The following is a 118,882-nucleotide window of genomic DNA, read 5'->3' on the forward strand; positions in this document are numbered from 1 at the left end:
CATGAGTTGTCAGTCCGCCCCTGTCGATGACAATCCCGGGAGTAAGGACGATTCTAAGGAAATACTGAACCTAAAATCGAGACAACCTGGCCCCTCATTAGTGCCGTGTGGAAGCTGCAGGGCCCCCCGGAGGGGGTGACAACCACAAATCTGCCAGGAAACACCGGAGAGCCGCCATCGCATGAAGGGTGTCGCCTCTTCTTCTGACATCTCAGGAGATCTCTGGGCACAGCACACACCTCCTCCTTACAATGGCGACATTCTACCGACAATGCGGCCAACGGCCATTTCTGACAATGCGGCCAACGGCCATTTCTGACAATTCAGGCCGGCTTGGAAAATCTCCGCCCTTGTGCAGTTTGCCTTCCCGCCAGTAGGTGGCCTCACCCTATAACAGGAGCCAGTGCTGCCACAAGGTCACCTAGAGCCCAGGGAAAGGATGCCAACCCCCCCCCCCCCCCAAGATGTATGAGCATTATATGTCAGCAAAAATCCCCACTTCCCCCCCAAAAAAACAAACACTAATCTGCATGCTTACCCCCTAAGCATAAATCCCCCCTCCCAGCACAAATCTTTGCCCCCTCCAACCCTCAAATCTCTGCTCCCCCCAAAAAAAAACACCCCCTCCCAGTACACATTCTTCTCTCCCCCTACTGCAAATCCCCCCTCCAAGCACAAATCCTCTACCCCAAAATTTTTCCGCTCAATAGACATTCCCCCCCACTGCAAATCCCCCCTCCCAGCACAAATTCTGTATCCCAAATTCCCCCTCCCAGTACACATCTTCTCCACCCCCACTGCAATCCCCTCCCCCAGCACAAATCCTCTACCCAAAATCTCCCCTCCCAGTACACATCTTTTCCTTCCCACTGCAAATCCCCCCCCCCCTCACAGCACAAATCCTCTTACCCAAATTTTCCCTCCCAATAGACAATTATGTGTCAGCAACTCCCCCCCCCCCCAAGATGTATGAGCATTATGTGTCAGTAAACCCCCCACCCCCAAGATGTATGAGCATTATGTGTCAGTAAACCCCCCACCCCCAAGATGTATGAGCACTATGTGTCAGCAAAAATCCCCCCCCAATGTATGAGCATTATGTGTTAGCAACCCCCCCAAAAAAAGAAAGTTGAGCACTAATCTGCCTGCTTACCCCCTAAGCATGCTGGGAGGAGTCCCAGCACAAATCTTTGCCCCTCCAACCCTCAAATCTCCCCAGCTCAAATGCCCCCCCCCAAAAAAAAACTCCTCCCAGTACACATCTTCTCCCCCTATTGCAAATCCCCCCTCCCATCAAAAATCTTCTACCCCATATTTCTCCTCCCAGTACACATCTTTTCCCCCCCCATTGCATGTTCGCCCCTCCCAGCACAAATCCTCTACCCCAAAATGTCTCCTCCCAGTACACATCTTCCCCCACCACTGCAAACCCCCCCCCCCAGCACAAATCCTCTACCCCAAAATTTCCCCTCCCAATAGACATCTCATGCCCCACATTGCAAATCCACCCTCCCAGCACAAATCCTCTACCCCAAAATTTCCCCTCCCAGTACACATCTTGTCCCCGCCACTTCAATTCCCCCCCCTCCCAATACAAATCCTCTACCCAGAAATGATAAGCGTGGGACCAGGGACAGACGGGGTGTCTTGTAGCAGTGAGGGGGGTTGCTGTCGGTTCCCCTCCCCCCGAGCAGTCCACCTCCCATAACAACGGGTGCAGATCAGCACTGCAGAGGTCCTAGGCCTTGCCACTAGATACAGAAGAGGAGTCAACAAAGAGCGGGTATGAGGTCCATGCGAGGTGCGGGAACCCGTTCTGTTACAAGGAGTACCAAAGACACATTGGGCGGGGGGGGGGGCGGGCTCAGCATGCCCCTCCTAAATGGAGGTGTGCATTGACACAGGAAGACAGAGAGTCACCTTGAACCCGGTGTAATAGTTCAGTCTACACAGTCTCTAAGTCGGAGGTCCACCTTAACGTAGAGTTATCCCCAAAAGCGGCCTCCGCCTTGTCCCGGGACATTGATGAGCACGGCACAGTAAAGGTACCCCATGTGCAGGGCAAGTGACCCCGTCCAGGGTGCCCTAGCCCAGAAAAACCCACCCCGGGGGTAGGGCTCTTATGCGACCCACACTTGGCACCCATAGGGTAAGGGTACATGGAGGAAGGCCTACCTAGCTAACCCCGGCCAGCTACTGAAACGGATGTGCGGGAAGTGCAGGAAGTGCGGGATGTGCGGGAAGTGCAGGAAGTGTGGGATGTGCGGGATGTGCAGGAAGTGTGGGATGTGCGGGATGTGCAGGAAGTGTGGGATGTGCGGGAAGTGCGGGATGTGCGGGATGTGTGGGAATTGTGGGAAGTGCGGGATCTGCGGGAAGTTTGGGATGTGCGGGAAGTGAAGGATGTGCGGGAAGTGTGGGATATGTGGGAAGTTTAGCATGTGCGGGATGTGAAGGAAGTGCGGGATGTGCGGGAAGTGCGGGATGTGTGGGAAGTGCGGGATCTGCGGGAAGTTTGGAATGTGCAGGATGTGCGGGAAGTGCGGGATGTGAGGGAAGTGTGGGATGTGCGGGAAGTGCGGGAAGTGCGGGATGTGCGGGAAGTGCGGGATGTGTGGGAAGTGCGGGATCTGCGGGAAGTTTGGAATGTGCAGGATGTGCGGGAAGTGCGGGATGTGAGGGAAGTGTGGGATGTGCGGGAAGTGTAGGATGTGAGGGATGTGAGGGAAGTGTGGGATGTGGGGGAAGTGTGGGAAGTGTGGGATGTGCGGGAAGTGTGGGATGTGGGGGAAGTGTGGGAAGTGTGGGATGTGCGGGAAGTGTGGGATGTGCGGGAAGTGTGGGATGTGGGGGAAGTGTGGGAAGTGTGGGATGTGTGGGAAGTGTGGGATGTGGGGGAAGTGTGGGAAGTGTGGGATGTGCGGGAAGTGTGGGATGTGCGGGAAGTGGTTAAAGAAAGATTTCATTTGTTTTGTCAAAATGAACACTGAAAAAGCCGATGAACATTTCTCTATTTACTGAGAGCGATGACACCGAAGACACGGAGATGTTTCCATCTCACATAAATATCATTTAGAATCCGTATTTAGGGGGCGATGACATCTCTACTGACACCTTCCAGGGAGAACGCCTTCCATTACAGGTAGACAATCGATGATCCTCACACTGGCGGGGAGGGTTCCCAGAGCCTGCGGAGTCTTTCTCCTTCCCTGAAATACATACTGAAAGGAAGCGACGGGGGAGGTCAGGTGTGACAGGAGGCAGTAATTGTGTTAATGATAGTGCGGCTCTCTGTCGCTGTGTGATGAGACAACCTGAAACCAGCTGTTCCTGAATCTGGAGAGGAGAGAGGAGGACACATTTCTGCACGTTTAGCAAACAAATGTTTGTCATCTTTAGGCAGTGCAAGGCAAAGGTTACGAAAATGTGATCTTCTCATTCATCCACCCATCCATCCATCCACTCATCCAGCCATCCATTCATCCATCCATCCATCCACCCAACCATCTATCCTTCCATCCATCCATCCATCCATCTATCCATCCATCCATCCATCTATCCATCCCTCCACCAATCTACCCATCCATTCACCCACCCATCCATCTATCCTTCCGTCCATCCATCCATCCCTCCACCAATCTACTCATCCATCCATCTATCCATCCCTACACCAATCCACCCATTTATTTATCCATCCATCCATCCATCCATATATCAATCCATCTATCTATCCATCCATCCATGCATCCAACCTTTTTCTGTTTTTGCTTCTTTCCCTCCTTTTCTTCCCCGCCCTTTCCAATACTTTTCCCTTTTTCCACCTTTCCTCTTCTCTTCCTCCTCCTCTCCTCTCTTCTCCGCTTCTTCCTTCTCTTCTTCCCTCTCCTCTCCTCTGCTCTTTTTCACTCTCCTCTCCCTCTTCCCTCCTTTACTTTCCTCTACTTCTTCTTTCCCTTCTCTCCCCTCCCTTCTCCATTTCCTTTACTGTCTCTTCATTCCTTTCTTCTTCCTTTCCTCTCCAACTCCTCTGCTCTACTTTTCCCTCTCCTCAAGTGTCCCTTTTCCTCCTCTGCCATCCTTTTTCTCCTTTTCCCCTTTTCTGATACCTTCCCTACCCTGCCCTTTCCTCTTCCCTCCCTCCCATCCTCTCTCGCTTCCTTCCTTCCTTCCTTCCTTCCTCCCTCCCTCCTCTTCCTTCCTTCCTTCCTTCCTTCCTCCCTCCCTCCTCTTCCTTCCTTCCTTCCTCCCTCCCTCCTCTTCCTTCCTTCCTCCCTCCCTCCTCTTCCTTCCTTCCTCCCTCCCTCCTCTTCCTTCCTTACTTCCTCCCTCCCTCCTCTTCCTTCCTTCCTTCCCTCCTCCCTTCCTTCATCCCATAAAACCTTCCTTCCTTCCTTCCTTCCCTCCTCCCTTCCTTCATCCCATAAAACCTTCCTTCCTCCCTCCCTCCCTCCCTCCCTCCTCTTCCTTCCTTCCTTCCTTCCTTCCTTCCTTCCTTCCTTCCTTCCTTCCTTCCTTCCTTCCTTCCTTCCATCCTCCCTTCCTTTATCCCATAAAACCTTCCTTCCTTCCTTCCTCCCTCCCTCCCTCCCTCCTCTTCCTTCCTTCCTTCCTTCCTTCCTTCCTCCCATCAACCATTCCTTCCTTCCTTCCATCCTCCCTTCCTTCATCCCATAAAACCTTCCTTCCTTCCTCCCTCCCTCCTCTTCCTTCCTTCCTTCCTTCCTTCCTTCCTTCCTTCCTTCCTTCCTTCCTTCCTTCCTTCCTTCCTTCCTTCCTCCCTCCCTCCCTCCCTCCTCTTCCTCCCTTCCTTCCTTCCTTCCTTCCTTCCTTCCTTCCTTCCTCCCTCCCTCCTCTTCCTTCCTTCCTTCCTCCCTTCCTTCATCCCATAAAACCTTCCTTCCTTCCTTCCTTCCTCTCTCCCTCCCTCTCCTCTTCCTTCCTTCCTTCCTTCCTTCCTTCCTTCCTCTCTCCCTCCCTCTCCTCTTCCTTCCTTCCTTCCTTCCTTCCTTCCTTCCTTCCCTCCTCCCATCAACCCTTTTCCTTTCCCCTCTTCATATGTTAATCCTTCAATGCCTGGATGCCCAAATGTGCCATTGTCGGAATTTGTTATGGAAATGCTCATCTATGTACACCCGGGGCACTGACAGTCTCGTGTTGCAGTTTCCTCTTCTACATCCACTAGTACAAGCCATTTCTTGGTGCCATGTTGTGACTCATCTATGTACACCCGGGACACTGACAGTCTCGTGTTGCAGTTTCCTCTTCTGCATCCACTAGTACAAGCCATTTCTTGGTGCCATCTTGTGACTCATCTATGTACACCCGGGGCACTGACAGTCTCGTGTTGCAGTTTCCTCTTCTGCATCCACTAGTACAAGCCATTTCTTGGTGCCATGTTGTGACTCATCTATGTACACCCGGGGCACTGACAGTCTCGTGTTGCAGTTTCCTCTTCTGCATCCACTAGTACAAGCCATTTCTTGGTGCCATGTTATGACTCATCTATGTACACCCGGGGCACTGACAGTCTCGTGTTGCAGTTTCCTCTTCTGCATCCACTAGTACAAGCCATTTCTTGGTGCCATCTTGTGACTCATCTATGTACACCCGGGGCACTGACAGTCTCGTGTTGCAGTTTCCTCTTCTGCATCCACTAGTACAAGCCATTTCTTGGTGCCATCTTGTGACTCATCTATGTACACCCGGGGCACTGACAGTCTCGTGTTGCAGTTTCCTCTTCTGCATCCACTAGTACAAGCCATTTCTTGGTGCCATGTTGTGACTCATCTATGTACATCCGGGGCACTGACAGTCTCGTGTTGCAGTTTCCTCTTCTGCATCCACTAGTACAAGCCATTTCTTGGTGCCATCTTGTGACTCATCTATGTACACCCGGGGCACTGACAGTCTCGTGTTGCAGTTTCCTCTTCTGCATCCACTAGTACAAGCCATTTCTTGGTGCCATGTTGTGACTCATCTATGTACACCCGGGGCACTGACAGTCTCGTGTTGCAGTTTCCTCTTCTGCATCCACTAGTACAAGCCATTTCTTGGTGCCATGTTATGACTCGCCCTACTACAAATGTTCAGTAAAATCACTTTTTCTGTGTGGAAATAATTGAAAAAGATACTTGTTGACGCTTCCAGCTGATCTGATCTCCGCCGCTCCGGCAACAAATACATTTGTGAATCAATTAGACTCAGTTCATATGAGGGATAATGCTGAGCGCCTCGTTGTCCGCACACACGGGGCTCGTGCCGTTTTAATCGCTCTTGCAGCGCTGGGAGTCATTCCTCATTAAAAATTAGACAGCGAATACATGAAATCGGCTAAACACCCCTCCCCCGTAACGGCTGATCGACCTAATCGCATTTGTTTCTCTGCGTCTGCGAGGTCGGGAAGAGTTTAATTAGTAATCACATCATTCATTAATTAGTAAAAAGAAATACTGACGGGCCAAGCAACCAACGCCTAAAAGTAAGAGACATCCTTGGCTTGAACCTGAAGAAGAAAAACTTGATTGGAAGATGCTTTAAGTCTCCCTATCTTCGCCCCACCCTGGGGGGTCTTTCTGTAGGTTGGGGGGAGATTCTGCATTTTGGCAATGAGTTTTGCTAGATATGGAGACCGTTTTATCATACAAGATCAGCTCTTCTCTGTACCAAAACAATTTTTGACCCCAGGGAACCCCTGGAAGCTGCCCTGCTTCTCATCCTTGGGAGAGACCTTCAGTAAGTTGGGAGGATGTTCTAAAGTCCTGATGGACTTAGCAACCTCCATCAAAAGCCTAGAGGCTTCTTGGGGCTCGTCATTCCATGGCACCAATAAAAGGGAGTTCTTCTCCACTGACCTCCAATGTAAGCGGTCTCTTCTAAAAAGACCTCCAAAGTAAGAGGAGACGTCTCCACTGACCTCCAATGTAAGGGGTCTCTTCTACAAAGACCTCCATAGTAAGAGGAGACTTCTCCGCTGACCTCCAATGTAAGGGGTCTCTTCTACAAAGACCTCCATAGTAAGAGGAGACTTCTCCACTGGCTATCAATGTAAGGGGTCACTTCTACAAAGTCCTGCAAAGTAAGAGGAGACTTCACCACTGGCTATCAATGTAAGGGGTCACTTCTACAAAGACCTCCATAGTAAGAGGAGACTTCTCTGCAACCTCCAATGTAAGGGGTCACTTCTACAAAGACCTCCATAGTAAGAGGAGACTTCTCCACTGACCTCCAATGTAAGGGGTCGCTTCTACAAAGACCTCCATAGTAAGAGGAGACTTCTCCACTGACCTCCAATGTAAGGGGTCGCTTCTACAAAGACCTCCATAGTAAGAGGAGACTTCTCCACTGACCTCCAATGTAAGGGGTCGCTTCTACAAAGACCTCCATAGTAAGAGGAGACTTCTCCACTGACCTCCAATGTAAGGGGTCGCTTCTACAAAGACCTCCATAGTAAGAGGAAACTTCACCACTGGCTATCAATGTAAGGGGTCGCTTCTACAAAGACCTCCATAGTAAGAGGAGACTTCTCCACTGACCTCCAATGTAAGGGGTCGCTTCTACAAAGACCTCCATAGTAAGAGGAGACTTCTCCACTGACCTCCAATGTAAGGGGTCGCTTCTACAAAGACCTCCATAGTAAGAGGAGACTTCTCCACTGACCTCCAATGTAAGGGGTCGCTTCTACAAAGACCTCCATAGTAAGAGGAGACTTCTCCACTGGCTATCAATGTAAGGGGTCACTTCTACAAAGACCTCCAAAGTAAGAGGAGACTTCTCCACTGACCTCCAATGTAAGGGGTCGCTTCTACAAAGACCTCCATAGTAAGAGGAGACTTCTCCACTGACCTCCAATGTAAGGGGTCGCTTCTACAAAGACCTCCATAGTAAGAGGAGACTTCACCACTGGCTATCAATGTAAGCGGTCTCTTCTACAAAGACCTCCATAGTAAGAGGAGACTTCTCCACTGGCTATCAATGTAAGGGCTCACTTCTACAAAGACCTCCAAAGTAAGAGGAGACTTCTCCACTGACCTCCAATGTAAGGGGTCGCTTCTACAAAGAGCTCCAAAGATCTTCACTTCTCCGCAATAGCTGATCAGTCTCATGTTATTTATCATTGTACAGAAGGTCGAGGTGTTTTTAATTAGTAATTAGATATCTCATGAATTAGTGAAGTATTGATGGGCCAAGCAACCTCCATTGAAAGCCAACAGACCTCCTTGGCCTCAATCTGAGGCAACAAAACTTAGCTGGAAGCTGCCCTGCATCTCATCCTGGGGATAAGGTGAGACCTTCAGTAAGTTGGGAGGAGGTTCTGCATTACTTTTGCCCCACCATGAGGGGAGAGGATCCTTTAGTATGTTGGGGGAAGGGCTCTGCATTTTGGCAATGAGTTTTGCTAGATATGGAGGCTGTTTTATCTTTTAAGAACAGCTCTTCTCTATCCTAAAACAGTTTTTGACCCCAGGGAACTCCTGCTAAATACTGATTATAGCTACCGCTACCAGTACATGGAGCTACACCTCATTAAAATCAGATGGCCGGCAAAAGACACGGCTGGGAGCGGCGAATACATCAAAGCAGCTGAACGTTTCTCAGCCGCAATAGCTGATCAATCTACTCTTGTTTGTTTAGCAGAGTATACAAGGTCAGGTGAGATAATTAGTAAGTAGATAACTCGTTAATAACTAAAGTCCTGATGGACTTAGCAACCTCCATCAAAAGCCTAGAGGCTTCTTGGGGCTCGTCCTTCCATAACACCAATAAAAGGGAGTTCTACTCCACTGACCTCCAATGCAGAGGCAGACTGACAATTCATGGGGCCCCTGGACAATACAAAATCATGGGGCCTCTGTGTCCTTGCCCACACTAAAACAACACCCAAAAAAGCCTATGAAATGCACCAAGGGCATCTCATGGGGCCCCCTACTGACCCCAGACCCTCAGGCAGTGCCCAAGTGCCTGAATAGTCAGTCCGCCCCTGCTCCAATGTAAGGGGTCGCTTCTACAAAGACCTCCAAAGATCTTCACTTCTCCGTCTTTCCATAACACCAATAAACGGGAGTACATCTCCACTGACCTCTAATGTAAGGGGTCACTTCTACAAAGACCTCCAAAGTAAGAGGAGACTTCTCCACTGACCTCCAATGTAAGGGGTCGCTAATACCGGACACTTTCCCCCCCTTCCAGTCCGGACACTTTTACCCCCTTCCAGTCCGGACACTTTCCCCCCCCCCTTCCAGTCTGGACACTTTCCCCCCTTCCAGTCCGGACACTTCCCCCCTTTCAGTCTGGACACTTTCCCCCCTTCCAGTCCGGACACTTCCCCCCCTTCCAGTCCGGACACTTCCCCCCCTTCCAGTCTGGACACTTTCCCCCCCTTCCAGTCTGGACACTTTCCCCCCCTTCCAGTCTGGACACTTTCCCCCCCTTCCAGTCCGGACACTTCCCCCCCCCTTCCAGTCCGGACACTCCCCCCCCCCCTTCCAGTCCGGACACTTTCACCTCCCTTCCAGTCCGGACACTTTCCCCCCCTTCCAGTCCGGACACTTTCACCTCCCTTCCAGTCCGGACACTTTCACCCCCTTCCAGTCCGGACACTCCTCCCCCCTTCCAGTCCGGACACTCCTCCCCCCTTCCAGTCCGGACACTTTCACCATAGTGACACTGTACTACTTGTGGGGGGTGAGGAAAATTTTTTTTTTTTACAGTGATTGCTTTTACACCCATATAGGATGTAAAAGCAATCATTTCTCCTTCTCTCTGGCTGCATTCTTGCATCCATTGAGAACTACTGAGTGAGCTGTGATTGGTCACAACCAGGGGCGGACTGACAACTCATGGGGCCCCCGGGCAATAGGAGATCATGGGGCCCCTGTGTCCTTGCCCAAACTCAATAAAGCCTATGAAAAAGGTACCGGGGGCATCTCATGGGGCCCCCTACTAACCCCGGGCCCTCGGGCAGTGCCCGAGTTTCCAAATGGTCAGTCCGCCCCTGGTCACAACTTGTCACATGGTACAAGGCTGTTGTGAATGGCCCTGTACCATGTGACCTCTGTGATCATTCACAGATTTCAAACGTAGTAAGCAATGATGTCACTAGTGACATCTTGCTTTCTACTTTGCATGTGATCACTGATTGGCCAATCAGTGATCACATGATCGGGACCTCGTACAGAGGTCCCGTCCGACGATCGGTGTTTCACTGTTTCTGGAGGACATAGCAGGCACCGGATCGCGATGCTGCGCGCTCCCAGGGAGCGCACACAGCTAGAAATGGCTGGTGCCGTTTATGAACAGCATCCCGCCCCTGGAGTGCCACCGTCTGGCCGTTTATAAACGGCAGGCGGACAGCAAGTGGTTAAAATTACTCAGCCGGCAAAAGACGTGGCTGGGATCGGTGAATACAGGAAAGCAGCTAAACATCCCTCAACCACAATAGCTGATCGATCTGCAGTATCTCGTTTGTTTACCAATGTATACAAGGTCAGGTGAGTTTAATCAGTAATTAGATAATTTATTCATTAGTAAAGTCCTGATAGGCCAAGCAACCTCCATCGAAAGCCAGGAGACTTCCTTGGCCAGAACCTGAGGCAGCAAAACCTAGCTGGAAGCTGCTCTACATCTCATTGGCTTCATCCCATTCTGAGGGGAAGGTGAGGCCTTCAGTAAGCTGGGGGGAGGACTTGCTAGATATGCAGGGCCTGTTATCCTACAAGATCAGCTCTTCTCTACCTTTTTTGTTTACCCAGATGGAACTCCTGAAATATTTCTTGAACCCGCTAAAAATGAATATATCTACAGCTGCCGGCACAGGGAGCCACACCTCATTAAAGTTAAACAGCCGTCTGGGAACGGAGAAGGCAGGAAAGCAGCTAAACACCTCTCAGCCGTAATAGCTGATCAATCTGATCTCATTGGGTTGTTTGTGTTTATAAGGTCAGGGGAGTTTAATTGGTAATTAGAAAACTCATTCATTAGTAAAGTACCATTGGGCAAAACAACCTCCATGAAGAGCGAACATGTGGGAAGGCGCGGCGGGATGCGGCAGCAGTAAACAGTTGCAGGAAAAAGGACTTGTGTTAAAGTTCGCTGGTGGAGGAATGGATAGATGGATGGATGAGTGGATGGATGGATGGGTAGATAACTCCCTAATAACTAAAGTCCTGATGGACCAAGTAACCTCCATCAAAATCCTAGAGGCTTCTTGGAGCTCATCTTTCCATAGCACCAATAAAAGGGAATTCTACTCCACTGACTTCCAATGTAAGGGGTCGCTTCTACAAAGACCGCCAAAGTAAGAGGAGACTTCTCCACTGACCTCCAATGTAAGGGGCCGCTTCTACAAAGACCTCCATAGTAAGAGGAGACTTCTCCACTGACTTCCAATGTAAGGGGTCGCTTCTACAAAGACCGCCAAAGTAAGAGGAGACTTCTCCACTGACCTCCAATGTAAGGGGTCGCTTCTACAAAGACCTCCAAAGTAAGAGGAGACTTCTCCACTGATCTCCAATGTAAGGGGTCGCTTCTACAAAGACCTCCAAAGTAAGAGGAGACTTCTCCACTGATCTCCAATGTAAGGGGTCGCTTCTACAAAGACCTCCAAAGTAAGAGGAGACTTCTCCACTGACCTCCAATGTAAGGGGTCGCTTCTACAAAGACCGCCAAAGTAAGAGGAGACTTCTCCACTGACTTCCAATGTAAGGGGTCACTGCTACAAAGACCTCCAAAGTAAGAGGAGACTTCTCCACTGACCTCCAATGTAAGGGGTCGCTTCTACAAAGACCGCCAAAGTAAGAGGAGACTTCTCCACTGACCTCCAATGTAAGGGGTCGCTGCTACAAAGACCTCCAAAGTAAGAGGAGACTTCTCCACTGACCTCCAATGTAAGGGGCCGCTGCTACAAAGACCTCCAAAGTAAGAGGAGGCTTCTCCACTGACCTCCAATGTAAGGGGTCGCTGCTACAAAGACCTCCAAAGTAAGAGGAGACTTCTCCACTGACCTCCAATGTAAGGGGCCGCTGCTACAAAGACCTCCAAAGTAAGAGGAGACTTCTCCACTGACCTCCAATGTAAGGGGTCGCTTCTACAAAGACCTCCATACATCTTCACTTCTCCGCAATAGCTGATCAATCTCATGTTATTTATCATTGTACAGAAGGTCGAGGTGTTTTTAATTAGTAATTAGATATCTCATGAATTATTAAAGTATTGATGGGCCAAGCAACCTCCATTGAAAGCCAAGAGACCTCCTTGGCCTCAATCTGAGGCAACAAAACTTAGCTGGAAGCTGCCCTGCATCTCATCCTGGGGATAAGGTGAGACCTTCAGTAAGTTGGGAGGAGGTTCTGCATTACTTTAGCCCCACCATGAGGGGAGAGGATCCTTTAGTATGTTGGGGGAAGGGCTCTGCATTTTGGCAATGAGTTTTGCTAGATATGGAGGCTGTTTTATCTTTTAAGAACAGCTCGTCTCTATCCTAAAACAGTTTTTGACCTCAGGGAACTCCTGCTAAATACTGATTATAGCTACCGCTACCAGTACATGGAGCTACACCTCATTAAAATCAGACGGACGGCAAAAGACACGGCTGGGAGCGGCGAATACATCAAAGCAGCTGAACGTTTCTCAGCCGCAATAGCTGATCAATCTACTCTTGTTTGTTTAGCAGAGTATACAAGGTGGAGGAGAGATAATTAGTAAGTAGATAACTCGTTAGTAACTAAAGACCTGATGGACTTAGCAACCTCCATCAAAAGCCTAGAGGCTTCTTGGAGCTCGTCCTTCCATATCACCAATAAAAGGGAGTTCTTCTCCACTGACCTCCAATGCAGGGGCAGACTGACAATTCATGGGGCAACCAGGCAATAGAAAATCATGGGGACTCTGTGTCCTTGCCCACACTCAAACCACACCCAAAAAAAGCCTATGAAACGCACCAAGGGCATCTCATGGGGCCCCCTACTGACCCCAGACCCTCGGGCAGTGCCCGAGTGCCTGAATGGTCAGTCCACCACTGCTCCAATGTAAGGGGTCGCTGCTACAAAGACCTCCATAGTAAGAGGAGACTTCTCCACTGACCTACAATGTAAGGGATCGCTTCTACAAAGACCTCCAAAGTAAGAGAAGACTTCTCCACTGACCTCCAATGTAAGGGGTCGCTTCTACAAAGACCTCCAAAGTAAGAGGAGACTTCTCCACTGACCTCCAATATAAGGGGTCGCTTCTACAAAGACCTCCAAAGTAAGAGGAGACTTCTCCACTGACCTCCAATGTAAGGGGTCGCTTCTACAAAGACCTCCAAAGTAAGAAGAGACTTCTCCACTGACCTCCAATGTAAGGGGTCGCTTCTACAAAGACCTCCAAAGTAAGAGGAGACTTCTCCACTGACCTCCAATGTAAGGGGTCGCTTCTACAAAGACCTCCAAAGTAAGAGGAGACTTCTCCACTGACCTCCAATGTAAGGGGTCGCTTCTACAAAGACCTCCAAAGTAAGAGGAGACTTCTCCACTGACCTCCAATGTAAGGGGTCACTTCTACAAAAACCTCCAAAGTAAGAGGAGACTTCTCCACTGGCCTCCAATGTAAGGGGTCACTTCTACAAAGACCTCCAAAGTAAGAGGAGACTTCTCCACTGACCTCCAATGTAAGGGGTCGCTTCTACAAAGACCTCCAAAGTAAGCGGAGACTTCTCCACTGACCTCCAATGTAAGGGGTCGTTTCTACAAAGACCTCCAAAGTAAGAGGAGACTTCTCCACTGACCTCCAATGTAAGGGGTCGCTTCTACAAAGACCTCCAAAGTAAGAGGAGACTTCTCCACTGACCTCCAATGTAAGGGGTCACTTCTACAAAGACCTCCAAAGTAAGAGGAGACTTCTCCACTGACCTCCAATGTAAGGGGTCGCTTCTACAAAGACCTCCAAAGTAAGAGGAGACTTCTCCACTGACCTCCAATGTAAAGGGTGGCTTCTACAAAGACCCCCAAAGATCTTCACTTCTCCGCAATAGCTGATCAATCTCATGTTATTTATCATTGTACAGAAGGTCGAGGTGGGTTTAATTAGTAATTAGATATCTCATGAATTAGTAAAGTATTGATGGGCCAAGCAACCTCCACTGAAAGCCAAGAGACCTCCTTGGCCTCAATCTGATTCAACAAAACTTAGCTGGAAGCTGCCCTGCATCTCATCCTGGGGATAAGGTGAGACCTCCAGTAAGTAGGGAGGAGGTTCTGCATTACTTTTGCCCCACCATGAGGGGAGGGGGTCCTTTAGTATGTTGGGGGGAAGGGCTCTGCATTTTGGCAATGAGTTTTTCTAGATATGGAGGCCATTTTATTACAACATCAGCTCTTCTCTATCCTAAAACAATTTTTGACCCCAGGGAACTCCTGGTAAAAACTGATTATAGCTACCGCTACCAGGACATGGAGCCGCACCTCATTAAAATCAGACGTCTGGCAAAAGACACGGCTGGGAGCGGCGAATACGTCAAAGCAGCTGAACGTTTCTCAGCCGCAATAGCTGATGTGGGAAGGCGCGGCGGGGTGCGGCGGCAGTAATCAGTTGCAGGAAAAAGGACTTGTATTAAAGTTCGCAATTCACAAGTCCAGCGGGATGGGCGCCTGACCGGGAACACTCACAAGATCTAGCTCCCTTGTCTCCTCCTCCCATGCTCGTCTCCAGAGCCCCCCACCCCTCATCCTCTGGAACTCTCTACCCCGATCTATCCGACTATCGCCTACTCTGCCCATTGTTAGGTGATCTCTGAAAACCGATCTCTTCAGGGAAGCCTATCCTGCCCTCAGCTAATAATGGAATCTTCTACTCTTCCAACCAGCCCATCCCCCACAGTTACTACCTTTTGTACCACCCCTTAGATTGTAAGCTCCCAGGATCAGGGCCCTCCTATCCCTCTTGTATTGAGCTATATTGTTGCTGTATTGTCTCCCTTTATATTGTACAGCGCTGAGGACACTGTTGGCGCCATAAATCCTGTATAATAATAATAGCAGAGCAGGCCTCGGATGAGCCAATAGCATCTGTCTTGAGGAGTGGAATTCGGCTTGGCCGGTCCGTACCCATTTGGGACGATTCCAGGACCCACATGGAAGAAACATATTTTTAAAATATATTTTGTAAATATTCTTCCCAAATATAGTGCCATATATTTGAAATGCTAAAATTTTGGCCGTATTCAATATATTTCAAATTATATTTCAAGTGAGCAGCGCTATGATGGCCGCATCATAGAGCCGCATCGTAGGGCCGCCTGGCACATCAGCCAATTCACTAGCTCTCGAGGGGGGTCACCTACCTTCTCTCCAGCTTCTCCTGGTCCCCTGTCCCCCGCTGCCCCAATGGGCAAGAAGACTGGAGCCGCCCGCGCCTCCAGCACTCAGCGAGCTGCGCCGGAACTTGCGACATACCTACTGGAGGCCGCGTTTGAAGCCCTGGCCTCGAGTTCAGGTCACCCGCCTGAGGTCGCTTCTGAAGCTCCAGCCTCAATTTCGGGTCCCCTGCCGCCGCTACCCACGGATGGGCCAGATCCCAGTGATGTTGACATCCTGGCATCAGAGGCATCCCTGCTGTCACCCACTCCAGCTCTGAGGGATGCTGAGCTCCTGCGCCCCTTCAAGTCCATGCTGCAGTCGGAATTGTCCTCCACTACTTCCAAGATGGCGGACTGTCTTTCGCGAGAAATCCGGGAGTTGGGCAATCGGACGAACGATCTCGAAGATATATTGGACGCTGCAGCCACGGTCATTGAAAGTCACGAACAGGATCTGTGTGACCTCAAGAAAGAATTGGCGGACGCGCTGCTCCGGCATGAGGATTTTGAAAACAGTTGCGTTTAAGGGGCATCCCAGAAATTGTCACTGATCTCACTTGAACCGCTACTGCTCTGTTTCAGGAGCTGACGCCCACCATTCCCATTGACCGGCTCGAATTTAACCGCATACACCGTGCATTGGGCCCCAGACGACCAGATGGGCCCCCGAGAGACACCATCATCAAATTCACTTACTATCGCACTAAGGAAATTATACTCCTGGCGGCCAGAAACAACCCAGACCTCAGATTCCAGGGGCATCGTTACCAGCTTTTCGCGGACCTCTCCCAGACCACTCTTCCGAAGCGCTGCCAGTTGAAGCCCTTCACTTTGGTCCTGGTGAACCGCAGAATTAAATACTCCTGGGGCTCTCCATTCCTCCTCACCTTCAACTACCAGGGCCGCAGCCACTCTGTTGCCACACCGGAGGAGGCCCACTCTCTCCTGGAATCTATACACCTTCTTCCGCAGGGAGGCGCTACTCAGAGCCCAGCTTATTCATCCGGATCCCCAGTGAGGCCTCTGGGAGAGGTTGTCCAACAGAAAGAGGGCCCTCCCTCAGACCCCTCTATGATCAAGTCCATCCTGCTCTTCTCCGGGCTGAAGCTGTGTCTTGGACCTCCCACGTTGTGTTTCACCATTGGACTCTCCTGACGGGACCGTGAGTTTAGCCCTTAGGAAATTCTCAGTTTGTTAGTGTTCCAGGTTGGACCTGATCCGGCGTGTTCCCTTGAATTCCATCCTTGAGTGTGTGGGGGGGGGGGCTTCTTGACTTGAGGATTATGACTTTTTGCTGTTGCGGCCTACTAAGGGTCCAGGTGACATTGTTCGGGTTCACGTTAGTGGAATGGGCTGATAGTTCCCTCGGGCTCCGGGGTGGGAGGTTGGCCCGGGTGGGTCCTAGTTGGGTGATGGGATGTTGGTTCTACTGGGAGGTTGGTGGGGGACCACTTGGGCTGTGTTGTGGGGTTCCACAGCAGCCTGTAGCTGTCCTCCTGGAGGGGGTTGGCCCCCAAGTTTAGTTTGGTCTCCAATGGGGAGGTCCATTATGTTGTGTTTATTGCCTTTTTGCCCCCCGAGGGCTTATGTTTTTGATGTTTTCATTTGCAGCCATGTGTCCGGTGGTAGAGCCACCCCCAACTGGTATCCTTCAAGTGTAGGATGCACGTCACCATCGGCAGGATATGATTGTACTGTTGTACATACTCCTTGTGTTGTCTTCTTTCCTTTTCTTGTTTTCTTCTCTTCTCTGGTTTTTCTGTTTTTGTTTTATGCTGGGTCCAACCGCCATTGGGAGTGGAAATCATTGGCTGACTTATGCTTTTTCTGCTGAGCGTGCTGTGCTGATACCACCATGACCTCACCCTTTATGAAAGTACATGTTCAAGGCTTCAATTCGGCTCAGAAGCGGGCTGAAGTTTTTCATCGCCTCCAATCGCACCAAATTGACGTGGTACGTTTGCAGGAAACCAGGTTTTCTCAGTCCTCCGCTCCACGGTATCTTTCGCCCCATTATCCCACTTTTTTTACACGGCCTCGGCTCCTGAGAAACGCCGGGGTGTACTGATAGCTTTTACACACAATCTCCCCTTTGTGCTTGGAATACAGTGGACCCCACAGGAAGGTATTTGCTCCTGCAGGGCACCCTATGGGACCAGGAGGTTACTTTTGTCTCTTACTAAGCGCCCAATCGCTTTCAGCACAAATTCTTTTCTCATCTTTGCACCATCGTTTCCCAACACTCTAAGGGTCTTCTTCTTCTTTTTGGAGATTCAAATGTTACCTTGGATTCCGCTTTGGATAGGCGCTATGCCCGGGGGCCCGGCGGCCCCTTCTCATGACTTAGTGCTAGAGGAACGTATGCGCTCTCTCTTGCAGACGGTGGGCCTGGTGGACATCTGGAGGGAACTTCACCCAACTTTACATTCTATTCCAATCCTCATGAAAGTTTTTGTAGAATTGACCATATATTCATGCATGTCCAGCAGCTTCCTTTGGTTAGGCGGATGTCTATTCCCTCCTCACCCTGGTCGGACCAAGATCCCCTGGTACTCCTCCTTGCCCTCTCTGGGTCGGTACGGTGCCCCTTTCACAGGCGCATTAATGAATCTCTATTGACCACTCAGGTTACCTGCCAGCAAATAGAATCTTTCTTACGTACATACAGTACTTTATGGAAAACTCGGGATCTGTCACTTCAGCAGTGCCCCTGTAAGAGAATTCCCGCAAAGAGAATCGCAATCGGGAACGCGCATGCACGAAAGAGATCCCGCAGAAGAATTGCCGGTTGTGCGGAGCGCGCAGGAATGCACGCACATGTGCACACGCACGGCGAAGATTGGCGCCAGATGGGCTATTGAAGGTGCGCCTCTGCCCAGATTCAGTGCTGACTGGTCTTCAGCTCCCCCGTGTCCTGCTTCTTCCTGTGCGATTCCTTTGGTGCTGACCCAGCTTGTTCCTGACCCGACTCTGAGTACTCTCCTGCCCCCCGGTTCCTGACTTCAGCTCTGATCCTGACTTTGGCTTTTCCTCCTGATTCTGTACCGCGCTGCCCAATTGTTATAACCCTGGCTATCCTACGACTCCGCTCCAGTCCTGTGTCCTGGCTACAAACCTGGCTCTGCTGTGCATCTGGCAATCCGCGGTACCTGCCTGGTCTATTACTACAGTACCCAAATCAGAGGATATCCTGCCTACCAAGGTCATCATCTGCTAGAGCCGCAAGCAAACCTCTGGCGCTCTTGTCCCCCTGGTCCCTAGACTCCCTCTGTTCCAACTTCAGCGGGGTCAGGGCTAGTGACACAAGTGAGGCCGACCTCGTCAATTCAGTCTCCCATCAGGTACGTGACAGCCCCTGTGGGAAGCACATAAAGCCACGGTGCGGGGTCACATTATACAGCTGGCGGCGGCTCGGAAGTGGGAATGAGAGCGCCAACTTTTGGATCTTCATTCTCTACTGGCCTCTGCGGATTCTCATTGGAAGTCATTTCCATCCGCGGCCCATAAACGCACACAGGACGCTCTGGCTGCAGAGTTGGACCTACTTGCTTCTTCGGAGGCGGAATGGGCCCCGCGTTGGACCAAACATAAATTTTATTCCTGTGCTAATAAACCGGGTCCGATGCTGGCCAGGAAACTCAATTCTGTGGGGAAAACCCAAAAATCGATCCGATTGTGACTTCCCGTGGGTGGCTGTACTTCTAATCGCCAGCAGATTGTTTCCCGTTTCGTAGACTTCCTTTTGCGCCTTTATGCTAAACCAGATCCCTTCCCTGTGGCTCAGGTAGAAGCGTTCTTCCAAGATCTCCGGCTTCCGGCAGAGCAGATGGACCTCAACGCTGGTGTCACCGTATCGGAAGTTCTTCAAGCTATCAAATCTCTATGGTCCACCGTGGCTCCAGGTCCCGATGACTGCTCCGGTCTCTATTATAAGAAATTTGCAGCCCTGTTGGCACCCTTCTTGGCTGATTATTTCAATGAGTTACGACAACGCTCCTTGCCCTCTCCGGACACGCTTAGAGCTCATATCTCCATGATTCCTAAGACGATCGATGATGTGCAGGAACCGCAAGCCTTCCGGCCCATTTCTCTTCTTAATGAAGACCTGAAGATATTGGGCAAGATCCTTAGTCTTCGTATCAATAAATATTTGCGCAGTCTGGTCCACAGGGACCAAGTGGGTTTCGTCCCTGGAAGGCAGGTGGGTGATAACGTTCGTAACGTACCTGGTGATGGAGGCCAATGGAGAGAGGACTTCCCTTGCGGCTAAGTTCCAGACTCCCCTGAGAGTGGGACAGCGGGAGTCTGGCCCAAAGTTGCACAGGTCGCCTGTAGGAGTGCTGGTTGGTGGTCCACTCAGAAGCACAGCTGGTGCATGGGGATAGGTCTGCAGACAGGAGGCGCCTGTGCGTGGTATGCAAGCCCTTCTGGGATTTGGATGTTTACTGGATAGTCGGTTCAAGCCAAGGTCAGGTACCAGGTGGGAATCAGAGCAGATGTAGTCAAATGGGATAGCCGAGGTCATACACAGAGGAGCGAGAGAGAGAGTATCCGTTAGCCAAGCCGAGGTCAGATCAGGGGTAAAGCAGAGTAGACGGGTCCAGGAGCAAGCCGAGTCAGTAAAAGGAAATCATAGGTCAAAATCACAGGAAACAGGAACAGGGCACGGGGAGCTAGAGATCATCCAGCAACCAGAGGAAGTGATGAGCCTCCTTATAAAGGCCATCTGGCACCAAACTGAGGCTGATGTGTACTTCTGCGGCCATGCTGAGTACTGGCAGAAATGCCAGATCTTCCAGAACTTCTGCCGTGGACAGGACCCTGACAGTAAGGTGTTCCATCTTATACACTTTCCACAACAGCGGAAAATCCCGGGATTCTTACTGTCCTCAGACATATATAAAGCCTTTGATTCTCTATCCTGGGAATATCTGCGGTTTGGGCTTTCTCGTTGGGGTTTTGGGGGTTCTATTCTTTCTTGGATTCAAGCCTTGTATTCTTCCCATTCAGCTTCCGTTAAATATACTGGGAATTGCTCAGATCTCTTTCCTATTTGGCGAGGGATGAGACAGGGCTGCCCCCTCTTTGTCCTGGCGCTTGAGCCGCTGGCCAATAGTAATGTATCGGGGGGTTTCCATACGTGGGACAGGAGTTCAAGTTGAACCTTTTTGTGGACGATGCCCTCTTGACTCTCACTAATCCCCTGGCGATGCTTCCAAATTTGCAACCGGTTCTTGTTCGCGTCTTCTTGATTTCGGGTCTTCGTATTCATTTGGATAAGACTGTCGCTCTCAATATTACTTTGGCCTCAGATTTGGTTTTGCGCCTACAATCCACTTCCCTTACAAACGGGCTTCCTCTTCTCTTGAATACCTGGACCTTCGCTTGACCCCTACCCATAGCTCGTTGTTTGCTGCAAATTATTATCCATTGCTTCGCTCTCTGTCCTCTCCTGGCAATTTCCGCACCTGTCTTGGATAGGACGGGTTGAAAATGACCATCTTGCCGAAATTGTTATACTATTTTCTCACCCTCCCAGGGCGGGTTCCTCCCCATTTCCTTCGGTTGATTCAGGCGCAGATTATGCGTTTTATCTGGGCCGATAAGCGCCCCAGAGTCTCCAGAAATACGCTTTTTGTTCATAGACTCCGGTTTGGTCTCGGGGTGCCTAATGTAATTGCCCCTCTGTCTATGTTGCACTCTTCCTTAGACGTTCCTCTCTGGGTCCTGCTGGAACCAGGGGCGGACTGACCATTTGGAAACTCGGTTACTGCCCGAGGGCCCGGGGTCAGTAGGGGGCCCCATGAGATGCCCCTGGTACCTTTTTCAAAGGCTTTTTTGAGTTTGGGCAAGGACACAGGGGCCCCATGATCCCCTATTGCCCGGGGGCCCCATGAGTTGTCAGTCCGCCCCTGGCTGGAACTAATTGTGCCCCTATCGCGACATCGACGCTTCTATGGCTTCTGAGGCCCTATGGTATTGAGTCCAATTGTGCTCCATTGCTCACAAGTGCGGGCAGTGGGGTATTTAGGTTTCATGCTGCCCTAGGCAATGCAAAAAGTGGCTCCCCCCATGGAGAGACCATGACAGTGACCAACAACCCCCCCCGCCCCCATCTGAGAGAGCCTTGCACTACCACTGCCCCCCCCCATGCACTGGCGACCCCACCCCAGAGAGAGAGAAGACACCTTTGCAAGCTCTTGACATCCCCGGGAACAAGAGTCAGGCTCTCCATACATCAAGCTGCCCGCAGCCTCTCTCAGATCTCACCTGGTCCCCGTGCTGCGCGTGTCTCTTCTTCCATCCCTTGTTTAGGGGGGCAGCGCTGCCCCCCCCCCCGAAAAATGCTGCTGTCCCCCTGAAAGATGCTGCCCTAGGCAAATGCCTTGTTTGCCTTGTGGTAAATACGCCCCTGAATGTGGAACTCGGTATGTTACTCCAGTGGCCTGATGTCACCTTTCCTACCTTTGCTCCCAATTATTAACAACCCTCTCTTCCAGTGGTGTATTTAGGTTTCGTGCTGCCCTAGGCAACACAAAAATTACCCCTCCCCCACAGAGAGCGCCTGAAATTGACCAACAGCACCCCTGCCCCCCACCCAAGAGAGCCTTCCACTACCACTGCCCCCCATATGCCAGCCACCATTCCCCTTGGCGAGAGAGAGAAAGACACTCGCCTTCACAGCTCCCCAGGAATGAGAGTTGGGTTGTGCGTACAACGTCATGAAACCCGCAGCCTCTCTAGGAACCCACCAGGTCCCCATGCCGCGTGTGTCCTTTCTTCCGTCTCTTCTTCCTAGGGGCAGTGCTGTCCCCCCTGAAAAATGCCGCCCTAGGCAAATGCCTTGTTTGCCTTGTGGTAAATACACCCCTGCTCTCTTCCCACCGGGTTTAGATCAGCCAAGGGCGTTTTCTTGGTGGGTGGCCAATGGTTTCTTGCAGGTGCGACACTTTTTGACTTCTCAGTCCTTCCCCACTTGGAATTCTCTTTGGGAGTCACAGGATGTCCGGAATTTTCATTACCTTCCATTGCGGAATTGGCTGACCTCACTGTGGGGCACTTCTACTTTCCCATACCAGAAATCTGCCTTTGAACTGCTTTGCCAGCAGCGTCCGGGCCCACCGGGCATTATGTCCCTTCTTTATGCAGCTTTGAATAGACGCTCGACGCATACTTCTCTCTCATATGTCGCTCAGTGGGAGCGCGACCTGGGGGCAGTCGTGGATCTGGAGGACTGGAATAGGGAATGGTTGCTTATAGCTAAATGTTGCATGCTGGAGGCGGCATACAAGGTTTCGGCTCGTTTGGCCCAGGTGAACCCTACCTGCAGTGATCGATGCTTTCTGGGTTGTGGCCATGGTGGTGATGGATTGCATATCTGGTGGTCATGCCCGAGGCTGCTTCGTTTTTGGTCTCATGTGTTTGGCCTCCTTTTCACCTTGTTCCATCTCTCTATACGACGGATGCTTGGTATTGGGTTGCGGCCCGTTTGGCCCAGGTGAACCCTACCTGCAGTGATCGATGCTTTTGGGGTTGTGGGCATCGTGGAGATGTATTACATATCTGGTGGTCATGCCCGAGGCTGCTTCGTTTTTGGTCTCGTGTGTTTGGCCTTCTTTTCAACTTGTTCCATCTCTCTATACGACGGGATGCTTGGTATTGGGTTGCGGCCCATTTGGCCCAGGTGAACCCTACCTGCAGTGATTGATGCTTTCTGGGTTGTGGCCATGGTGGTGACGGATTACATATCTGGTGGTCATGCCCGAGGCTGCTTCGTTTTTGGTCTCGTGTGTTTGGCCTTCTTTTCACCTTGTTCCATCTCTCTATACGACGGGATGCTTGGTATTGGGTTGCGGCCCATTTGGCCCAGGTGAACCCTACCTGCAGTGATTGATGCTTTCTGGGTTGTGGCCATGGTGGTGATGGATTACATATCTGGTGGTCATGCCCGAGGCTGCTTCGTTTTTGGTCTCGTGTGTTTGGCCTCCTTCTCACCTCGTTCCATCTCTCCATACGCCGGGATGCTCGGTACACCTTGCTTCATTGTCCCATACCGGGCCTCTTGGCTCACCAGCAGAAGTTGGCTTCCTATTTGTTTTTGTCGGCGTCTAGAACAATTGCTGAGCCCTGGAAGAGCCCATTTGTCCCTCTATGGGACTGTATGACCACTATGATGCTCAATGAACAGATGTCGAGTATCTGTAACGACCTCCAATGGAAATTCTTGAAAATATGGGAGCCGTGGTTACAATATGCCTTTCCCACGCTCCGCCCGGCTAGTCTGGGGATGTGATGTTGCTCGGTATTGGCGTTCTCGGACCCCCGCTCCTGGTCTTGTCATTGTTTTCCTTTTGTACTCCTCCTTCCCCTTTTCTTTTTTTTGTTTGTTCTTGGCCTGGCGGTGGATGGCTGCCTTTGGTTTGAGTTACTGTCGGTGTTATACCAATGTTTTTGTCATTTATGTGCCACTGATAGCCCCTGCGTGGGCGCACCTTGTGCTCTGTTGGTGTTAGAGCACTGTTTTTTTTTTTTTTTTTTTTTTATGTGCAATTGATGGCCCCTGTGTGGGCAAGATTTGCTGCTCCTGTCTTCTGAAACTGTTTGTAAATTAATAAGAACATTGAAATACAAAAATATTCCCAAATATATTGACATATATTTGAAATACTACAATTTTGGACGCATTCAATATATTTAAAATAAATAAATAAATAAATATATATATATATATATATATATATATATGCATTTGTTATATATTACAAAATATCTGAAAAATATTTTGAAAAATACATTTTATATACACTGTATGTCTTTAAAAACACATTTTTGGAATGGCATTTACGAATATATGTAAAAATATATGTTAAAATGACTTTTTATATGTTAAAAAAAATCTGAAGAATATATGTTAAAAATATATATTTTTAAAAATATTTTTCATATATTTTGTAATATATAAAAACTCATTTCAACATGCAGTATATATATGTGTATATATATCTATGAATATATATATATATACTGTATGTTGAAATGCATGTTTTATATATTAGAGTATATGAAAAATGTTTTTAAAAATACATTTTAAATATACCGTATGTCTTTAAAAACACATTTTTGGAATGCATTTACGAATATATGTTAAAATTACTTTTTTATATGTTAAAAAAAATCCAAAGAATATATTTTAAAAATATTTTTCATATATTTTGTAATATATTAAAAACGCATTTTAACATTCAGTGTATATATGTGTGTATATATATCTATATATATAGATATATATATACTGTATGTTGAAATGCATTTGTTATATATTACAAAATATATGAAAAATGTTTTTTAAAATACATTTTAAACATACTGTATGTCTTTAAAAACACATTTTTGGAATGCATTTACTAATATATGTAAAAATATATGTTAAAATGACTTTTTTATCTGTTAAAAAAAAATCTGAAGAATATATTTAAAAAATATATATTTTTAAAAATATTTTTCATATATTTTGTAATATATAAAAAATGAATTTCAACATACAGTATGTGTATATATATATGTGTGTGTGTGTAGATATATATATATAAAAATAAATATACTTTGAAATATATTGAATACGGCCAAAATTGTAGTATTTCAAATATGTCATTATATTTGGGAAGAATAATTTTAAAATATATTTTTCTTCCATGCGGTAGAGCCTCCCCATGACGCCGCGATGCCTGAGCATTCATATATGAAATAATATTTTATAGACGACTAAATAAAAACCATTCTGTACATTCTTGGCGTATCTTGCAGCCATTGGGCGCGATCTGTATTCGGATTATGGATTTGTGGCGGTCTACGCCGCACAACGCTCCCCTAATCGTCGCAGATTCTTAATACCTGATATCGGAGCCAATTATTTTGCCCTTGCTGGGAAACTGAATTATTTTTCTGCAAATCCCTCCGCCGCTTAACGCAACAAAATCCGGTAAATCCGGCAGAATAAAACGCGCCGTGTTTCTATGATGTCAGATAAAATAGGCAAAATTGGATCACGTAAACGAACACTCCCGGCGAGCGAAGACACGCAAGACCCCCCCATACCTCGTGCACTGGGAATTTGTAAATATTAAAGCGCATCTAAACCTAAAAATAAAAATGTAACATATTGCAGCCTTCTGGTCTTTGGGGTCTCGGGGAACCCCGGCTAAAACTGACTGCATCTACAGCTCATGATACATTCATGTGATGGTCAGTGGGAAGAATGTTCATCACACTTGTGGTCATTGAGAGGAATTACCCCCTCCAAGACTCCTACGATGAAGGGACGGGAGGGATTAATATGATTGATCTTCTGATCAATAACTGTATCTATGAACATTTACACAACCCAAAGCATCTTCACAAAGGTTTTATCTCATTTCACAACCATCTGAGTCCTCCAAGACTCCTACGATGAAGGGACGGGAGGGAGGAATAGGTGAGGAGTTTTCTGACCTCCGATGGTCCAAAGCTTTGGACAGCACATTTCGAACTTCTCATTGTTCCCGTCATTGGGAACTTCTTGAAGGGTTTATACATCGATGGTAAATCCCACGGTATATACCAGCCTTTCTCAACCTTTTCAACACAGAGGAACCCTTGAAATGACTTTTAGGTCTCGGGGAACCACTGCTAAAAATGACTGTATCTACAGCTCATGATACATTTGTGTGACGGTCAGTGAGACGAATGCTCCTCACACTTGTGGTCATTGAGAGGAATTACCCCCTTATAGATAGCTAAAAATGTCAATGGTGTCAGCGGGAACCTATATGAGAGGAGGATTTTGGTTGTAACATTCACATACATCTACACAACCATCTGAGTCCTCCAAGACTCCTACGATGAAGGGACGGGAGGGAGGAATAGGTGAGGAGTTTTCTGACCTCCGATGGTCCAAAGCTTTGGACAGCACATTTCGAACTTCTCATTGTTCCCGTCATTGGGAACTTCTTGAAGGGTTTATACATCGATGGTAAATCCCACGGTATATACCAGCCTTTCTCAACCTTTTCAACAGAGAGGAACCCTTGAAATGACTTTTAGGTCTCGGGGAACCACTGCTAAAAATGACTGTATCTACAGCTCATGATACATTTGTGTGACGGTCAGTGAGACGAATGCTCCTCACACTTGTGGTCATTGAGAAGAATTACCCCCTTATAGATAGCTAAAAATGTCAATGGTGTCAGCGGGAACCTATATGAGAGGAGGATTTTGGTTGTTGCTCAAGGAACCCCTAGCAACCTCTGGAGGAACCCTGGTTGAGAAACCTTGGTATAGACTATTTAAGATCTCTTACCCGTGTGCTGGAGACCATGCAGATAGCACACCTCTAACATTCACATACATCTACACAACCATCTGAGTCCTCCAAGACTCCTACGATGAAGGGACAAGAGGGAGGAATAGGTGAGGTGTTTTCTGACCTCCGATGGTCCAAAGCTTTGGACAGCACATTTCGAACTTCTCATTGTTCCAGTCATTGGGAACTTCTTCAAAGATTTATACATCGATGGTAAATCCCACGGTATATACAAGCCTTTCTCAACCTTTTCAACACAGAAGAACCCTTGAAATGGCGTTTTGGTCTCGGGGGAATCCCTGCTAAAAATGACTGTATCTACAGCTCATGATACATTCGTGTGACGGTCGGTGAGAAGAATGTTCCTCACACTTGTGGTCATTGAGAAGAATTACCCCCTTATAGATAGCTAAGAATAGTCTGGCTGCATTCATTTTCTTTTTTAGGCTTTTTTTTTCCTTTTATTTTCTCCTGCTGATCCTGCCAGTCACAAACTTCCTACGTAAGTCACTCTTACCGTACTGTGTCTATGGAGGAGCAGCTTTATCATTCTAGGACAGTGCAGGCAGATGCAGGTTCCCCCCAACGTCCTATAGGTGGTGTAGCACTGTCAGGGAACAAGAAGATTGCTGCAGCACATGAATCTGCGCATGCGCAGGATCCCGACAAGGCATACAGGCACTAGGACCCAGGCGCGCCTGTAGGTGCCGGGCGGGCTATTTAAACGGGCCACTGCAGGATCCAAATTGCCGTATGGTCTTATTCCTCTGCCTGTGATTCCTGATCCAGAGTTGTTTCCTGTTGCCGAACCCAGCCTGCTCCTGACTATCGTGACCTTCTCCTGCCCTGACCCCTGGCTTGTCTCTGGATATTCTTCTGCCTGCTCCTGATCTTTTGACCTCCTGTTGCTGAACTTGGCCTGTGACCCGACTATCCTCTGCCTGCTGCTCTGAATCCGTTCTGCCTCTACAGTTACCGACCCGGCCTGTCTGACTCCGCTACTTGCTTCACGGTGTGTCCGCATCCATCCATCCTGCACGGATCTATCTGTTTACCGCTCAGGTCTTCTCTGCCTCTTCACATCAGGCTCTTACCAAGCTACGTTCCACTAGCGGTCCTCTCTACCATGGTTGGGTGTACTCGGGGGCCGCAACCTGGTCTCGGCCTGCTCCAAGTCCATCCCCACCATCAGGGGCTCTGGTGAACAAGCAGACTGGGGCTTAGACCCCGCGCCCTGGGGAATCCCAGACTGCAGACCCATAGAGATACCGTTAGAGAGTTTGTGGCAAGCTCTTTCGTCCAGTTAGGCTGTAGTCCAGCCTTTCTCAACCTTTTCAACACAGAGGAACCCTTGAAGTTACTTTTTGGTCTCTGAGAACCCTTGCTTAAAATGACTCTATCTACACAACCATCTGAGTCCTCCAAGACTCCTACGATGAAGGGACGGGAGGGAGGAATAGGTGAGGAGTTTTCTGACCACCAATGGCCCAAAGCTTTGGACAGCAGATTTTGAGCTTCTCATTGTTCCAGTCATTGGGAACTTCTTCAAAGATTTATACATCTATGGTATATCCCATGGTGTGGACCAGCCTTTCTCAACCATTTCAACACAGAGGAACCCTTGAAGTTACTTTTTGGTCTCTGAGAACCCTTGCTTAAAATGACTCTATCTACACAACCATCTGAGTCCTCCAAGACTCCTACGATGAAGGGACGGGAGGGAGGAATAGGTGAGGAGTTTTCTGACCACCAATGGCCCAAAGCTTTGGACAGCACATTTTGAGCTTCTCATTGTTCCCGTCATTGGGAAATTCTTCAAAGATTTATACATCGATGGCATATCCCACGGTATGGACCAGCCTTTCTCAACCTTTTCAACACAGAGTAACCCTTGAAGTAACTTTTTGGTCTCGGGGAGTCCCTGCTATCATACTAATATGATTGATCTTATGATCAGTAACTGTATATATAAACATCTACACAACCCAAAGCATCTTCACAAAGGTTTTATCTCATTTCACAACCATCAGAGTACTCCAAGACTCCTACAATTAAGGGACGAGAGGGAGGAATAGGTGAGGAGTTTTCTGACCTCCGATGGCTCAGAGCTTTGGACAGCACAATTCAAACTTCTCATTGTTCCAGTCATTGGGAACTTCTTCAAAGATTTATACATTGATGGTATATCCTTCAGTATGGACCAGCCTTTCTCAACCTTTTCAACACAGAGGAACCCTTGAAATGACTTTTAGGTCTCGGGGAACCACTGCTAAAAATGACTGTATCAACAGTTCATGTTACATTCGTGTGAAGGTCAGTGAGAAGAATGCTCCTCACACTTGTGGTCATTGAGAAGAATTACCCCCTTATAGATAGCTAAAAATGTCAATGGTGTCAGCGGGAACCTATATGACAGGAGGATTTTGGTCGTTGCTCAAGGAACCCCTAGCAACCTCTGGAGGAACCCTGGTTGAGAAACCTTGGTATAGACTATCTAAGATCTCTTACCCGTGTGCTGGAGACCATGCAGATAGCACACCTCTAACATTCACATACATCTACACAACCATCTGAGTCCTCCAAGACTCCTACGATGAAGGGACGGGAGGGAGGAATAGGTGAGGAGTTTTCTGACCTCCAATGGCCCAAAGCTTTGGACAGCCCATATCGAACTTCTCATTGTTCCAGTCATTGGGAACTTCTTCAAAGATTTATACATCGATGGTATATCCTTCGGTATATACCAGCCTTTCTCAACCTTTTCAACACAGAAGAACCCTTGAAATGACTTTTTGGTCACGGGGAACCATTGCTAAAAATGACTGTATCTACAGTTCATGATACATTCGTGTGACGGTCAGTGGGAAGAATGTTCCTTACACTTGTGGTCATTGAGCAGAATTACCCCATTATAGATAGCTAAAAATGTCAATGGTGTCAGCAGGAACCTATATGAGAGGAGGATTTTGGTCGTTGCTCAAGGAACCCCTAGCAACCTCTGGAGGAACCCTGGTTGAGAAACCCTGCCTAAGATTGTCTAAACCAGGGCTTCTCAACCAGGGTTTTATGGAACCCTGGGGTTCCTCCAGAGGTTGCTAGGGGTTCCTTGAGCAACGAGCAATATCTGCCTCTCAGCTAGCTAAAAATATCAATGGTGTCAGCGGGAACCTATCCGAGAGTCGGATTTTGGTTGTTGCTCAAGGAACCCCTAGCAACCTCTGGAGGAACCCTGGTTGAGAAACCTTGCCTAAGATTGTCTAAACCAGGGCTTCTCAACCAGGGTTTCATGGAACCCTGGGGTTCCTCTAGAGGTTGCTAGGGGTTCCTTGAGCAACGAGCAATATCTGCCTCTCAGATAGCTAAAAATATCAATGGTGTCAGCGGGAACCTATCTGAGAGACGGATTTTGGTTGTTGCTCAAGGACCCCCTAGCAACCTCTGGAGGAACCCTGGTTGAGAAACCCTGGTATAAACTATCTAAGATCTCTTACCCGTGTGCTGGAGGCCATGCGGATAGCACACCTCTAACATTCACATACTATGGTATTGCAAGTCGCTTAGATCCCATTGGAAGCCAATCTTTTCCGCCATTACAGAGATGACAGAGACTCTAACATACAATTGGATTGAAGTAGCGTTGTGCACATTAATATCGATGTATTCTATGGAGATCCTGAAACCATAGTTATTCGCTTGTTACTCACATCAAAACGTTTTTACTAACATGATTGATCTCGATCTTCTGATCAGTAACTGTATCTATGAACATTTACACAACCCGAAGCATCTTCACGAAGGTTTTATCTCATTTCACAACCATCGGAGTCCTCCAAGACTCCTACGATGAAGGGACGGGAGGGAGGAATAGGTGAGGAGTTTTTTTACCTCTGATGGCCCAAAGCTTTGGACAGCACATATCGAACTTCTCATTGTTCCAGTCATTGGGAACTCCTTCAAAGATTTATACATCGATGGTATATCCTTCACTATGGACCAGCCTTTCTCAACACAGAGGAACCCTTGAAGTGACTTTTTGGTCTTGAGGAACCCGTTAAAAATGACTGTATCTACAGCTCATAATACATTAGTGTGACGGTCAGTGAGAAGAATGTTCCTCACACTTGTGGTCATGGAGAATAATTACCCCCTTATAGATAGTTAAAAATATCAATGGTGTCAGCGGGAACCTATCTGAGAGGAGGATTTTGGTTTTTGCTCAAGGAACCCCTAGCAACCTCTGGAGGAACCCTGGTTGAGAAGGAACCCTTGAAGTGACTTTTTGGTCTCGGGGAACCCCTGCTTAAAATGACTGCATCTACAGCTCATAATACATTTGTGTGACGGTCAGTGAGAAGAATGTTTGAGCAATAGGAGAAGTAGCATTTGGGGGTGCGCTTTGAAAGGGGAACCCACAAAAAAAAAATCCCCCCTACCAAAGATCTGGTGCCCAATGCTAACAGGTACTGGGCTTGTTGACTCCGTGGGAAAATTTGTTTTCAAAAGCTCTTCATAGTGATCATAATGTGTTCATACACGATTTCAGCAATAGGATGGTTAACACTGGGGGTGTGCTTTGAGAAGGGAACCCCAAAAACAAGAGAGAAGAGTTCCCCCATAAAAACAGGTTCCCCTACCAAAGCACTGGTACCCAATGCCGACAAGCACTAGGCTTTCTGGTATTGCCGGCAAATCCAATGCCAGTAGCTCTCTGTGGTGCTGAAACGGTTTATACAAAGTTTAGGCCCCTCCCCCGAGTGTTCCGTAGGTCCGTTTGTCATCTGTCCGTTTACGGACGTAAAACGCACACCCGTATAAAAGGACCCTTAAGCAATAGGAGAAATAAAATGGGGGGGGGGGGTGCTTTGAAAGGGGAACCCACAAAAAAACACATTCTCCCCTACCAAAGCTCTGGTGCCCAATGCTGACAGGTGCTTTGAGGAGGGTCCCCCCCCAAAAAAAACAATGTCTCCTTACCAAAGCACTGGCACTGAATGCCATTGGGCATTGGGGTTTTTGCCACCCAGAAGGGGGTAAGTAGCAAGTGGGGGGCTCATGTACCACCTACTTGCCCCCCACTGAGAACAATGCCATGACATACACACGGATGTTAACGGATGCGGACATTATTGGATGTCAACAGATGATCATCCGTTTACATCCGCTGGTCCATAGAAATACACGGGAGGCGCCATTGTTCATCCGTGACCGGGGAGATGACAAACGGACCTACGGAACACCCGGGGGGGGGCCCCTAAACTTTTTATAAACAGTTTCAGCACCACGGAGAGCTACTGGCATCAGATTTCCCGGCAATACCGGAAAGTCTAGTGCTTGTCGTCATTGGGCTCCAGAGCATTGGTAGGGGAACCTGCTTTTGGGGGGGAAACCCTTTCCCTCTTGTTTTTGGGGGACCCTTCTCAGAGCACACCCCCATTATTAACCATCCTATTGCTGAAATCGTGTATAAACACATTTTTATCACTATGAAGAGCTATTGAAAACACATTTTCCCACAGTGCCTGTTAGCATTGGGCTCCAGAGCTTTGGTAGGGGGGATTTTTTTTTTGTGGGTTCCCCTTTCAAAGCGCACCCCCAAATGCTACTTCTATTGCTCATACTTTGTATGAACAGTTTCAGCACCACGGAGAGCTACTGGCATCAGATTTGCCGGCAATGCCTGGAAACTCTAGTGCTTGTCGGCATTGGGCTCCAGAGCTTTGGTAGGGGAACCTGTTTTTGGGGGGGAAACCCTTTCCCTCTTGTTTTTGGGGGACCCTTCTCAGAGCACACCCCCATTATTAACCATCCTATTGCTGAAATCGTGTATAAACACATTTTTATCACTATGAAGAGCTAATGAAAACACATTTTCCCACAGTGCCTGTTAGCATTGGGCTCCAGAGCTTTGGTAGGGGGGATTTTTTTTTTGTGGGTTCCCCTTTCAAAGCGCACCCCCAAATGCTACTTCTATTGCTCATACTTTGTATGAACAGTTTCAGCACCACGGAGAGCTACTGGCATCAGATTTGCCGGCAATGCCTGGAAACTCTAGTGCTTGTCGGCATTGGGCTCCAGAGCTTTGGTAGGGGAACCTGTTTTTGGGGGGGAAACCCTTTCCCTCTTGTTTTTGGGGGACCCTTCTCAGAGCACACCCCCATTATTAACCATCCTATTGCTGAAATCGTGTATAAACACATTTTTATCACTATGAAGAGCTAATGAAAACACATTTTCCCACAGTGCCTGTTAGCATTGGGCTCCAGAGCTTTGGTAGGGGGGATTTTTTTTTTGTGGGTTCCCCTTTCAAAGCGCACCCCCAAATGCTACTTCTATTGCTCATACTTTGTATGAACAGTTTCAGCACCACGGAGAGCTACTGGCATCAGATTTGCCGGCAATGCCTGGAAACTCTAGTGCTTGTCGGCATTGGGCTCCAGAGCTTTGGTAGGGGAACCTGTTTTTGGGGGGGAAACCCTTTCCCTCTTGTTTTTGGGGGACCCTTCTCAGAGCACACCCCCATTATTAACCATCCTATTGCTGAAATCGTGTATAAACACATTTTTATCACTATGAAGAGCTAATGAAAACACATTTTCCCACAGTGCCTGTTAGCATTGGGCTCCAGAGCTTTGGTAGGGGGGATTTTTTTTTTGTGGGTTCCCCTTTCAAAGCGCACCCCCAAATGCTACTTCTATTGCTCATACTTTGTATGAACAGTTTCAGCACCACGGAGAGCTACTGGCATCAGATTTGCCGGCAATACCGGAAGGGCTAGTGCTTGTTGGCATTGGGCTCCAGAGCTTTGGTAGGGGAACCTGTTTTTCGAGGGGAACCTTTTTCGAAGTGCACCCCCAATGTTAACAAACACAATAGAGAGCTATTGCCAACAGAATTGCCTGCAACACTGAAAATCCAGGCATTGGGCATTGGTGGTTTGGTTGGTGGCTTGTTTTTTGGGGAACCCTTCTCAAAGTGCACCCCCCGTGTTAACCATCCTATTGCTGAAATCATGTATAAACACATTTTTATCACTATGAAGAGCTATTGAAAACAAATTTGCCCACAGTGCCTGTTAGCATTGGGCTCCAGAGCTTTGGCATGGGGGGATGTTTTTTTGTGGGTTCCCCTTTCAAAGCGCACCCCCAAATGCTACTTCTATTGCTCATATTTTGTATGAACAGTTTCCGCACCACGGAGAGCTAATGGCATCAGATTTGCCGGCAATACCGGAAGGCCTAGTGCTTGTTGGCATTGGGCTCCAGAGCTTTGGTAGGGGAACCTGTTTTTCGAGGGGAACCTTTTTCGAAGTGCACCCCCAATGTTAACAAACACAATAGAGAGCTATTGCCAACAGAATTGCCTGCAACACTGAAAATCCAGGCATTGGGCATTGGTGGTTTGGTTGGTGGCTTGTTTTTTGGGGGACCCTTCTCAAAGTGCACCCCCCGTGTTAACCATCCTATTGCTGAAATCATGTATAAACACATTTTTATCACTATGAAGAGCTATTGAAAACAAATTTGCCCACAGTGCCTGTTAGCATTGGGCTCCAGAGCTTTGGCATGGGGGGATGTTTTTTTGTGGGTTCCCCTTTCAAAGCGCACCCCCAAATGCTACTTCTATTGCTCATATTTTGTATGAACAGTTTCCGCACCACGGAGAGCTAATGGCATCAGATTTGCCGGCAATACCGGAAGGCCTAGTGCTTGTTGGCATTGGGCTCCAGTGCTTTGGTAGGGGAACCTATTTTTTCGAGGGGAACCTTTTTCGAAGCGCACCCTCAATGTTAACCCCCCCTATATCTGAAACTTCGTATAAACACTTTGGAGAGCTACTGTCAACAGATTTGCCCACAAAACTTTGGTTTTGAAAAGTCAGGTGCCTGTCAGCATTGGGCACCAATACTTTGGGCGGGGGTGTTTTTTTTTTTTGGGGGGGGGGAACCCCTCTCGAAGCACTTTACCAATGTTAATTCTCCTATTGCTGAAACGTTGGGGTTGATGTACTAAAGGCATTTGGAATGTGTACTTTTTGCAAGTGCAGTTGCTCCAGAGCTTAGTAAATGAGGTAAGAACACCCAATCACAAGGATAGCTGGGAGGAGGTGCAGGCTGTGCTCTCCCCTCTCCAGCAGCTCCATCCACAGGAATGACTGTACAGATTAGCCTCCTATATCCTCTCTAGACGGCTCCTCCCCCGGCAGAAGAAAATGTGGGTAGGGAGCAGGTGATCATAGCCTGGACAATCGCCATCTGACAGTGCTCCTGCCTCAACTGCAGTACACCGACAGCACTGAGGAGCTGGAGAAGAGAGCACAGCCTGCACCTCCTCCCTGTTCTCTCTGCTGCTGTCATTACTTCTGTACATTTTAAGGAAGGGAGGGGGGAATTGTACTGGGGACACAATGGGAAATATTTGTGTTGGGGATGAGAGGATTTGTGTCTGGGGGGGATTTGGAGGGGGGACGGGGAACAGGATATGAGCTAGGAAGGGGGATTGAGGGTGCAGAGATTTTGCTGGGAGAGGGAATCTGAAGGGAGGAGGGGGAACAAGATTTGAGCTAGCAGGGGGGGATAGCGGGTGGGGGGTTGTGCTGGGACAGGGAATTTGGAGAGAGGAGGGGGAACAAGATTCGAGCTAGGAGGGGGGATTGTGCTGAGAAAGGTAATCTGAATGGAGGAGGGGGAACAAGATTTGAGCTAGCAGGGGGGATAGCGGGTGGGGGTTGTTGTGCTGGGAGAAGGAATTTGGAGAGAGGAGGGGGAACAAGATTTGAGATAGGAGGGGGGATTGGGGGGGGGGGGGGTTTGCTGAGAAAGGTAATCTGAATGAAGGAGGGGGTAACAAGATTTGAGCTAGGAGGGGGGAATTGGGGTTGGGGTTGAAGGGAGGAAGGGGAACAAGATTTCAGCTAGGAGGGGGGATTGGGGTTGGGGGGGGGGGTTGTGCTGGGAGAGGTAATCTGAAGAAAGGAGGGGGAACAAGATTTGAGCTAGCAGGGGGGATAGGGGGTGGGGGGGTTTGTACTGGGAGAGGAAATCTGAAGGGAGGAGGAGGAACAGGATTCGATCTAGCAGGGGGGAATCGGGGTTTTGGGGGGGGGGGGTTGTGCTGAGAAAGGTAATCTGAATGGAGGAGGGGGAACAAGATTTGAGCTAGGAGGGGGGGATTGGGGGTGGGAGATTTTTGCTGGGGGAGGGGATTTGAGGAGGGGAGATAATTTTTGTTTGGATGGGGGCGATTATGATGGGAGGGGAAATTGGGGGGGAGACAATTTGTGCTAGGAAAGGTAATTTGAGTGGGTGGGTGGGGGGGGGAGTTTTGTGCTAGATGGGTGATTGGGGGATGGAGGGGGGAGGGGGAGGGGTAAATTGAAGGAAGTTGAAGGCACACTTTTTTTTTAATTAATTTTTTTTAACCAAGATATCCAATAAGATTGTCCCAATTCTTGGCGCACAAAAGAAAGGAAAACGATTCTTAGAACACTAATGAAATAAATACATAAATTATTTAAAAAAACAAAAAACAAAAAACAAAAAAAAAACAAAAAAAATATTTTTTATTTGTCTTCCCAGCTTTTTTTTCAGCATAAAATTAATTTCGCCTTTAGAAAACATGTTTGATGCAGCATACAGGGAAACATATTTAAATCTGAATGCAACAATTCGATCGAGTCCATCCAATTATTATTATTTTTTTTTAAAGTCCTTTAAAGATAAATCACACAAATACATTTCTACACATAATATTTGATACGTGCATTTAAAGGGAAACTATATATATTTTTATATATATTTTTATATATATATATATATATATATATATATATTATAAATATATATATATTATAAATATATATATATTATAAATATATATATATATATATATATATATATATATATATATATATATATATATATATTATAAATATATATATTATAAATATATATATATATATTATAAATATATATATATATATTATAAATATATATATATATATATATACATTTTATATATATTATAAATATATATATATATATATATATATATATATATATATATATATATTATAAATATATATATTATAAATATATATATATATATTATAAATATATATATATATATTATAAATATATATATATATATATATACATTTTATATATATTATAAATATATATATATATAAAAATATATTTTATATATATATAAATATATATATATATATATAAATATAGATATATATAGATATATATATATAGATATATATATATATGTATATATATATATATAAATATATTTTATATATATATATATATATATATATATATATATATATATATATATATAAATTTATAAATATATTTTATATATATATATATATATATTTTTTTTTTTTTTTTTAATTTTTTGCATGTTTAACCATATATGCAAATAGGATCAGCTGAATAATAATGCAAATTTCTATATAAGTTATTTTTTTTTTTTAAATTGTACAATTTGTAAATATATACGTACCAATATATATATATATGGGGCAACCCAGACCTGAAGCAGAGATGCTAACTCACATTCACTGATATACAGATGACCTCTAGGTCATTCATTAAAATATGGAACAGCAAGAATATATTAACGTGACAGTCCAGTAAAAAATAAATTGTTACAATTTTAACACAAAATGTGTCTATAATGGAAATAAAACAATAGAATAGTTTAATTAAATAAAATAGTTTCCCTTTAAATTAGACATGTGTTGATTGTTTCGATTTTTATCCTTTGTAATATAAAAAAACATCTAGATAAATTGTACACCTAAATATAAAAAAGAAAAAAAAAAAAAAAAACCTATTTTACTTCCACTTTGCTTCCCACTTAAATATATTTCCCCTCAAGTGCCCGAATGGATTTTGACCATTTTAAAATGATCAAATTATAGAGACTTCTTCTATTTTTTTTTTTTTAATTTTTAGAAGAAATATATAGTGTCAAACAAAATTATATGTTTTATAAAAAAAAAAAAAACAAAATTAAAAAATTCCACAAATAAAAAAAGAGAAAAAATGTAAAATTCCACAAATAAAAAAAGATTTTTTTTGAATTCCACAAATAAAAAAAGAAAAAAAAATGTAAAATTTCGCAAATAAAAAAAGATTTTTTTTTAAATTCCACAAATAAAAAAAGAAAAAAAAATGTAAAATTCCACAAATAAAAAAAGATTTTTTTTGAAATTCCACAAATAAAAAAAGAAAAAAAAATCCACTTGGTCCATAGTGTTACTCGTTTTATGATTCACGACAAATTTGATGTGTACAATATACTTTCTCTACATAGGCATATTTACTTGTTTAAATATATTATATAATTTTTTTTTTTTATAATTTCAATTATTTATATATTAGTGAAAATATATCAGCAGTTTTACTGCCTATTTATGGTACAGTTTCGTTTTTTCTAGCGATCTTCAACATTTCCTGAGGCTGAAATCTGTCTTTCATTACTGCTTATTCTACCCCATAGAATCAGGGATTTTATCATCTACAACTGGATATTGTTTTTTTGGTTTTTTTTTTTTTTTTCTATTTGCAATAACATTTTCAGCTCTTTTTTTTTGGCTAATTGCATAGATGAGATGAATTTATTTTTGTCTGTCCCTGAAAAAAAAAATTAAGAAGTGGAAATTTTTTATTTTTATGTTCAGCTAATGTATTTTTTTTTTTGGATCTTTTAAAGCTTTTTTTTTTTTTTTTACCCCTAGCCTATTCATTTTTTTGGCAATTTTCCACTCCTATTAACTGAGGTGACATATCTCGACACAAAAAACAATTACGTCAAATACTCGTCGGTAATAATAAACCCGGTAAATTTATCGCAGATGCGTATTATGTTGAATTAATTCTCTGAGTAAAACATAAAGTCAGATCCGGACTTCTGTAATTGGCTGAATAATTATCTCTTTCACATGCATAATTATCATTCACGTTTTGTGTCTCCTAGAAAATGTAATTACAATATTTTAAAATCCACATCTCTAACATAGAGGATTGATAAATAAGTGTCTTGCAAAAAAAAAAAAAAATATTTATAACAATAAAAAAAATAAAAAAATAATATATATATATAAATTCATATATATATATATATATATATATATATATATATATATATATATTTTTTTTTTTTTTATATAAATTCATATATATATATACGAATATATATATACATATATAAATACATATATATATATATATATATGAATGAATTTATATATATATATTCATATAAATATACATATATATATATATATATATATTTATATGTATATATATATGTATATATATATATATATGTATATGTATATATATATATGTATATATATATATATATATATATATATATATATATGTATATATATATATATATATATATATATATATATATATATATATATATATATATTTATATGAATATGAATTTATACAAAGCATCCAAAAAAATTACCAAAGTGATACAATGTAAAAAAAAAAAAATTTTTAACAATAAAAAAAAAAAAAAAATAATATATATACAGTTGCAAGAAAAAGTATGTGAACCCCTTGGGATTACGTGGAGTTTTGCATGAATTGGGCATAAAATGTGCTCTGATCGTCATCTAAGTCACAACAATAGAAGAACACAGTCTGCTGAACATAATACTACACAAACATTAGATGTTGCCCTGGTTTAATTGCACATAACATGTAAACATTCACAGCGCAGGGAGGAAAAAGTATGTGAACCTTTGGACTTAATAACTGGTTGACCCTCCTTTGGCAGCAATAACCTCAACCAAACGTTTCCTGTAGTTGCAGATCAGACCTGCACAACGATCTGGAGTCATTTTGGACCACTCCTCTTCACAAAACTGTTTCAGTGTAGCAATATTCTTGGGATGTCTGGTGTGAATCGCTCTCTTAAGGTCATGCCACAGCATTTCAATGGGGTTGAGGTCAGGACTCTGACTGGGCCACTCCAGAAGGCGTATTCTGTGCTGTTGCAGCCATTGTTTTGTTGAATGACTTGTATGCTTTGGGTCATCATTGTCCTGTTGCATCACCCATCCTCTGCGGAGCTTCAGTTGGCGGACAGATGGTCGTACGTTTTCCTGCAAAATGTCTTGATAAACTCTGGAATTTATTTTCCCATCAATGACAACAATCCGTCCAGCCCTGAGGCAGCAAAGCAGCCCAAACCATGATGCTCCCTCCGCCATGTTTCACAGTGGGGATGAGGTTTTGATGTTGGGGTGTTGGGCCTTTTTTTCTCCACACATAGTGTTGTGTGTTCTTCCCAAACAACTCAATCTTGGTTTCATCTGTCCACAGTATATTCTGCCAGTAGTGCTGTGGAACATCCAGGGGCTCTTTTGCAAACTTCAAACGTGCTGCAATCTTCTTTTTGGCCAGCAATGGCTTCCTCCGTGGTGTCCTCCCATGTACTCCATTCTTGTTCAATGTTTTCCTTATTGTAGATGTGTCAACAAAAATGTTAGCGTGTGCCAGAGATTTCTGTAGGTCTTTAGCTGACACTCTGGGATTCTTCTTTACCTCATGCAGCATTCTGCGCTGGGCTCTTGCAGTCATTTTTACAGGACGACCACGCCTAGGGAGAGTAGCAACAGTGCTAAACTTTCTCCATTTGTAGACAGTCTGTCTTACCGTGGACACAGGAACATCAAGGCTCAAGGAGATACTTTTTGTAACCCTTTCCAGCTTCATGCAAGTCAACAATTCTTGATGGTAGGTCTTCTGAGAGCTCTTTTCTGCGAGGCATGGTTCACATCAGACAGTGCTTCTTGAAACCAGTAAACCCAAAACAGGTGTCAGCAACACATCCAATATCATCACACTGATTGGAGTCAAGGTTGGCTCACTCCTGGCTCCAGTTAGCTCTGGGAGAAGTCATTAAGCTAGGGCCTCACATACTTTTTCCTCCCTGCACTGTGAATGTTTACATGTTATGTGCAATTAAACCATGGCAACATCTAATGTTTGTGTAGTATTATGTTCAGCAGACTGTGTTCTTCTATTGTTGTGGCTTAGATGACGTTCAGAGCACATTTTATGCCCAATTCATGCAAAACTCCACGTAATCCCAAGGGGTTCACATACTTTTTCTTGCAACTGTATATATATATATATATATATATATATATATATATATAAAAATATATATAAAAGAAATTATACAAAGCATAAAAAAATTAACAAATTGATACATTGTAAAAAAAAAAAATGGTTGAAATGCACAAAATGAGTCGGTAATTGAGTTTTGCGCCCCGGTGATTTGGAGGAATCGGTTGGGATGGACAAAGTATTTATTGAATTAAATGGGACGTATTCTTGAGCCGGAGATAGGAGGCGCATCGTGATCCCCTCTAACCTCACGTTCAGATCTGGAGCTTTCCTCAACAAAGTCTTTGCCTCCAAATAAAACGTTCGATCTCCCTCCTCCGAAGGTGTGAAAACTTTGGACGTTCATGAAAAAAAAAAACAAACTAGAAATATAAAATTTACATAACGGTCTCTCTCTCTTCTTCTTCGACGACTTCGGCGGCGGGCCTTTCGGCGTCGTAGACTCCGGAGCCGTTGAGGTAATCCTCGTCTTTGTTGTACGGCTCGGGTCCCGAGGACGGTATGGAGTTTTCGGAGATCGAGCCGTTTTTGACGTAGCCCGGTAAGTTCCTGTGGCCGTTCAGGGCGGCCGACACGAATCTGGTGTTGAGGTGCAAGGCCAAGGGGCCCCTTGTGGTGACGTTGGTGACGCTCGTGTGGGACACCATGGGTCCGTAGGAGTAGGTCGTGCTGCCACTTCTGGCTTTCCTCTTAAAATCGAGTGCCAGGGTCCACCGGCTCCAAGACTTCTTGATTTCTGCTTGAACCTGGAAAAGAAACAAACATGGCCGGTTGAGGAGGAAACCCGGGATGAAGGACCTAAGTCGCATAATCATTTTCCAAAAATGAGATGTGAGGTGCTGGACCCGGATCTCCCACCATCAATGGAATGGCCTTGGAAGCTCCAGTGGGAGGTCCACCAAGAGGTGGGGGCCACCGATAAGCCAAAGAGCAGAGCGCCAAACGTTCACCTTAAGCAGAGGTCTCCAGACTTTCCAGGGCCAGTTTACTGTCATTCAGACTTTAGAAGGGGTCGGACTGTGGCCAGTGGAAGGAAAAAAATGACATAATGCTTGTAGTCAGTAGGATGAGGACTAGCGCCCCATCATTGGTGTCAGTGGGAGGAATAGCGCCTCATCATTGGTGTCAGTGGGAGGAATAGTGTCCCATCATTGGTGTCAGTGGGAGGAATAGTGCCCCATCATTGGTGTCAGTGGGAGGAATAGTGCCCCATCATTGGTGTCAGTGGGAGGAATAGTGCCCCATCATTGGTGTCAGTGGGAGGAATAGTGCCCCATCATTGGTGTCAGTGGGAGGAATAGTGCCCCATCATTGGTATCAGTGGGAGGAATAGTGCCCCATCATTGGTATCAGTGGGAGGAATAGTGCCCCATCATTGGTGTCAGTGGGAGGAATAGTGCCCCATCATTGGTGTCAGTGGGAGGAATAGTGCCCCATCATTGGTATCAGTGGGAGGACTAGCGCCCCATCATTGGTGTCAGTGGGAGGAATAGTGCCCCATCATTGGTGTCAGTGGGAGGAATAGTGCCCCATCATTGGTATCAGCGGGATGAATAGTGCCCCATCATTGGTATCAGTGGGAGGAATAGTGCCCCATCATTGGTGTCAGTGGGAGGAATAGTGCCCCATCATTGGTGTCAGTGGGAGGAATAGTGCCCCATCATTGGTGTCAGTGGGAGGAATAGTGCCCCATCATTGGTGTCAGTGGGAGGAATAGTGCCCCATCATTGGTGTCAGTGGGAGGAATAGTGCCCCATCATTGGTGTCAGTGGGAGGAATAGTGCCCCATCATTGGTGTCAGAGGGAGGACTAGTGCCCCATCATTGGTGTCAGTGGGAGGAATAGTGCCCCATCATTGGTGTCAGTGGGAGGAATAGTGCACCATTATTGGTGTCAGTGGGAGGAATAGTGCCCCATCATTGGTGTCAGTAAGAGGAATAGTGCCCCATTATTGGTGTCAGTAAGAGGAATAGTGCCCCATCATTGGTGTCAGTAAGAGGAATAGTGCCCCATCATTGGTGTCAGTAAGAGGAATAGTGCCCCATCGTTGGTGTCAGTGGGAGGAATAGTGCCCCATCATTGGTGTCAGTGGGAGGAATAGTGCCCCATCATTGGTGTCAGTGGGAGGAATAGTGCCCCATCATTGGTGTCAGTGGGAGGAACAGTGCCCCATCATTGGTTTCAGTAAGAGGAATAGTGCCCCATCATTGGTGTCAGTGGGAGGAATAGTGCCCCATCATTGGTGTCAGTGGGAGGAATAGTGTCCCATCATTGGTTTCAGTAAGAGGAATAGTGCCTCATCATTGGTGTCAGTGGGAGGAATAGTGCCCCATCATTGGTGTCAGTGGGAGGAATAGTGCCCCATCATTGGTGTCAGTGGGAGGAACAGTGCCCCATCATTGGTTTCAGTAAGAGGAATAGTGCTCCATCATTGGTGTCAGTGGGAGGAATAGTGCCCCATCATTGGTGTCAGCGGAAGGAATAGTGCCCCATCATTGGTGTCAGCGGAAGGAATAGTGCCCCATCATTGGTGTCAGTGGGAGGAATAGTGCCCCATCGTTGGTGTCAGTGGGAGGAATAGTGCCCCATCATTGGTGTCAGTGGGAGGAATAGTGCCCCATCATTGGTGTCAGTAAGAGGAATAGTGCCCCATCATTGGTGTCAGTGGGAGGAATAGTGCCCCATCGTTGGTGTCAGTAGGAGGAATAGTACCCCATCATTGGTGTCAGTGGGAGGAATAGTGCTCCATCATTGGTGTCAGTGGGAGGAATAGTGCTCCATCATTGGTGTCAGTAAGAGGAATAGTGCCCCATCATTGGTGTCAGTGGGAGGAATAGTGCCCCATCATTGGTGTCAGTGGGAGGAATAGTGCTCCATCATTGGTGTCAGTGGGAGGAATAGTGCCCCATCATTGGTGTCAGTAAGAGGAATAGTGTCCCATCATTGGTGTCAGTGGGAGGAATAGTGCCCCATCATTGGTGTCAGTGGGAGGAATAGTGCCCCATCATTGGTGTCAGTAAGAGGAATAGTGCCCCATCATTGGTGTCAGTGGGAGGAATAGTGCCCGATCATTGGTGTCAGTGGGGGGAATAGTGCCCCATCATTGGTGTCAGTGGGAGGAATAGTGCCCCATCATTGGTGTCAGTGGGAGAAACAGTGCCCCATCATTGGTGTCAGTAAGAGGAATAGTGCCCCATCATTGGTATCAGTGGGAGAAACAGTGCCCCATCATTGGTGTCAGTAAGAGGAATAGTGCCCCATCATTGGTGTCAGTGGGAGGAATAGTGCCCCATCATTGGTGTCAGTGGGAGGAATAGTGCCCCATCATTGGTGTCAGTGGGAGGAATAGTGCCCCATCATTGGGGTCAGTGGGAGGAATAGTGCTCCATCATTGGTGTCAGTGGGAGGACTAGTGCCCCATCATTGGTGTCAGTGGGAGGAATAGTGCCCCATCATTGGTATCAGTGGGAGGAATAGTGCCCCATCATTGGTGTAAGTGGGAGGAATAGTGCCCCATCATTGGTGTCAGTGGGAGGAATAGTGCCCCATCATTGGTGTCAGTAAGAGGAATAGTGCCCCATTATTGGTGTCAGTGGGAGGAATAGTGCCCCATCATTGGTGTCAGTAAGAGGAATAGTGCCCCATTATTGGTGTCAGTGGGAGGAATAGTGCCCCATCATTGGTGTCAGTGGGAGGAATAGTGCTCCATCATTGGTGTCAGTGGGAGGAATAGTGTCCCATCGTTGGTGTCAGTGGGAGGAATAGTGTCCCATCATTGGTGTCAGTGGGAGGAATAGTGTCCCATCATTGGTTTCAGTAAGAGGAATAGTGCCCCATCATTGGTGTCAGTGGGAGGAATAGTGCCCCATCGTTGGTGTCAGTGGGAGGAATAGTGCCCCATCATTGGTGTCAGTGGGAGGAATAGTGCCCCATCATTGGTGTCAGTGGGAGGAATAGTGCCCCATCATTGGTTTCAGTAAGAGGAATAGTGCCCCATCATTGGTGTCAGTGGGAGGAATAGTGCCCCATCATTGGTGTCAGTGGGAGGAATAGTGCCCCATCATTGGTTTCAGTAAGAGGAATAGTGCTCCATCATTGGTGTCAGTGGGAGGAATAGTGCTCCATCATTGGTGTCAGTGGGAGGAATAGTGCCCCATCGTTGGTGTCAGTGGGAGGAATAGTGCCCCATCATTGGTGTCAGTGGGAGGAACAGTGCCCCATCATTGGTTTGAGTAAGAGGAATAGTGCCCCATCATTGGTGTCAGTGGGAGGAATAGTGCCCCATCATTGGTGTCAGTAGGAGGAATAGTACCCCATCATTGGTGTCAGTGGGAGGAATAGCGCCCCATCATTGGTGTCAGTGGGAGGAATAGTGCCCCATCATTGGTGTCAGTGGGAGGAATAGTGCCCCATCATTGGTGTCAGTGGGAGGAATAGTGCCCCATCATTGGTATCAGTGGGAGGAATAGTGCCCCATCATTGGTGTCAGTAAGAGGAATAGTGCCCCATCATTGGTGTCAGTGGGAGGAATAGTGCCCCATCATTGGTATCAGTGGGAGGAATAGTGCCCCATCATTGGTGTCAGTGGGAGGAATAGTGCCCCATCATTGGTGTCAGTGGGAGGAATAGTGCCCCATCATTGGTGTCAGTGGGAGGAATAGTGCCCTGTCATTGGTGTCAGTGGGAGGAATAGTGCCCCATCATTGGTATCAGTGGGAGGAAAAGTGCCCCATCATTGGTGTCAGTAAGAGGAATAGTGCCCCATCGTTGGTGTCAGTGGGAGGAATAGTGCCCCATCATTGGTGTCAGTAAGAGGAATAGTGCCCCATCATTGGTGTCAGTGGGGGGAATAGTGCCCCATCATTGGTGTCAGTGGGAGGAATAGTGCCCCATCATTGGTGTCAGTGGGAGGAATAGTGCCCCATCATTGGTGTCAGTGGGAGGAATAGTGCCCCATCATTGGTGTCAGTGGAAGGAATAGTGTCCCATCATTGGTGTCAGTGGGAGGAATAGTGTCCCATCATTGGTGTCAGTGGGAGGAATAGTGTCCCATCATTGGTGTCAGTGGGAGGAATAGTGTCCCATCATTGGTGTCAGTGGGAGGAATAGTCCTCTGTCATTGGTGTCAGTGGGAGGAATAGTCCTCTGTCATTGGTGTCAGTGGGAGGAATAGTGCCCCATCATTGGTGTCAGTAAGAGGAATAGTGCCCCATCATTGGTGTCAGTGGGAGGAATAGTGCCCCATCATTGGTATCAGTGGGAGGAATGGTGCCCCATCATTGGTGTCAGTGGGAGGAATAGTGCCCCATCATTGGTGTCAGTGGGAGGAATAGTGCCCCATCATTGGTATCAGTGGGAGGAAAAGTGCCCCATCATTGGTGTCAGTAAGAGGAATAGTACCCCATCGTTGGTGTCAGTGGGAGGAATAGTGCCCCATCATTGGTGTCAGTAAGAGGAATAGTGCCCCATCATTGGTGTCAGTGGGGGGAATAGTGCCCCATCATTGGTGTCAGTGGGAGGAATAGTGCCCCATCATTGGTGTCAGTGGGAGGAATAGTGCCCCATTATTGGTGTCAGTGGGAGGAATAGTGCCCCATCATTGGTGTCAGTGGAAGGAATAGTGTCCCATCATTGGTGTCAGTGGGAGGAATAGTGCCCCATCATTGGTGTCAGTGGGGGGAATAGTGTCCCATCATTGGTGTCAGTGGGAGGAATAGTGTCCCATCATTGGTGTCAGTGGGAGGAATAGTCCTCTGTCATTGGTGTCAGTGGGAGGAATAGTGTCCCATCATTGGTGTCAGTGGGAGGAATAGTGCCCCATCATTGGTGTCAGTGGCAGGATTAGTGCCCCATCATTGGTGTCAGTGGGAGGAATAGTGCCCCATCATTGGTGTCAGTGGGAGGAATAGTGCCCCATCATTGGTGTCAGTGGGAGGAATAGTGCCCCATCATTGGTGTCAGTGGGAGGAATTGTGTCCCTTCATTGGTGTTGCTGGTGTGTGTGGGGGGGGATTTATGCCCATTGTTGGTATCAGTAGATGACAAAGTGCTAGAAGGGCCGGATAAAAGCAAATTGCTGCATCCAGTCCCTGGACCGCAGTGTGGAGACCACTGATTTCAGGCAACGTGGTCCTTTCCACATGGTCTTTTAAAGACACGCCCCCTCGCATCGATCCCCCTTCCTGTCCTGGCCACATCTGATCCCCCCTGTGTGCCCGGGCCCCCCTCTCGCAGCACTGCCGGCTTCCCTCTCCCACTGGTTTCCCTCTTCCGCCAGATTCCATCTCCCGCCAGATTCCATCTCCCACCAGATTCCATCTCCCACCAGATTCCCCCTCCCGCCGGATTCCATCTCCCGCCGGATTCCATCTCCCACCAGATTCCATCTCCCACCAGATTCCATCTCCCACCAGATTCCATCTCCCACCAGATTCCATCTCCCACCAGATTCCCCCTCCCACCAGATTCCATCTCCCACCAGATTCCATCTCCCACCAGATTCCATCTCCCACCAGATTCCCCCTCCCGCCGGATTCCATCTCCCACCAGATTCCATCTCCCACCAGATTCCATCTCCCACCAGATTCCATCTCCCACCAGATTCCATCTCCCACCAGATTCCATCTCCCACCAGATTCCCCCTCCCGCCGGATTCCATCTCCCACCAGATTCCATCTCCCACCAGATTCCATCTCCCACCAGATTCCCCCTCCCACCAGATTCCATCTCCCGCCAGATTCCATCTCCCACCAGATTCCATCTCCCACCAGATTCCATCTCCCACCAGATTCCCCCTCCCGCCGGATTCCATCTCCCACCAGATTCCATCTCCCACCAGATTCCCTCTCCCGCCAGATTCCATCTCCCGCCAGATTCCCTCTCCCGCCAGATTCCCTCTCCCGCTGGCTGCTGCCGGTACGAAGGGGGATATGTCAGGATGGAGAGCGGAGGAAAGGGGCCAGGAAATGAATCATCTACCGGACCTTCCATTTCTGAATGGACAGAGTGAGCGATCGGCACCAATTACTTCTGTGTCCATTCATAACGGAAGCATAGTAATCTGTGTTCACCACGCTTCAATGTATGAATGAACAGAGTGAGCGATCGGCACCAATTACTTCTATGTCCATTCATAGCGGAAGCATAGTAATCTGTGTTCACCACGCTTCAATGTATGAATGAACAGAGTGAGCGAACGGCACCAATTACTTCTGTGTCCATTCATAGTGGAAGCATAGTAATCTGTGGTCACCACGCTTCAATGTATGAATGAACAGAGTGAGTGATCAGCACCAATTACTTCTGTGTCCATTCATAACGGAAGCATAGTAATCTGTGGTCACCACGCTTCAATGTATGAACGAACAGAGTCAGTGATCGGCACCAATCTTCTCTGTGTCCATTCATAACGGAAGCATAGTAATCTGTGGTCACCACGCTTCAATGTATGAATGAACAGAGTGAGTGATCGGCACCAATTACTTCTGTGTCCATTCATAACGGAAGCATAGTAATCTGTGTTCACCACGCTTCAATCTATGAACGAACAGAGTCAGTGATCGGCACCAATCTTCTCTGTGTCCATTCATAACGGAAGCATAGTAATCTGTGTTCACCACGCTTCAATGTATGAACGAACAGAGTCAGTGATCGGCACTCCCCCCCCATCCCCCATATACAGGAGGGTGAGGGGGGTCCTGCGTGGATTACGTGCCAATATCCCCTCCCCTCCCCCAGCACTCCTCAGAAATACAAGGACGACTTACCTCCCCGTTGCAGAAGCAGTATATAATAGCAACAAAAAATCCCTGCAAGGGAAAAAAAACAAGAAATTATTCAGAGATCGATCGAGATGAACGAAGGTTTCCACACAGCAGGAGCACAAAACACGAGACATGGAGGCTGATTGGATGAAGGAGGATTGTCACATGTATTCCGCATAGATTGATATATTGAACTGTGCAGGATTGGGGGTCCGATGTGAACTGGGCTTTGCTCCTCACACAGTGGTGTCACCAGGATTGGTTGGTGTCACCCGTTCCCAGGGCCGGATCTAGACTGTGTATTGTTGCAGTGCAGTACAAAATGTCAGAGGGGCAGAGAATGCAAGGTCAGCAGTTCAGTGTATGAGAGATGGTAGGGCAGTGTGCAGGGGTCAGCAGGGCAAAGGACAGGGGTCATCAGGGCAAAGGACAGGGGTCAGCAGGGCAAAGGACAGGGGTCAGCAGGGCAAAGGACAGGGGTCATCAGGGCAAAGGACAGGGGTCATTAGGGCAAAGGACAGGGGTCAGCAGGGCAAAGGACAGGGGTCATCAGGGCAAAGGACAGGGGTCATCAGGGCAAAGGACAGGGGTCATCATGGCAAAGGACAGGGGTCAGCAGGGCAGAGGACAGGGGTCAGCAGGGCAGCGGACAGGGGTCAGCAGGGCAAAGGACAGGGGTCATCAGGGCAAAGGACAGGGGTCAGCAGGGCAAAGGACAGGGGTCAGCAGGGCAGAGGACAGGGGTCAGCAGGGCAAAGGACAGGGGTCAGCAGGGCAGAGGACAGGGGTCAGCACTGCAAAGGACAGGGGTCATCAGTGCAAAGGACAGGCGTCATCATGGCAAAGGACAGGGCTCAGCAGAGCAGCAGACAGGGGTCAGCAGGGTAGAGGACAGGGGTCGGCAGGGTAGAGGACAGGGGTCAGCAGGGTAGAGGACAGGGGTCAGCAGGGCAAAGGAGAGGGTCGGCAGTTTTGTAGGGCAGTGTACAGGAGCTAATAGTTTGTAGGGCAGTGTACAGGGGCTAATAGTTTGTAGGGCAGTGTACCGTGGGTTATCAGGTCAGTGGAGAGGTGTCAGCAGGGCAGCGGACAGGGGTCAGGAGGGCAATGGACAGGGAATCAACAGGGCAGCAGACAAAGGTCAGCATGACAGTGTACAGGGGGTCAGCAGGGCAGCAGAGGTCAGTAGGGCAGTGTACAGGGGGTCAGCAGGGCAGCAGAGGTCAGTAGGGCAGTGTACAGGGGGTCAGCAGGGCAGCAGAGGTCAGTAGGGCAGTGTACAGGGGGTCAACAGGGCCACAGACAGAGGTCAGCAGGGCAGTGTACAGGGGGAAATTCGACCGACTTTTCTTCCGAAAATCGGACCCAAGAATAATCTGTCAATTTTCGCTGTTAGTGGGGTCAATGGCACTGGACAATTTTCGTGGTTCCGCCCCTTTTTTCGGTGATCGGACATGTTGGAAAATTTGTGAAAAACAACCGATTTTCAACTCAACGACGGTCAAATCGTACGATCATTTTTCCGAAAAGAATCTGCGCCATGAGCCGTGACCCCAGAAGGAGAAGTTTCGCCTGTTATATGGGAGGAACTTTATGACTCGGTCGGCCAATTTTCGAAATCAATGATGGCGCCATCGGATTACCGAGCGAACGAAGTTTTCGCTTTTCGGACGAAAAATCTTTCGGAATTCGGTCCATGTATGGCCGGCATTAGTCTGCGCAAGTACAATACACAGCAACAGTAGTCGGGAGATAACCGGAGAAAAGTGTTTTTATAATTTTCTAATTTTACCTTCACCAGATGGAAGAGAAATTTATTTCGAATACATTTAGAAAAAACATTATATAGGTGACATATATTTACCATATATTGGCCTACGCTGATATATTTTAACATGTATTCCAAAAATGTAAATTTAAATATATTTTTGAAAAGGCATATATTTAAAAATATATTTTTTTTAAATATATTCTTCAGCTTTTTTTTTTTTTTGCATATTAAAAAAAAGTCATTTTAACTGCTTGGAAATGCATTCCAAAAACGTAGATTAAATGTATTTTCAAAGACATATTTGAAAATGTATTTTTAAAAATATTCTTCATATATTTTTTTTATATATATAAAAAACGCATCTCAACATACACTTTTTATATATTTTGAAATATATTTTTAAAAATATTTTCATATATTTTGTAATATATAAAAAATGCATTTCAATATGCAGTGTGTATATATATATATATATATATACACACACATACACACACTGCATATATGTATATTTAAAAATATGTTGTTTTAAAAATATATTCTTCAGCTTTTTTTTTAGCACTTAAAAAAAGTCATTTTAACTGCTTGTAAATGCATTCCAAAAACGTAGATTAAATGTATTTTTAAAAATATTCTTCATTTTTTTTTAATATATAGAAAATACACTTTATATATATTTTTTTTCATATATTTTTAAAAATATTTTTCATATATTTTGTAATATATAACATGTATTTCAACATGCAGTATATATATATTGAACTATATGGAATACGGCCAAAATTGTAGCATTTCAAATATACGTCAATATATTTGAGAAGAATATTTTTAAAATATATTTCAAATATATGTTAAAATTACTTTTTTATATGTTAAAAAAAAAAATCTGAAGTATATATTTAAAAAAAATATATTTTTAAGAATATCTTTCATATATTTTGTAATATATAAAAAATGCATTTCAATATGCAGTGTGTATGTATATATATACACACACACACATACACACACTGCATATATGTATATTTAAAAATATATTGTTTTAAAAATATATTCTTCAGCTTTTTTTTTTTAGCACATAAAAAAAGTCATTTTAACTGCTTGTAAATGCATTCCAAAAACGTAGATTAAATGTATTTTCAAAGACATATTTGAAAATGTATTTTTAAAAATATTCTTCATTTTTTTTAATATATAGAAAATACACTTTATATATATTTTTCATATATTTTTTAAAATATTTTTCATATATTTTGTAATATATAACATGTATTTCAACATGCAGTATATATATATTGAACTATATGGAATACGGCCAAAATTGTAGCATTTCAAATATACGTCAATATATTTGGGAAGAATATTTTTAAAATATATTTCAAATATATGTTAAAATTACTTTTTTATATGTTAAAAAAAAAAATCTGAAGTATATATTTAAAAAAAATATATTTTTAAGAATATCTTTCATATATTTTGTAATATATAAAAAATGCATTTCAATATGCAGTGTGTATATATATATATATACACACACATACACACACTGCATATATGTATATTTAAAAATATATTGTTTAAAAAATATATTCTTCAGCTTTTTTTTTTAGCACATAAAAAAAAGTCATTTTAACTGCTTGTAAATGCATTCCAAAAACGTAGATTAAATGTATTTTCAAAGACATATTTGAAAATGTATTTTTAAAAATATTCTTCATTTTTTTTAATATATAGAAAATACACTTTATATATATTTTTCATATATTTTTTAAAATATTTTTCATATATTTTGTAATATATAAAATGTATTTCAACATGCAGTATATATATATTGAAATATATTGAATACGGCCAAAATTGTAGCATTTCAAATATACGTCAATATATTTGGGAAGAATATTTTTAAAATATATTTCAAATATATGTTAAAATTACTTTTTTATATGTTAAAAAAAAAATCTGAAGTATATATTTTAAAAAAATATATTTTTAAGAATATCTTTCATATATTTTGTAATATATAAAAAATGCATTTCAATATGCAGTGTGTATATATATATATATATTGAAATATATTGAATACGGCCAAAATTGTAGCATTTCAAATATACGTCAATATATTTGGGAAGAATATTTTTAAAATATATTTCAAATATATGTTAAAATTACTTTTTTATATGTTAAAAAAAAAATCTGAAGTATATATTTAAAAAAATATATATTTTTAAGAATATTTTTTATATATTTTGTAATATATAAAAAACACATTTCAACATTCAATATATATATGTATATATATATATTGAATATGGCCAAAATTGTAGTATTTCAAATATATGTCAATATATTTGAGAAGAATATTTTTAAAATATGTTTAAAATATATTTTTCTTCCACGTGGATTAGACCCCACGAACACTTGTGGGGAGGTGCAGCGTGACGCGGCGGCAGTAAATATACTCCAGTTGCAGGAAATTGAGCTTGTATTAAGGTCAAAGTTCAAATTTAAAAACAGCCCTATGGGAAGCCACCCAACTGGGAACACTCGCAGTTTTGAAATGGCAAAGTTGAACAGATGTGCCGACAGCGTCTGTTTCAGAGGGTGGAATGTGGCCTGCTCGGTTTGTGTGCAAACGGGTGGATTCCAGGAAGGATGGCGTGTCCCTATCCTGTCCCTACATGTCTGGAACCTTCCCCTACTGCTATCCACTTAGCAGATTATAAATTGTAGATTGTAGATTATTTATTATATATTGTAGATTAGGGATGTCAAACTGGCGGCCCTCCAAGTCCCATGAGGCATTGCAAAACTGACAGTTACAAGCATGACTCCCACAGACAGAGGCATGATGGGACTTGTAGTTCCGCAACAGCTGGAGGGCCGCCAGTGTGAAACCCCTGTTGTAGATTGTATATTATAAATTATAGATTATATATTTTATATTGCAGATTGTATATTTCTTATTATATATATTATATATTTTATATTATATATTGCAGATTATACATTGTATATTGTAGATTGTCTAATATTTATTATAGATTATATATTATATATAACAGATTGTCTATTGTTTATTATATATTATAGATTGTATATTTTATATTATATATTGCAGATTATATATTTTAGATTTTATATTGTATATTTTATATTATATATTGCAGATTATACATTTTATATTGTAGATTGTCTATTATTTATTATAGATTATATATTTTATATTGTAGATTGTATATTTTATATTATATATAACAGATTGTCTATTGTTTATTATATATTATAGATTGTATATTTTATATTATATAATGCAGATTATATATTTTATATTGTATATTTTATATTATATGTTGCAGATTATATATTTTATATTGTAGATTATATATTTTATATTGTATATTTTATATTATATATTGCAGATTATACATTGTATATTATACATTTTATATTGTAGATTGTATATTTTATATTATATATAACAGATTGTCTATTGTTTATTATATGTTGCAGATTATACATTATATATTATAGATTGTATATTTTATATTATATGTTGCAGATCATATATTGCATATTGTATACTGTTTATTATACATTGTAGATTGTGTATTATATATTATATGTTGCAGATTGTCTATTGTTTATTATACATTATATATTATAGATTGTATATTTTATATTATATATAACAGATTGTCTATTGTTTATTATATGTTGCAGATTATATATTTTATATTATATATTTTATATTGTAGATTGTATATTTTATATTATATGTTGCAGATTATATATTGCATATTGTAGATTGTCTATTATTTATTATATATTATATATTGCAGATTATATATTTTATATTATAGATTGTATATTTTATATTATATGTTGCAGTTCATATATTGCATATTGTATACTGTTTATTATACATTATATATTGTAGATTGTATATTTCATATTATATATTGCAGATTATACATTATATATTGTAGATTGTATATTTTATATTATATATAACAGATTGTCTATTGTTTATTATATGTTGCAGATTATACATTGTATATTATATATTTTATATTGTATATTTTATATTATATATTATAGATTGTATATTTTATTTTATATGTTGCAGATCATATATTGCATATTGTATACTGTTTATTATACATTATATATTGTAGATTGTCTATTTTATATTATATATAACAGATTGTCTATTGTTTATTATATGTTGCAGATTATACATTGTATATTATATATTTTATATTGTAGATTGTTTATTATATATTATAGATTGTATATTTTATATTATATGTTGCAGATCATATATTGCACATTGTATACTGTTTCTGATACATTGTAGATTGTATATTCCATGTTCAGAGAGCGGCTGTCACCTTTCAGTGCTCCATGTATGACGCAGACATGATAACGAAGCTCCGGGTGCAGCACACGCAGTACAGAGGATTCATTATCACAAGTCAACATTTGTATGTTTCTTTGGCATGTTTGGATGAAGTTGTTGTCCTTCGCAGCCTTCGGTGTTGTATGAGATATAATTACACATAAAATACAGACAACAAACAACACAACAACCTGGATGGAGGGATCTGCACGGCTGGTGTTGTATTCACAGATCTATAATATACACATTTCAGAGGTATTTCCCGGTAACACGGAATGTATATTTGTTCTGTGAGAACGAGGAGGAAAACTAATGTTGTTAGACAATTTTTTTCTCCGGGTCAAATGTAATGTGAACATGCCTAGCAGAATCAAGCTGGTCCCTGTGAACACGCCTAGCAGAATAAAGCTGTCCCTGTGAACACGCCTAGCAGAATAAAGCTGTCCCTGTGAACACGCCTAGCAGAATAAAGCTGTCCCTGTGAACACGCCTAGCAGAATAAAGCTGGTCCCTGTGAACATGCCTAGAAGAATGAAGCTGTCCCTGTGAGCATGCCTAGCAGAATGAAGCTGTCCCTGTGAACATGCCTACCAGAATGAACCTGTCCCTTTGAACACGCCTAGCAGAATGAACCTGTCCCTGTGAACACGCCTAGCAGAATGAACCTGTCCCTGTGAACACGCCTAGCAGAATGAACCTGCCCCTGTGAACATGCCTACCAGAATGAACCTATCCCTGTGAACATGCCTAGAAGAATGAAGCTGTCCCTGTGAACATGCCTAGCAGTAACATACTGTCCCTGTGAACACGCCTAGCAGAATGAAGCTGTCCCTGTGAACACGCCTAGCAGTAACATACTGTCCCTGTGAACACGCCTAGCAGAATGAAGCTGTCCCTGTGAACACGCCTAGCAGTAACATACTGTCCCTGTGAACACGCCTAGCAGAATGAACCTGTCCCTGTGAACACGCCTAGCAGAATGAACCTGCCCCTGTGAACATGCCTACCAGAATGAACCTATCCCTGTGAACATGCCTAGAAGAATGAAGCTGTCCCTGTGAACATGCCTAGCAGTAACATACTGTCCCTGTGAACACGCCTAGCAGAATGAAGCTGTCCCTGTGAACACGCCTAGCAGTAACATACTGTCCCTGTGAACACGCCTAGCAGAATGAAGCTGTCCCTGTGAACACGCCTAGCAGTAACATACTGTCCCTGTGAACACGCCTAGCAGAATGAAGCTGTCCCTGTGAACACGCCTAGCAGAATGAATCTGTCCCTGTGAACACTCCTAGCAGAATGAACCTGTCCCTGTGAACACGCCTAGAAGAATGAAGCTGTCCCTGTGAACACGCCTAGCAGAATGAACTTGTCCCTGTGAACACGCCTAGCAGAATGAACTTGTCCCTGTGAACACGCCTAGCAGAATGAAGCTGTCCCTGTGAACACGCCTAGCAGAATGAACCTGTCCCTGTGAACACGCCTAGCAGAATGAACTTGTCCCTGTGAACACGCCTAGCAGAATGAAGCTGTCCCTGTGAACACGCCTAGCAGAATGAAGCTGTCCCTGTGAACACGCCTAGCAGAATGAACCTGTCCCTGTGAACACGCCTAGCAGAATGAACTTGTCCCTCTGAACACGCCTAGCAGAATGAACTTGTCCCTGTGAACACGCCTAGCAGAATGAACCTGTCCCTGTGAACACGCCTAGCAGAATGAAGCTGTCCCTGTGAACACGCCTAGCAGAATGAAGCTGTCCCTGTGAACATGCCTACCAGAATGAAGCTGTCCCTGTGATCACGCCTAGCAGTAACATAATGTCCCTGTGAACACGCCTAGCAGTAACATACTGTCCCTGTGAACACGCCTAGCAGTAACATACTGTCCCTGTGAACACGCCTAGCAGTAACATACTGTCCCTGTGAACACGCCTAGCAGAATGAAGCTGTCCCTGTGAACACGCCTAGCAGAATGAAGCTGTCCCTGTGAACACGCCTAGCAGAATGAACCTGTCCCTGTGAACACGCCTAGCAGAATGAACTTGTCCCTCTGAACACGCCTAGCAGAATGAACTTGTCCCTGTGAACACGCCTAGCAGAATGAAGCTGTCCCTGTGAACACGCCTAGCAGAATGAAGCTGTCCCTGTGAACACGCCTAGCAGAATGAAGCTGTCCCTGTGATCACGCCTGGCAGTAACATACTGTCCCTGTGAACACGCCTAGCAGTAACATACTGTCCCTGTGAACACGCCTAGCAGTAACATACTGTCCCTGTGAACACGCCTAGCAGTAACATACTGTCCCTGTGAACACGCCTAGCAGTAACATACTGTCCCTGTGAACACGCCTAGCAGTAACATACTGTCCCTGTGAACACGCCTAGCAGTAACATACTGTCCCTGTGAACACGCCTAGCAGTAACATACTGTCCCTGTGAACACGCCTAGCAGTAACATACTGTCCCTGTGAACACGCCTAGCAGAATGAAGCTGTCCCTGTGAACACGCCTAGCAGAATGAAGCTGTCCCTGTGAACACGCCTAGCAGAATGAACCTGTCCCTGTGAACACGCCTAGCAGAATGAACTTGTCCCTCTGAACACGCCTAGCAGAATGAACTTGTCCCTGTGAACACGCCTAGCAGAATGAAGCTGTCCCTGTGAACACGCCTAGCAGAATGAAGCTGTCCCTGTGAACACGCCTAGCAGAATGAAGCTGTCCCTGTGATCACGCCTGGCAGTAACATACTGTCCCTGTGAACACGCCTAGCAGTAACATACTGTCCCTGTGAACACGCCTAGCAGTAACATACTGTCCCTGTGAACACGCCTAGCAGTAACATACTGTCCCTGTGAACACGCCTAGCAGTAACATACTGTCCCTGTGAACACGCCTAGCAGTAACATACTGTCCCTGTGAACACGCCTAGCAGTAACATACTGTCCCTGTGAACATTTTATACTGAGAAAGCTGACCGAAGTGCGAATGTCAGAAGAAACTGGCCTCAGCCAGCTCTCTTTTGCAGACCACGCCCCCCCGACGCGTTTTGCCACGCCCATCCGAGCCTTAGTCATAGAGGCAGGGACTGTGAGCATGCCTAACAGCAATGTGAGAATAAATGAAGGAGCTGGCAGGAAAAGCTCCGTACCTGGAAAGAGTTGAACAACATTTCATAGTGCATTTGTACGTGCCACACCACCCCCGTCACTTCTGTGTACGGCAGAGAGATGAAGACGATGTAATGAACCCCAAACAGCGGCATCAGCACCAACGTCGACTTCAGCAGCTTCCTGGAAAATACACCGCGAGGGGAGAAAAAACATTCCGTGATCCGCCACAACACAGCGCCGCGCATCGTACAGGACGCCGACCGCCACACTCACCTGTACTGCTGTCGCGTGTCGCAACGCCCCGCGTTGGTCTCTCTCAGTTTGGTCGCTAAAACTCTAACAATATTAATAAAAAGAAAAAAGTTCGCCTGAAAGATAAAAAAAAAAAAAAGATTAAAAAAGATGAAAAAAAGATTTAAAAAAAGATAAAAAAAATAAAAAAAAGGTAAAAAAATAAAAAAATAAAGATAAAAAAATAAAAAAAAATAATAAAAAAAAGTTTCAATCAAGTTGTGATAAACGACTGAAAGATAAAATAAAAAAAAAGATTAAAAAAGATAAAAAAAAGATAAAAAAAATAATAAAAAAGATAAAAAAAAGATTGAAAAAAAGAAAAATAAAGATAAAAAAAGATAAAAAAAATAAAAAAAATAATAAAAAAGTTTCAATCAAGTTGTGATAAACGACTGAAAGATAAAAAAAAAAAAAAAGATTAAAAAAAAGAAAAAAATTAATAAAAAAGATAAAAAAAGATAAAGAAAAAGATTAAAAAAAAGATAAACATAAGGAAAAAAAAAAGATTTAAAAAAACGATAAAAAAAGAAAAATAAAGATAAAAAAAGATAAAAAAAAGATAATAAAAAAAAGTTTCAATCAAGTTGTGATAAAGGACTGAAAGATAAAATAAAAAAAAAAGATTAAAAAAGATAAAAAAAGATAAAAAAAATAATAAAAAAAGATAAAAAAAAGATTAAAAAAAAGAAAAATAAAGATAAAAAAATAAAAAAAAGATAATAAAAAAAAGTTTCAATCAAGTTGTGATAAACGACTGAAAGATAAAAAAAAAAAAAATTAAAAAAGATAAAATTAATAAAAAAGATAAAAAAAGATAAAGAAAAAGATTAAAAAAAAGATAAAAATAAAGATTAAAAAAAAATAAAAAAACGTTTTAAAAAAAGGATAAAAAAAGATTATAAAAAGATAAATAAAAAAATTAAAAAAAGATAAAAAAAGGTAAAAAAGAAAAGATAAAAAAAAAAGGATAAAAAAAGATAAAAAAAAGTTTCAATCAAGTTGTGATTAACAGATTTATACACAGATATAAAATATTGCTTAAAGTAGAACTCCGGGCAAAAAAGGACATGTATGACACCGTCTCTCTGTAGCACTACCACAGCAGTCTTTGCTTTTCTAGGTCCTTCCTTCTTTATTACCTGTTGATCCTGCCAGCAAGTCTGTTCATTTTCAACTTCTTTTAGCAGACCAAGCTGTTCAGGAGATGAGGGGGGGGGGGATGGGGTTGAGACAAACCATTTACAGTGTTAGGAGGACTTAAAGAGATGGACACGTTGTCTTGTTTTTCCGAAAATGTAATTTATTCATTGAAGGAATTTATTCCTTTTTTTTTTTATATCTTTTCTTTTTTTAGCCCCGCCCTTTGCTGCCATTTCCGGCATAGGCCAGAATGAAGTGTACCTGGTCATGTCCTGCGGCCTCCTGAGATACGTTCCGATGTCTGCAGGATCACCACACAGAGCTACTGAGGAGTGGTCCAGGAGGGCTGGTCCCAGATGGGGAATTAAAGGCTGGGGTGTGGTCCAGGAGGGCTGGTCCCAGATGGGGAATTAAAGGCTGGGGTGTGGTCCAAAAGGGCTGGTCCCTGGTGAGGTATTAAAGGCTGGGGTGTGGTCCAGGAGGGATGGTCCCAGATGGGGAATTAAAGGCTGGGGTGTGGTCCAAGAGAGCTGGTCCCTGGTGAGGTATTAAAGGCTGGGGTGTGGTCCAGGAGGGCTGGCCCCAGATGGGGAATTAAAGGCTGGGGTGTGGTCCAGGAGGGCTGGTCCCAGATGAGGAATTAAAGGCTGGGGTGTGGTCCAGGAGGGCTGGTCCCAGATGGGGAATTAAAGGCTGGGGTGTGGTCCAGGAGGGCTGGTCCCAGATGAGGAATTAAAGGCTGGGGTGTGGTCCAGGAGGGCTGGTCCCAGATGGGGAATTAAAGGCTGGGGTTTGGTCCAGGAGGGCTGGTCCCAGATGGGGAATTAAAGACTGAGGTGTGGTCCAGGAGGGCTGGTCCCAGATGAGGAATTAAAGACTGAGGTGTGGTCCAGGAGGGCTGGTCCCAGGTGGAGAATTAAAAGCTGAGGTGTGGTCCAGGAGGGCTGGTCCCAGGTGGAGAATTAAAGGCTGGGGTGTGGTCCAAGAGGGCTGGTCCCAGATGGGGAATTAAAGACTGAGGTGTGGTCCAGGAGGGCTGGTCCCAGATGAGGAATTAAAGACTGAGGAGTGGTCCAGGAGGGCTGGTCCCAGATGAGGAATTAAAGACTGAGGTGTGGTCCAGGAGGGCTGGTCCCAGGTGGAGAATTAAAAGCTGAGGTGTGGTCCAGGAGGGCTGGTCCCAGGTGGAGAATTAAAGGCTGGGGTGTGGTCCAAGAAGGCTGGTCCCAGATGGGGAATTAAAGGTTGAGGTGTGGTCCAGAGGCGGACCTGCTAACCGACGCGTTTCAAGGGACAAGCCTGGCAGGCAGGCTTATGTCAGGGTCATGCGAGTTCTATCTCCAATGGGACCGCCTTGCCATCTGTGGTTATGTACATGACTCTTTTGGCCATTTTGTCAGGACCGGAATCACCTGCTGGTGGCACTGTGCTTTCCAGAGTTCATTCAAGGGTCAACAACAAAATTTGGTCCTAGAGCACAGGGGTGGGATAAGGGGTGGGCAGGAGGGACAGCCCCTGCTAGAAATTTATTAGAATAGAAATCAGTGGTGATTCTGGTCCTGGCAACATGGCTAAAACAGTCATGCACATTACCCCAGGTGGCAAGGTGGTCCTATTGGAGATGGAACTTGCATGACCCTGACATAAATCTGCCTGCCACGCTTGTCCCTTGAAACGCGTCAGTTGGCAGGTCCGGCTTATCTCAGGGTCGTGAGAGTTCCATCTCCACCTTGCCACCTTGGTAGGAAATATTGGTGGCCAGTTGGAAGAGTCTAAACCCTTACAATGTTGGTCAGAACGCCACTCCTACAGTTAGATCAAAAGATCATTGGTGCCATGCCACGGGTTCTGCCACATAGAATTGGCGCAAGAGCTACGCAAGCACCATCAACGGAGGAGGCCAATCATCCACAGCTCAAGGAACCCCTGGACACCTATGGAGGAACCCCCAGCGTTCCACACAACCCTTGTTGAGAATGGATGCTCTAACAGCTGATGTCCCGAGAGGCCTTCTCGGCTTGGCAGTCTCAAGAGAGTTGCTTCCATTCTTCAATCCAACTTCAGAGACCTTTATTCCGGGGTCCAGTTCTCCACCCGCATCTTTTTTACAGCTCAGAAATTAAGATTTGAAGAGCCGCTCTTATATTGGTGGCCAGTTGGAAGTGTCTAAACCCTTAAAATGTTGGTCAGAACGCCACTCCTACAGTTAGATAAAAAGATCATTGGTGCCATGCCACGGGTTCTGCCACATAGAGTTGGTGCAAAGACTACACAAGCACCATCAATGGAGGAGGCCAATCATCCACAGCTCAAGGAAGCCTGGACACCTATGGAGGGACCCTAGAGTTCCACAAAACCCTTGTTAAGAATGGCTGTTCTACCAGCTGATGTCCCGAGAGGCCTTCTCGGCTTGGCAGTCTCAAGAGAGTTGCTTCCATTCTTCAATCTAACTTCAGAGACCTTTATACCGGGGTCCAGTTCTCCACCTATATCCTTTTTACAGCTCGGAAATTAAGATTTGAAGAGCGGCTCTTATATTGGTGGCCAGGTGGAAGTGTCTAAACCCTTAAAATGTTGGTCAGAACGCCACTCCTTCAGTTAGATAAAAAGATCATCGGTGCCATGCCACTGGTTCTGCCACATAGAATTGGCGCAAGAACTATGCAAGCACCATCAACGGAGGAGGCCAATCATCCACAGCTCAAGGAGCCCCTGGACACCTAAGGAGGAACCCTAGAGTTCCACACAACCCTTGTTGAGAATGGATGCTCTAACAGCTGATGTCCCGAGAGACCTTCTCGGCTTGGCAGTCTCAAGAGAGTTGCTTCCATTCTTCAATCCAACTTCAGAGACCTTTATTCCGGGGTCCAGTTCTCCACCCGCATCTTTTTTACAGCTCAGAAATTAAGATTTGAAGAGTGGCTCTTATATTGGTGGCCAGTTGGAAGTGTCTAAACCCTTACAATGTTGGTCAGAACGCCACTCCTACAGTTAGATAAAAAGATCATTGGTGCCATGCCACGGGTTCTGCCACATAGAGTTGGTGCAAAGACTACACAAGCACCATCAATGGAGGAGGCCAATCATCCACAGCTCAAGGAAGCCTGGACACCTATGGAGGGACCCTAGAGTTCCACAAAACCCTTGTTAAGAATGGCTGTTCTACCAGCTGATGTCCCGAGAGCCCTTCTCGGCTTGGCAGTCTCAAGAGAGTTGCCTCCACTCTTCAATCTGACTTTGTAGGCCCTTATACCGGGGTCCAGTGCTCCACCTACATCTTTTTTACAGCTCGGAAATTAAGATTTGAAGAGCCGCTCTTCAAATTTTCATTTCCGAGCTGTATTTGTGTTTGGAGGACACACTGAGCTCGAGCACCGGCAGTCCGCCTCTGGGGGGAATATATCCGGGAGTAGCATCTTTATTTTCCATCTTTTTTTATAGTTCATCCAAAAAATAAAACAGGAAAAAAAACATAGGATGTCATTTAATTTAACCAGCCGGCATGCTGGCTGAAGGACAAAACGTCCGAGAATTCCTACTGAACATCGTGCTCAGCATTATTCAAGTTCGGAACAATCAAATCTGCACAGAACTAGACACTAAATTTTCACTTAGAAGGCAGAAAACTCTTCCAATCCAATTTCATCTTTGGCCAATTGAAGGTCAGAAAGTCTAAAGAAAACCTGAAGTTTAATTTCCTCCCGACGTAAGACGATCGTCATGTACAAGAAGGCCATAAATTCTGCTTCAACTGCTCCTGCGTATGCCGAGGAGGATAATATCATGTCAGAGGAGGACATGTTCCGGTGTACGATGTTCACTCCAGTAAGCGTCTGCAGTATTTTTTTTTATTTTTCTGATAGAAATGTTCTATTAGGTTCTAGTCAAATCGGTAAAAATATGCATTGTACTACAATCGGCCGCAAAAATGCACGAAAATGTCTTGTTCCATTCTGAATGCAGCTGGAGCTGGACTTGCAGCTCCACTAAGCTTCCTATGTTGGCCTCCACAGCCATAGAGTCTAGGCCTAGAACATGACATTTACCAAGCCCTAAAAAGTGGGAGCCCATATCCTCTGATACATGTTGGCTGTATACCACCAGGTTGTAGGAATCAAGATTTATTTTGAAGGACACCCCAAAAACACCTAGCCAGCGCTCAACAATGCACATGACTTGAACGCACCGAAACTCAGAGATGTAAACCATCTGAGCATTGTGGCGCTCTGTTCTGACAACAAAGCTGCTGTTTTGGGAATTGCAGAATCCCAGCCAGGACTTCCAGCACTCCTTCTCTCAGAATCCCTTCCAGAACTTCCAATGGTACTCACAAAATTCCTTCTAGTACTTCCAATGGTACTCAGAGAATCCCTTCCAGGACTTCCAGAATCATGGTCAATAAATCCGATGGTACTTATAGAATCCCTGACAGAACTTCCAATGGTACTCACAGAATCCCTGTCAGGACTTCCAGAATCCTTGTCAAGATATCCAATGGTATTTACAGAATCCCTGCCAGGACTTCCAGTGGTACGAACAGAATCCCCACCAGGACTTCCAGAATCCTGGTCAAGCTATCCAATGCTACTTACAGAATCCCTACCAGGACTTCCAGATTCCTGGTCAAGATATCCAATGCTACTTATAGAATCCCTGACAGAACTTCCAATGGTACTCAGAGAATCCCTTCCAGGACTTCCAGAATCCTTGTCAAGATATCCAATGGTACTTATAGAATTCCAGACATGACATCCAATGGTACTCACAGAATTCCTGCCAGGACTTCCAGTAACAGTTATAGAATCCCAGCCAGTATTTCCAATGGTACTCAAAATCACAGCCTGGACTTCCAGTGGTACTCACAGAATCCCTTCTAGTACTTCCAATGGTACTTACAGAATCCCTGCCAGGAGTCCAGAATCCTGGTCAATAAATCCAATGGTACTTATAGAATCCCTGACAGAACTTCTAATGGTACTCACAGAATCCCTGCCAGGACTTCCAGAATTCCTGAAAACACCATTGGGTGTGCCCTCTGACTAAAAGGGTATTTAAGCTTCAGCCTGTGGAGCAGCTGCCCTTAGTGCAAAGTTGCCCATGTACTTCCTCATTGCCTTGCTTGTTGCTGACCTGCATTGAACTGATTATTCTCTTGTCAACCACACACCCACACCCTCTGCTTCAACCTGACTACTCTCTTACCTGCTGCCTGCCCATGACCTCTGCCTGGACCTGACTACTCTCTTGCTTGCTGCCAGTCCATGACCTCTGCCTGGACCTGACTACTCTCTTGCTTGCTGCCAGTCCATGACCTCTGCCTGGACCTGACTACTCTCTTGCTTGGTGCCAGTCCATGACCTCTGCCCGGACCTGACTACTCTCTTGCTTGCTGCCAGTCCATGACCTCTGCCCAGACCTGACTACTCTCTTGCTTGCTGCCAGTCCATGACCTCTGCCCAGACCTGACTACTCTCTTGCTTGCTGCCAGTCCATGACCTCTGCCTGGACCTGACTACTCTCTTGTTTGCTGCCAGTCTATGACCTCTGCCTGGACCTGACTACTCTCTTGCTTGCTGCCAGTCCATGACCTCTGCTTCAACCTGACTACTTTCTTACCTGCTGCCTGCCCATGACCTCTGCCTAGACCTGACTACTCTCTTGCTTGCTGCCAGTCCATGACCTCTGCCTAGACCTGACTACTCTCTTGCTTGCTGCCAGTCCATGACCTCTGCCTGGACCTGACTACTCTCTTGCTTGGTGCCAGTCCATGACCTCTGCCTAGACCTGACTACTCTCTTGCTTGCTGCCAGTCCATGACCTCTGCCTGGACCTGACTACTCTCTTGCTTGCTGCCAGTCCATGACCTCTGCCCGGACTGGACTACTCTCTTGCTTGCTGCCAGTCCATGACCTCTGCCTGGACCTGACTACTCTCTTGCTTGCTGCCAGTCCATGACCTCTGCCTGGACCTGACTACTCTCTTGCTTGCTGCCAGTCCATGACCTCTGCCTAGACCTGACTACTCTCTTGCTTGCTGCCAGTCCATGACCTCTGCCTGGACCTGACTACTCTCTTACCTGCTGCCAGTCCATGACCTCTGCCTGGACCTGACTACTCTCTTGCTTGCTGCCAGTCCATGACCTCTACCCGGACCTGACTACTCTCTTGCTTGCTGCCAGTCCATGACCTCTGCCTGGACCTGACTACTCTCTTGCTTGCTGCCAGTCCATGACCTCTGCCTGGACCTGACTACTCTCTTGCTTGCTGCCAGTCCATGACCTCTGCCTAGACCTGACTACTCTCTTGCTTGCTGCCAGTCCATGACCTCTGCCTGGACCTGACTACTCTCTTACCTGCTGCCTGCCCATGACCTCTGCCTAGACCTGACTACTCTCTTGCTTGCTGCCAGTCCATGACCTCTGCCTGGACCTGACTACTCTCTTGCTTGCTGCCAGTCCATGACCTCTGCCTGGACCTGACTACTCTCTTGCTTGCTGCCAGTCCATGACCTCTGCCTGGACCTGACCACTCTTTTTTATAAATCCAAACGTTCTTGCCCCTTGGCTTGCTTGAGAAAGGGGGTGGAGCTCCTAAAATGCGAAGAGGCCTGCCCATTAATCTGATGCCACTCGGCCTTTTATTAGTGACACCAGATACAGCCATAGACACTGTCAAACATCCATCCCTCTGGCGGGCCAAACGTCCTGTGTGCATGAGGCCTATAAAGCCGAAAGTTCTTGTTCCTGGGCTTGCTTGACAAAGGGGGTGGTGCCCCTGAAATGCGTAGCAGCCTGCCCACCAATCTGATGCCGCTCGGTCTCCTGTTGGTGGCATAAGATACAGCCATAGACACTACTGGATATCTATCCCTCTGGTGGGCCAAATGTCCTCTGTGCATGAGGACTATGATGTCGAACGTTCCTTCCCCCAGACTTGCTTGACAAAGGGGTTGGAGCCGCCATAGATGCTGATGGCCATCTAACCCTCTGGTGGACCAAACATCCTGTGTGCATGAGGCCTATAAAGCCGAAAGTTCTTGTTCCTGGGTTTGCTTGACAAAGGGGTGGAGCCCCTAAAATGCGTAGCAGTCTGCCCACTAATCTTATGCCACTCGGTCTTCTATTAGTGACACAAGATACAGCCATAGACGCTGACGGACATCCATCCTTCTGGCAGGCCAAACGTCCTGTGCGCATGAGGCCTATCAAGCCAAAAGTTCTTGTTCCTGGGCTTGCTTGACAAAGGGGTGGAGCCCCTAAAATGCGTAGCAGTCTGCCCACTAATCTTATGCCACTCGGTCTTCTATTAGTGACACAAGATACCGCCATAGACACTGCCGGACATCCATCCCTCTGGCAGGCCAAATGTCCTCTGTGCATGAGGACTATGATGTTGAAAGTTCCTTCCCCCAGGCTTGCTTGACAAAGGGGTTGAAGCCGCCATAGACACTGCCAGACATCCATCCCTCTGGCAGGCCAAATGTCCTCTGTGAATGAGGACTATAAAGTCGAAAGTTCCTTCCCCCAGGCTTGCTTGACAAAGGGGTTGAAGCCGCCATAGATGCTGATGGCCATCCATCCATCTGGCAGGTCTTCTCTTGACCACAGTAGCTTCCTCGAGGCAAACTGCACTGTTGCTTGACATTGCCTTCCATCACTCGCTGCCTCTGGGACTGGAGTGGAGCTTTTTGGATATAAATCTACTCGTTACAATAAGGTGGTGCTTCTACAATCCACCAATTCCCGCGTCACGCTGTTGTTTCTCCTGCATGTACTGAGCATTAAAACAAATATCTGATGACAGTTCAGCTTTAGGATGGAACTCCACCAGGGATCACTTACCACTGTAGCAGCCAAGATCGGACCTTGTATGATCCATTTTAAATTCCCTGCACTGAGGTCCCAGCACCTGAGAGGAGACAGGATAGAGAAGGGTTAATTCACCGCTCAGGGAGTCCTCTATGTAGAAGAACAATCAGTCATTTCTTTTTATTATGTCTATACTCGATTTTATGACATTAACATATTATTATTGTTGCGGATTTATACAGTTTCAAGAGTTTACGCAGCACTTTATATAATGGAGGGAGACAATACAATGCAATACAAGAGGGCTGGGAGGGGCAGGAAACATTGGCTGCCACAGCTATAGCAACATGTACATGAAGGACTGGAAGTGTAATTCTTCGTGTGTGGGCGCGGCCAAGATGTGGACTTCACGTACATGTGTGAGCTTTTCATCAGGGCGAGGCAGCATGCAGAACACCCAGAAAAAGAGTGGCGGTGGCTTCACGTGCCCACATTTAATATGGACGCCTGCAGAAAAGCTGTAATAAAACAGCCTAATTTTTGTGAAGTGCATGCGCAGTAGGGGCACGGCATGGCCATGCCTGTGCGGTAAAGAAAAACACCTTCCAGCCTCTGACCATCTCCACCCATCTCAGCCCTTTTTCCAGCACTCCTTCAGCTCTTCTCCAGTTCTCCTCCACGTTCCTCCAGCTCTCCCCCAGCCCCCATTTAGCTCTCCTCCACCCTCCTCCAGCCCTCCTTCAGCTCTCCCCCAGCCCCCATTCAGCTCTCCTCCACCCTCCTCCATTTCTCCTCCAGCCCTCCTTCAGCTCTCCTCCAGCCCTCCTTCAGCTCTTCAATGAGCGACCCCTATGCATTCTAGCAGCTGATCCCTGGTATACTCCTTCAGAGTCTGATTGCCATTTTCTCTGTCTTCTAAGACTAGCAGACACAAGTACACAACCTCCTCAGGATGCATCCTTCCCCAACAAGCCAAGATGGCTTCCCTGTGCAGCCACTTCTGGTCAGGATTGGCCTTGGTGTAATGTCAGGGATCCAGGTATGACCAGAGGTGTGTGACTGACGCAGGGAAACGCAGGCTTCAAGTATGGTGTAAAACAATATAATTTATTAACCTCTTGCCGACCGCGCATAGCCGAATGACGGCTTCACTGCGGCCGGCCAGTTCTGAGTGGACGTCATATGACGTCCTCCCAGAACGCGCTCTCCTGCGCGCCCCAGGGGGTGCGCACCCGGCGATCTCCGTGATCGCTGTGTCCTACGGACACAGCTGATCACGTGATGTGGTAAAAGGCCAATCACAGCGGCCTTTTACCACCTGATCAGCGGTGTCCAATGACACGCTGATCAGAGGGAAATGCAAGTGCCGGTTCTTGGCTGCACTTTCCTCACACTGTCAGATCGTGAGGAAAGTACTGCCGAGAACCGTCAGTTGTCAGAGTGGGGATCGGCACCGATCATCAGGGCACTGATGATCAGTGCCCTGATGATCGGTGCCCAGCAGTGCCACACGCAAGTTCCGCCCAGCAGTGCGCCCACTAGCTCCGCCCACCCATGCCCAGCAGTGCACCCACCTGTGCCACTCTGCAGTGCCACCTACCTGTGCCCAGAAGTGCCACCTACATGTGCCCAGCAGTGCCACCCACCTGTGCCCACCCACCTGTGCCCACCAGTGCCACCCACCTGTGCCCATCCACCAGTGCAGCCCAGCAGTGCTGCCAGTCAGTGCCACCAGTCAGTGCCCAGGGGTTGTGCCAGTCAGTGCCCAGCAGTGATGCCAGTCAGTGCCGTCTATCAGTACCCATCATCAGTGTCACCTATCAGTGCCGCCTATTAGTGCCGCCTATCCGTGACACCTCATCAGTGCTGTCTATCAGTGCCATCTCATTAGTACTGCCTATCAGTGCCCTTTAGTGCTGCCTATCAGTGCCCATCAGTGCCGCCTATCAGTGCCCATTAGTGCTGCCTTATCAACGCACATCAGTGAAGGAGAAAATATACCTGTTTGAAAAATTTTATAATAGAAACAAAGAAACTTTTTTTTTTTTCACATTTTTTGCACTTTTTTATTTATAGCGCAAAAAGTAAAGCGCCCAGCGGGGAGTAAATACCACCAAAAGAAATCTCTATTTGTGAGGAAAAAATGATCAAAATTTCATATGGGTACAATGTTGCATGACCGCGCAATTGTCAATCAAAGTGCGGCAGCTCTGAAAGCTGAAAATTGGCCTGGTAAATAAGGGGGTATAAGTGTCTGGTAGGCAAGGGGTTAAAGGCAATACAGTGCACAATACAGTACACACAGTGCAAAAACCAAACCTCCAACAGATCACAATATGTGCAGAAACACAAACGTAGTCAGGCAGGCCGGGTCGGTAACTATCGGGCAGACAAGGTACAAGGAGCAGGCAGGAGAGTGGTCAGGAATAGCCGGGGTCAGTGCAGGCAGAGTTCTAGCAGAGTCAGGATCAGGCAGGAATCAGGCACAGGGGCTCATGGGAACAAACACCAAGGCACTGACTACAGGCCTGGCCATTGCTTAAATACACCTCCTGCAATCAGCCTCATGTGATGGCTTGATTGCAGGAGTGAGATTCTGGCTGCTGAGAGCACCTGCTGGCCAGCACTGGTACTGCAGCTCACAAGGCAGGTGAGCCCCAGCACCACCTGTGCTGAGCCCATTCCTGACACCAATAGTGGGGTTGGCAGAGAGGGACGGCGGACAATGAGTGGAGGCCATTGATGGGACTGGCATAGGGGGGTGGAGGACACTGAGCAGAGGCCAGTGGTGGGGTTGGCAGAGAGGGAAGGTGGACACTGAGTGGAGGCCAGTGATGGGACTGGCATAGGGGGGTGGAGGACACTGAATGGAGGCCAGTGGAGGGATTGGCAGGGAGGAGTGGAGGATACCAAATGGAAGCCATTGGAGGGATTGGCAGAGAGGGGTGGAGGACACTGAGTGGAGGTCAGTGGAGGGATTGGCAGAGAGGGGTGGAGGACACTGAGCAGAAGCCAGTGGAGGGATTGCATAGAGGGGTGGAAGACACTGAATGGAGGCTAGTGGAAGGATTGGCAGAGAGGAATGGAGGACACTGAATGGAGACCTGTGGAGGGATTGACAGACAGGGGTGGAGGACACTGAAATAAAGCCAGCGGAGGGATTGGCAAAGAGAGTGGAGGACACTAAATGGCGGCCAGCGGAAAGACTGGCAGAGAGGGGTGGAGGACACTGAGCAGAGGCCAGTGGAGGGGTTGACAGAGAGGGAAGGTAGACTCTGAATAGAGGGCAGTGGTGGGACTGGCAGAGACGGGTGTTATTTACTGAGCGGAGGCCAGGGGGAGGAAGAGGGACTGACAGCTGTTGCACTTGATCTCAAACATATATAGACATCATGAGAGCGCCCCAATTGGGGGTGCACCATAATCCTTGGGACAATACTTACATGAAAATTGAACCATAAAAACATGGGACTTCTAGGTACAGAAATACGTCTTTACAAGCATGTTTGTTAAAGCTTCCATCATTTTATTATTCATTCTATATATTCTCACGGAAAAGCCAAGTGTATACTTCAGTACTAATGTACAGTTGTGTTCCAAATAATAGCAGTGTGATGAAAACAGTGACTAAAGCTGCAAATCCTTCTAATCCTTTTATTTCCATCCACACAAATGCATTGGGAACACGACACATTCTATTCCAAATCACAACATGAAGAAAAATACATCAAATTTGTGTTGTTCCTCTAAAAAAATGGAAGAAAAGTGAATATTAGACGGTTCAAAAAAATGGCCGTGTTTGTATTCTTCTTTACAAACTCCAACATTCACTATATAAACTGAGAAATGTTTGAAGATTTTGCTTTCCTTTGAATGACTTCATGAATATTTGGTTGTAGTCGCACTGTTTCTGAGAACTGCTGTACATCTGTGTTGCATGGAGTCCCCCAACTTCTGGCCCCTGTGATCAGGTATTCCAGCCCAGGATGATTGGACGACATTCCACAGTTCTTCTCTATTTCTTGGTTTGGCCTCAGAAACGGCATTTTTGATGTCACCCCACAAGTTTTCTATTGGATGAAGATCCGGGGATTGGGCTGGCCACTCCATAACGTCCATCTTGTTGGTCTGGAACCAAGATGTTGCACGTTTACTGGTGTGTTTGGGGTCGTTGTCTTGTTGGAACCCCCATTTCAAGGGCATTTCCTCTTCAGCATAAGGCACCATGACCTCTTCAAGTATTCTGATGGATTCAAACTGATCCATGATCCCTGGTATGCGATAAATAGGCCCAACACCGTAGTATGAGAAACATCCCCATATCATGATGCTTGCACCACCATGCTTCACGGTCTTCACAGTGTACTGTGGCTTGAATTCAGTGTTTGGGGGTCGTCTGACAAACTATCTCCGCCCACTACACCCAAAAAGAACAATCTTACTTTCATCAGTCCACAAAATGTTGCGCCATTTCTCTTTAGGCCAGTCAATGTGCTCTTTGGCAGATTGTAACCTCTTCAGCACACGTCTTTTTTCCAACAGTGGGACTTTGCGGGGACTTCTTGCAGATAGCTTGGCTTCACATCGGCGTCTTCTAATTGTAACAGTCCTCACAGGGAACGTCACAACTTTTTTCATCTTCCTGGAGCTGATTGTTGGCTGAGTCCTCACAGGGAACGTCACACCTTCTTTCATCTTCCTGGAGCTGATTGTTGGCTGAGTCCTCACAGGGAACGTCACACCTTCTTTCATCTTCCTGGAGCTGATTGTTGGCTGAGTCCGCCCCATTTTGGCTATTCTTCTATCCATTCCAATGGTAGTTTTTCGCTTTCTTCCTCGTCTTTCAGGTTTTGGTTGCCATTTTAAAGCATTTGCCATCATTTTAGCTGAGCAGCCGATCATTTTCTGCACTTCTTTATATGTTTTCCCCTCCAATCAACTTTTTAATCAAGGTACGCTGTTCTTCTGAACAATGTCTGGACAACCCATTTTCCTCAGAATTTCAGAGAGAAATGCACTGTAACCAGCATGTCCAACATTTGCTGCCTTCCTTCCTTAAATAAGGGCAATAATTGCCACCTGTTTATCAAAGAATGAATGACGTCACTAATAGAACTCCACACGGCTATTATTGTGAACACGCCCCTTTCAATGAGTGATTCAATGACACAGAATCAGCAGCATGCATGTCATGACTGTCGGGTCTGTTGGATTTCTATGACTCTACTACACCTGCTAGGAAATTATCTGCCATGTAGAAATATCATTTCCACCAAAAACAGTGACTGATTCGGTTAGTGATGTCTGACGGCTAGTATTTTCAACACAACTGTATATATAGCTTTCACACACACGTTACAGATCAGCATTTTCTGCGAAAAGATTACAAACAATTATACATTTTCTACAAGCAGAGGCCTTGGAGAATACAATGGTGGCAGTTGCATTTTTTTTTTATATTGCGCAATATTCGCACAAACTTTTATCAAATGCATATTTTTTTGAAAGAGACAAAAAAACTATAAAATGACTTTTTGGTGCGTACAAACACAATAGATTACCAAAGTTTTGTAAAAATTTTAAAAGAGTGAATAGATATCCAACAAGATGAGCCTTAAAATTGCATGCGCCTGAGAAATGGCAGAAAAACTCCCCAAAAAATGGTAGGATGGATCCACCACACCATGACACCACCACCAGCCTGAACCATTGATACAAGGCAGGATGGATCCCCCACACCATGACACCACCAGCCTGAACCATTGATACAAGGCAGGATGGATCCACCACACCATGACACCACCACCACCAGCCTGAACCATTGATACAAGGTAGGATGGATCCCCCACACCATGACACCACCAGCCTGAACCATTGATACAAGGCAGAATGGATCCACCACACCATGACACCACCACCACCACCCTGAACCACTGATACAAGGCAGGATGAATCCACCACACCATGACACCACCGACACCAGCCTGAACCATTGATACAAGGCAGGATGGATCCACCACACCATGACACCACCACCACCAGCCTGAACCATTGATACAAGGCAGGATGGATCCACCACACCATGACACCACCACCAGCCTGAACCATTGATACAAGGCAGGATGGATCCACCACACCATGATACCACCACCACCACCCTGAACCATTCATACAAGGCAGGATGGATCCACCACACCATGACACCACCACCAGCCTGAACCGTTGATACAAGGCAGGATGGATCCATCACACCATGACACCACCACCACCAGCCTGAACCATTGATACAAGGCAGGATGGATCCACCACACCATGACACCACCACCACCAGCCTGAACTGTTGATACAAGGCAGGATGGATCCCCCACACCATGACACCACCACCAGCCTGAACCATTGATACAAGGCAGGATGGATCCACCACACCATGACACCACCACCAGCCTGAACTATTGATACAAGGCAGGATGGATCCCCCACACCATGACACCACCACCAGCCTGAACCGTGGATACAAGGCAGGATGGATCCATGCTTTCATGTTCTTCACACCAAATTCTGACCCCACCATCTGAATGTCGCAGCTGAAATACAGACTCATCAGACCCGGCAACGTTCTTCCAATCTTCTATTGGCCAATTTTGGTGATCCTGTGCGAACTGTAGCCTCCGTTTCCTATTCTTAGCTGACAGGAGTGGCCCCCGGTGTGGTCTTCTGCTGCTGTAGCCCATCTGCTTCAAGGTTGGACGTGTTCTGCATTCAGAGATGGTATTCTCCATACCTTGGGAGTAACGAGGGGTTATTGGAGTTCCTGTTACCTTTCTATCATCTCCAACCAGTCTGCCCATTCTCCTCTGACCTCCGACACCAACAAGTTATTTTCCTCCACACAACTGCCACTCACTGGATATTTTCTCTTTTTCGGACCATTCTCTGTAATCCCTAGAGATGGTTGTGCGGGAAAATCCCAGGAGATCAGCAGCTTTTGAAATACTCAAACCAGCCCGTGACACGGTCAAAGCCACTTAAATCCCCTTTCTTCCCCAATCTGATGTTCGATTTGAACTTCAGCAAGTCGCCATCACCACGTCTAGATGCCTAAATGCATCGAGTTGCTGCCGCGTGATTGGCTGATTAGCAATTTGTGTTACAGAGCCATTGAAGAGGCGGACCTAATAAAGAGGCCGGGGAGTGTACCTGTCCTCAGCACCACCGACAGTAGAAGTAGGCTTTCAGGACCAGAAAATCAATCCAGCATGAAGGGGAAAAGGACAAATGCTCAGTAATTTCCAAATTATCATCGCATTATTTTTTTATGTGGTCGAGCTCGGGGGGCAGAGGATAATTGGGGGGCAGAGGATAATTGGGGGGCAGAGGATAATTGGGGGGCAGAGGATAATTGTTTGCCCTTCACACTAAATTCCCGATTGGTTCAACGTCTCTGGCTGTTTTTAATCTGAAATGAGCTTTTAACTGAAGACCAGTCAGGACCAAAATATGGAATAGTGTAAGGTTCTAAAGCAGCTCCCCCCCCCCCCCCCCCCCGAGGAACCATGAAAATCATTTCAAGGTCTCAGGGAAATTCTGTGGAAACCAATGTTTTGGGTATACGGGTATACTCAGCTTTAGGCCTGGGCCACCGCAGGGCCAACCACCAACGTTCCCCAGGGCCATCCCACCGAATCCACCCTCTGGTCATATCACCGAGTCCTTCAGTGCACCCACTTTTTTTTAACCACTTGAGCTCCAGAGGATTTACCCCCCCCTTAATGACCACGCCTCTTTTTGCTACTCGGCGCTGCACTAATTCAACTGATAATTGCGCGGTCATGCAACGCTGCACCCAAACGAAATTTACGTCCTTTTTTTCACACAAATAGAGCTTTCTTTCGGTGGTATTTGATCACCCGTGCGCTTTTTATTTTTCACGCTATAAACAAAAAAAGGCCAAAAATTTTGAAGAAAAACAATATTTTTTACTTTCAGCTATAAAAAATATATAGTAAACTCAAAGTTGGTTATAAATTTAGGCCAAAATGTCTCCCGCTCCATGTTTTTGGTAAAAAAAATCCCAATAAGTGAATATTGATTGCTTTGTGTGAAGTTATCGCGTCTACAAACTATGGTATAGATACTGCAATTTACGCCATTTTTCTGCTATACAGCGCTGCGCTAGTTTAACGGACAATTGCGCGGTCATGCAATACGGTACATACATGAAATTTACATCCTTTTTTCCCCCCACAAATTGAGCTTTCTTTCGGTGGTATTTGATCGCCTGTGCGGTTTTTATTTTTTGCGCTATAAAAAAAAAAGGCTGACAATTTTGAGGAAAAAGAAAACAATATTTTGGACTTTTTGCTATAAAACATGTCCAGTAAAAAAAAAAATGTAAAAATCAAATTTAGTCATAAATTTCTGCCAAAATGTATTCTGCGACGTCTTTGCTAAAAAAAAACCCAAAACGTGTAAATTAATTGGTTTACGTGAAAGTTATAGCGTTTACAAATGGCGGGAAAGATACTGGGATTTTTAATTTTTATTTATACTAATAATGGCGCCGATCAGCGACATATAGCGGCAATCAGCGACATATGACGGCGACCAGCGACTTATGGCGGGACTGAGGCGGACATTTTGACACTGGGGGGGAGCTGACTTGGGGTCACTGACATCCCCAGTGACACCAATACAGTGATCAGTGAAAAAAACCCACTGAAACTGTACTAATGTCACTGGGGAGGAAGGGGTTAACATTTTTAGTGTTCACTGTGTGAGGGGAGTGTTTTACTAAGGGGGCGGGGGTGTGTACTGAACGGGGGAGGGAGGGGGGAGCTGATCGAGGGAGAGAAACTGTATTCTCCCTCTGCAGCTTGGCGGCGAACTGTCACAGAGCAGGCTGTGTGTAAACAATGCAGCCCTGCTCTGTTTCAGTGTTCACCGCTCATCGCGGGAAAACGGCCGGTAAAAACCGGCCGTGACCCGGCGGCGGGGACCCGCTGCTGACACCCGCGGGACAGGTAGGGCGGGCGCGTGCCTCGCGCGCGCGCCCCCTGCCTGTTTTGTAGGCACACGTTTTAAAACGTGCTTTTGCCTACGAGCGCCGCCCTGCCACTGTTTATATGCGGTGGCTGGGCGGCATGTGGTTAAACACTGTTACAACTCAATATATGAAGTGCTTTCAGGATTTAAAAAGTAAGGAAAATGTGGGTCAAAGAGCAGCAAAGAGACAGCCCCATATATTCAGCAAAGAGAAATCCCATACGGTATATTCAACAAAGAGACATTCCAATCCAGCAAAGAGGCATCCGCATATATTCAACAAAGAGATGGCCTAATCCAGCACAGACATCCCCATATATTAAGCAAACAGACATACCAAACCAGCAAAGAGACATCCCCATATATTCAGCAAACAGAATTCCCAAACCAGCAAAGAGACATCCCCATTTATTCAGCAAAGAGAAATCCCATATGGTATATTCAACAAAAAGACATTCCAATCCAGCAAAGAGGCATCCGCATATATTCAGCAAAGAGATGGCCTAATCCAGCACAGGCATCCCCATATATTCAGCAAACAGACTTCCCAAACCAGCAAAGAGAAATCCCCATTTATTCAGCAAAGAGAAATCCCATACTGTATATTCAACAAAGAGACATTCCAATCCAGCAAAGAGGCATCCGCATATATTCAGCAAAGAGATGGCCTAATCCAGCACAGACATCCCCATATATTCAGCAAACAGACTTCCCAAACCAGCAAAGAGACATCCCCATATATTCAGCAAAGAGAAATCCCATACGGTATATTCAACAAAGGGATATTCCAATCCAGCAAAGAGGCATCCCGATATATTCAGGAAAGAGATGGCCCAATCCATCAAAGTGACTGCCCCATGTATCCAGCGACCGAAGAAAAAAAAAGAAGAAGCAATTTGTATGACACAACGGGGGCCTTTCATCAGGAACACTGCCAGCTGGAAGGGCGATCGTTCCTCCAGCTCAGAAATGAAATGACTTCCAGGCACGCCCACTGCGAGTCTCAGGGGGGCGGAGTCGCTGTATTTCTGAAACAAGTCGGTTGGTCAATCGTTCAGCTGAGAGTCGGGCTCACTGAATCCATTGTACTATATACTTTGTTGAAGGGGGGCTGTGATATGACGGGGGGCTTCTGATGCACTGAGGTCTCTGGTATGAAAGGGGGGGCTATGATGTAAAGAGGGTGTGGGGCGGGGAACGTACGTTGGTACTTTAAGGATCTGTCCACCCAGGATCAGTATTTGGTAAATACTTTGGTGGCAGTTTCCATTGCCCCTTGGGACCTCTGAGTTTTTAGCTCTTTACACCCGCTGTGCCTATTATGAGGGGTTCCCACCATCCCTGTGCTGAGTTCCCGGGTTCCTGGATATTTATAAACAATGTTACTTTGTATCTCTCTATCTCCCGTCTGATCGATGTTTATAAACAATGTTACTTTGTATCTCTATCTCCTGTCTGATCGATGTTTATAAACAATGTTACTTTGTATCTCTATCTCCCGTCTGATCGATGTTTATAAACAATGTTACTTTGTATCTCTATCTCCCGTCTGATCGATGTTTATAAACAATGTTACTTTGTATCTCCATCTCCCGTCTGATCGATGTTTATAAACAATGTTACTTTGTATCTCTATCCCCCGTCTGATCGATGTTTATAAACAATGTTACTTTGTATCTCCATCTCCCGTCTGATCGATGTTTATAAACAATGTTACTTTGTATCTCTCCATCTCCCGTCTGATCGATGTTTATAAACAATGTTACTTTGTATCTCTATCCCCCGTCTGATCGATGTTTATAAACAATGTTACTTTGTATCTCCATCTCCCGTCTGATCGATGTTTATAAACAATGTTACTTTGTATCTCTATCTCCCGTCTGATCGATGTTTATAAACAATGTTACTTTGTATCTCTATCTCCCGTCTGATCGATGTTTATAAACAATGTTACTTTGTATCTCTATCTCCCGTCTGATCAATGTTTATAAACAATGTTACTTTGTATCTCTATCTCCCGTCTGATCGATGTTTATAAACAATGTTACTTTGTATCTCTCTATCTCCCGTCTGATCGATGTTTATAAACAATGTTACTTTGTATCTCTATCTCCCGTCTGATCGATGTTTATAAACAATGTTACTTTGTATCTCTATCTCCCGTCTGATCGATGTTTATAAACAATGTTACTTTGTATCTCTGTGATCCCCAGTGACACTTTAGCCTGTTTCAGCGTACTTCCATACACATCCATGTGATGGGGAGCGGAGCAGGAGGACAGGATGAACTGCCCACCTCTGTGTACTCTGATTTGCAGCACATTCAGTGTCCACAACGGGTGGAATCCCGACCGATTTTTCATTTTAAATCAGTGAAACATCTTCCGGTGCAATGAGGACACCACGGGGTGTATGACGTGTCTTTGTGTATCGGGGAAGGAAGTTGTACTCACTCTGTATCTGCAAACGTGGCTCTCTCCCGCGCCCAGATCGTCACGAATACAGCCGGCACACCTGGAGATAAACACAGTGAGAAGTGTCATCATTATCCCGAAGAGACAGAAGGATCGCGATAACAATTCACTCCACCCAATACAAAGAGGGCGGGGAGTACACTGATTGGGGGGTGGAGCTCCATGTAAATGTCATACGGCCATCAAATGACGTTACACACAATCTGTGACATATTATCACATTTTCAAGTTTACATTTTCATATGTGAATTTCTCCATCTAAGTCCAACAGCTTATTGTATCCTTTGGGTGTCTCCAGAGGTCCCCAGGGATCCCTTGAGCTGCGATGTATTAAAACCCCCTCATTCCACGTGAAGTAACGAACAACTATACTAACAGGAAAAAGTATGTCCGAATCAAAATCCCGGAGAGTCAGGATTGCCCCGTACACCCACTCTGCATAACTCATGCGATAGAGAAAGGGGGTGCCCAGGACCCTCCCCACCCTTTTATACACATCTATGTTAAAGGGAAACAACCCCGCCCCCATTATGCATGCAGCCCCGCCCCATTATGCATGCAGCCCCGCACCCATTATGCATGCAGCCCCGCCCCCATTATGCATGCAGCCCTTCTTCAAGAAGATCTTAATCAACAAAAACTAACGGAGTGAAAAGAACAGTATAAGAAAAGCGCCCCTCCCCCAGAGATGGACAGTTCACCAAAGGTAGGTCTGATATTCCTCCAGGCCATTATCCAGACTGCCCGAGGCTCCCTACCCTTCTCCAGACCCCGAATCTTCCCAACCTCACCCAGAATATCGTGCACCACCACTTCTACAGGGAGGACTTTCTTCCGCAGGATAATCTGACACCGTGCGTTCCACATGAAGTAACAAACAACTATACTAACAGGAAAAAGTGTGTCCGAATCAAAATCCCGGAGAGTCAGGATTGCACCGTACACCCACTCTGCATAACTCATGCGATAGAGAAAGGGGGTGCCCAGAACCCTCCCCACCCTTTTATACACCTCTATGTTAAAGGGAAACAACCCCGCCCCCATTATGCATGCAGCCCCGCCCCCATTATGCATGCAGCCCCGCCCCCATTATGCATGCAGCCCTTCTTCAAGAAGATCTTAATCGACAAAAACTAAGGGAGTGAAAAGAACAGTATAAGAAAAGAGCCCCTCCCCCAGAGATGGACAGTTCACCAAAGGTAGGTCTGATATTCCTCCAGGCCATTATCCAGACTGCCCGAGGCTCCATGCCCTTCTCCAGACCCCGAATCTTCCCAACCTCACCCAGAATATCGTGCACCACCACTTCTACAGGGAGGACTTTCTTCCGCAGGATAATCTGACACCGTGCGTTCCACGTGAAGTAACAAACAACTATACTAACAGGAAAAAGTGTGTCCGAATCAAAATCCAGGAGAGTCAGGATTGCACCGTACACCCACTCTGCATAACTCATGCGATAGAGAAAGGGGGTGCCCAGAACCCTCCCCACCCTTTTATACACATCTATGTTAAAGGGAAACAACCCCGCCCCCATTATGCATGCAGCCCCGAACCCTTTATGCATGCAGCCCTTCTTCAAGAAGATCTTAATCAAAAAAAACTAACGGAGTAAAAAGAACAGTATAAGAAAAGAGCCCCTCCCCCAGACATGAGCAGTTCACCAAAGGTAGGTCTGATATTCCCCCACGCCCTTATCCAGACTGCCCGAGGCTCCATGCCCTTCTCCAGACCCCGAATCTTCCCAATCTCACCCAGAATATTGTGCACCACCACCTCTACAGGGAGGACTTTCTTCCGCAGGGTAATCTGACACCGTGCGTTTCATGTGAAGTAACGAACAACTATACTAACCAGAAAAGGTGTATCCAAATCAAAATCCCGGAGAGTCAGGAATGCCCCGTACACCCACTCTGCATAACTCATGCGATAGAGAAAGGGGATGCCCAGAACCCTCCCCAACCTTTTATACACCTCTATGTTAAAGCGAAACAACCCCGCCCCCATTATGCATGCAGCCCCGCCCCCATTATGCATGCAGCCCTTCTTCAAGAAGATCTTAATCGACAAAAACTAAGGGAGTGAAAAGAACAGCATAAGAAAAGCGCCCCTCCCCCAGAGATAGACAGTTCACCAACGGTAGGCCTGATATTCCTCCAGGCCATTATCCAGACTGCCCGAGGCTCCCTACCCTTCTCCAGACCCCGAATCTTCCCAACTTCACCCAGAATATCGTGCACCACCACTTCTACAGGGAGGACCTTCTTCCGCAGGGTAAACTGTTACTTCACATGGAATGCACGGTGTCAAACAGCTATACTAACTAAAAAAAGTGTATCCAAATCAGAGTCCCGGAGAGTCAGGAATGCCCCGTACACCCACTCTGCATTACTCATGTGAAAGAGAAAGGGGGTGCCCAGAACCCTCCCCACCCTTTTATACACCTCTATGTTACAGGGACACTGGAGCAGAAAGTGGTCCATAGACTCCACTTTACCAACACACTCTGCTCTAGGAAAATCCCGATCATCCACAGGGCGGTGCTTCAGGTTCCCTCTCACATAGAGCCTTCCATGGAAAGCGAGCCAGGCTTGATCCCTAAACTTCAAAGGGATTCTCTCCAGGTTAATTAAACGCAGCCCCTCCCTCATTACGGAGCCGGGGCAATCCTTTAAGGCCAGTGACACACTGAAAGCAAAAGCCAAAATTCTCTCCCCCAGAAGCTTCCTGGGAAGGGACTTGATATCCTCCACTGTCACCTGCCACTGCCGAAGTATTTTCAGACACGGGGCAACATAGGCCGGGAGCTTGCCATGTCGGACTCTCAGACTTTTCACGGGGCCGCCATCTTCCCAGCAATGCAGAAAAGGCTTCCCTCTGACCCCCAATGTAAGGGACGTTCTTCCCACTGACCCCCAATGTAAGGGGCATTCTTCCCACTGACCCCCAATGTAAGGGACATTCTTCCCACTGACCCCAATGTAAGGGACATTCTTCCCACTGATCACCCAATGTAAGGGGCATTCTTCACACTGATCACCAATGTAAGGGACATTCTTCCCACCGACCCCCAATGTAAGGGACATTCTTCCCACTGACCCCCAATGTAAGGGACGTTCTTCCCACTGACCCCCAATGTAAGGGGAATTCTTCCCACTGACCCTCAATGTAAGGGACGTTCTTCCCACTGACCCCCAATGTAAGGGACGTTCTTCCCACTGACCCCCAATGTAAGGGACATTCTTCCCACTGACCCTCAATGTAAGGGACGTTCTTCCCACTGACCACCAATGTAAGAGACATTCTTCCCACTGACCCCCAATGTAAGGGGCATTCTTCCCACTGACCCTCAATGTAGGGGACGTTCTTCCCACTGACCCCCAATGTAAGGGACGTTCTTCCCACTGACCACCAATGTAAGAGACATTCTTCCCACTGACCCCCAATGTAAGGGGCATTCTTCCCACTGACCCCCAATGTAAGGGGACATTCTTCCTACTGATCCCCAATGTAAGGGACATTCTTCCCACTGACCACCAATGTAAGAGACGTTCTTCCCACTGACCCCCAATGTAAGGGACATTCTTCCCACTGATCCCCAATGTAAGGGACATTCTTCCCACTGACCCCCAATGTAAGGGACATTCTTCCCACTGACCCCCAATGTAAGGGACATTCTTCCCACTGACCCCCAATGTAAGGGACATTTTTCCGACTGACCCACCAATGTAAGGAACATTCTTCCCACTGAACCCCCAATGTAAGGGACATTCTTCCCACTGACCCCCAATGTAAGGGACATTTTTCCCACTGACCCACCAATGTAAGGAACATTCTTCCCACTGACCCCCCAATGTAAGGGACATTCTTCCCACTGACCACCAATGTAAGGGACATTCTTCCCACTGACCCCCAATGTAAGGGACATTTTTCCCACTGACCCACCAATGTAAGGAACATTCTTCCCACTGAACCCCCAATGTAAGGGACATTCTTCCCACTGATCCCCAATGTAAGGGACATTTTTCCCACTGACCCACCAATGCAAGGAACATTCTTCCCACTGACCCCCCAATGTAAGGGACATTCTTCCCACTGATCCCCAATGTAAGGGACATTCTTCCCACTGACCCCCAATGTAAGGGACATTCTTCCCACTGACCACCAATGTAAGGGAAATTCTTCCCACTGACCCCCAATGTAAGGGACATTCTTTCCACTGATCCCCAATCTAAGGGACATTCTTCCCACTGATCACCAATGTAAGGGACGTTCTTCCCACTGACCCCCAATGTAAGGGACATTCTTCCCAATTCTTCCCACTGACCCCCCAATGTAAGGGGCATTCTTCCCACTGATCACCAATGTAAGGGACATTCTTCCCACTGACCCCCAATGTAAGGGACATTCTTCCCACTGACCCCCAATGTAAGGGACATTCTTCCCACTGATCACCAATGTAAGGGACATTCTTCCCACCGACCCCCAATGTAAGGGACATTCTTCCCACTGACCCCCAATGTAAGGGACATTCTTCCCACCGACCCCCAATGTAAGGGACATTCTTCCCACTGACCCCCAATGTAAGGGACATTCTTCCCACTGACCCCCAATGTAAGGAATATTCTTCCCACTGACCCCCAATGTAAGGAATATTCTTCCCACTGATCACCAATGTAAGGGACATTCTTCCCACTGACCCCCAATGTAAGGGATATTCTTCCCACTGACCCCCAATGTAAGGGACATTCTTCCCACTGACCCCCAATGTAAGGGACATTCTTCCCACTGACCACCAATGTAAGGGACATTCTTCCCACTGACCCCCAATGTAAGGGACATTCTTCCCACTGATCACCAATGTAAGGGACAGTCTTCCCACTGACCCCCAATGTAAGAGACATTCTTCCCACTGACCCCCCAATGTAAATGACATTCTTCCCACTGACCCCCAATGTAAGGGATATTCTTCCCACTGATCACCAATGTAAGGAGCATTCTTCCCACTGACCCCCAATGTAAGGGACATTCTTCCCACTGATCCTCAATGTAAGGGACATTCTTCCCACTGACCCCCAATGTAAGGGACATTCTTCCCACTGACCCACCAATGTAAGGAACATTCTTCCCACTGAGCCCCAATGTAAGGGACATTCTTCCCACTGACCCCCAATGTAAGGGACGTTCTTCCCACTGACCCCCAATGTAAGGGACATTCTTCCCACTGACCACCAATGTAAGGGACATTCTTCCCACTGACCACCAATGTAAGGAACATTCTTCCCACTGACCCCCAATGTAAGGGACATTCTTCCCACCGATCACCAATGTAAGGGACATTCTTCCCACTGACCCCCAATGTAAGGGACATTCTTCCCACTGACCCCCCCAATGTAAGGGACATTCTTCCCACCGATCACCAATGTAAGGGACCTTCTTCCCACTGACCCCCAATGTAAGGGACATTCTTCCCACTGACCCCCCCAATGTAAAGGACATTCTTCCCACCGATCACCAATGTAAGGGACATTCTTCCCACTGACCCCCAATGTAAGGGACATTCTTCCCACTGACCACCAATGTAAGGGACATTCTTCCCACTGACCCCCAATGTAAGGGACATTCTTCCCACTGACCCCCAATGTAAGGGACATTCTTCCCACTGACCACCAATGTAAGGGACATTCTTCCCACTGACCACCAATGTAAGGGACATTCTTCCCACTGACCCCCAATGTAAGGGACGTTCTTCCCACTGACCCCCAATGTAAGGGACATTCTTCCCACTGACCCCCAATGTAAGGGACATTCTTCCCACTGACCCCCAATGTAAGGGACATTCTTCCCACTGACCACCAATGTAAGGGACATTCTTCCCACTGACCACCAATGTAAGGGACATTCTTCCCACTGACCCCCAATGTAAGGGACATTCTTCCCACTGACCCCCAATGTAAGGGACATTCTTCCCACTGATCACCAATGTAAGGGACATTCTTCCCACTGAGAAGAAGCAAATTGTCTTTCTAGGATTTTGGAAGCAAAAAACAAAAGAAACATACAGATGAGAAAAAAAAGAAAGGAAGTCAACAAATGGACCATTTCAGGCCAGATCAGTGGGTACGATCACTGCAGCTTGCATGGGCACCGTCTGACGGGCAACATGTCTAAACTGAGTGAATACCTGCAGCCTAGAGACTATTATGAAAGAAGGTTATCAGGGGCGGACTGACAATTCGGGCACTGCCCGAGGGCCCAGGGTCAGGAGGGGACCCCATGAGATGACCTTAGTATCTTTCATAGGCTTTTTTGGGTGTGGTTTGAGTGTAGGCGAGGACACAGGGGCCCCATGATCCCCTATTGAGCCTCATGAGTTCTCAGTCCGCCCCTGGAGGTTATTGACCCTTTCATGTGTACAAACCCCCAGTGGGTCCAATATGTCCCCATAACCCCTTTACCAGACGGTCCAAATCTTTATCATCATCACAGTCCTATTAGATGTCAGTTTTCTTGGAGCCCATGGTGAGGTGAGCAAAAAAACAAAAAAATCAATAACAGTGTATGTGATACACAAAAAGTGCACTGAGGATGTACCATGTGATCCCCTTTTGAACAGGAAGGTCCCTTCCCTGCCCTCCCAGGGAGCAAGACCCCTTAATGGGGGTAGGGCACACTCAGGTCCATCTAGCCACAAGGCCGGGCGGACCCCTTTCTTTAAGGTCAGCTGAAGTTGAGCTTCATAGTACTAGGTGAAGGGCTCTCCCAAAGAAAGACCCCTGAAGGCATGCGAGTAAGGAACCCAAGGGCCACACATCTTCCCCCTTGGACTTTAGGGTAGGCCAAAAGATCCACACCCCACCAGCCAAGTGAAAAATTACACATATATACACTATATTGCCATAAGTATTGGGACACCCCTCTATATCATGTGATTCAGGTGTTCCAATCACCTCCATATCATGTGATTCAGGTGTTCCAATCACCTCCATATCATGTGATTCAGGTGTTCAATCCCCTCCTGATCATGTGATTCAGGTGTTCCAATTCCCTCCTGATCATGTGATTCAATTGTTCCAATTCCCTCCCAATCATGTGATTCAGGTGTTCCAATCCCTCCGTATGATGTGATTCAGGTGTTCTAATCCCCTCTCAATCATGTGATTCAGGTGTTCCAATCCCCTCCCAATCATGTGATTCAGGTGTTCCAATCCCCTCCCAATCATGTGATTCAGGTGTTCCAATCCCTCCGTATGATTTGATTCAGGTGTTCCAATCCCCTCCCAATCATGTGATTCAGGTGTTCCAATCCCTCCGTATGATTTGATTCAGGTGTTCTAATCCACTCCCAATCATGTGATTCAGGTGTTCCAATCCCTCCATATCATGTGATTCAGGTGTTCTAATCCCCTCCCAATCATGTGATTCAGGTGTTCCAATTCCCTCCCAATCATGTGATTCAGGTGTTCCAATCACCTCCATATCATGTGATTCAGGTGTTCCAATCACCTCCATATCATGTGATTCAGGTGTTCCAATCCCCTCCTGATCATGTGATTCAGGTGTTCCAATTCCCTCCTGATCATGTGATTCATGTGTTCCAATTCCCTCCTGATCATGTGATTCAATTGTTCCAATTCCCTCCCAATCATGTGATTCAGGTGTTCCAATCCCTCCGTATGATGTGATTCAGGTGTTCTAATCCCCTCCCAATCATGTGATTCAGGTGTTCCAATCCCCTCCCAATCATGTGATTCAGGTGTTCCAATCCCCTCCCAATCATGTGATTCAGGTGTTCCAATCCCTCCGTATGATTTGATTCAGGTGTTCTAATCCACTCCCAATCATGTGATTCAGGTGTTCCAATCCCTCCATATCATGTGATTCAGGTGTTCTAATCCCCTCCCAATCATGTGATTCAGGTGTTCTAATCCCCTCCCAATAATGTGATTCAGGTGTTCCAATTTCCTCCTGATCATGTGATTCAGGTGTTCCAATCCCCTCCATATCATGTGATTCAAGTGTTCCAATTCCTTCCCAATCATGTGATTCAGGTGTTCCAATCCCCTCCATATCATGTGATTCAGGTGTTCTAATCCCCTCCCAATCATGTGATTCAGGTGTTCCAATTCCCTCCCAATCATGTGATTCAGGTGTTCCAATCCCCTCCATATCATGTGATTCAGGTGTTCTAATCCCCTCCCAATAATGTGATTCAGGTGTTCCAATTTCCTCCTGATCATGTGATTCAGGTGTTCCAATCCCCTCCATATCATGTGATTCAGGTGTTCCAATTCCTTCCCAATCATGTGATTCAGGTGTTCCAATCACCTCCATATCATGTGATTCAGGTGTTCCAATCCCTCCGTATGATGTGATTCAGGTGTTCTAATCCCCTCCCAATCATGTGATTCAGGTGTTCCAATCCCTTCCATATCATGTGATTCAGGTGTTCCAATCCCCTCCATATCATGTGATTCAGGTGTTCCAATCCCTCCGTATCATGTGATTCAGGTGATCTAATCCCCTCCCAATCATGTGATTCAGGTGTTCCAATCCCTCCATATCATGTGATTCAGGTGTTCCAATTCCCTCCCAATCATGTGATTTAGGTGTTCCAATCCCCTCCATATCATGTGATTCTAGTGTTCCAATCCCTTCCATATCATGTGATTCAGGTGTTCCAATCCCCTCCATATCATGTGATTCTATTGTTCCAATACCTTCCATATCATGTGATTCAGCTGTTTCAATCCCCTCCATATCATGTGATTCAGGTGTTCCCGTTCCCTCCCAATCATGTGATTCAGGTGCTCCAATCCCCTCCATATTATGTGACTCAGGTGTTCCAATCCCCTCCATATCATGTGATTCAGGTGTTCCAATCCCCTCCATATCATGTGATTCAGGTGTTCCAATCCCTCCGTATGATTTGATTCAGGTGTTCTAATCCCCTCCCAATCATGTGATTCAGGTGTTCCAATCCCTCCATATCATGTGATTCAGGTGTTCTAATCCCCTCCCAATCATGTGATTCAGGTGTTCCAATTCCCTCCCAATCATGTGATTCAGGTGTTCCAATTCCCTCCCAATCATGTGATTCAGGTGTTCTAATCCCCTCCCAATAATGTGATTCAGGTGTTCCAATTTCCTCCTGATCATGTGATTCAGGTGTTCCAATCCCCTCCATATCATGTGATTCAAGTGTTCCAATCCCCTCCATATCATGTGATTCAGGTGTTCCAATCCCCTCCATATCATGTGATTCAGGTGTTCCAATTCCCTCCCAATCATGTGATTCAGGTGTTCCAATCCCCTCCATATCATGTGATTCAGGTGTTCCAATCCCCTCCATGGATACAGGTGTATACAATCAAGCCCCTAGGCATGCAGACTGCTTCTACAAACATTGGTGAAAGAATGGGTTGCTCTCAGGAGCTCAGTGACTCCAAGCGTGGTCCCGTGATAGGTGGCCACCTGGGCAATAAGTCCATCCGTGACATTTCCTGGCTACTAAATATTCCACGCTCAACTGTTAGTGGGATTATAACAAAGTGGAAGCCACTGGGAACAACAGCCACTCAGCCGCCAAGTGGTAGGCCACGTCACATGACAGGGCGGGGTCAGCGCATGCTGAAGCGCACAGTGCGCAGAAGTCACCAACTGTCTGCAGAGTCAATAGCTAAAGACCTCCAAACTTGGTGTGGCCTTCAGATGAGCCCAACAACAGTGCGTAGAGAGCTTCATGGAATGGGTTTCCATGGCCGAGCAGCTGCATCCAAGCCTTCCATCACCAAGTGCAATGCAAAGCGTCGGATGCCGTGGCGTAAAGCACGCCGCCACTGGACTCTAGAGCAGCTGCATCCAAGCCTTCCACCACCAAGTGCAATGCAAAGCGTCTGATGCCGTGGTGTAAAGCACGCTGCCACTGGACTCTAGAGCAAGGGAGACGTGTTCTCTGGAGTGACCAATCACGCTTCTCTGTCTGGCAATCCGATGGACGTGACTGGGTTTGGTATAAAAAAGGGTGTAACGAGCGCTGGATAGTTTCAGAACAAAAGTATGCAAGCAGCTAGCATGAAAGGCAAGCCTCCAAAACGCCTCGTGGGATAACAGTCACAAACACAAAACATGCAGCGCCAGAGTAGAAAGGTCCGTCTCACGATGAAGTGTGACCACCTAGATAGATTTAAACGCAGCCAGCAGAAAAGTAATGGTCTTAGGCAACCAATACTACAACATTCTCCTGGTTACAAAGGTGTAAATGGTGACATTGGTGTCAAAGTCAATATTTCATTGGAGTGACAAAAATAAATCTGTGACATCTGTGGTAGGAAGTGTGGCTGTAGAACGCACTAACCAGATGGCGCAGATAGTAGCGCATTGGGGTAAAATGACCTACTCCTGGTCAACGGATCAGGAAACCTGCCGGAGTGGTGGTCGTCTCTGCTGTGGTCACCAGAAACATCCGCGTCCTCTCCTGTTGTGGCATTACCAGGTATCCAGTGGAATAAACGCTCATCCAGTGTGTAGTGGAATCCTTTGGTGTCAGCGACCTCCAGGGGTTGCGGTGTGCGCTCAAGGAACAGGAATCAACCTTCAGGGAATAAACAAATCCAAAGATGGCCGCCCGTATCAAGGTGTGGACCATGTGGGTAGTAGTGGTAGGTGAAGTAGCATCTCCCTAACGCGTTTCGTGGCAAGTGCGCGTTATCAAAGGGAGTGGGCTACTGTCAGAGGCCACCTATTTATGGTACGAGGCCTAAAATGTCTAAGGACGCCACGCGCATGCGCAGTCCGACGCTATCGCGTCATCGCTATTCATCCGCGCATGCGTCATCGCTATTCATCCGCGGATCGCGCTCGGCGGCCATTTTCCTGGAGTCCCAGTCTCTGTCTTACTGCCTCTGATGACAGACCAACCAAGGAAGAAAATTCAGTGGGGAAAAAAGAGCTGTTGTTGGTGGTAACCACCGATTAAAGATATGCTCAGGGAATGACAGAATTTAAAAGGGTTAAACAGAGCGCAGACCCTACAGATATCAAGGGCATAGTCACCTTGTGGTGAAATAGTGGGACTGCAAGTGCCAGGACAGATTGCTCGATTAGAGCCATTCATCAAAAAAGTCCATGTAGGAAACATATTAACCACTTGCCTACCAGGCACTTCTACCCCCTTCCTGCCTACCGGGCACTTCTACCCCCTTCCTGCCTACCGGGCACTTCTACCCCCTTCCTGCCTACCGGGCACTTCTACCCCCTTCCTGCCTACAGGGCACTTCTACCCCCTTCCTGCCCACCGGACACTTCTACCCCCTTCCTGCCTACAGGGCACTTCTACCCCCTTCCTGCCTACCGGGCACTTCTACCCCCTTCCTGCCTACAGGGCACTTCTACCCCCTTCCTGCCCACCGGACACTTCTACCCCCTTCCTGCCTACAGGACACTTCTACCCCCTTCCTGCCTACAGGGCACTTCTACCCCCTTCCTGCCTACCGGACACTTCTACCCCCTTCCTGCCTACAGGACACTTCTACCCCCTTCCTGCCTACAGGACACTTCTACCCCCTTCCTGCCTACAGGACACTTCTACCCCCTTCCTGCCTAAAGGGCACTTCTACCCCCTTCCTGCCTACCAGACACTTCTACCCCCTTCCTGCCTACCGGGCACTTCTACCCCCTTCCTGCCTACAGGACACTTCTACCCCCTTCCTGCCTACAGGGCACTTCTACCCCCTTCCTGCCTACCGGGCACTTCTACCCCCTTCCTGCCTACCGGGCACTTCTACCCCCTTCCTGCCTACAGGACACTTCTACCCCCTTCCTGCCTACCGGGCACTTCTACCCCCTTCCTGCCTACAGGGCACTTCTACCCCCTTCCTGCCTACCGGGCACTTCTACCCCCTTCCTGCCTACAGGGCACTTCTACCCCCTTCCTGCCTACCGGACACTTCTACCCCCTTCCTGCCTACCGGGCACTTCTACCCCCTTCCTGCCTACAGGACACTTCTACCCCCTTCCTGCCTACCGGTCACTTCTACCCCCTTCCTGCCTACAGGGCGCTTCTACCCCCTTCCTGCCTACAGGACACTTCTACCCCCTTCCTGCCTACAGGACACTTCTACCCCCTTCCTGCCTACCGGGCACTTCTACCCCCTTCCTGCCTACAGGACACTTCTACCCCCTTCCTGCCTACAGGGCGCTTCTACCCCCTTCCTGCCTACAGGACACTTCTACCCCCTTCCTGCCTACAGGACACTTCTACCCCCTTCCTGCCCACCGGACACTTCTACCCCCTTCCTGCCTACCGGGCACTTCTACCCCCTTCCTGCCTACAGGACACTTCTACCCCCTTCCTGCCTACCGGACACTTCTACCCCCTTCCTGCCTACCGGACACTTCTACCCCCTTCCTGCCTACCGGGCACTTCTACCCCCTTCCTGCCTACCAGACACTTCTACCCCCTTCCTGCCTATAGGGCACTTCTACCCCCTTCCTGCCTACCGGGCACTTCTACCCCCTTCCTGCCTACCAGACACTTCTACCCCCTTCCTGCCTACCGGGCACTTCTACCCCCTCCCTGCCCACCGGGCACTTCTACCCCCTTCCTGCCTACCGGTCACTTCTACCCCCTTCCTGCCTACAGGGCGCTTCTACCCCCTTCCTGCCTACAGGACACTTCTACCCCCTTCCTGCCTACAGGACACTTCTACCCCCTTCCTGCCTACCGGGCACTTCTACCCCCTTCCTGCCTACAGGACACTTCTACCCCCTTCCTGCCTACAGGACACTTCTACCCCCTTCCTGCCTACCGGGCACTTCTACCCCCTTCCTGCCTACAGGACACTTCTACCCCCTTCCTGCCCACCGGACACTTCTACCCCCTTCCTGCCTACCGGGCACTTCTACCCCCTTCCTGCCTACAGGACACTTCTACCCCCTTCCTGCCTACCGGGCACTTCTACCCCCTTCCTGCCTACCGGACACTTCTACCCCCTTCCTGCCTACCGGACACTTCTACCCCCTTCCTGCCTGCCGGGCACTTCTACCCCCTTCCTGCCTGCCGGGCACTTCTACCCCCTTCCTGCCCACCGGGCACTTCTACCCCCTTCCTGCCCGCCGGGCACTTCTACCCCCTTCCTGCCCGCCGGGCACTTCTACCCCCTTCCTGCCTACAGGACACTTCTACCCCCTTCCTGCCTACAGGACACTTCTACCCCCTTCCTGCCTACCGGGCACTTCTACCCCCTTCCTGCCCATCGGGCACTTCTACCCCCTTCCTTACCAGGCCAATTTTCAGCTTTCAGCGCTGCCGCACTTTGATTGACAATTGCGCGGTCATGCAACATTGTACCCATATGACATTTTGATCATTTTTTTCTCACAAATAGAGCTTTCTTTTGGTGGTATTTAATCGCCACTGGGCGCTTTACTTTTTGCGCTATAAATAAAAAAAGTGCAAAAAATTTGAAAAAAAAAAAAGGTCTCTTTGTTTCTATTATAAAATTTTTCAAACAGGTATTTTTTCTCCTTCACTGATGTGCGTTGATGAGGCAGCACTGATGGGCACTGATAGGCGGCACTGATGGGCACTGATAGGGAGCACTAAAGGGCACTGATAGGCAGTACTAATGAGGTGGCACGGATAGGCGGCACTAATATGCAGCACTGATAGGCGGCACTGATAAGTGACACTGATGATGGGTACTGAGAGACGACACTGACTGGCATCACTGCTGGGCACTGACTGGTGGCACTGACTGGCACAACCCCTGGGCACTGACTGGTGGCACTGACTGGCAGCACTGCTGGGCTGCACTGGTGGGTGGCACTGGTGGGCAGCACTGGTGGGCACAGGTGGGTGGGCACAGGTGGGTGGCACTTCTGGGCACAGGTAGGTGGCACTTCTGGGCACAGGTAGGTGGCACTGCAGAGTGGCACAGGTGGGTGGCACTGCAGAGTGGCACAGGTGGGGGAACTGCTGGGCACAGGTGGGTGATCTGCTGGGCACAGGTGGGCGGAGCTAGTGGGCGCACTGCTGGGCACAGGTGGGCGGAACTTGCGGGTGGCACTGCTGGGCACCGATCATCAGTGACCCTGATGATCGGTGCCGATCCCCACTCTGACAACTGCCCGGTTCTCGGCAGTACTTTCCTCACGATCTGACAGAGTGAGGAAAGTGCAGCCGAGAACCGGCACTTGCATTTCCCTCTGATCAGCGTGTCATTGGACACCGCTGATCACGTGGTAAAAGGCCGCTGTGATTGGCCTTTTACCACATCACGTGATCAGCTGTGTCCGTAGGACACAGCGATCACGGAGATCGCCGAGTGCGCGCCCCCTGGGGAGCGCAGGAGAGCGCGTTCTGGGAGGACGTCATATGACGTCCACCCAGAACTGGCCTGGCCGCAGTTTAGCCGTCATTCAGCTATCTGCGGTCGGCAGGTAGTTAATACAGGCAGATTATAATAAACTGCACATATATATATATAGAAATAGAATAATATGGTAAAAATTGATAAAAATGCATAATATATCTCAAAATTATAAATATACACAATATATATATATATATAGGAATATAAGCGTCACCTGGCATTAATATATAATTTATTTATTGAGAATCGGACCTGAAAAAAAACGATTATTGTAAAAAACCCCAATCTTCATGAGTACTTATCTTAAACCCCCATGTAATTCTTATACAGGTGACCATATAAAAATATATATATACATAAATATATATAAAAAAATAAAAATATATATAAATATGTAAAAACATAAGAAACAACATCACATGCATGAAATATATATGCAATTATAATGCTGGTGTGAACATACAAATAATGTGGCCGAAGGATGGCAACGCAATGAACACTCAGCATACACTAAAATGTGGTAAAATCAATGACAATTAACTGGTGTCTAATAAACAATTAAGATCCAAATCCGTGTTTAATCCTTGTGGGGCAAATGTTTTGAGCAACAAAATCCATTTGGTTTCTATCTTTGGGACTGCCCTGCGTTTATGTGTTCCTCTCCAATGTCTTTGAATCATGTCAATACCTATAAATTTCAGGGAGTGTGGATTATTGTTATGCGTTTGGCGAAAATGCATGGAGAGTGAGTGTTCTCTGAATCCCTTTTTTATATTTTTTAAGTGCTCCCGTAGTCTGTCCCTAAGTCTTCTAGTCGTTCTACCGACTGGGTTTGGTGGTGGCCAGGAGAACGGTACTTGCCTGACTGCATTGTGCCAAGTGTAAAGTTTGGTGGAGGAGGGATAATGGTGGGGGGTTGTTTTTCAGGGGTTGGGCTTGGCCCCCTAGTTCCAGTGAAGGGAACTCTTAAGGTGACATTTAGGACAATGTCATGCACCCAACTTTGCGGGAGGAGTTTGGGGATGGCCCCTTCCTGTTCCAACATGACTGCCCACCAGTGCACAAAGCAAGGTCCATAAAGACATGGAGGAGCCAGTTTGGGGTGGAGGAACTTGACTGTCCTGCACAGAGTCCTGACCTCAACCCCATAGAACACCTTTGGGATGAATTAGAGCGGAGACTGCGAGCCAGGCCCCCTCCCCCGACATCAGTGCCTGACCTGACAAATGTGCTTCTGGAAGAATGGTCCAACCTTCCCATAGACACCCTCCTAAACCTTGTGGACGGCCTTCCCAGAAGAGTCGAAGCTGTTATAGCTGCAAAGGGCGGGGCCAACTCAATATTGAACCCTACGGACTAAGACTGGGGGGCCATTAAAGGTCATGTGTGTGGAAAGGGCGGGGCCAACTCAATATTGAACCCTACGGACTAAGACTGGGGGGCCATTAAAGGTCATGGGCGTGGAAAGGGCGGAGCCAACTCAAAATTAAAGCCTACGGACTAAGGGTGGGATGCCATTAAAGGTCATGTGTGTGGAAAGGGCGGGGCCGACTCAATATTGAACCCTACGGACTAAGGGTGGGAGGCCATTAAAGGTCATGTGCGTGGAAAGGGCGGGGTTAACTCAAAATTAAAGCCTACGGACTAAGGGTGGGATGCCATTAAAGGTCATGTGTGTGGAAAGGGCGGGGCCAACTCAATATTGAATCCTACGGACGAAGACTGGGAGGCCATTAAAGGTCATGTGCGTGGAAAGGGCGGGGCCAACTCAATATTGAATCCTACGGACTAAGACTGGGAGGCCATTAAAGGTCATGTGCGTGGAAAGGGCGGGGCCAACTCAATATTGAATCCTATGGACTAAGACTGGGAGGCCATTAAAGGTCATGTGCGTGGAAAGGGCGGGGCCAACTCAATATTGAACCCTACGGACTAAGACTGGGAGGCCATTAAAGGTCATGTGCGTGGAAAGGGCGGGGCCAACTCAATATTGAATCCTACGGACTAAGACTGGGAGGCCATAAAAGGTCATGTGTGTGGAAAGGGCGGGGCCAACTCAATATTGAATCCTATGGACTAAGACTGGGAGGCCATTAAAGGTCATGTGCGTGGAAAGGGCGGGGCCAACTCAATATTGAATCCTATGGACTAAGACTGGGAGGCCATTAAAGGTCATGTGCGTGGAAAGGGTGGGGCCAACTCAATATTGAATCCTACGGACTAAGACTGGGAGGCCATAAAAGGTCATGTGCGTGGAAAGGGCGGGGCCAACTCAATATTGAATCCTTGGGGCAATATTTTGTAAGTGAAAGTGACAAACATAAAAAATATAAATAAGATAAAGTAAAAAGAGTGCTTTTGAAGGTACAGAGGATGGGCCTTGCAGTCTGGTTCGCTTTCACACAGTGGGGTCCCAACCCCATAGTGCTACTCTAAGCCCCCCTGGACACCACTCCTAGCAGGGCCAGAGTTGCTGGGGTGGGCCGTGCCTCCCCAGACTATAGCTGTTCCCCCACATTGCTGAAAGTGCATACACTGATCCATGAGCTAGTCTGATGCAAACAGTTGAGGAGGCACTCTGATGGTGACAGCCGATGTAAGGGACACTCTGATGGGGACATTTGATGTAAAGGGGGACTCTGTTGGGGACCCTGATATAAGGGGACACTCTGATGGGAACCTGATGTAAAGGGAGACTCTGGTGGGGACCCTGATGTAAGGGGGCACTGTGATGGGGACACCAAATGTAAGGGGACACTCTGACGGGGACATCTGATGTATGGGGACACTCTGATGGGGACCTGATGTAAAGGGGACACTCTGATGGGAACCTGATGTAAAGGGGACACTCTGATGGGAACCTGATGTAAAGGGGGCACGCTGATGGGGACACCGGATGTAAGGGGACACTTTGATGGAAACCTGATGTAAAGGGGGCTTTGGATATCTTTTATATAATTTTCCATCTTTATAAAGTTCCATTACCTTGTTACGCAGGTCTTTTGGCAGTTCTTTTCTGCTCCCCATGGCTCAGTATCTAGCCTGCTCAGTGCATCCACATGAAAGCTAACAAACTCACTGACTATTTATGCACTGATTGTGACTTTAAAGGGGCTGGAGACTTCTGATCCGGGGGAGTGGAGACTTCTGATCCGGGGGGTGGAGACTTCTGATCCGGGGGGTGGAGACTTCTGATCCGGGGGGTGGAGACTTCTGATCCGGGGGGTGGAGATGTCTGATCTGGGGGCGTGGAGACTGATCCAGGGGGGTGGAGACTTTTGATCCAGGGTAGTGGAGACTTCTGATCCGGGGGGTGGAGACTTCTGATCCCGGGAGTGGAGATGTCTGATCTGGGGGGTGGAGATGTCTGATCTGGGGGCGTGGAGACTTCTGATCTGGGGGGGGTGAAGACTTCTGATCTGGGGGGGTGGAGACTTCTGATCTGGGGGGGTGGAGACTTCTGATCGGGGGGGTGGAGACGTCTGATCCGGGGGGGTGGAGACTTCTAATCCGGGGGGGTGGAGACTTCTGATACGGGGGGTGGAGACTTCTGATCCAGGGGGTGGAGACTTCTGATCCGGGGGGTGGAGACTTCTGATCCGGGGGGCGTGGAGACTTCTGATCCGGGGGGGTGGAGACTTCTGATCTGGGGGGTGGAGACTTCTGATCTGGGGTGTGGAGACGTCTGATCTGGGGGGTGAAGACTTCTGATCTGAGGGGGTGGAGACTTCTGATCTGGGGGGTGGAGACTTCTGATCTGGGGGGTGGAGACTTCTGATCTGGGGGTGGAGACTTCTGATCTGGGCTATTTGGGGGATTTGGGAGCCAAGCAACGATGTGATCATTAATGGCTTCATATGATTATGGGACGATCGGTCAGATTTCCCCATTTCTGACCACCTACTGAGCGCACAAATGTGCCGGGAGACATGAAAATTATTTCAAGGGTTCCTCCGTCTTTAAAAACCTGAGGAAGGCTGATGTGTTGGTGAATACGCCTCCTGATGGGAGCAGGGGGTTCGGGATTCAGCGGTTGGTGAGATTTTATTGAATCCTACGACTCATTTTCAGTAAATACGCCCACCGGGGCCACGCGCCAATGTTACCAGCGGTGATTGAAGTCTATTGGCTGTGGCCCCGGGTTCTCCTTGAAGAAGCACAAATTGGAGTTACACCTTCTTATCGATAACTCCCTGTCCCCCATTCCAGTGACACCCGAGACGAAACAGCTCAACAGAATCAACGCGGAACAATCGGACAGCAGCAAAGATGGACACAACAGGATCTATCGTTACATTGTTACTTGTCTGTCCAACATGGGAGAAAATACACGTAGTACTGCCTCACGTTGCTGGGTCCTAGCTATGATGGTGGACTGGGTGACCCCCCCCGCCTAGCTATGAAGTTGGACTGGGTGACCCCCCCGCCTAGCTATGCAGTTGGACTGGGTGACGGGGACCCCTCCCCCCTGCAACCTTCGACATCATAGCTAGGAAGAGGTGGCTGCTTCGTAAAGGCCGCTTGTCCTGGCTCTTTGCTGAGACAAGCAGCAGCAAGAAGAATGCAGAGGGAACTTCCCGAACCAATGCAGTGCTTTTGCCACTGCTGGTCTTCAGAGATAAGGGGCCCATAAAGTGTATCCATCCTAGATATGTTTTCGGATGACTGCTGGGGAAGGGAGGCCAATCCAACCCCATAGCTAGGAAGGCTACAGATGCTTCATAGAGGTCACTTCTCTTGGCTCTTTCCTGAGACAACCAGCAGCAAGAGGAATGCAGATGGAAAGGAGGTGCATCAACTTCCCGACCCACTGCCTTCTTCTTCCCACTGCTGGTCATGAAAGACTAGGGACCTATGAAGTGTCAGTATCCATCCTAGCTATGTTTATGTTTTCGGATGACTGCTGGGAAGAGGGAGCCAATCAAACCTCATGGCTAGAAGGGATGCAGATGCTTTATGAAGGCCGCTGGTCTTGGCTCTTTCCAAGACAAGCAGCGGCAAGAGGAATGCAGAGGGAAAGGAGGTGCATCAACTTCCCAACCCATTGCATTCTTCTTCCCGCTGCTGGTCTTGAAAGAGAAGAGGTCTATGAAGTGTCTCTATCCATCCTAGCTATGTTTATGTTTTCGGAAGCTGTTGGTGAGAGGGATCCAGTCCAACCTCATGGCTAGAAAGGCTACAGATGCTTCATAAAGGCCGCTTCTCTTGGCTCTTTCCTGAGACAAGCAGCAGCAAGAGGAATGGAGAAGGAAAGGAGGTGCATCAACTTCCCAACCCACTGCAGTCCTTTCGTCACTGCTGGTCTTGAGAGACAAGGGGCCTATGAAGTGTCTGTATCCATCCTAGCTGTTTTCGGATGACTGCTGGGAAGAGGGAGCCAATCCAACCCCATAGCTAGGAAGGCTACAGATGCTTCATAAAGGTCGCTTCTCTTGGCTCTTTCCTGAGACAACCAGCGTCAAGAGGAATGCAGAAGGAAAGGAGGTGCATCAACTTCCCAACCCACAGTATTCTTCTTCCCACTGCTGGTCTTGAGAGACAAGAGGCCCATGAGGTGTCCGTATCCATCCTAGCTATGTTTTCGGATGACTGCTGGGAAGAGGGAGCCAATCCAAACTCATGGCTAGAAAGGATGCAGATGCTTTATGAAGGCCACTGGTCTTGGCTCTTCCCTGAGACATGAAGTGGCAAGAGGAATGTAGAAGGAAAGGAGGTGCATCAACTTCCCGACACACTGCAGTCCTTTCGTCACTGCTGGTCTTGAGAGACAAGGGGCCTATGAAGTGTCTGTATCCATCCTAGCTATATTTTCGGATGACTGCTGGGAAGAGGGAGCCCAATTCAAACTCAAGGCTAGAAAGGATGCAGATGCTTCATAAGGACCACTTGTCCCTCAAGACTGGAGAAGGCAAGCGGAAAGGGTTGGGATGGCCGGCTGACTCACCCCCCTCTGCACTCTTCTTGCCTCTACTTGTGCTAAGAAGGTGCTTGGAGTCAACACAATCGGCCATGATGAAGCGGCTGTCTCCTTCCGGCCTTTGTTATTGGACAGCCGCAGGTGGGACAGCAGGGTCACCCAGTCCAACCCCATAGCTAGGCTTTGGAAGCACCAAGCAACATGGGGCAAAGAACTACTCAGGCTTTGTCCCATTGAGGACAGAATTCTTCTTTCATTTTTTCAGATGACTTATGATTGTAACGCAGAACAAAGCTGCTGGGGGGGAAGGGAGGCTAATCCAACCTCATAGATAGAAAGGATGCAGATGCTTCATAAGGACCACTTGTCCCTCAAGACTGGAGAAGGCAAGAGGAAAGGGTTGGGATGGCCGGCTAACTCACCCCCCTCTGCATTCCTCTTGCCTCTACTTGTGTTAAGAAGGTGCTTGGAGTCAACACAAGCGGCCATGATGAAGCGGCTGTCTCCTTCCGGCCTTTGTTATCGGACAGCCGCCGGTGGGACAGCAGGGTCGCCCAGTCCAACCCCATAGCTAGGCTTTGGAAGCACCAAGCAACATGGGGCAAAGAACTACTCAGGCTTTGTCCCATTGAGGACAGAATTCTTCTTCTGGGAGGCCAGTCCGACCCCATAGCTAGAAAGGATGCAGATGCTTCATAACGGCCACAAGTCTCTCAAGACAGGCGAAGGCGGTAGGAATGAAACAGGATGGGAGGCTGACCCATTCCCTCTCCCTCTCCCTTCCTCTTGCTGCCACTTGTCTTAGGTGCTCAGAGGCAACACGAGCGGCCGTAATGAAGTGGCTGTCTCCTTCCTAGCTATGTTATTGGACAGCTATGGAGGGGGGGGGTCATGGGGTCATGCCAGTACTGGAGTCAACACATCGACTAGCAATACCTGCAGAACGAAGAGGCAATATAGTTACCCTGTCTTGAATGATGGCCACCATACTGCTCCCCAGCCACTGCAAACTTGACCCATTGACTTGACCCATTTTCCACGTCGCACACGGTGGTTCCTCCCACCATCTCCTATGTCAATTTGCTGCACTTTTGCTGCAGAACGATCGCATCACATCGACATACGATCTGGAGTCACTTGATATTATGCACTCAATCACATTTATTAGACGGTCCGCAGTAGTCACATGTGAAAGCATAGGCAGCACCTTTAGCAGCCATGTCCCTCTAACCCAGGGGTGGGCAACTGTGGCCCTCCAGCTGTTGTAGAACTACAAGTCCCATGAGGCATTGCAAAACTGACAGTTACAAGCATGACTCTCAAAGGCAGAGGCATGATGGGACTTGTAGTTCACCAACAGCTGGAGGGCCACAGTTGCCCACCCCTGCTCTAACCATCTCTCCTTCCACCCAGGGTCATTAGTGCTCCCTGTAGTCACCTCCTCTTTAGGTACAGCTCTGCTGGGACCCTCCAGGAAAGCAGCCTCACTCAGGGAACTCTTGGCCTGGTCCTCATATGGGACAGAAAGTCTACAGCCAGTTCCTGCTGGGTGCAGGTCTACTCCTCCCAGCCTATCCATGCACTGGTTACATCTGTGGGTTGTTTAGCTCCCATGCCCCAAGTGCACTATGGCCCCTCCCCACTTGGCTTACATATGGGCCCTGACTCACCATGTCATCATTGAGGGCGGGCTCTACCGAGAAGGGGCCTAGCACCTGGTGACACCTTCACAGACACTATTCTGGTACGGAGCCACCTAGCGGCAAAGTCGCCAACTGCACCTGCCTACACGTCCACCACTCTTTCATCTGAGATAACAATTGCGTCTATCAGACCGAACGACGTAACGCGCCCCCGGCAGGGACATCCCCCTCCATATCTTCTCCCGAAGGCTCCGCTGGTGGTGCCGGCTTTTAGCATCCACATTGTATGCGCTGTGCAAGTTTGAGTGACACACACAGTGTGTACAATGCAGGTTCTACAAGCCAGAGACATCGCCCAAATTTCCATCATCAAGGGTGACCCAAAAGAAGCACAAACAAAGGAAAGGGGCGCTAGCGCTGGAAAAACTCTTCTTCCAACATGGCGTCGGCTCAATGGAGATGGCCACCATTCCAAATGGAGCGCGTGAAGTGCGATCCGTTACCCGCCCAACGATTCCGTGAAATTGATGGCCGTACTGAGCCGAGTCATCGGGTCGCCAAACTTAAAAGGTTAGTTCGTCTTTAGTGGCTTTTGCCGAAAACGTCCCCAAGCATGGCGGCGTCCTCAGCCCATTAACACCAAATTCAGTGCTACGAAGGAATGCCGACTCGTTTCGTTGCCTTTTCCCCTCCAGCCTGGAGAGAGCAGCACATGCCAAGCGTTGGGAGGGCGTGTGATTGGGGGCTACCAGGTGCCCAAGATGGAGGAAAGGAACACAGAAACCCAAGAGGGTGGCACCATTGTTGTTTGGTGAATTGGTAGCAACAAATGATACGTAGAAGACAGGGGAAAGGGGGCAATACTCAACAGTCGCAAACAATATGGCGCCGAGCCTCGATACCACCAGAACTCGGGTACAAAGGCTCTCCAGACGTGAGCCAACACTTGGATGGGGCTTGTGTTACCGGAGCCCAGGGGCAGACTGACCATTCCGGCACTTGGGCGCTGCCTGAGGGCCCGGGGTCAGTAGGGGGCCCCATGAGATGCCCCTGGTACCTTTCATTGGCTTTTTTGGGTGTGGTCTGAATGTGGGCGAGGACATAGGGGCCCCGTGATCCCCTATTGCCTGGGGGCCCCATAAGTCTGCCTCTGCCGGAGCCACAACTGAGCGAAGGAGGTGGCTGTTAGGCAGAGTAGCAGTGCAGTCACACTTGGTAGACCAGTAGAATTGCTGCCCCAACTAAAGCAGTGGTCCCCAAACTGTGGCCTGGGGGGCTGGATATGGCCATTTGCTTGCCTTTATCTGACTTTTGGGGCACTATTCCTCCCACTGACACCAATGATTGGGCACTATTCCTCCCACTGACACCAATGATTGGGCACTATTCCTCCCACTGACATCAATGATGGGGCACTATTCCTCCCACTGACACCAATGATGGGGCACTATTCCTCCCACTGACACCAATGATTGGGCACTATTCCTCCCACTGACATCAATGATGGGGCACTATTCCTCCCACTGACACCAATGATGGGGCACTATTCCTCCCACTGACACCAATGATTGGGCACTATTCCTCCCACTGACACCAATGACGGGGCACTATTCCCCCCACTGACACCAATGATGGAGCATTATTCCTCCCACTGACACCAATGATGGGGCACTATTCCTCCCACTGATACCAATGATGGCGCACTATTTCCCCCACTGACACCAATGACTGGGCACTATTCCTTTCACTGACACCAATGATTGGGCACTATTCCTCCCACTGACACCAATGATTGGGCACTATTCCTCACACTGACACCAATGATCGGGGCACTATTCCTCACACTGACACCAATGATGGGGCACTATTCCTCCCACTGACACGAATGATGGGACACTATTCCTCCCACTGACACCAATGATGGGACACTATTCCTCCCACTGACACCGATAATGGGACACTATTCCTCCCACTGACACCAACAACGGGGCGCTATTCCTCCCACTGACACCAATGATGGGGCGCTATTCCTCCCACTGACACCAATGATGGGGCGCTATTCCTCCCACTGACACCAATGATGGGGCGCTATTCCTCCCACTGACACCAATGATCGGGCACTATTCCTCCCACTGACACCAATGATGGGGCACTATTCCTCCCACTAACACCAACGATGGGACACTATTCCTCCCGCTGACACCAATGATGGGGCATTATTCATCCCACTGACACCAATGATGGGGCACTATTCCTCCCACTGACACCAATGATGGGGCACTATTCCTCCCATTGACACCAATGATGGGGCACTATTCCTCCCACTGACACCAATGATGGGGCACTATTCCTCCCACTGACACCAATGATGGGGCACTATTCCCCCCACTGACACCAATGATGGGGCACTATTCTTCCCACTGACACCAATGATGGGGCACTATTCCTCCCACTGACACCAATGATGGGACACTATTCCTCCCACTGACACCAATGATGGGGCACTATTCCTCCCATTGACACCAATGATGGGGCACTATTCTTCCCACTGACACCAATGATGGGGCACTATTCCTCCCACTGACACCAATGATGGGGCACTAGTCCTCCCACTGACACCAAATTTTGAATACATAATGAAGTGTCGAGTCTGTGTGTCAGAAGGTCTTCTGAATATGTAGAATTGGGTGCCAAACCACAAGTCCCTGCCCCGCTTCCTCTCCTGCTAGAACAGGGACCCATCTGCTTGAGGCTGTATCCCTCTTCCACCTCGCACTCAATCCATGCCAGGGGCCCCCTCCCGACATTTCCCGGCCATTATATACCCGAAGGAAGGAATGTCCACACAAAGATTGGGCTTTTATTGATGGAAACTGGAAGATGTCACACCACACCGACATACCATCCGGGCACTGTCAATCACATTTAGTGGACGGCCCGCAGTGGTCACATGTGAAAGCATCATGTAGGATGTTTCGTAAGCCATTTTTCCTTGAACAGTCCCTCTCCACCCGGGGTCATTAGTGCTCACTGAGATGGGATCTCTGCAGTCACCTCCTCCATGGGTACACCTCTCCCGGGACCCTTCAAGGGGATAGCCACACCCCAGCTATTACATTTTTCTCTTTTTTTTTATATTTAACTTTATCGCTATGATGAGGGGGTGAACAAGCCCCCCTTGGGATAGCTTTGAGCAGGTGACAGGTACTCTTTATGGAGACATCAAGCATCAAGTGTCTCCCCTGCCTTCCAAGGCAGCTAGCCCAGCACAGATTGTGCCTAATTAGCTGGCTGTGACACCCAGGGAATGAGGGCCCTGAAACTGGAAGTGATAACAGAATGGGCCAATCAGAGAACAGAACATGGCAACCAATGAAACGCTCCCCCTCTGCACCCCCTTAGTCCTATGTGTCGCCCCCTTCAGCACCAATGGCGGCGTGCCGTCTTCTGTAATGGTTGTCTACGAGGCCCCCGAATTCCTGCCGGTGGTAGAGCCGCCCATTCATCTCAGCAACATGCCTCCAGGTCATGCAAAGTCTTTGGTGGTCTTCCATGAAACGTATGTTGAAGGTCTACCCAGAGAGTCTCCATGATATTGAGGTCAAGAGGCTGTGATGGTCACTCCAGAACAGGGGTGGACTGACAATTTCTGGGGCCCCCAGGCAATAGGGGATCATGGGGCACCTGTGTCCTTGCCCACACTCAAACAACACCCCAAAAAGCCTATGAAAGGTACCAGGGGCATCCCATGGGGCCCCCTACTGACCCCCGGCCCTCAAGCAGTGCCCGAGTTCCCAAATGGTCAGTCTGCCCCTGCTGCAGAACCTTCACCTTTATCTGCTGCAACCACTGGAGGGTCAACTTGGCCTTCTGCTTTGGGTCATTGTTGTGTTGGAAAGTCCAAGAGCGTCCCATGGGCAGAAGAACGCAAATTGTCTGCCAGGATTTTTGGATAACATTCTGCATTCATCTTGCCATCAATGTTCACAAGATTCCCTGTGCCCTTAGAGCTCACCCCCCCAAAATAAAATCAGTGAGCCACCACCATGCTTCACAGTAGAGATGGTATTCTTGTAGAGGCCTTGTTGACCCCTCTCCAAACAGAGCGTCCCATGAGCAGCTTTTGTGCAGAAAACCGCAAATTGTCTGCTAGTATTATCTGATAACATCCTGCATTCATCTTGCCATCAATGTTCACAAGATTCCCCGTGCCCTTAGAGCTCACCCCCCAAAACATCAGTGAGCCACCACCATGCTTCACAGTAGGGATAGACCTAGTTGACCCCTCTCCAAGCAAAGCGCTTAGGGCTGTGACCGTGAAGCTTTATTTTGGTCTCCTCGCTCCAGATTACAGTGTGCCAGAAGCTGTGAGGCCAGTCAAGGTGTTGTCGGCCATATTGTAACCGGGCATTGGCGCAGTAAAGGCTTCTTTCTGGCAACTCGACCATGCAGCTCACTTTTGTTCAAGCATCATCCTATTGTGCTCCTCAAAACAACCACAATGTCTTTTCCTGTCTTTTTTCTCCTGAGGTCACCTGTGGGGATTTCTCTTTGTATCCCGAACAATTCTTCTGGCCGTTGTGGCGGCCATCTCTCTTGGTCTACCTGAGCTTGGCTCGGTATCAAGAGATCCCCAAAATTTTCCACTTCCTAACAAGTGATTGAACAGCACTGACCGGCAGATTCAAGACTTTGGATATCTTTGTATGTCCTTTTCTATCTTTATAAGGTTCCACTACCTTGTTACGCAGGTCTTTTTGACAGTTCTTTTCTGCTCCCCATGGCTCAGTATCTAGCCTGCTCAGTGCATCCACGTGAGAGGTAACAAACTCACTGACTATTTGTACACTGACACTGATTGCACAAGGTGACACACACAGGTTACCATGGCAAGGTCCATTTCCAATATCTGTGGCCTTTTAAATTGGCTAGATACTGAGCAAAGGGGAGCAGAAAAGAACTGTCAAAAGTCCTGTGTAACAAGGTCATGGAATTTTATAGAGATGGAAAAGGATATAAAAAGATATCCAAAGCCTTGAATATGCCAATCAGTACAGTATTTTCTGATAACATGCTGCATTGGGGCTATTTTTGCGGCATTGGTGCAGTAAAGACTTCTTTACCACGCAGCTCATTTCCTACCTGACCTTGGCTCGGTATCGAGCAATCCTTGAATTTTCCACTTCCTAATAAGTGATTGAACAGCACTGACTGGCAGATTCAAGGCTTTGGACATCTTTGTATGTCCTTTTCCATCTTTATAAAGGTTCAACTACCTTGTTACGCAGGTCTTTTGACAGTGCTTTTCTGTTCCCCATGGCTCAGTATCTTGCCTGCTCAGTGCCTCCATGTGAGAGCAATGTAAGAAGTCACAGATGAGGGAAATGACCCTTTAATTGCCATTGTACCCTGTGCCTGTCACCTTGTGTGTCTGTACCAAGGTCAAACATTCCGGGGGGGTGGAGGCTTCTGATCTGGGGGGGGTGGAGACTTCTGATCGGGGGAGGTGGAGACTTCTGATCCATGGGGTGGAGACTTCTGATCCAGGGGGATGGAGACTTCTGATCCGGGACAACCCTTCCAAGTTCATCCCTCGTTGTCACACAAGTGAAGAGCCTCCTGACAACCATTCCAAGTTCATCCTTTGGTGTCACACAAGTGAAGAGCCTCCTGACATCCCTTCCAAGTTCATCATTTGGTGTCACACAAGTGAAGAGCTTCCTGACATCCCTTCCAAGTTCATCCCTCGGTGTCACACAAGTGAAGAGCCTCCTGACAACCCTTCCAAGTTCATCCCTCGGTGTCACACAAGTGAGGAGCCTCCTGGCAACCATTCCAAGTTCATCCTTCGGTGTCACACAAGTGAAGAGCTTCCTGACATCCCTTCCAAGTTCATCCCTCGGTGTCACACAAGTGAAGAGCCTCCTGACATCCCTTCCAAGTTCATCCCTCGGTGTCACAAAAGTGAAGAGCCTCCCGACAACCATTCCAAGTTCATCCTTCGGTGTCACACAAGTGAAGAGCCTCCCGACAACCATTCCAAGTTTATCTTACGGTGTCACACATGTGAAGAGCTTCCTGACATCCCTTCCAAGTTCATCCCTCGGTGTCACACAAGTGAAGAGCTTCCTGACATCCCTTCCAAGTTCATCCCTCGGTGTCACACAAGTGAAGAGCCTCCTGACAACCATTCCAAGTTCATCCTACGGTGTCACATAAGTGAAGAGCCTCCTGACAATCTTTCCAAGTTCATCCTTCGGTGTCACAAAAGTGAAAAGCCTCCTGAGAATCCTTCCAAGTTCATCCTTCGGTGTCACACAAGTGAAGAGCCTTCTGACATCCCTTCCAAGTTCATCCCTCTGTGTCACACAAGTGAAGAGCCTCCTGACAACGCTTCCAAGTTCATCCTTTGGTGTCACATAAGTGAAGAGCCTCCTGACAATCCTTCCAAGTTCATCCTTCAGTGTCACACAAGTGAAGAGCTTCCTGACAACCCTTTCCAAGTTCATCCTTCGGTGTCACACAAGTGAAGAGCCTCCTGACAACCCTTCCAAGTTCATCCTTCGGTGTCACACAAGTGAAGAGCCTCCTGACAATCCTTGCAAGTTCATCCTTTGGTGTCACATAATTGAAGAGCCTCCTGACAACCCTTCCAAGTTCATCCTTTGGTCTCACATATGTGAAGAGCCTCCTGACAACCCTTCCACGTTCATCCCTCGGTGTCACACAAGTGAAGAGCTTCCCGACAACCCTTTCCAAGTTCATCCTTCGGTGTCACACAAGTGAAGATCCTCCTGAGAACCCTTCCAAGTTCATCACTCGGTGTCACACAAGTGAAGATCCTCCTGAGAACCCTTAAAAGTTCATCCCTCGGTGTCACACAAATGAACAGCCTCCTGACAACCCTTCCAAGTTCATCCTTCGGTGTCACACAAGTGAACAGCCTCCTGACAACCCTTCCAAGTTCACCCCTCGGTGTCACACAAGTGAAGAGCCTCCTGACAACCCTTCCAAGTTCATCCTTCGGTGTCACACAAGTGAGGAACCTCCTGACAACCCTTCCAAGCTCATCCCTCGGTGTCACACAAGTGAAGAGCCTTCTGGCAACCCTTCCAAGTTCATCCCTCGGTGTCACACAAGTGAAGACCTTCCCGACAACCCTTCCAAGTTCATTCTTCGGTGTCACACAAGTGAAGAGCTTCCTGACATCCCTTCCAAGTTCATCCCTCGGTGTCACACAAGTGAAGAGCCTCCTGACATCCCTTCCAAGTTCATCCCTCGGTGTCACAAAAGTGAAGAGCCTCCCGACAACCCTTCCAAGTTCATCCCTCGGTGTCACACAAGTGAAGAGCCTCCCGACAACCATTCCAAGTTCATCTTTTGGTGTCACACAAGTGAAGAGCTTCCTGACATCCCTTCCAAGTTCATCCCTCGGTGTCACACAAGTGAAGAGCTTCCTGACATCCCTTCCAAGTTCATCCCTCGGTGTCACACAAGTGAAGAGCCTCCTGACAACCATTCCAAGTTCATCCTACGGTGTCACATAAGTGAAGAGCCTCCTGACAATCTTTCCAAGTTCATCCTTCGGTGTCACAAAAGTGAAAAGCCTCCTGAGAATCCTTCCAAGTTCATCCTTCGGTGTCACACAAGTGAAGAGCCTTCTGACATCCCTTCCAAGTTCATCCCTCTGTGTCACACAAGTGAAGAGCCTCCTGACAACGCTTCCAAGTTCATCCTTTGGTGTCACATAAGTGAAGAGCCTCCTGACAATCCTTCCAAGTTCATCCTTCAGTGTCACACAAGTGAAGAGCTTCCTGACAACCCTTTCCAAGTTCATCCTTCGGTGTCACACAAGTGAAGAGCCTCCTGACAACCCTTCCAAGTTCATCCTTTGGTCTCACATAAGTGAAGAGCCTCCTGACAACCCTTCCAAGTTCATCCTTCGGTGTCACACAAGTGAAAAGCCTCCTGACAATCCTTGCAAGTTCATCCTTTGGTGTCACATAATTGAAGAGCCTCCTGACAACCCTTCCAAGTTCATCCTTTGGTCTCACATAAGTGAAGAGCCTCCTGACAACCCTTCCACGTTCATCCCTCGGTGTCACACAAGTGAAGAGCTTCCCGACAACCCTTTCCAAGTTCATCCTTCGGTGTCACACAAGTGAAGATCCTCCTGAGAACCCTTCCAAGTTCATCCCTCGGTGTCACACAAGTGAAGATCCTCCTGAGAACCCTTCCAAGTTCATCCCTCGGTGTCACACAAATGAACAGCCTCCTGACAACCCTTCCAAGTTCATCCTTCGGTGTCACACAAGTGAACAGCCTCCTGACAACCCTTCCAAGTTCACCCCTCGGTGTCACACAAGTGAAGAGCCTCCTGACAACCCTTCCAAGTTCATCCTTCGGTGTCACACAAGTGAGGAACCTCCTGACAACCCTTCCAAGTTCATCCCTCGGTGTCACACAAGTGAAGAGCCTTCTGGCAACCCTTCCAAGTTCATCCCTCGGTGTCACACAAGTGAAGAGCCTCCCGACAACCCTTCCAAGTTCATTCTTCGGTGTCACACAAGTGAAGAGCTTCCTGACATCCCTTCCAAGTTCAGCCCTCGGTGTCACACAAGTGAGGAGCCTCCTGACAACCCTTCCAAGTTCATCCTTTGGTGTCACACAAGTGAAGAGCCTCCTGACAACCCTTCCAAGTTCATCCTACGGTGTCACACAAGTGAAGAGCCTCCTGACAACCCTTCCAAGCAGAGAAATCGCCTGTAATGGGGGAGCGATGATCTGTATTGTGAAGCCATCAGAGCCGGCGGCCATGGCGCCGTAATGACATCGCGTTCGTCACAAACCAAGACAGGCGACACCTTCCCGAGCGCCAATCACACGTCCACCCGTCAGGGCTAACAAGCCCTCCGTTCCCGGCCGGCGTCCGGCTTCCCCGTATTCAACTCATCAGGAGCAGCCAAACAAGATTGGCACGCGTCGGTACGAGACCGGCCTTGTCACGCGTCAACTGCGTGTATTACAAAGCTGACAACGTCTGACCCGCTTTCCCCGCCGGTAGCCTATCACCGATCTGAAAATTGCGATTTTTTGTTTTTATCTGGACATCTCATTATCACATATCTACAGGGGAAAAATAAATCCAAACGACGCCACATCCGCCGCAGTGATCGACCCAGACGGTGTTTTATCATTTGCAGAGCGACCGGTATAGATACATTGGCGCAAGATATCCGGCACTGAGAAGAACCATGGCTGATAGGTAAAGACGGAACGCGTCTGGGGGGAGCAGAAATATCTAACAGTGGAATGTTCGGTGTAACAATGGAATGTTCGGTGTAACACTGAGAGACAGAATACAACAACAAATTCAGCAGAAATGTGTCTAACAAATGATGACGGATCTGCATGTTCATGAGGGAAAGAAGGATTTGATCCCCTTCACAAAACATGACTTAGTACTTGGTGGCCAATCCCTTGTTGGCAATCACAGAGGTCAGACGTTTTCCTGGAGTTGGCCCCCAGGTTCACACACATCTCAGGAGGGATTTTGGCCCACTCCTCTTGGCAGATCCTCTCCAAGTCATTAAGGTTTGGTGGCTGACATTTGGCAACTCGAACTTTCAGCTCCTCCACAGATTTTCCATCGGATGAAGGTGTGGAGACTGGCTAGGCCACTCCAGGACCTTAATGTGCTTCTTCTTGAGCCGCTCCTTTGTTGCCTTGGCCGTGTGTTTTGGGTCCTTGTCATGCTGGAACACCCATCCACCACCCATTTTCAATGCCCTGGCTGAGGGAAGAAGGTTCTCACCCAAGATTTGAGGGTACATTGCCCCGTCCATCGTCCCTTTGATGCGGTGCAGTTGTCCTGTCCCCTTAGCAGAAAAACACCCCCAAAGCAGAATGTTTCCACCACCATGTTTCAAAGTTGGGATGGTGTTCTTGGGGTCATAGGCAGCATTCCTCCTCCTCCAAACACGGTGAGTTGAGTTGATGCCAAAGCTGGATTTTGGTCTCATCTGACCACAACACTTTCCACCAGTCCTCCTCTGCATCATTCAGATGTTCAGTGGCAGACTTCAGACGGGCCTGGACATGGGCTTTCTTGAGCAGAGGGACCTTGCGGGCACTGCAGGATTTCAGTCCTTGTCGGCGTAGTGCCCCATCATTGGTGTCAGTGGTAAGAATAGCGCCCCATCATTGGTGTCAGTGGGAGGAATAGTGCCCCATCATTGGTGTCAGGGGGAGGAATAGTGCCCCATCATTGGTGTCAGGGGGAGGAATAGTGCCCCATCATTGGTGTCAGTGGGAGGAATAGTGCCCCATCATTGGTGTCAGTGGGAGGAATAGTGCCCCATCATTGGTGTCAGCGGGAGGAATAGTTCCCCATCATTGGTGTCAGCGGGAGGAATAGTGCCCCATCATTGGTGTCAGTGGGGGGAATAGTGCCCCATCATTGGTGTCAGTGGGGGGAATAGTGCCCCATCATTGGTGTCAGTGGGAGGAATAGTGCCCCATCATTGGTGTCAGTGGGAGGAATAGTGCCCCATCATTGGAGTCAGTGGGAGGAATAGTGCCCCATCATTGGTGTCAGTGGGAGGAATAGTGCCCCATCATTGGTGTCAGTGGGAGGAATAGTGCCCCATCATTGGTGTCAGTGGGAGGAATAGTGCCCCATCATTGGTGTCAGTGGGAGGAATGGTTCTTTATTGTTGATAATAGCAGCAGCATTAGTGTCTCATATTAGTGGGAGGAACGGGGTCCCGATGGCCAGATAAAGGTAGGCAAAGGGCCACATCTGGCCCTCGGGCCGCAGTTTGGAGCCCACTAGTCTATACTGAAACAAGACAATCCCAGCAGGTGCCCCCTCCCCTCCAGCACACAGAAGGTGATTGATAGCCTCAACCATGCATGTTTCCCTACGAGAAGGGGGGGGGGGTGTCCATTCCTTCCACTCAGGTCTCAAATTACATTCAGTTCTGTGCAATACACTGCACAGTTTGAGACATCAAATTCTGCACTTTGAATGGATGTAGAGAAGAGAGGGCTACAGATAAACAGGTACAACTACATATACTACACACAGTATATATATATATACACACAACCAGAAGACCTACCTTTCTACCCCAAACCTTCCCTTCAAAGAAAATAGGAACTCACCCCAGCCGAAAAGTGTGAATCCCCAGAGATACTTCTTATCAGAGAAAAAAGCCATAAATATGAGGCAATGCAGGTAGAGTCCCTCCACGAGGATCCAGTAGTAGTTTGTGGCCAGGAAGTATAGGAAGAACGTAACGGCCACCTTACATCCCACCTGCAGGAGAAGAACGAAGGAGCCATTATTATGGAGCGGAGAAAACCCACTTCAGAAAGTACGATTTTACAAACAAAAAAGGTAGTTGATGCACAGAACAGACTTCCAGCAGAGGTGGGAGGTAAGTGGACTAGACGTGTTCAGGGCAAACATGGATCTGTGCTCGAAAAAAAGAAAGAAAAGTCCTACATCCAGGGATGAAGGAATCTGTAAAAAGCCTAAAGAGGGACAAATGAATAATTCACCCGTTCTCCAAATATGTGCATCACTATTGGACCAGAGGTTTGGGAAACCCGACCATCACACCTATATGAGCTCTTTGGAACTTCCATTCCAAAACCATGGCCATCAATATGGTGTTTCCTCCGATTCCAAAACCCATGGACCTTCTCCCATTCCAAACTCATGGATCTTCTCCCATTCCAAACCCATGGATCTTCTCCCATTCCAAAACCATGGCCATCAATATGGAGTTTCCTCCAATTCCAAAACCCATGGATCTTCTCCCATTCCAAAACCATGGCCATCAATATGGAGTTTCCTCTAATTCCAAAACCCATGGATCTTCTCCCATTCCAAAACCATGGCCATCAATATGGAGTTTCCTCCAATTCCAAAACCCATGGATCTTCTCCCATTCCAAAACCATGACCATTAATATGGAGTTTCCTCCTATTCCAAAACCCATGGATCTTCTCCCATTCCAAAACCATGGCCATTAATATGGAGTTTTCTCCTATTCCAAAACCCATGGATCTTCTCCCATTCCAAAACCATGACCATTAATATGGAGTTTTCTCCTATTCCAAAACCCATGGATCTTCTCCCATTCCAAAACCATGGCCATTAATATGGAGTTTCCTCCTATTCCAAACCCATAGACCTTCTCCCATTCCAAACCCATGGATCTTCTCCCATTCCAAAACCATGGCCATTAATATGGAGTTTCCTCCAATTCCAAACCCATAGACCTTCTCCCATTCCAAAACCCATGGATCTTCTCCCATTCCCAAACCATGGCCATTAATATGGGGTTGCTCCCTATTCCAAAACCATGGATCTTCTCCCATTCCAAAACCATGGATCTTCTCCCATTCCAAACCCATGGATCTTCTCCCATTCCAAAACCATGGCCATCAATATGGAGTTTCCTCCAATTCCAAAACCCATGGATCTTCTCCCCATTCTAAACCCATGGATCTTCTCCCATTCCAAAACCATGGATCTTCTCCCATTCCAAACCCATGGATCTTCTCCCATTCCAAAACCATGGCCATCAATATGGAGTTTCCTCCAATTCCAAAACCTATGGATCTTCTCCCATTCCAAAACCATGGCCATCAATATGGAGTTTCCTCCAATTCCAAAACCCATGGATCTTCTCCCATTCCAAAGCCATGGATCTTTTCCCATTCCAAAGCCATGGATCTTCTCCCATTCCAAAACCATGGCCATTAATATGGAGTTTCCTCCTATTCCAAACCCATAGACCTTCTCCCATTCCAAACCCATGGATCTTCTCCCATTCCAAAACCCATGGATCTTCTCCCATTCCCAAACCATGGCCATTAATATGGGGTTGCTCCCTATTCCAAAACCATGGATCTTCTCCCATTCCAAACCCATGGATCTCCTCCCACTCCAAAACCATGGATCTCCTCCCACTCCAAAACCATGGCCATTAATATGGAGTTTCCTCCCATTCCAAAACCATGACTTTTAATATGGAGTCTCCCCCTATTCCAAAACCCATGGATCTTCTCCCATTCCAAAACCATGGCTATTATAATATGGAGTCTCCCCCAATTCCAAAACCCATGGATCTTCTCCCATTCCAAAACTATGGCCATTAAAATGGAGTTGCTCCCATTACATATTTATAATAATGGTATATTATATTTTTTTATTATTATGATTATTATTTAATTTCATTATATGGAAAAATGCATATATTTAATTAATTATATGAAGTTATTTATTATTATTATTATTATTAATAATAATAATAATAATTTAATTATATAGAAAATAATATATATTTATTTAATGATATAAAGTTATTTATTTATATATTTATAATAACGATGTTATATATTATATTAGAATATATTCTATTTTTTTTCTATTATTATGATGATTGGTTACATTATTATTATTTAATCTCAATATATAGAAAAAATATATTTATGTACTGATATCAAGCTATTTATATATTTATAATAATGATGTTATATATTATATTAGAATATATTATAATTTTTTGCATTATTACGATTATTATTATTAGATTTCATTATACAGAAAAAATTATATATTTAATGATATCCAGTTATTTATATATTTATAATATTATATATTAAAATTTTCTTGCCTAAAAGAATATCATTATATCATTTCACTACATAGAAAAAATTAACTATATGTATAATAATGATAGCAAGTATATATGTAATATATATATTATATAAAAAGATTAAAAATCAGGACTTCATTTTTTTTTTTTTATCGGGAAAAGAAAAGCCTGGAAAGAAACGATCGTTTTGGTGCCTATATAGACCACATCACTCACAAACTGCGACTTGTCCACCGGAGGAGCGTGGGTGATCGATTTCAAGTCTTCTTCAGAGAAGCGTTCCATCTCCTCCAGAACGTACCCGGAATACAGGACGGCGTCTTTCACGAAGATGCTGATGGCTCTCAGCATGAAGGACACAAAGAGGTGCATGTGGATATAATTTCTGGTGCAATGCAATCTCCTGCATAAAAAAAAAAAAACAAAAAAAAAACGAAAAAACCCCCCCCCAAAATTTAAATATTTTTTAAAATATATAGAAAACCTGCGCCAAAGAAATAGACAATAAATTAAAATAAATGCTGCTGTTCAGAAATTGAGTAAAGTGATACAGTGCAAATAAAACAAATAATAAAAATTAGAAAAATGATATATTAAAGTCCAACAAAAGTCTCAAATTAAAGTCCAATGTCCCAAAAATTTGTGAAAAAAATATTAAATATTTTTCTTACCTTTCTTCAAATCATACTTTTATAATATGTTAAAAGAAAGACATCTACGGAGCACATTTTTTTTTTTTTATTATTTTATAGTCTAGGAAGGGTCTCTGGCCAATGTTCTGATGACACCACATCCCCAGAATTAATAGATAAAAACAACAGAAAAATGGGTGCTATGTATTACAACAAACAAATGTTTCATAAAAAAAAAAAATCACAAAGAATAGACTTTGGATTTTATAGTCATTATCTATGCTTGAACCCTAGTCTTTACCCATATGGAAGAAAAATATATTTCCAATATATTTAGAAAAACAAAAAAAATATATATTTCCAATATATTGGCCTATATGAATATATTTTACCATGTATTCCAAAAATGTAAATTAAAATATATTTGCCAAAAGGCATATATTTAAAAATATATTTTTAATATATTTAGAAAAAAAATTATACATGCGACATATATTTACAATATGTTGGCCTACACAAATATATTTTAACATGTATTCCAAAAACGTAAATTAAAATATATTTGCCAAAAGGCATATATTTAAAAATATATTTTTAATATATTTAGAAAAAAAATTATACATGCGACATATATTTACAATATGTTGGCCTACACAAATATATTTTAACATGTATTCCAAAAACGTATATTAAAATATATTTTCCAAAAGGCATATATTTATAAATATATATTTTTTAAAATATATTTTCCAGATATTTTTGAACATCTAAAAAAATGCATTTAAACATAGATTTTTAAATATACTTGTAAATGCATTCCAAATGACACTTTGAAATATATTTCAGCGAGTGTTCTGAATATATTTTTAATAATGTATTCACAAATATATTGAAATATATTTTTGAAATATATTGAATACGGCCAAAATTGTAGTATTTGAAATATATGTCAATATATTTGGGAAGAATATATTAAGAGTGTATTTTTAAAATAATGTATATTTCAAATATATTTTTCTTCCATGTGGGTAAATAAGAGCATGAAAACACGTTAGAAATGCATGGACAGTAAATAGAAATGTAAAAAGGATTCAGTCTTAAATATGTCGGTGGTATAACAGTCCCATCCAGGGGACAACCCAATCCTCAAATATAGGACCGCCACAATGATTGGTGCACCCACCACCCCGTGCCACACGGAAGAAAAATATATTTGAAATGCTACAACTTTGGCCGTATTCAATATATTTCAAATATATATTTTTAAAAATATATTTTTCTTAAATATATTCTTCAGATTTTTTTCTGTTAACATATAAAAAAGTCATTTTAACATATATTTGTAAATGCATTCCAAAAATGGAGATTTGTATTTTTAAAGACATACAGTATATTTGAAATTTATTTTTAAAAATATATTTAATATATTTTGTAATTAAAAAAACACATTTCAGCATACAGTGTATATAGTGTATAAAATAACATTTTTAATTTTTTTTTTAATTTATTTAAACACATTTCAACATACAGTATATATATATATATATATATATATATATATATATATACATACTGTATGTTGAAATATGTTTAAATAAATAAAAATTTATATTTATATTTATCTATATATTTTTTACATTTATATATTTTTAAATATATTAAATATGGCCAAAAATGTAGCATTTCAAATATATGTCAATATATTTGGGAAGAATATTTTTAAAATATATTTCAAATATATATTTCTTCCACATGGGATGCCACAGGATGCCAAAAGGTTACATAGTGTGATAACCCCATCCATAGGTGAAAATAAAATCATATATTTTGTAATATAAACACATTTCAACATAATATATATATATATATATATATATATATAAATATACTGCATGTTGAAATGTGTTTAAATGAAAAAAAAAAAATAAATAAATATATATATAAATAATAATATTAAAAATGTAGCATTTCAGATATATGTCCATATATTTAGGAAGAATATTTTTAAAATATATTTCAAATATATTTTTCTTCCATATGGGATGCCACAGGATGCCAAACGGCTACATAGTGTGATAACCCCATCCATAGGTGAAAATAAAATCATATATTTTGTAATATAAACACATTTCAACATACTATATATATATATATATATATATATGTATATAAATATACTGCATGTTGAAATGTGTTTAAATGAAAAAAATAAAATAAAATAAATATATATATAAATAATAATATATATATAAATTATATATATATATATATATATATATATATATATATATATATATATATATATATATATAATTTATTTGTTTATATATTTTGTAAATATATTGAATATGGCTAAAAATGTAGCATTTCAGATATATGTCCATATATTTAGGAAGAATATTTTTAAAATATATTTCAAATATATTTTTCTTCCATATGGGATGCCACAGGATGCCAAGAGGTTACATAGTGTGATAACCCCATCCATAGGTGACAATAAAATAAATCCTCGACGCGTTTCGTAGGGTGCTCTGCTTCTTCAGGAGGATATTTGAACTGCAGGTGACTGTAATTCCTTATGCTTTGCTACTGATGAGTGTGTGTTCCCCGGGTCCAGGGGAGCCAGGGTGTCACGGTCAGGGGTCAGACTTGGAGACCAGTAGCTATAGCAGAGAGGCTCCCACCAACTGGCTGGATACATGCAGCAGCAGGTCTCCCTGGTGGATGAAGTGGGCTCACCCAAGGTGTGGGGTCTAAGCACTAACCGGTATTCACCAGAGCTCCTGATGGTGGCGATAGGTTTTTGTGTTAGTACCAGGTCATGGTCCTCAGGATTGCCCAACCAGGAGGTGAGTAAGCCAGGGTCCAGTAGCAGATATAGCAGAAGCGTGGTCAGTAAACAAGCCAAAGGGCATTAACAAATGGTCGCAGGTTGGGACCAAGCAGAAGTGTAGTTGAGGAACAAGCCAAAGTAGCTATAGCAGTAGAGAGACTCCCACCAACTGGTTGGACAAGTGCAGCTGCAGTCCACAATGGCGGATCACGCAGGCTCACCCAATGGTGGAGACGAGTTTTGCTGCATGTTAGTACCAGGTCACGGTCCTCAGTATTGCCCAACCAGGAGGTGAGTAAGCCTGGACCCAGTAGCAGATATAGCAGAAGCATAGTCGAGGAACAAGCCAAAGGACGAGTTTTGCTGTGTGTTAGTACCAGGTCATGGTCCTCAGGATTGCCCAACCAGGAGGTGAGCAAGCTTGGACCCAGTAGCAGATATAGCAGAAGCATAGTTGAGGAACAAGCCAAAGGTCGGTAACAAATGGTCGCAGGTTGGGACCAAGCAGAAGAATAGTCGAGGAACAGGCCAAAGTAGCTATAGCAGTAGAAAGACTCCCACCAACTGTTTGGATGCAGGCTCACCCAATGGTGGAGACGAGTTTTGCTGCATGTTAGTACTAGGTCATGGTCCTCAGGATTGCCCCACCAGGAAGTGAGCAAGCCTGGGTGTAGTAGCAGATATAGCAGAAGCATAGTTGAGGAACAAGCCAAAGGATGAGTTTTGCAGCATGGTAGTACCAGGTCATGGTCCTCAGGACTGCCCCACCAGGAGGTGAGCAAGCCAGGGTCCATTAGGAGATATAGCAGAAGTGTAGTCAGCAAACAAGCCAAAGGTCGGTAACAAATGGTCGCAGGTTGGGACCAAGCAGAAGCATAGTTGAGGAACAAGCCAAAGTAGCTATAGCAGTAGAGAGACTCCCACCAACTGGTTGGATAAGTGCAGCAGCAGGTCACAATGGCGGATCACGCAGGCTCACGCAATGGTGGAGACGAGTTTTGCTGCATGTTAGTACCAGGTCACGGTCCTCAGGATTGCCCCACCAGGAGGTGAACAAGCCTGGGTCCAGTAGCAGATATAGCAGAAGCGTAGTCGAGGAACAAGCCAAAGGTTGGTAACAAATGGTCGCAGGTTGGGACCAAGCAGAAGTATAGTTGAGGAAAAAGCCAAAGTTT

At 46.3% G+C, this 118,882-nt stretch overlaps 1 protein-coding gene across 1 annotated transcript; it reads right to left on the reverse strand.

Moving 5' to 3' along the window:
- Positions 1-40,891: 40,891 nt before the first annotated feature.
- On the reverse strand, positions 40,892-114,642 carry LOC149430736 (parathyroid hormone/parathyroid hormone-related peptide receptor-like). The gene is made up of 8 exons (XM_089666039.1): positions 114,459-114,642; positions 111,736-111,889; positions 78,614-78,674; positions 67,152-67,218; positions 58,151-58,245; positions 57,916-58,057; positions 48,603-48,644; positions 40,892-41,582 (listed from the first exon to the last, which is right to left on the reverse strand). Exons 1-8 carry the CDS (start codon positions 114,612-114,614, stop codon positions 41,214-41,216), a joined length of 1,086 nt encoding a protein of 361 aa, XP_089522165.1. The 5' UTR covers positions 114,615-114,642; the 3' UTR covers positions 40,892-41,213.
- Between the last annotated feature and the right edge of the window lie 4,240 nt (positions 114,643-118,882).

The sequence above is a fragment of the Staurois parvus genome, unplaced genomic scaffold (genome assembly GCF_062004578.1).
Source record: "Staurois parvus isolate SC_StPar_1 unplaced genomic scaffold, SC_StPar_1.0 ptg002485l, whole genome shotgun sequence".
In the NCBI taxonomy this organism is placed as follows: domain Eukaryota; kingdom Metazoa; phylum Chordata; class Amphibia; order Anura; family Ranidae; genus Staurois; species Staurois parvus.

Excerpts from the sequence above, each read along its gene's own strand:
- LOC149430736 (XM_089666039.1), bottom strand. The coding sequence starts at position 114,614 with ATGCACCTCTTTGTGTCCTTCATGCTGAGAGCCATCAGCATCTTCGTG. Across the intron at positions 48,645-57,915 it reads TGTTGTTCAACTCTTTCCAG|GGATTTTTTGTTGCTATTAT; the intron begins GTACGGAGCTTT and ends TTTCCCTTGCAG. Across the intron at positions 41,583-48,602 it reads ACTGCTTCTGCAACGGGGAG|GTTCAAGCAGAAATCAAGAA; the intron begins GTAAGTCGTCCT and ends TTTCTTTTCCAG.